The sequence below is a fragment of the Odontesthes bonariensis genome, chromosome 11, assembly GCF_027942865.1.
Source record: "Odontesthes bonariensis isolate fOdoBon6 chromosome 11, fOdoBon6.hap1, whole genome shotgun sequence".
Lineage (NCBI taxonomy): Eukaryota > Metazoa > Chordata > Actinopteri > Atheriniformes > Atherinopsidae > Odontesthes > Odontesthes bonariensis.
The window spans coordinates 17,669,869-17,814,047 of record NC_134516.1 but is presented as its reverse complement, the minus strand read 5'-3'; the positions used below and the strand labels follow the sequence as shown (position 1 = coordinate 17,814,047).

Here is a 144,179-nt window from a genome sequence, read left to right as displayed (position 1 = left end):
GCCACTGAAGAGCTGTTATTCTGGTGGACAGAACAGTGCCGTGTGAACGTGTTTAGTTAATTTAAACTCACAGGGAGTTTATTCTAAAGGCCATTAGCAGCTGGGAAATGTAAACTTACTAAGGACTAAAACAGTTTTAACCAAATTATCATAGCAAATCATCAAAAAGAGAGCTGGGCCAACATTATTACCCACAAGTAAGAACGCTTGCAGCCACTTGAAGCTCCTTCCTGTGTACTCACAACCTTTCTGATCTGGTCTGTTGAAGCTTTTTTTGGTAGACTTTGTGGGAAACTGAGACTCATTCATCATCACAACACGTACGAGTGTTACACAAATACTAAAATGAGCTCGCTTATGTGCATGGCCGTCGCGCCCGTGGGGGACGACACCTCCTCTTTAACAGCAAGATGATTTCACCCCCCCCCATATTTTCCAAAGGTAAACCCTTTTGCCCATCCTCGTAGTGCACCAACATACAAAAAAGGAGCGCACCTCAGCCCCCTAAAGGCCTCAGTATGCTTCTCCGTCGCTATCCGTCAATCCGTCTCTGTAGTCATGGAGAGGCTCTCCGTCCTTTCGAAGTTCTCCGTCGGGATGTCGGATACTCAAGGCAGTTCACCTCCCGATCAGTAGGCATCGCTACGTTAGACGACCCAATCTCGCGACGTCTATGGTGAAAGTGGTTGATTGATTGTTCACCTTCCGGCTCCGTTCCACTCCTCACAGTGAACGATGGCGACCAAGAGAGAAAGACTGTTGTTAGAGTTGGAGCTTGTTGATTTTGAAATGCAAATAATTTTGACCAAATGTTGGAGAGCGTCTCCGGGAGGGTCTCCGTCGACAGAGGGCTCTCCGTAGGCGACCATAAATCAGCTTTTACGCTGGACGAAAAGGCATTGGTCAAACTGAACGGACATTCACCCAATCACAGACTGATGTCCGCATCAGAGACGAACTATATCGTGAGACTTGCGTGCCAGTCGGAGCTTCTGTTACTCAACGATGGCCGACAGTGAATAAATGTGAGAAGAAAATAGAGAGGAGGCAGAGACGCCAAAAAGGAAGAGGCAGCAGAAAACTGACTTCTCTTTCAAGTTTTTTGTCTTCTCTGTCATGTAAGTGAATGCAGAGGAAGCCGGCTCTACGACCCCTAAAATCAACCCCATTTCTCTGTCGGCGGAGACCTTCCTCCCCCCAGCACCAAGCCACACATCAGAATTTATTGGGAGCAAATAGTGATCAGAAGCTTACTCTGTTGGTGATCTACGGTGGGCTCAGGGCAATTATATCTTTGAGGGTTTTTTTCAGGAACTTCGTAGCCTACAGTAAATCCACGGTGATAACTCTGTGATGGTGGTTAAATGTTACATTTTGTGATTAAAAATGTGTAAATTATGATACCGGACCTCTTGACCTTTTTATATACAGTCTAATCCAGTGATACTCACTATTTTTTTCACAAGAGCCACATTGGCAGAGCAAAATCAAGGGAAGAGCCACTTTTATGACAACATACCAAGTCCCCTTTTGCAAATATGCATTTCTACCTTTAAAACATCCCACAAAAAAAGAAACAACACAGCCAATACATTTTCCTTAAGACCACATTTACTTTAATACTGGGCTGAGCGGAAGCTGGCATGCATGTCCTTGACTTTCTTCATGTTGTATTTGTAGTTTGTTGTTGTAATCAGAGTGAGACATTCAGGATGAGCATGGTTTTTGTGCTGGTTTTTGCCCTTTTTTTAATTAAAAACCGATCCATTGTGCCTGCATCTCGCGCTGGCTAAAGGAGCTAGCGTGCGCTGCGGTCAAGTGTGACGGTGGTTTAAGCGGGCTGCGTTGCCAGGTTTAACAGAGCCCCCTTTAGAAAACACCATTAAGCCTTAATTAATACTTAATAAAAATACTTAATACTACAAAACGCAAACTTAATAAAAATACTTAATACTGTGCAGTATTCGCTGTGTGTTATTTGAAAAAATGTATTGTTATTGTTACCATATTATAAGCTACTATACGAGTGTGAGTCACCAATTAAAGCTTGAGGAGCCGCACAATGAGTATCTCTGGTCTATGGGCTTGATGTGGTGCTCATGTGCCACCCCTGGAACACCCCCACATTTAAAACCACTGCTCCGCCCCTGCTTATATATGCCTGCCTTTTGTTGCCTTTAACTGCGACGTGCAATCACAATCTAATTTAATGTCTGGTGTGCTCAGCAGCTCAGGTCACAAGAGATGCATTTGGCTGCTCCAATTTATTTCTATTCCAAAGCGAACACACGGGGGTCAAATCAAAACTCAGCCGCTCGAATTAACCAATGGGAGGAACGCCCTTTCCACAGCATGAACATCCCTGAAGGAAAGATTAATAAGGAGCAACAAGGAAATCAACACTGGTGATGGACTGCTGGAAGGACCTGAAAGTAACGGCACCATTTCTCAATCATCGGTAATGAGTCTAATCACCAGGGTCTTCATTAAGCTGCTCATTAGAGCAGCAGCGATTTAAAAAGTGACACATCAGGAGCCTCGTTTAGGCCATGATCCCGTTTTTAATTTGGTCACTCCTGTGACACCTCCACCTGCGTCCTCTCCACCTACGTCACCTCCACCTGTGAGAGTCCTGTTCGGCCAACCGGTTTCTTAACATCAAGTTTCAGGCTTTTCAGTGTTTTTCATAGAACTGCTTTTTATTTAATCTCCACCCTGACATCGGGATGATCTTCTAATTAGGAATACTTCACTGAAACAATTACTGAACCCAGCTGCACAAGGAGCGCTAATAAAGGGAGACTGAACTCATTAAGGTGATGCATGCTTCTGTTCTGTTCACACTGGGAAGGACTCTGGTCTCTAAACACACCGGGAACAGGTTGCTAATTTAATTACAAAAGTTAAACCATAATCTTTTTCTGTCTAAACTCCGTTTGTTGGAGGATATAACATGCAGAGGTTCCATAATGATATCAGATATTAAGAAATTATTGATTAGATCGACTTCAACAGGCCAACAGCCACAGATACGTGATAAAGGTTGCTCTAATTCACCTGTACTGACATCTAAATATTCAGTCTACTCTCAGTCTACGTGCTTCTGTAGTGGGACACAGTGGGTTATGTGAACTAAAAAGTTTAAACCCGAGCAAATCAGTTGCATTTCCCCGACACTCTGAGATTCCACCAACGTCACCAGGAGCGATAATCAGAGGATTTATTTAAGAACGAGTAACAGAGCTGATAAATGAGGGAGGACCAACCGAACGTGGGTCTGTAGCTCTATGATTACAGCCGGCATTTATAAAAAAAAAGAGAAGAAGACGAAGAAGAAGAGCAGGCCAGGAGGAAAGTGAGCCAAAAATATGCATCAGGTCCTGGACCCAATCTATTCGTTGTCCTTTACCACAGACCAAAGTGGAACTGGTGTCAGCTGCCTCACTCAGGTCTCTATTAGAAGTGTTTAAATACAGAACCGTGTCTGGATGTCATCGTGCTGAAGGACGTGTTTCTTTCCTCCTGCACTTTCCCTGTTTTACAATGCCAAATAATATCCAATACAACAAACGTACAACCTGCCACAAATGCACGAAGCAGATCCCATCATCGGGAAAATATAGATCGACTGTGGAGGTAATGATCTCTGTGAGGCCTCACTTCTCTGAAAACGTCGGGAGTAAATTTTCATTTGAGCTCAAACTCAAATTAAATCAATCACTTATTAGTTGTTTTGAGTTTTCAGATCTACATCATAGCCTAAAGAATATCCCAACACCCCCTTATGTGATGTGCACAATGCAGGCTGTTGGCGATGGTGGACATAAATGTAGCTAAGGTCCACGGTAGCTGTGGGGGCGAGTACCAAAGTGGTGAATATTCACACTCCAGCAGCTAAATTTGTGCGAGTAAACCCAGACAAATATTCCTTTTTGTGTTTGGTCTGAACGCACATCCAAAAGGCGCCCCCTACTGGCCTGGAAGGAAGAATGCACTTCTTAATTAAAGGTATTTCAGGGACTTGTGCCAAGCCAAGAGAAACAGCACATTAGGCCCGTTTGTGGTGAATAAACTAACTGAATGCTCCATCTGAGAACACCTTTAGTCTAGTTTTACTTATATAGATGGATTTAAACAACCTTGGAGCCATAAATAGATTTTTCTTTCCAGATCTCAACAACTAAAATACTTTAGAATATTCTTTTTGAACATTTTTCACGTGTCTGTCGCGTGTGAATGATGACTTTCCAACTGGTGAAGAGAGGAGTGGGTCTTGTTTATTTTATCTACATTTAGAGATCATGTAAGCAAAGTAAAGAAGCCAGCAAGGCTACAGCTGAGAGTAAAAGTGGAAATAAATGAGCTTTAACTTTCAATTTCTGACCAAGAGCAATGACTAAAATTAACCAATTTGGCTCTGGCAGCAATATCTGGGCAGTGGCACTTCTCCAGGCTTGCATCCCAGCTGAGGTCTTTATTAACAGGAAAGATGGAGAAACATGCAGTCATGTTGCTCACATTTAATTTCCTTCTGCCCCCCTCTGCCAACACTCCACATCTTGGAGTCCAAACTGAGGAGGAGTGGAGAGACATCATCCGTCACGCTGGTTGACACGTCATTATGAAAACGGTGATTTCCGAGCCCACGCCACATGGTACCGTGGCACTGTGGCAGGATGCCGTCGGCTGCTGGATCCCTCTCTGAGCCAAGAGGGCCGCCGCTGATACAGAGACGGATAAAAATGTGCTCACAGATATCATGTTGGAAACCTTTCTCTGGAAGGTTGAAAAGATATTTTTTAAATAAACTGACAATCCAAGTTTGGGGTTAATACCAGTTGTCGTCAAGCCAATTACAACAACATTGATAGTTCACAGCTTAATTCACTATTTTAAAGCATTCACAGGTAAAATATGGCTGAAATCAGTTGTTATGTGGAGGAAAAATTGCTGTTCATCAGTATTACAAAACTCCAGACACAAAGGACATCAGCCCTCATTTCAATACAGTAAGTGAAGAGAAAACTAACTGTATAACTCTATAATGAGCTCCTTTCTCCTCCAACTCAGCCTGAACCCTCTCAGACGAGCTTTCTGTCCTTTCTTTAAGGAGTCTTCAGGAATAGTTCTCCAGGCTTCTTGAAGGACATCCCAAAGCTCTTCTTTGGATGTGGGCTGCCTTTTTTCTGCGTGAATGGTTCATAGATCAGAGTTAAGTGGCTTAACAAAGAACAAACTGGACTGAAAATGAGTGAAAAAGCAGAAAATGTCCAAAGAAAGACTTTGAAAGACCTTCAGAAAGCTGGAGAACTGTTGATCAGGACCTCTGTAAAAGATTACAGGAAAGTCTGGCAGCTTTGAAGGAAAACATAAAGATATTTATGCAGGATCAGGACTTTCAAACCAGAGCTTGAAGATCCAAACAAAGAAAAGTTTCCTTTAGAATCAGTTTCTCTGCATTCTAGTGAATCTACAGATTCATTTTAAATCCAACTTAAAGCAGAACTTATAGTGGGACTCTGGGGAGAATCTGGAGTTGGTAAGCAGCTCCATCAGCAAACAAAGAAGACGGCGAATCCTGATTTTAATAAATAAAAAAAAAGTGAAGAGTATTTAGATCTTCCATTTCCACTGACCCCTCAGCAGCTACAGTAGCCCATTAAAGAACAGTACCGTCTTATAATTAAGAGCTAGATTAAGGCTACGGCTACACGAAAACGAAACGAGGTTTTTTTTGAAAACGGGTTCGAAAATTCTTGCGACCACACGGAAACGCGCTGCTGTCCAGACGAAAACGATGAAACGAGGCAGTACACACGCCACTGTGTCACGCCACGCTGTGAGACAATAGAGAAGTGTTAAAATTGGCTCCCAGCGTCAACGTGTGACTGACGCAAAAACGTTTTAGCTGTAACAATGGAAACGAAACGAGGCCGTTTTCAAACTTTCCCACTCTGGAACCCGTTTTCAAAAACTATCGTTTTGGGGTAGTGGGAACGCCGGCTCCGTGTGGCCGCGACAGCGAAACGATAAGAAAAAGTATCGTTTACAGTGAAAAACGTTTCCGTGTAGCCGCAGCCTAATTAATAACATCATTTTTCAAATGTGGTGACAAATGTAGCATCCCATTATTCATAAGCCTCAGTTATCTAACTTAATCTTTCTCTAATTAAGTTTTTTTTGGAAAGGAAAGCGAGGCAGAATTACACAGAATTATTGGATATTTAAACAGAAATCAACTGGATGTTTTCCCAGGTAAATAAGGTGTCCTGGTTACTACACTTTATCCCCCTTACAGAGAATCTTGATAGAAACACAGATATACGTCCTCCCCATGACTTCCCTGCTCTCAGTAGCTGCTAGCTTAGCTCCTCCATGAGCGTTTCTCCCCGATTCTCCTTAATGAGAGCGCTCTGAACTATCCCTTTAAAATATTCACACACAAAGAAAATAATAAGTCACGAAGGAACACTGAGACGACTGTACTTAATGAAACTGAATTAGTTATCTGGTAGCCTGTGTGGGCTTTTTATAATCTCCCCCAACATGAAAACTCCTACTTTAATTCCCATTGCGCTCATTACCTTTTGTTCAGGGCAAAGATAAAATTACATCTTTGCAACTCCACCTTCACAGCTCATTGCTTAAATGTCTCAAATATGACACGCTGTCGAAACGAGTTGGAGGTTTTGGCACTTTTCTCAGAGCGGCTCTTGAAACACGGAGCAGGATTTAACTCTGGTGGAATAAACAGCAATTTGTGACCGATTCAGCAGTTTCGACTGGAGCTGCCTGGCAGGATTCTGTCAATCATCCCGACGAGCGCCGGGCTCAGGGAACCGAAAGTGAGCACAAGGTTGAGAAGTGATGAGTTCTCAGCACCTGGAAAGAATTGGCTGGGAGCTTGGCACTCACTCAGGTTTGGCTCAATGTTTCTTCCTTGTTGCCTTCATAAAGATCGCAGCGTTTCCAGCTGAGCCAATCACGGCATCCCTTCCCGTTTCATTTCTACAGGCAAAACCAAAACTCTGGTCAGAGCACAAAGTCTTTGGCTGTGTTCGAAACCGCATACTTCTCCTACTACTCCTACTAACTTTAACTTTTTTAAGTTCCCAGATGTATACTAGATGCATAGTACTAGATTCTCTGAAATGTTGGGTATGCATCATGAGGTTACTACTCATACTCAAACTACCCAAGATGCAACGTAACGTGACGTCACCGATCGTCATTTCCTGTCAAAACGGCAGTTTCAAGCTAGCTACAACGAGGGTAGGTTCACTTCCTGTTTTCAAAACAAAAGCACCAATTGTATCGTAATGGCTTTCCCTATGATAAAAGGCAACGGGTATTTTATTTTTTGAAAATAACCGGAGGTGCGTTGCTCACTGCGGCTAGCTTTAGTAGCGCCGAATTCGTGGGAAGAAAATTGTAAATAGCCGGTATTTTGTCAGATTTTAAACACGTTGGGGATCTAAACGACTACTTTCTCGCCTGAAAATGTTTCAAATGTTGCTAAAGTTTACAGAGTTTAGAGCTTAAGAGAAATCAGCTTCAGGCCGGCTGATTTCGGCTCGGGCAGGAGCGAAATGCATTGTGGGTAAATACTCTGCATACTGTCTGATAGATCAGTATGCAGAATGTAGTATGTAGTATGTAGTAGGCGGTTTCGAACACAGCCTTTGTCTTTTCAGAGCTGTGGCAGAGTACAAGCTGGGGCAGTGAAAATGGAGGGGAAATAATAATAATAATAGCTATATAATCATTTGGACAGTTACCTTTGGTTACACAGCATCCTAATGAAGTGTTTACATAGATTTCCTTTAATCAGACAGTTGCTTTGCAGCCTTATAGAGACAGCAACAAAGTTGGGTCACATGGCTCTGAAAGGATCAGATTATTGGCTAAATTACAATCAGAATGAGTTGAGAAAGGGTAATTCTCCTTGGATATATTGCGGTGAATGAATGGGATCAGAGCCACAAAGCGTGTCATAACCCGATATGATAGGTGGCTCTGTACCCATTTCAACTATTGCTAATAGAGCCACTTCCTGTTGACCTCTTCACCTCCAACACCACCAACAAACTCGGGCATTGGAGCAAGATGAAGATGAAGCTACGTCCCTCTGCATTTGGTCTGTGATGAGCTGCTTGTTTCACAAACGCGATGCCCAACGGAGCATTCTCCATCGCGTTGTTTGTTTCTTTCTGACGGCGACAACAACATTAATATCGTCTCCTTTGACTTCCGGGTCACGACCCCGGGAAAAAATCTGGAGCATGCGCAGAACGCAAAGTCTGATTCACCACGTGCTTCAGCGTCTACAAGCAGGTTTAGTGCGACTTTCCACCCAGTTATCTCGGGGTCTTAATACGACTGCGAGTGATCCGATGCGATCCGATTTCTTGTCAGATTAAGGTGTCTACATGCACTCAATAACTCAATTTTATTGTAATTTAGCCAATAATCCGATCCTTTCAGTGCCATGTAACCAGTTCACTAGTGCTCGTCTTCAAGCATCAACACAGGCTGGACTGTATGGGGATGAAAATGTGACCAGATATTCAACATTTTTCATTCAGCGGCTGTAAACCAGCCACAAAACTGCAGCCGTCACTTCCTCTGCAACATCAGCCGAATACTAACGTCCTTTATCGTCTCCAGGAATCCTCAGAGTGTGGAAACAAAAACCAAAAGCCTGTCGCTTTGGAGCGGATCAGTGTCCGTTTCCTGGAAATACTTCGAATTTAGAGCAAATTGTGTTAAGCAACAACAAGTCGTACATAAGTGTGGAAAGGCGACTTATTTAATCATCAGAAAACACCACAAACTGCAGCATGCAGGCAAAGAAAAACAGTCCAACGGTTGTTAATGTGGGCTGAATGAGGATTACTAGAACATTAGCACTGATGCACATTAGCATGAATGGAGCACATATGGATGTTAGGTTTACATAAAAGTGGAATAAAAACTTAGTTTTTTCCACCAAAAATCTGTGAATAATCGTGATAAAGATCAACACGAGGGCGGCACATTCAAAGACAGAGTTTTTGAGTTGGTATCGACTTCAGACGCTCAAATATAAGCTCCCAAGCACAGAAACAGGCTTTTTATTATACACCCCCATTAAAGCTGCAGTCTGCAAGATTTGTTGTTTTTGGCATTTTAAGAGTTTACATGATCTATCAGAACGCTTGAAGTTGAAAACGGTGACCTCCGTAGTCGCAAAATGCAAGAAATGCTTATTTTTTAACCGAAAAATAAAAAGTTATTCAACTTCCTGTCCCGCCCCTTCAAAACACATGAGAACTCGTGCACGTAGACGTGCACGCCAGATGCGCCTACACGACTCCTCATTCATCAACTCACCTGTCATTTGCGATCATGGAAGACACAGTAAGTAGACTAGCCCGTAATGAAGTTCAATAGTCCAGATAAATAAGCGTGGGGACGAGCCTACCTTGTATCGCGCGTGCACAATCGGTGATTGACAGGCAGCAGAGCCCAGCTCGTAACCTGATTGGTTACCTTTTACCGGTCCGGTCTGCAATTTTGTAAACAAACCTGCTGGCTTTGGAGGGACCTAGCGGGACATATAGGGGACCTAGAGAACTCTTTTTTTTTTGTATTGGGGTATTTAATGTACTACTTTCAGAATCCCCGGACAGTTCCAGGCATTATGCTTGAAAAAGAGTTGCAGACTGCAGCTTTAAAGCTTGTGCAATTTGTCGCTTTCTGCCTCTTTTTTCTTGTATTCCACAGTTATTCTGTGTTGGTTTGACTCTTTTCCTGTGCTTCTTTGAAAAAAAATATCTTGTTTATATTCAGGCAGTGAGCTGAAGCAAAGCAGAAACCAGTCAAGTGAGAAGTGGCTGCAAAGAAAACTCCACTTTTCATATTTTTCCTCATCCAGAGGATCCTCAGAGCTTCCTAGTTACAGCAGCATGTCGATTTAATCGGACAGCAGACATTTCCCAGGGGGGGTCATCTCATGTTTTTAAGTTACTGACTGATAACAGTCGGCACACCCAACAGAACACAGCACAGAAGAGTCATTATAGATCATTCTGAGTGCTAAAATAAAGGCTTTTGGTTCATCACTGTGCAACTCGATCCATTCATGGAAACATTACACTTCCTGTTTCACACATTAGTTTACTTTAAGGTTATATTTCCTAAATCTTGTATAGCTTATGCTCATCACATTAAAAAATGGAACTCCCCTCTTCAAACCTTTCTGGTGAATAACATTTGGCATTAGGCTTATTCAGCCACTGAGATACTGGCCGACATGTTTTACTCGCACAGAAGTGAGATTTACGTGTTCAAAATAACAAAGGAGGCTTAATTAATTCATCATTGTACAAAAACTATTGTTGTTTCTTCTCGTGATGATTTGTACAAGCACAACATGTTGAAATAAGATCATTGGCACAAATATTTAGGTATTTACAGAGTGACCTCACACCAAAAAAATAAAGGTCCCGTCTCGTCTTTTTTTTGTCTTGTTTCGTTAAGTTTTTACCTTATAAGTTGATACTCGTCACTGCGTTCTGGTAATAAAGTTGCTGCAGCTGGTGAAAAACTAAAAATACGAGGCTGGAGGTGGCAAAGAAAGCAAAAGAACCGATGCTGGACCACTTTTCATTCATGGAGGCTGTGTGGAAACCGCTCCAACCCATCTGCCACTCTGCAGATCGCATCCGGAATCCACGTCTGTGCACTCAAAGTCTATGTTCTTAGTTCCATATTGTCATTATTTAATCTGTGTTGTACACACAAACGTCTCCACAATTATCTCCAACCATCTGCCTCTATTAAATGTGTGGCTTCAGACATTATTACATTGTTTTTTTCCTCTTCTGTATGTTTTATGAGTCTCTGACATGTCCAACCTCCACCCGATGTGTGTATGTTGGCATTAGAAGTTGGGTTTCTTCTCAATTCTTTAGCTGCTAAATGTTCCAGTGTGTCCACTGACCAGCGGAGACAACATGGCCGCCCTACCTGAGTCTGGTGCCATCCCGTTAGAAGACAGTTCTCTTCTCCGCTGTCGCCTGCTGGCCCACGCTTCATCAGAACGACGGAGGACTGAAACTGAAAATCAACACAAAAAATGAAAGAGATAAATGCAACAAAATACAGAAATATTAAATAAATATATATTTTTTGCTTTAAATTCCAACTGTATTCATTCAAATTGTGTCAATATCTCCATTTATTGTCTTTAATCTTTCATTTTCAACTTAATTTGTCCATTTATTTATTTAAATTCAATATTTTATAAGCAACTTATTTATGTATTCATTCTTTAATCCTATGATTTAAGTCAATTTGTCCATTTTTCTTTGCATTTTCCCTGTAATGTCTGTATTTGATAATTTTGTAGTGTATATTTTAATTAAATCATTGATAATCTTTTGATTTATAGGTGTATTTATGTCTATGTTTGAATTTTCTCCATATTAATTTGTTCCCTCCTTTCCTTTTGAGATTTTTCTGTCACCATTTTGACATTCCAGTATTAGCTAAAATGGCTAAAATGGGAATTGTGATTTCTCTCCATGTGAACTGAAATCACGATTCTCTCAAATTCTCCTTTTTTTAAAAAAAAATTATATTTATCATACTAAATATAATTATATAATAAGACATTTATGATATTAAAGCAAAAAAAAAAAAGTGCTTTTTTTTAAAGGGCCTTTAACAATGAAACAATCTATTCAGGATTTGGACAAAAATGGTCTTTTTCCTTATTTTAGTCCCGTAAAAGTAGAATATAAATGTGTGAATGTGTGAATGAGGGAAAGGGATCAGAGATGGACTTAAAAGACTGTCGTCATTAGAAATGACATCACACACATGCCAGGTCAACACACTCTTTATTTCAGCAGGATGTCCGATTAACGCGTCCAACAGGTTTTACACGTTTAGCTGAGAGGTGGGACTCAGCTGCCACTGAGAAAAGAATGATGACGTCAGTCTTTAACACAATCAGTTAAGCTTTCCTAATCTTAATGAACTGATTGTCAATGCCGAACCATAACGAGGCGCTTTGTAATGTGTAACCAAACAGCAGCTGTGAGGAAAGCCAAACTCTCCAAGCTCCAGTGCTGAATATGATGCCAAACTAATTTAGTTTCCTAATATTCTGTGGCACTGCCGTCCTCTCCGTGATTATGTTTCTCCTGCAAACATCTCATGTTTGGGCAACAACATTAAGGTTTCATGGCTCGTTCATGTTTTGCTGTGAGACTGGTTGGATCAGAGGGAGCAAATCTCTGTAATAACAGGAAAACTTCTGATTGACCTATTTTTTTTTTTTAAAGAAAGTAATACTTTTTGTACTGCAGATGACAACAACATCCATTTTTCTTCAATAATCTATAACTAAGAGAAGCCTGGAGGAGGTGGGGTTAAGCAGGTGTGCACTAAGGGAGGAGACAGTAAGCTGTAAGATTCCCACGCCTGCTTCCAGAGATCTGGTTCTTTATCCCGAAGCCAGTTGATAAAATGGCCGTTCTGTCAGGTTTCACCTGCAGTTCCAGCTCTGTTGGTGAAGAATCAAGAGGATTCCCTTCATAGCTTTCACCCTGTTCTCAGAGGTTTATTACCAAATATCTCTGGCTTTTGGAAATTACTGAATGTGACTTTTCAACATCCCTTTTCCCTCCTTTTTAATCACAGTTCCTGGCTCTAAAGAATAGCTCATTTATAGATTTATTTAGAGCTTGTTCATTTTCTCCTTCGCTCCAGCTAACCGTGAAATTCTGAGGTCTGAGTTAAGCACAAATTAATTCTACTAACCCAGAGAAAATGCCATTAACTGAAAGTTTCTTAAGTCTTTTGACTCCATCTCCGTCTTCCCGGCCGTGTGCTCATCTAAAAACAGGAGAATTATTCCATTCTTTCTCTTTTTAGGATAATTTGACTTCCAGTTCAAACCACAAGACTAATCTAAATGCATTCCTCATGTAAACCGACTGCGTGCCTCCTCCTTTTCCTGCTGTTACATGGCTGTCATTCTCTTTGTCTCTGGAAATAAAAGGTACTTTGAGACAGAAAGGATTTTCATTCAGAAAACATCAACTCCTCGACAGTTGACTGACCATTTAATCTCATTCTTTTTGTGTCTTCAGACACTGATTTATTCATGAGGGCTTCTTTGGAGAAGCACACGACGTACGACACCGAAGACTCAAAACATTTTCCGAGCCTGTACGGCTGCAACACTGCCGACAGCTCACCGTTGAAGCTGCACCAGGAGGAGCGTTATTCTAACATACGTGTGAAATGGATGAATCCAAGTTGAATAGGAGGAACTGACATTTGGAGGGTGCAAATGAGACCTTTCACTCCCAGATACCTGCCTTCCTCTCACCCTCTAAAGCCCTCCAAACCTGCCAGACTGTGAAAGCAAAATCCCAAAGAAAGACCTTTAACGGACACAACTGAAGGACTGGAACATTTATCAGAGAGGTTTTGAACAACAAACGTCAGGAAATCAGCCAATCTTTCAGTTTTTCCGATGGATTAAACCAAGATCCAAGAGGTTAACGGTGCAGCTTAGGGGTGCTGATGTGCCTCATTTTAGCTTTGAAGAGAGTGGAAGATGCCGTTTCCCACCTCAAAGCCAAGTCTGCTGTTTCTACCTTCATACAGTTTAAAAGAGGAAAAAAACAACAACAAAACCACAGACATTTAAAGTCCGTATAAAACAGACATGCTACAAAAAAAAAATCATTTTGGTATAAAAGAGTGGCTGAAAACATGTGAAAATAACTGAATTGTGGAGTTACAACATTCAACATTTAGCACTTTCTGGGTGAAGCAGCAGCTGGTATTTAAGGCCTCTCTATGCTAACGAGCTATGCTAACGAGCCTCTGATGTCTGGAGAAGCCAGATCAATTATATTCATCTTAGATATTTATGTGTTGCTCTGGAAAGTCTGAGGGAAGACGTGTTGCTCTGCATGCACATCTGGATATAAAAAGGAACTTTTTTTCTTTGTGATGGATCTTCAGCATGCGAGCTGCAGAAGCCCGTGCATTAATGAACACTCTCCAGCACACCTCCTTTGTTATTTGTGCCTCTCGTTACATCAGAACATCCCAAAGAAACCTTCCCAACACCAACTCTGCTGCTTTCTCCACACAAAGGCATTTCCCCTTCGATTAAAACCTGCAGGACGTGGGTTCCTCATTCATAATGATCAGGATCACGAGTTTCAATTAGCTTGTATAAGGTTAAAAAATAATTTATAAAAAAAAAAAAAAAATCAAAACTGGGGCCAGATGTATAAATACAGAAACTAGAAGTTTGCCTTTTTCCTCCACACACAAACTGCTAATCATAAAGGAAGAATATGTGGAAATGTGTGCATCTCGTGTGTTTTTTCAGACCGTGAAATGAAATGAATCCTCCATTTGAGCAACACAGATAATTTAACACAAAGTATCTTTAAACCTCTTAAAAGTTTTACAAAGAAACAGAAGGAGGAACATGTAACTATTTAGGTTAATTAACAACAGGTCTGTAACATGATTGGGTATAAAAAAGAGCATAAAGTATAAAAAGAGCACCTTAGAGAGGCAGAGTCTCTCAAGTAAAGATGAACAGAGGTTCAACAATCTGCAGAGACAAATGGTGGATCAATTTCAGAATAATGTTCCTCAGACTTTGAATATTCCATCATCTACAGAACATAACATCAAAGGATTCAGAGGATCTGGAGACATCTCTGTGGCCCTCAGGCCTTCAGGCAGCTCTGCATTAAAAACAGACCTGATTGTGTCCTGGAAATCACTGCATGGACTCAGGAACACTTCCAGGAATTATGGTCTGAACACAGCTCAGCGTAACATCCACAGATGCAGGTTAGAGCTCCATCAGGCAGAGAAGAAGCCACATGGGAACATGATCCAGAAACTCTGCCGTCTCCTCTGGACCAAAGCTCATTTAAAATGGACTGAAGAGGAAAACTGTCCTGTGGTCAGATGGATCAGAACCATGGACGCTGCGTCCTCCAGACTAAAGAGGAGAGGGACCATGCAGCTGGTTTGCAGCTCTCAGTTCAAAGCCTGCATCTCTGATTGTGTGAGGGGGGGCTGCACATCTGGAAAGGCTCCATCAATGCTGAAAGGCATAAACAGGTTTTAGAGCAACATCTGCTCCCTTCTTCAGGGAAGGCCTTGCATATTTCAGCAGGACAGCAGTTGTTAACTCCCTCCATTGGCTTATAGAACTGATTTTAAACTTTTAATGTTTGTTTTTAAAGCTCTTAACGGCCTCGCCCTATCATATTTATCTGAGCTTTTAACAGTCCTGGTAGAGCTCTGAGGTCAACAGATCAGTTTCTGCTGGAAGTGCCTAGGTCAGAACACAAACCCTGGGGTGAGCGAGCCTTTTCCCAAAGCTGCCCCCAGGCTCTGGAATAAGCTCCCCGTCCAGCTGCGTCTTATTTCTGACCTGGGCCTCTTCACATCTAGGCTAAAAACCTACTTATTTAGGATGGCTTTTAATACCCAGTAGCATGATGACACCTTATTTTATCTTATTTTATCTTATTTGATTTTGTTGTATTTTATTGCTTTCACTGTTCTTTTATTGTTTTTTTTGTTTTTACTTATTCTTCTCTTTATTTATTACCTGCTGTAAAGCACTTTGGTACACCGTAAGGATTGTTTGTAAAGGGCTGTATAAATAAAATACATTTACATTTGTAAGATTCTATATATTTTCTATGATCAGCTGTGAATAAAATGTTGGTTTATGAGATTTAAAAATGGCTGCTTTTAGTTTTTATTTTCATTTTATACAGCCTTGTGGTCTTTGTGTGAACACGCACCGTTTTATGCATTTCGTCCCTGGAATGATGTTTTGTTGATGAGCTCTGAGGATCACTACCAACACCTGCCAGCCTGGTCGTTTCAAAGCATAAAACAAGGCTCCAGCTCCCAAATTACTATTGTAATGACACTAAAAACATTCATCATTGGCTTACTCTTATTAATGTAAAAGCAGGAGCCGTTTGACACCACTTCAACAGCGTACAGAAATTATTTCGTCTCCTCGGTCTGCCTTCAGGCTCATTGATTTCATGATTGACGTGCAGTCAAATTAAATTTTTGCACCGGAAAGAAATTCTAATTATTTCAAAATTAATGAGCAATTTACCACCAGCAGTTAAGATGTTACGGTTGGGGAGAGGGTGGGAGATATCTAAAGCAGATGCAGACACGCTGTACCCTCAGTTTCTATCTAAATAACGCAGAAAGAACAACATGTGCAGAAGCTTTGTTTTCACAGAGAGTCAGAGAAGCTTTCTTCTCGTGTCCGCACAACAAACACTCGACTCTCGCTGCTCTCGCTGTTGCACCTTCCCTGATTGTAATCAATGTGTCTGTGTTTTCTAAGTGTTTGCACCCCTTAATTGCTGCCCCTCCTGGTAATCAGGTGGCCAAAAGTCTACCAGCGCGCCAAATGTGTAGTTGTCCTGCGTGGCATCATACTCAAGCTTAGCACAAGGCATCGATTCTGAAACGAGTTCGTCTGTCACACACAAAAACACAAACTTCGTGGACTTTCTAATCTTTTCATTTTGACCCAATTGGATTTTTTTTCCTCCTTATGTCACTTCACAATGATTTTTCTCCAGATTCCTCTAAGGACCTGGAGGACTGTAACTGCCTGTGAGTAATAGCCACCTTGTTGGGCTACTGAATCAATGAAAAACATTTCAACCTGCAACCCAAGCTCGTGTTTGAGATCAATGTTGGTTAATGACAACTACACTCAGCCTATTTTCCTCCTCTCTTCATTCGACCGGATCGTTTGCTTGAATTCAGACCTGGTTACCAACCATCTCCTTGTGGCCCTGAGCAGGGAGCTGGGAGCTATATTCAAAATGTTGTGAAAGGAGACGCGTTTAAACTTGCATGTGAACTAGTATTAATTTATTTTCCTCTTCTTAAGAATCAGGTTGTAAGATTTACGCCTGGATTGCTCCAGTACTGGTGCTGATCGTTTCATATCTCAGTGAGACAGATGAGTATCATATGCTGGTAGGTGGGGCCACATTTGCATAATCACTGAATAAGGAAGCCCCTGCAGCCACAGCCAGAGCGGGACATTAAAACATCTTTCCCTTTCTTCTTTTCCCCAGCAGGTGTTCCAGGCCTGTGAAGTTGTGTTTATCTCTGCTCTGCCTACTCTTTTCCCAACCGGTCATGGCAGATGGCCGTCCTTCCTGCTGTCAAGGGTTGAACTAGATTAACATTGAGCTGCATCTAATCGGGCAACCCAGAGACGAAAGCAAGGTAAGATGATGGGAGACGTGATGGCCAGGAAGAAGGCTTTTACATCTGACTGACGGTTAAGGACTGCGCTAAGTGTGCATGAGAGGAAAACACTCCTCTAACATCGATCTCTCAGAGCAGGAACTGTAAAGTGAACAGTATTACGGACTCTAGGACACAGAAGAAGGAGGAGATTCATGTAATAATTCAGGTTCATATTGACCAGGCTGCCATGGGTCAATAAATCAAAAGAGGCTACTGAAGTCACTTAATCCATATAAAGAACCCCCTCTTTCAGCTCTTAGGATGTAGACCAGAGATACTCATTGCTCGGCTCCTCAAGCTCTAATTGGTGGCTCACACTCGCATAATAGCTTATAACAATATGGTAACAATAACAATACATTTTTTTCAAATAACACACAGCGAATACTGCACAGTATTAAATATTTTTATTAAGTTTGCGTTTTTGTAGTATTAAGTATTTTTGTTAAGTATTAATTAAGTATTGATGTTGTTCCCTAAAGGGGGCTCTGTTAAACCTGGCAACGCAGCCCGCTTAAACCACCATCACACTTGACCGCAGAGCACGCTAGCTCCTTTAGCCAGCGCGAGATGCAGGCACAATGGATCGGTTTTTAATTAAAAAAGGGCAAAAACCAGCACAAAAAACAGCAAAAAACCATGCTCATCCTGAATGTCTCACTATGATTACAACAACAAACTACAAATACAACATGAAGAAAGTCAAGGACATGCATGCCAGCTTCCGCTCATCCCAGTATTAAAGGTAAATGTGGTCTTAATTGAACATGTATTGGCTGTGTTGTTTCTTTTTTTGTGGGATGTTTTATATGTAGAAATGCATATTTGCAAAAGGGGACTTTAGTATGTTGTCATAAAATTGGCTCTTCCCTTGATTTTGCTCTGCCAATGTGGCTCTTGTGAAAAAAAATAGTCAGTATCGCTGCTGTACATATACAAATCCATCTGGTTCCTAACATCGTGTCATTACTGGAAGCAGCAGCTTCAGCAGCAGTGAGTTGAAGTAACGGTTTTCTGTTTGACGTCATCAGTCTCAAGGAAGCCATCTACGTGGTCTCAGGTATCACCTTCCCAGCATCGTCTCTCCTTCTCAGGCAGTTTCACAATCATTTACACCTCTGCTCCTGTGAGACTCACCCTTTCATGCAGGTAGACAATTCCGAGGTGATAATGACTCTAAAGACATGCAATTTAACCCTGATTTATGGTCGTCCGGGAAAGGCTCTGTTGCTTGCGTGCGTCGGCCAAATTTCCTATCTATCCATCGAGGTGACGGAGACTTGCGGAGACCGCAAGGGTTGTGATTGCTCGGCTAACGACATCATTTCCGGAATCGCTTTTCCGGTTTAGCTCCTTCCTCTCAGAGCAACAACACCGTCATTTTTGAAAGAGTTTACTTTGTGCTGGTCAACATTTGGTCAAAATTATTTGCATTTCAACATCAACAAGCTCCAACTCCAACAACAGTCTTTCTCTCTCGCTCGCCATCGTTCACTGTGAGGAGTGGAACGGAGCCGGAAGGTGAACAATCAATCAACCACTTTCACCATAGACGTCGCAAGATTGGGTCGTCTAACGTAGCGCCGCCTACTGATCGGGAGGCAAATTGCCTTGCGTATCCGACATCCCAACGGGGAACTTTGAAAGCTTTAATAGCCTCAGCGTGACCACGGAGTCGGATTGGCGGATAGTACCATACCGAGGCCTTTAGTTATGGGGCTCCGTGACATGTAACTCTCTGCTCAGAAGCTGATACTCCCCACCATCTAGTTCAGAACTGAAGAAGCCTTTCGGATCAGAGGTGAAACCTCTTCAAGATCCAAGAAGAAGTCCAGTTGACCTTATTCAAGCTGTTATGGTGACACTGAACCTTTGTCCATCTTTACTTCTCTGACGCTCTCTTTTTATACCCAATCGTGTTACTTTTCCAGCCTTTCGTTATCCCCTGTTCCAACTTTTTGCTGTCATCTAATTCCAGAGGAACTCACATTTTTCATCAAATCGTAAAACGTCTCACTTGACAAACATTTGCTCAGTTTTCTATGTTCTGCTGTGAATGAAATATCGGTCAGTGACATGTGGACTTCTCCAGGCAGGTTGTGTTGCTTATAAACAGAACAGTTTCGTCAACATTTTACTTTCATCGAGTTTCAAGAACTACAACATTTAACCTTAAAGATACACTTCAAATCTGTGCTTGAAGCCTAAATACATACAGTAAATAATTTAAAAAAACATTAAAGCGTCCAATCTGTCCAGACAGAAAACTGACGGAATGATTCTGAGTTTAGCTTCAACCCTGATTTGAACGCTGGTAACGTTTAAACACTGTAGGAAACATGAAGGAAAGGGTTTAATACAGAAAATAATTAGTTTTTATTAAATACCACGCTTGTTAATGACCCGACAACCTCTACAGGTCATTCTAGCCTCTTCAACTCACTGTTTTGGTTTACTATCAGTTCTCATTGATATTTTCAGCCATTTTAAACTTGTCCCTGCGGCATTAAAGGGTCCAAAATTAGAGATTGAGACTGAAAGTCTATTTTCTTCAAGAACTACGTGTCTGCCTCTGGGAATATGAAATGCAATGGCTATTTTTTTTTTTCAGTCAAGATTGAAACCAAAATGGCTGCAAGGGCTTGTTTGATAAAGTGAACAAAACAAACAAGTCGTGACAGATGTGTCTGGACGGCGCTGAACTTTCTGTGCGTACATGTTGTTTCAGGAAAAAAAAGACTCATTGTCGTGTTACTCTGATGTCAGACGGCCCGACTCCTCAAAGGGGCATCGTACCGTCGTAGTAACCCCGGCAGCTTTCAATCAGGGTCTGCAGCTTCCAGAAGCTTCTTTCTGGAGGAGAGCCTTTAATGTGCAGGAGCCAAGATGATGGATAGATGCTGTGTTGGGTGATGAAGTCCATGACGTATTACTAACAAGGTTTGGAAGCCAGTTTGTTCGGTAAATAAACTGTGACTGGACAAAAGAGTGGGCAGCAGGAGGACGAGCTGTGGGAGGAAGGCTGGCATCATCGATTCATTTGGAACACTAACTGGGCTTGTCGGTGGTAAAAACACGAGCCCTGTACATGCACATGTATTCATTTATCTGCATTCTCTACAATCTGTGCATTTAGCTGTTTACCGTCCATCAACTTTGGTCTCTTAAGACGTCGGGAGGAAGTCTGAAATCCTGCTCGATGCACCTACACCCACGTCGTGTCCTGTAGCAATACACGAATCACACGATACGATACACGATATTCAGCCAACGATTTGATACGATTCGATACACTTACATCATTTTCTGAAAAAAAAAAAAAAAGTGGACTGGTGGTCCGACCATTTTCAAACGTGAGAGCTGTGCACTTTATACAACATTTTTATGAACTAATTTATCTACTGTTTTGTAAAATGTGACTGGCATTGTATTATTATATTAATGTTCTGTGTTTTCACTAATTGGCACGTCTGACTTTTCAATAAAGTTTGCTTTGAAATAAATAAAAAAAATTCAAATAAAAATAGGGAAACAAAATATCGATATATATCGCAGTATCGATAAAATTGCTCAGCCCTAGTCTTGACACACCGAGAACGATTGAACCGACAGCTTCTGACCGGCAAAGCATTCAACGTGCTGGCTGCCACTACTTCTGCGATTGGGAGTACAACAAAGCTTAAAATCTTGTTGATCTCCACTGGGATCTTTGGAGAATCTGTGGACCCTGGATATATCTAGAAAGCTCATATGTACCTCATTTCTATTCATACTCCAACTGTTGTGATGAAAATCTTAAGCTACAGTGCAGAGTCCACTCTGCAGCCGATGTTACAGGTAAGCACAGTCGTGAGACAGAGTTTATCGTGGTCTCTAATAACTTTTTTACTTTTCCCCTCTCAGTTTATAACATTGGAAAATGTCTGACTTGTGAACATGGAGATCAGGCTTAAAAAGGCATCTTACGAGTGCACTCTCCGGGTTGGGAATGAGCCACTTCCCCAAGTGGAGGAGTTCAAGTATCTCAAGGTCTTGTTCACGAGCGAGTGAGGAATGGAGCGGGAGGTTGGCAGGCGGATCGGTGCGGCGTCTGCAGTGATGCGGGGTCTGCACCGGCCCGTCGTGGTGAAAAAGGAGCTGAGCCAGAAGGCGAAGCTCTCGATTTACCGGTCAATCTACGTTCCTACCCTCACCTATGGTCACGAGCTGTGGGTAGGGATCGAAAGAGCAAGATCGAGGATACGAGCGGCCGAAACGGGCTTCCTCCGCTGGGTGTCTGGCAAGGCAAGGCAAGGCAAGGCATCTTTATTCATATAGCGCATTTCATACCACAGGCAACTCAATGTGCTTTACATAAAGACAAGGCATTTAAAAGAACAGCATAAAGCAGCATAAAAACAAGCAATTTAAAGAAAAAAAGAAAAAATAGAATAAAAATTAAAGCAATCAAAGAAGAGGGGAATAAGAAAAATATAAACTCAACCATAAGTACACCGAAAGAGAAATGTTTTTAACCTGGATTTAGAAGTGCTTACAGTTGTGGCTGATTTCAGTTCTGCTGGTAGTTTGTTCCAGTTGTGTGCAGCATAACAGCTAAAAGCTGCTTCACCGTGTCTAGTTTGAACTCTGGGCTCCACTATCTGACCTGAGTCAGTAGATCTCAGAGCTCTACTGGGTTTATACTCTGCTAGCATGTCATTCATGTATTCTGGACCTAAACCATTCCGTGATTTGTAGACGAGCAGCAGAACTTTAAAATCTATTCTGTATCTGACCGGGAGCCGATGTAAAGACTTGAGAACTGGGGTGATGTGATGTGATCTCTTTGTTCTGGTTAAAACTCGGGCTGCAGCGTTCTGAATGAGCTGCAGCTGTTTGAGACTCTTTTGGGGGAGTCCAGTCAGAAGACCGTTACAGTAGTCAAGTCTGTTAGAGATGAAAGCATGAATCAGCTTCTCCTGATCTGTTTGGGACATGAAACCCTTAAGGAACCGGTGTCTGGAACCGGTGTCTGGGCTCTCCCGTAAGCCTCGTTTCCACTATGCAGTCCGGTACGGGTCGGTTCAGACCGGTTCGCTTATTTCAGTGTTTCCATTACCACCAAAGCGTACCGGTCCCATGGTACCCGTTATTTTTGTAACCCTTCTGCTTGGGGTACCGAGCACACAGGACCGGTTCCAGGCTCTGCTCTCCGTTGTTGGTGAGGAGGCTGTGCAGCGGGAGCTCGATGGCGCTGTGCCAAACCAACAAGTTTTCCAGCTGATTGCCGCAAAAATGGCAGAGAGTGGTTTCAACCGGACCGCGAGCCAGTGTGGCATTAAGCTGAAGAAGCTTCGGAGCGATTACCGGCGGATCAAGGACCACAACAGCAGGAGCGGCCTGGACCGAAAACACTGGAGGTGGTTCCCAATTATGGATGTTATTTGTTATTTGCTGTTATCTACACTTCGGCACGTACTCCGCCCCCGCCCCCAAAGCGACCCGACCCGTACCGTACTGACAGTGGAAACGAGGCTTTAGAGATAGGGTGAGAAGTCCGGGAGTAGAACCGCTGCTCCTCCGCATCGAGAGGAGTCAGATGAGGTGGCTCGGGCATCTGGTTAGGATGCCTCCTGGACGCCTCCCTGGTGAGGTGTTCCGGGCGCGTCCCACTGGGAGGAGGCCCCGGGGGAGACCCAGGACACGTTGGAGAGGCTACGTTTCTCGGCTGGCCTGGGAACGCCTCGGGACCCCCCGGAAGAGCTGGAGGAGGTGGCCGGGGACGTCTGGGTTTCTCTGCTTAAGCTGCTTCCCCCCCGACCCGAGCAGCAGATGTAAGGATGGTTAAAATACATGTTTATCATGATGGATGGATGGATGGGTTACAAGTGCGATTTAAGCATCATTAACAACATCAATAATTACCTTAATTTTAAAGCATCCGGAGCAAACTTTAAACACTCCACAGAGGTCGTCGTGACAACATCGAACCCCAAAGGAGAGTCTTTTCCATCCAATAAGAAAACACAAAAGCAGCTTTACACACTATAAACAGAAGTTACTAAGCAGCTCTTCATGTCTATGGTTCGTCATTGTACAATAATGTATAGTTTCCTAGTTCCAGGCCTTCAGTCAGCGGCCTTTTTGCCATTCAGTGCACGTCTTACAGGTCTGATGAGCAAACACGAGCATTTGCCTCAACTTTTCTCTATTAGAAAACTGCACATGAAAGCAAATGTTTTGCCAATACTTAAGCCTGTACACCCCCTGGTGAAGTTATGCCACATCTTTGCTGTAAATGCACATGAATAATTAAGTAAGCTTCCCCCCACCGTCGACATCACATCAAACTTCCTTATATGAAAGTTTACTGCTTTGCTGCCATTTTCTTTGCATGAAGAAGTCTTTTTTTTTTTCCTTTAATCAACACAGACTCATATTTACATGAACTAAATTGGACTTTTAAAGCACGTAAACATATTATTCTCACTGAAATAAAAAAAAACACCCAGATATCCCAGTTGGAAGTTGAATTACTCGTACATGTAAACAGTTAACTGGACTCAAGCTGGTTTATTCGCTCTGCATATGCTCTACAGTTCCCTTTCCAGGCCGGAAACACTGGTTTTAAGAAGAAGAAGAAGAAGAAGAAGAAGAAGAAGAAGAAGAAGAAGAGGCATTTCCAGGAGCACATCCAGAGGGAGACGCTGTTGCTTCTACCGGTTACCATCATTTAGAGATCTCCTGCCTCCTGGTTTTGTTGCCGTCTCTCTGCATTTAAGGTGTTTTCCATACTCAGAGCGACCAAACACACGACGCAGCACAACACTAACAGTGCTGTTTTGGGTTTTCTACAGCTTTAAATGTGACAGGGCAGTTTACAAAACTGATCAAAGACCAACAAACTTACCTGAAACTCTCCCCGACCACCTCTGTCTGTCCGTGCTCAGCTCCGTTATTTTCTCCCGATGACCTACCAATGAGACATTTTCATCAAAACTCCATTCCTTCATGTCTTATGTGTCATACTCTGGTTTTGACTCTGGCTTGTGCCCTGTTTTGGTTGTTTTCTTTTAGTTTGTTTCTGGGTTTCCTTTTCCCTTCTCTCTTCTGCCTGCAGAGGGTGTGCATATGGGAGGCAGAGCTGACATGCCTGTTTGGAGCTTCACGAGGCACACCTGTTCATGATCAGCGCAATCAACAACCCTTCTTAAGGAGTTTCTGGTCGACGCCGATGCTGGATTATTCACCTACCTATGGTAGAAGTTTGTTGAGTAATGCGTGTGTCCTCGAGTACCATTTGGTCAAATTGAATTGTATTTTCTTCTTCCTCAGCACGGCTGCCTCGTGAATACTGCCTGGTAATGATGGCAAAACGAGGCTTCATGAACCAATGAGGCTTTCGCCAAAAGGTTCATTACCCGAAGCCTCATTGAAACGGTCTCTCTAGTGACACCTGCTGTGCAAAAGGAATATATGACAGACTAAATTAACTCTGAGTTAGAGCATCCTGCAATATGAAATAAACAATTGTTGTCACTGTGTCTCAATGAAAATAAATGTGTGAAAACTGCATATATGGAAGTATTATTGAGTGCTATGGTGTTGATCACTCAAATGAAATATATCAATGATGTACCTTGACTACAGTGCTTATGGAACTAAAGTGATCATGGGACCGGGAGTCAGGAATAAACTGCAACCGAGCAGTATGGGCAACAAGACAAATATAAGTTATTTAAAGAAATGTGTGTCAATAACGTTGCGGTTTAATATGCCCAGAAGAAAAAAGAGCGACAACAACTACCGATAACTATGTTCTTCTCTCGAAAAAACACACCTGCACCGCGGGCTTTAGAAGAAAAAAAAACGCTACAGAGCGGAGTCAGGATGCAGCGGCTCAGTCAGAAGAGCAGTGAAATACACATGAGTCACTATTTGTCCTACTGTACTTTGTATTTTTTTTCATAATCATTTTTCATTTTCTCCCGTTCTAATCCAATGACTCGGGTCGCGGTGCTGATCTCCGCAATTTGAAGCCTTCAGTTCGTATTGATGATTAAAATGATTATTTTACAGTACAGTATTTGTAAAAAAAAATAATAAAGGTTACTACTTCACGGATTTCGCCCATCACGGGTTCTTTTTGGAACGTAACTCCCGCGAAAAACGAGGGTTCATATCTTATATAACTATTCTAACACTATTCTAATAATAATAGATGATATGACTGATATAATAACTGAACTTAACCACTAACTCTGATACAACCAACGCACACTCTACCTCTCACCAATACCAAACGCCAACTCAAAACCCTCGAAGTGCCGCAAGGTTCAAACCCTTTTTATGCGATAGTGACGCTCAAAATGAGTCGCTTCAAACGCCACATCACTACTGCCTGGGCCTGCTCTGCTCCTCCCACGCCTCTGCTCCAACACCCAGCCTAAGCTCTACCCTTTTTGTAGAGTCTCTTTTGGTTAAATTCTTGGACTAAAATAAATCCTTTCATTTTTCCCACTTCAGCTCTGTGCGTCCCTTGGGTCCACATATAACCGTCCGTGACATCATGAAGTCTTTATGAAAGTGCATTTTACATCACCAGGGACACATTTTACTTACCGAGGGGTTTTATCTGCGATGTCAGCTGATCCGACTGCCTAACACACACACAAAAACACACATGAACAGCAGCAGATGCACCACTTTGTAACCGAGCTGCAGCCAATAAATTCATTTTCCTGATCCGGCAGATCTCCAGTTTTAAATTTAGAGTTTTGTTGTGACTATTTCTCACTGATAAAGTCTTAATTTCACAATTTATAAACAAAATGACAGAATAGCAGCTACCCTATATACGATAAGAGAAAGAAAATCCCTCAAACACGACTGTTGATATAAAGAGAAAAAGTTTTCAGAAGGAACACGTTAAATTAAACCAAGATACAAGATCATAGATCAAATTCTGGGCTTTCTAAAGACAGTTGCTTAAAAGGTTATGAGTTTGACTACAGGGTATCAAAACAGTAGATAGCACATATATTAAACAAAAATGGGAAAAGGAGAGTAATAACTGCATCCCAGGGGAAGCCTGGACTAAATATTGTGAATTTCAATGGAGGATCTCAAGCTCACCTTTCTGGAGAACATTTGGCTGGAAGACTCTTAGTAGATATTTTATCACTCCTGCTCAATCATTTCACTATTCAGGTTCCTCCAGCTGCTGGAGGAATTGTGGTTCTCAGGATGCTACTCACTTTCATGTGTTTTGGGACTGTCCAAAGGTACACTCTTTCTGGCGTAAGATTCTCTCCGAATTAGAAATCATATTCGGGGCAAAAATAACTTTCAACTGAGACAACCTTTTTTTTGGACTCCACATTTCAACAAACACAAACATTACAATGAAGAAACTGTTTGGAATGCTGAGTGCAGCTGCTAGGAAAGCAATTACAAGGAAATGACTTAAACCAGATACCCCATCTATTAGGGAATGGTATATGGTATATGAAATCTATCGAATGGAGAGAATTACTTTCTCTCTGAAGCTCCAGGACTGTAAATTTGAGGATATTTGGAAGAAATGGAAAATGTATAGGCTCCCGAGACGCCCAACATATGTTTAACAAGAAAGAAGCATATTAACATCTTGCTTGTATGTTTTAGTGTTTGTTGTTTTCCCTTTGGGGTTTTATTTTTAATATATCACCTCATGTTCTGTTCTAATTATAAAAAAAAAGTAAAAGGATCAGACTGTAAAGGGATGTAACCTGTGATAATAGTATGATTGACATGTAACGATCCTAAATAAAGACAAAAAAAAAAAAAAAGAGTTCTTTAGTCCTTACAAAGCTGCACAGCAGGGGGCTGCAGGTGGTTTGAAGTGGAAGGAGAACTAGGAGCTTACTGCACTAATCATAGATGGTCTAAAATTCATCCCAATGCAGTAAAAGACGCAGCCGGTCCTCTGCCCATCTCATACACATTTGTCCAAAATGACTTACAATTTTGTGGCTGACCCCCATCCCCTCTCTGCCACACACCAACATCTCATCAGCTGAGGTACAACAGCCTAAAGCTTTCCTTCCTCTGCTGGTGAAGCGCTTAATTCAGCTAAACTGAAAGCACTCATTGCCTCCATCCTATAATCGATGGGTCAAGGGAGTTCCACACAGACAGCTTAAAGTTGGAAAGGCTAAAGTCTTCTCTGAAAGGCTCTCTGGTTAACGCTGATCAAAGTTGAACCTGATACCGATTTGCTGCCAGCTACATTGTTTGTCAATTGTTCTGGTTTGTGATACAATAAGTCAAGGGGAAAGCGGTCATGTCACCTTTGGTAGCGTAAATGGACATATTTCAGTCAATAAATCAGTTTCCCTCCTGTGCTCGTGTCCTGGGACGAGAATAGTAGTCCAGTTATATTGCCAAAAAGTGAGCTGTAACGTCCTGAATGTTATGGAATACATGTTGTAGGGCCTGACTGAGTTCAGATGTGTCAGATCAGACCAAATATTAAACTCCATAACATCACTATCCCTATACACACTGGTACATGTGAACAGCAGTCACACACGGACTATAAAATGGAAGTAAAGGAGAGGTTTGACTTCAGCCAGAGTCTTTAATGGAGTGCTATACCCAGAAAAAAAGTGTCAGGGTCAGCACATCCAATATTAATATCCATATTAGGGAGACTGTAGAGCTCAGATTTCAGCTGTTTATTCAGCTCTCATCACGAAAACAAATATCATTACCCCTGTCAGCAGCTGAAATCTGAATCCTTCCGTCTTCTCAATTTGGATAGTGAAGCGTTAACCATTAAACAGAGTTACAAAGTCAGAGGAAATTCTTCAGAATATGGTAGTTAAAGGTAAACTGTATGACAATGATAAGCTGCGTGTATATCTCAGCTGAAGGAATGCATCCAGCTCCACCTCAGACATTTCAGAGATTACATTTTTACCTGCTAGTATTTAACACACTTCACACTAATATATGCTAATGCTAACCTTAGAATTCAGCTGCGATCCGATTCCATCAGAAGTCACATTCATAAAACCATTTTTAACCACATGTTCTGCTTCTGCCACATTATCAATTCATGCAAATCAGTTCACATTTACTAAATACAAAAATAACTGACAATAAAACTGTGGAATCACCACCACAGGAGTGAATTATTTACGCTTTTATACCAATAAAACATAAACAAAACAGATCTGACGCTAAACTTATTTAATAGCTCAACACTCTGGCTTTGTAAAACATACCTCGCGGATTTTTAACAATCCATTGTGTTTTTTCAGATTAAGTAGAAGAAAAACTGATGGAATCCCCCTTGCATTTCTAAAACAAATACCAGTCTGGATATGCAAATTAGTCTTGAGTGCTGCTGTTGCACCTGGCTGATTGACAGGAAACATGAACCCAACAAGAGCGCTGTCAGTGGAAACAATGGAAAGGATTATAAAACTCCTTCAAAAAGCTGATTCAGCTCAGAGTCTGACAAAAGGTGTTGGTTGTTCTCAGTCAGCTGTTACATTCCCCAGCGTGAATGTTGTTTGCATGATGTGAAGTAATGTCCTGCTTTGTTGTAGGCTCCACCTCCTCGAAGCCTGGCTGCTGCTTCCCCCCCAGAAGGCATCAATTAGCAATCATCTGGCTGTTATTTAATGGCTGTGGAGCAGCATTTCAGTGCCTTTGGCCACTTGATTGTCATACACCGTGACTTGTTGTATATGTGAAACTTAGTCAGACTGTTTGGTAGGGGAGAGCTGCCTGTTTGTTTGATTCCAGTTTTCTCCTGTTTTGGTGTTTGTTAGGAAGGTTATTTTGTAGGATTGTGTATCTGTTCCTTTTGTCAGAGTTAGGTAAGTTTCTTTTATGTTTTATTGAGGGTTGTTTTGTTTGTTGTTTTGGCCTGAGCTCTCCCTGAAGTTTCAACAGTCTGAATAGTTGTGAATTTTGGAAATGTAAGCAATAAACGACTTGATTATTGCTTTGATCCGTCTTTTCCCTGTGACTCTTTATGTTAGTCCCTTATCCCCTAGACTACGCCAGGGGAACGTAACACAGCCAACAGTAAAACGAAAAGAAACATGACTGAAAGGAGAAAATGGGTTAAAATAAAATAAATAAACAAATTCACTGAAACAGGACTCAATGTTTGTGACCAAACCAGCTGGAAAAAGCCAAACATGGACCATCACTAACGCCTAAACCATGAATGTCAAACTCTGGCCCTTTTCTGACACTTTTTTTCATTCCATCGATCAAAAGGAGGTTTGATGATGCTGAGCTCATTTTTTAGAATGATAACAAATTATAGAGCGTTAAATTACTTACTTGTCCGAGGTCTGTAGTTGGGCCAAAGAGAGTTGGTACTGATCCAGGGTCTCAACTGTAAATCAGCCACATCGTACACAGCCGTTCTTATCTTATGTAATAGATTTTATTTTTATACTTATTCTTAAGTATATTGATAGCCTGAATCAGTGGTGCAAATTTAGACCAATTAGTAGGACTGTCTTAGGGCTCAATGCTGGGACCACTTTCATTCATCACTGAAATTTACACCCTTTTTACGCAAAATGAGCTTCGTAAGCGTGTAGCGATAATTGTTGAGGATGCGCACAAGGGATGCTCCAAACAAAGAGGCAGCCGGGATAAACATGTGCATCCATAATCAAAAACAAGTATATTTCTGGCCTTAGAATGAATGAATAGAATCCTTGGACAACAAGCAACAGGTTGCAGCCCTTTTTCTAGGTTTACATGAAGCTGGAGCCACACCTGTTCAGTTGCTCGTTAACAAACAGCTAATCCTTTTTAACGTGCGCACATTAATCATGTGTAAAAAAGCTCATTTTGCGTAAAAAGGGTCAATTTCAGTTAATTTGTTTTAAGTTTGACACCCTCCAGTGGTCCCAGCATTGAGCCCTGAGGCAGTCCCACACTAATAGGTCTAAATAACTTTTAACATTGTAGGATTCACTGTCACAAGCCTCATGTAAACCTAGAAAAAGGGCTGCAAAGTGTTGCTTGTTGTCCAAGGATTCTATTCATTCATTCTTAGGCCGGAAATATACTTATTTTTGATTATGGATACATGTGTTCATTGCCAGCTGCCTCTTTGTTTGGAGCATCTCTTGTGCGCATCCTCAACAATTAGCGCTTGCAAAGCTCATTTTGCGTAAAAAGGGTAAAAAAAAGGGTGTAAATTTCAGTTATTTTGTTTCATTGAGAGCCCCCACAGGGGTCACAGGGGTCTCTCAATGAAATAAATTAAGCCGGTAGCTGCATCTACCCAAAATTTTATTTAACCCGTCACGGGAACTAGCGGAAATGTCATTTTTCCTTTCCGCCACTAATTCGACTGCGACTGAAATCGAGATATGTCAGACCAGGCAGCGTTTTTTCCTTTTTCAAGCTGTATGACAGAGTCATTGAAGTCTTCCTGCACAAAGAGAGGAGGATTTTGTCTATAAATAAATAATCAGGAACTCTTGTGAGTATTATATATTTTATTTACATGTAAACATTCAATTATAAATATAAATGATGAGTCGCTCTTAATACGCAAAATTATTAGTAGGCTAATTGATGAATGAACATGTGTTTAAAAAAAGAAATCAGAAGGAAACCTGCAGAAGAAAGTCATCTAACAGCTGTCTCTGTGTTTATTTGCATTTAGTGGTAACATTGATACATTAAGTACTAACTGTTGTTCAGATGTTGTACATTTTGCATTTAATGACTTGCTTCAAAATAAAAACAAGAATTATTAAAAAAAAAAAAAACATGGACAGTGTAATGTTTACAATAAACTATTAAGTCTTTATAGGCCATACTTGATAAAGTATGCGTCTGCATACCCCTCAGAAAGTAGGTAGTTGCGCCCCTGCCTTGAATGAGCTAGGTGATGTAACTTAGATTAAAGATCAACCATGTATCTGAAAAAAAAAAATACCCACTGACCATCGACGTTGACTATGAATTCAGTTTGATTTGGCACAATTGTTCAGATGTGGTGAAAATAAGCTATCAGAACCAGTGCCACACCAAATCAGGGATATGTTGTCATTATGTCTTTTTTAAAACAAACGGACTGTGAAAATCGATAACAGTTCTACCCATGCTGGTTCCACAGACAAATCAGTGGCAAAGCTTGCAAAAATAAATCCATGTGTATTAACTAGGAAGTCGGTGGGATGTGTTCTCTGGGCTTATTCCTGGTCCAGCAACGATGTTCGGGTTCGAGACAAGAATCTTTGTAGCCAGGGAGGCTGTGAAGTTTTGCATTTAAACTGGTCCTACAGTCCCATCTTGTGGTGAAAACAGAATACTACATTCTCCCTGTATGGAGGAGCATCATGTCTCCTCTGTTGTTCCTGTTCAATGTTCTTCCACACTGGCCCAGTGTTGTGCTTTTAACAGAAAAATAAGCCTCCCAGTACAGTTTCCTTTAAAAAAAAACAACTTGTAAAACCAAGACCCGTTTGTGGTTATATTGAAACCTACATCAGAGGAGAGATTATTTCTTATTTTAGTCGTGAAAAGAAACTGAGAAAAAAGACAAATAATCTGAACCAACAAAACAAATGTGTCAGCTGGATAGTGTTTATGCTTTCTCGTACAGAGAAAGCCTCTCTTTACTTTTAATAATGTGATACTTTGTCCACATTCGAGTCGAGTTACTGGAAACGGACAAAGCTGGTAAAGAGTCAGAATCAGAATATCCTTTATTGTCATTGAAACATTCATCCAGCATTTTGCATGTGAAAGACACACAAAAGTATCTATTGTATTTAAGGTGATAGATGGTGTTTAATGTCCTGATGGCATTAAAGTCTGTTAGTCTTTGTTTTAATGAGCAGTCTTCACGATTCCCTGGAGTATTTTCGTGTGATGTTGCCAGAGAGACCAGTCTCTCAGAACATTTCATCACTACTGGTGTGAGCACTACAGTCATTCACCCTTTCTTTTAGTAAAATATGAGCCTGGATGCAGACTGAGATCCTTTTCCTTGTTCCTGACACTCGGTTTAAGCCCCTAAACCATGGAACGAGCCATCTGATGAGATCAAGTCTGCAGAGTCAGTGTCTTTCTTTTAAATCTCTTCTTAAATTATAGTTTTATCAGAGATCATTTCCTTGTTTTTTAGGTTCAGATTTTGTTTTTGATTCCGTTAAATTTGTTACTTTGAAGCAAACAGACTTGAGTTTATTTGCTGTCTTCACATCCACGCCCAAAGGGAATATTCTTGTGTTTTTTATTAGAATGAAGTAGATGTTTGGAAGGAATTCTTTCCCAGTTAATCTAAAACTGAAGCTGAAGAAAGCAAAAGTTCATCTTTATGCAGACGACACTATTTTGTACACCACAGCTTCATCAGTGAATGCTGGATTTACACAATTGCAGTCTGCTTTTAATCATGTACAAACATTTCTTATTGAGTTAAAGTTGGTACTGAATGCTAAAAAAACAAAAATGATGTCTTTTACACAATCACGCTCTTCACCTAACATTGGTGTGTCAACACTAGATGGCACTGAAATAGAAAGAGTATCGTCTTACAAGTATTTAGGGATCTGGTTGGATGATAAGATGTCTCTCGGTGTCCATATTGAGAGCCTCTGTAAGAAACTTAGACCAAAGTTGGGGTTTTTCTTTAGAATGAGGAAGTGCTTTCCTTATGCTGCAAGGAAAAGGTTAGTTCAGAGCACATTCCTGTCAGTGCTTGATTATGGGGACATACTGTATATGCACTCCAGGTTACTTTTTCTTAAAAAACTGGATGCGTTGTACCACTCAGCCTTACGTTTCATCACAGGTGCTACAGCCAGGTCTCACCACTGCACTCTTTATGAAACTGTACAATGGGCCTCATGCAGCAACCGTTCGTACGCACAGATTTGTTCTTAAATCGTCCGTACGAGTGATTTAAGAGAATTTGCGCATTCACCAATGTTTTTCGTATTTTACATTTTCTTTCAGGTACGAACAGAATTTACGAGCGATCCAGAGCTGTCGTAGCCTGGCTCTCACGCAGACCCTTCGTGCTTCGTGCATCTTCGTTACACTTCGTGAGCTCGCACGAGGGTCTGGGCGCGCCTTGTTGAGCCCGAAGTCTTCGGTTACCCCACAAACGGGCCCGCCTCTATGCCTAGATCCAATCACAATCGTGGGGCGGGGTGTTAACAGATTAGCTGCTGCTAGCTCCTGCTTTGCTCGCTGCTGTTGTGTTTTGTTTATTTTCCACCACAGACCGAGAGACTGGTCGCACTCCAACGCGTCACGTCCGCTTTCGATATGATTGGTCGAAGTAGTACGTGACACACACATTGAATTCTCCAATCAGGTTCGAGAGGTTTTTGAATACAACCCCCGCCTACTCACAGCAGAGAACAGCTAGGCAACCGACAAAATTCCAGATGGATGAGAAACATCCATCTGCGTGAGAACCAGGTTAGACCTGTCGTAGGAGTTTCGTAAAACAGTCCGCTGTTATTCAAATCAAGTTTGCTTGACTAATGGATTGTATATTTAATTACTTTGAAGAAAACATAAATAAATACATACATTATACCCCATAATTATGCTAACATTATTCTGTTTGACTTAAATTGTGCACTAATTGAAGGTTCATTTGAATCTGTATATAACAAGGTTAATGGGAAGCATAACCAGCGGCTGTCTTGCTACTTTTGGATGCCTTAGTGCGTCATGTGGAGACAGACGAATGGCTGACATCGCGATTAAGATTCCCAAGGAATGTGCTGCTGCAAATGTGCAGCTTGCTAGAGCCACAACTCCAGAGAGAAACACGCCGATCAAACCCAATTCCACCACACGTCCAGGTCCTCACCACCCTTGGATTTTTGGCCACTGGAACCTTTCAGAGGGAGATTGGAGACAGATCGGGGGTGTCCCAGTCCTCTGTGAGTCGTGCGCTCCCCTTGGTCATCAAAGCTCTCATCAACGAGTACAAATTAAGAGGGACTGTCATCCCGTGGCTGGACTGCCAATCATAATTGGAGCACGAGACACATATACGCATCAAAGCCCCCGTGCTGTCGTGGAGCGCACTGAGCTGAAGGCCAGGTGGGTGTGTCTCGATATCTCGTTCATGGCGCAATATTGCCATGAACGAGGGTCTCCTACAACCTGAACCAGCCCAGGCAGACCAGAAGGTGTGGTGGCAGAAGACCCCCTGTTGGGAAGCGGACCAGAGCGGCATAAGTAGGAGGCAGAATCACAGCAGTTTGTCCAAAAATCACCCCAAGGTGTTTATTTACAGGTGCCTGTTTCACGTGTATCAAAAATATTTACAACAAAAAATATAACTGAACAGTTATCTTAGTTGAACTAAACAAAACAAAAAAGAAATTAAATCAAATGTACATTGCTACACCCGCTCAGCACAATAGTTGCACTCCCTTTCCTCCTCTCAGACAGACTAAAGGCCACTGCTTAAATAGCTTCACCTCACTGGGCAATGCCTCCTTGGTTGTACCAACAGAGGAGGTGAATCCACTGGCTTTTAACTTCACCATTTCAGTTTTCCACATGTCACAATTCATACACATTACAGTAAAAACACTCATGCCTGTTTTACGTCTTCATCAACATGTTAACCATAGAAAAGGAAATACCAAATAAACCTAAATAATATCTTAACCTAATGTGTGTCACCTTCCTGATTTGGACTAGTCCAATGACCTCCCCCAATCAAGTTTCACAGAATATAAAAGCAGAAATATTGCAGCACTTCCTCCCTTTGTCTCTGAGCACATGGTGGGTATGGTGAGTAGCACACTTAAATGTTCATTTAACTGATTCTAAGGAAACATAAATCAATAAATTGTAATTGAATTTAACAATACTTGTGAGTGTTTATTTAAATCAAAGATGTTGAACTATGAAATATAACCAAACATAATACAAAACACAAACAAATCCGGGATAGTCTGTATCTGTAAAGTGCTGATTACTGATAGTAAAATGATTGAAAACAAACAAGTATGGTGAACTAAAGATGCTATTAATAAATGAGACAAATGGTCTCACCCACTTTGTCACACCCCCCTCATGGACCACCCCATCAAAGAGCGATCATGATCGCCTGGCCATGGCGAGACGTTTGTTTTAAGCCATTTTCATATCAAATCATTTATTTTTTTATTACGGTGACAGGGTATTAACAGCACTCATAATTGCTTCCCATTTCTTCGCTTTAGCAAGTCCCGTAATTACACTGCTAAAAATGACAGATTTTCCTTTTTGGATCTCTGAAAGCAGAACTTCAGTCTCGGAGCCAATAAAGTTGTTCTTTTTGCACCATGATGCCATTTTCATGACTCAACACTCAACACTTCCTGGCACAGGAGCGAGAAAGCACAGCTCCTAATATGATATAATCTTAGGCGTGGAGTATGCAAATATACTATCCTCGTGCACGTGAACGAGTTGGATTCATCATTTACGCAGGTTGATTACACAGTTTCTCTGAAGATAAGAGCGTTTGTTGAATCTGACGTGGCGTGTTCGTACAAGACCTTCTTACGAAAAAAGTGAAATTTAGAATAAAAATACGAAAATGTTCTTGCATGAGGCCCAATGGTCTTCTCTCTCCATCCGAAGAAAAATCCATGTGCTGACTTTTATTGCTAAAGCCCTAATGAGTAAACTACCTTTATACATTTTTAATTTGTTTTCTTTTCAAAATAGTGTTTACAGGACGAGGTCATCAGAAAAAAATACTTTTACATATTCCACTTACAAGAACTGAACTTGGGAAAACATCCTTTTCATCATATGCACCAAAAGCTTGGAATGAACTTCAAGCTACTCTAAATCTTGAAGTTCTTCCATCCATATATTCTTTTAAAGACCTTTTAAAATTATTATTAACTGACCACTGCAATTGTTTTTAATTTCATTCCTTGTTCGCTGTCTGTTTTTTAGTGTCTGTGTATACTCAGTTTTTAATATGTTTACTTCTGTTTAGATGTGATGTAGTAGTGGTTTTGTCTCGTCTCTTGTGTTTTATTGTAATGTAACTTTTTTAAGCCGCCTTCTTGGCCAGGACTCCCTGGCAGAAGGGTTATTGTAACCCAATGGGACCATTTCCTGGTAAACGAAAGGTTAAATTAAAAAAAAAAAAAACTGCCAATGACACAATGTCAGGTTTCGTGGTGATGCGAGGCGTAAAAGGACACGGATGCGGTCTTCAAAAAAAGCAAACTAGATTTATTTTCACAAAACTGGTAACACAAAGCGCGGCTGAGCCGGAGAACAAACTAAACTGTGACAAAACAATACTAAGACTATGAAAAAAACAATGAACTTGACATGACATTACTTATCTTAGCGTGGCGTGAAGGGTATCGACGGGTAGGATCTGGCGAAAACAATGAGGAAACCTGGAAACCGCATACTCCATACTCATCGATCAGACAGTATGAAGCGCATTTACCCACAATGCATTTCGGTCCTGCCCGAGCCAAAATCAGCCGGCCTGAAGCTGATTTCTCTTAAGCTCTAAACTCTGTAAACTTTAGCAACATTTGAAACATTTTCAGGCGAGAAAGTAGTCGTTTAGATCCCCAACGTGTTGAAAACCTGACAAAATACCGGCTATTTACAATTTTGTTCCCACAAATTCGGCGCGACTGAAGCTAGCCGCAGTGAGCAACGCAGTTCCGGTTATTTTCACCAAAAAAAAATATCCATTGTCTTTTATCATAGGGAAAGCCATTACCATACAATTGGTGCTTTTGTTTTGAAAACAGGAAATTAACCTACCCTCGTTGTAGCTAGCTTGAAACTGTCGTTTTGACAAGAAATGACGATCGGCCACGTCACGTTACGTTGCATCTTGGGTAGTTTGAGTATGAGTAGTAACCTCATGATGCATACCCAACATTTCGACGAATCTAGTATGTATCCGGGAAAAAAAGTCAGTATGAGTAGTAGGAGAAGTATGTGGTTTCGAACACAGTTTAAGACTATGAAAAAAACAATTGACATGACATGACATGACATGACATGACATGACATGACATGACATGACATGACATATCTTACCGTGGCGTGAAGGCTATCGATGGGTAGGATCTGGCGAAAACAATGAGGAAAGCTGGAAACTAAATACTGACTGAGTGATAGGTGAGTGCAGCTGAGGGGAAAAACACAGGTGGTGTGAATGAAGGTGATGGAAGAGCAACAGAAACTATGGCAACATGGCAAAACTAAATACCGGACCTGGACTAGAAAACTAAGGCATGAGGGAAAACTAAAAACTAAACATGAGCTTGAAACCAAGGCATGACAAAAACTTAACATGACAAAACTAATTAAAACTGCGAGCAGTGATATCGGCCCTCGCAGCCATGCGCAGCTCCGGCCTTGCGACCGCGGGAGTGCCAGCACCGCCGCCCCGACGTGGTCATCAACGCTGTCACGCGTCTCCTGCACCCGTCCATCAGGCGGAGCGTGCGACAAATTTCCCAAATCGCCCTCAGTGCACGACAGTACGACACCAGTGGCACGTCTTCAAAGTTGGACCGAAATCTCACCTTCCAGACAGGAGTTACCGTCACTTCCTGTTTTGTGGGGGCGGGGTTTAGTGACGTCAAAAATGTACAACGCCAACGTGTCAAGCGCTGCTCCGTAATGATGCACCAAAAATATGGTGCAGATCGGATGATGTCTCAAGGAGATGTAGCTGTTTAAATGATATAGGGGGCGCACTGGAGTCACACTCCAATATAATCCTATTGGGCTCTTTAGATGTGAACAAAGGTCATTCATATCTAGTTTGGTGCAAATCGGATGATGCGTGTGAGATTTAGAGCCGAACGTATACAAACGGCGAGGGATTGGAATTTGCCATTCTGCCACGCCCACACTATTTTCTAGGTCTTGACAAGAGGCACAGGTGTGCTGAGTTTCACAATTTGTCGGTGAAAGCATGGCTTGAGGCTGATTTTTTAGATGTCCTAGGGGGCGCTGTGGAGGCATTAGGCCACGCCCATCAAATATTGGGCTACACACGTGTTGGGGGGTGGATAAGAATCGATCCCAGTGAGTTTGGTGCATCTCGGCTCAAAACTGTTATATTTAGAGCCAATTGGCTCTAGGGTTATGGTAACGGCGCGGTGTCTGACTTCGCCAAGCCACCACACTCTGTGACTCTGAAAGTTATAGCGTTTTGTTTACACTGGCGAGTACGCCAAGTTCGCCACTTGGCCAAGCCCCCTAAACATGCTCAAAAACTCAAGATTTTTGATAACTTATGCTCCCCCATCCCTTAACTGCATACCGACCAAAGATGAAGTCCGTAGCTCAAAATCCCTCGGATGAGAAAGTTTTTATACGAGGTGTGTAAATCTAAAAAAATGGCCAAAATATGCCCTTTGACCCAAAATGGCCGCCTCCTTGTACATTTTAGAGCATACCTCCAAGAGACTTTTGTTCCTGATTTGAGGCGATCTACGTACATACCGAGTTTCAGATCTCTACGATGTACGGTTCGGGCTATCTCACGTTAGGTGGCGCTGTAGAGCAGTTTGGCGACGCCCACTTTCGACTCCATCAAAATCATGTGATTTCACGCGGGGGACAATTTTGGGTAAAGTTTGGTGAGTTTTCGAATACGTTTAGGCCTCCCCATTTGCGATTCCACGTGGAAAAGAAGTAAGAATCGGCGGAAGAATAACAATAGTGAAATCCTTCCGATAGAATAACAAGAACTAAAAACACCACGGAAACAATTCAATACAATACAAAGTTGACCAGTTGGGAATCACACAAGATCAAGTGGCAACGTCAGATCTTCAGCTCATAGAGCAGCATGTGTTAAAGGGGAACTCCGGGGCATTTGAAGCCTAATCCCATTGCTAGAGGTTGTCAAATACTGACGGTAGGACACAGACAGGTGCAAATCGGCGCTCCCTGTGTGGAGATAGCGCTGTTTGCGCAGCCTGTCATGCTAACCAAATACGTGGTGGCTAAGGGGCAAGAGCTAACCCTTCCACGTAAAACAACAACTTGCACACTGCAGAAACGTCACACCACTTTATAAACCATCCGACAATAAAGTCACAAGCTTTACCATCAAAACCATATGCATGGTTCTCACATTACTGGCATGGGGACGTTACAAAACAACTTTATAAACAGCATGTCACTTACCTCTTGTCGGTAGGCGCGCGCATGTGAAAGCCCAAAAGAGTCAATGGGCGATAATCCTACATACAAAACAATTATCTTCTCTAGAAAAACTGTGTTTAAGTATTTAAAACATTACAACAATATTACTGGGCATGTATCGTTTCTGCAGTGTGCAAGTTGTTGTTTTACGTGGAAGGTTTAGCTCTTGCCCCTTAGCCACCACATATTTGGTTAGCATGACAGGCTGCGCAAACAGCGCAATCTCCACACAGGGAGCGCCGATTTGCACCGGTCTGTGTCCTACCGTCGGTATTTGACAACCTCTAGCAATGGAAATGCGCTTCAAATGCCCCGGAGTTCCCCTTTAATGTGAAGAAATATCAGTGTCAGTAGGTGACATGATGCACTGCAGCTCCACATAAGTAAATTAAAGGAAGTAGGTGAACATAGTGTTGAAAGACCTGAAATATGCTGCTATACCGCCCTCTGCTGGTCGGCATAAGAACCTGTTTGTGTCGTCACATTTTTATCAGTTAAACCACTAAAAGTTCAACAGTTTATCAAGACATTTCGAATAAACATATGTATAAAATATGTATATTTATTAATCAAACAATATACATATATATTTATATATATTTCATCCATCCTTTTTTGTTGTTGTTTAATCGTGTCACCAACCTTCCACTTAATGCCTCTGACACTTCAATAAGTTGAATAAGTGCTGCTGTAAGCAGAATTATCTTGGCCAAGGTAAAGGTCATTTATCTCCTTTAAGCTGGGCATACACTGTGCGATTTTTTCAATCGCGGTATTTAGCTGCTGCTCATACTGTACGAGTGAATCGCAAGGGTTAAAACGTCACAGCTCACGATTCCTGTTCTCACACTGTACGACCCGATGGTCTGATGCGATCTGGCTGCTCACACTACACGACACGTCGGACTCGGTCGCCGGTCGCTGCCATGCTGTTCTGTTGTCTTCTTCTTCTTCTGTTGACAATTTTCTCTTTCGTACCAATGTTCGCGCATGCGTAGTGTGACAGGATGAGGTAAATCGGCTCGTGCAACCACAGCCATTATAACGAACAGCCTTGCCACTCTCTATTAAGCCCCATTGTACCGGCTTTTTGGCTGCAGTTCCACCAGAATTCCACTGGGGGCGTCGGTGGAGACCAGAATGAATGGGGCCCAATGGAGCTAGATGCTACAAATGGTCAGTTTCACCTAAGTCTCCTCAAGAGCGCTCAGATTTGAATGTAGTTTCTGAGAGCTCAACATGGGTTTCAAGTCAAAAATCTACTGAACGAGTACATATATCCCTTTGATTTCTTACAGGTTGGCTTCTTGTTGTCCACAACGCGCTAGCATTGTGCTAATGACAGCGCTCGACCAGAATTACGACCAGAGGCACCGCTTGACGGCTGGCTCCATACCAAGCGACAACAGAATTAAGATGGACTTTTTCCGCTTATGTTATCACAGCCTAAGAATCTGTGATGTTACCACACATTCTCTCTTACTACAGCTCTTCCTTGAAAACGCTGCTGCCTTTGAGACCATCAACAAGCAGGATTGTTGCCGTAAAGCGGCATCTCCGGTCGTAAGCTATGTATGACGTCATATACACTTCAAATCCTTTTTTTAAGCAAATGAGTGGCTCTAAAAAACTAAAACTCAGCCATGGGTATTTTCTAAACATCCTCTTTCGAAAACAACATTCGAATTACTAGAGAAAAAATTATATCTTGAGATAAGGGCACGAAAGGGCGTATAGCTCCATAGGACTCCATTCATTCTGTTCTCCAAAATTGAGCGCCCCACGTGGAAAAAGGGTGGAACTGCAACCAAAATCGCCTCGTTGGAAACCGGAAATGCACCGTGAGTGGCGTATCTGTACTATTATAGAATCTGTGGTGCAATTGCTTCAACTGTGCGAGAGCCTCACGAGGGGCGACCAGGAATTCAAACAAGTTTGATTTTCATCCGATCGATCGGGAGGTGGTCGGGAGGGCTTAATCGTTTGTCGTTACCCCATGTATACTACACGATGCGAGACGCACGATTGAGCCAAAACTCGGCCCGATCTCCAAAATAGTCGTACGAGGGAAAATCTTGTTGACATCGGGCCAAAAATCGCACAGTGTATGCCCAGCTTTAGTTTACTTAATTTGCTGCTGAGCTGGAGGATCCAGCAGCTTTTAACTGAGGTTTTTGACACAACTTGTTAAGAATAAGCTTCTAAAAATTCCACAAGAGGGTGGCGTGCATACGAGCTCCTCTCTTGAGCTCAGTTTACACAGCCCAAACAGATGTGTGTAGTTGCCTGATATACGTAGCCTGATATCTCCAGGTGAAAACGCAGCACAACTTTCCTGTAGAGGAAACCACCGCAGCAGGAGCGCTGGATCCACAGCTAAGAAGAAATATAGGCCTGAAAACAACAAGCAGATCTGGGCAAATCCAGCTTGTTATAAACCCAAAGTTCAAACAGCAGCAGCCATTTTGGGCTGCACTGGTGCACGCGGCATGGGGAACTCGCACATCTGTAAAGAAACCATTATTGCTCAACAACAAACAGATTTTATAGCAACATATGCTGCAGAGTTTTTCAGGGAAGACTTTGCTTGTTTCTGCAAGACATTGCTAAACCACACTCTGCCCCTATGAGGGCCTATTTCATGACTCCATCATGAGAAGAACGGTCCAGACCGTCACCAGCTGAAAACATCTGGCATATTAATTAAACAACAAACAACAAAGGAGGGCTCGGACTTCAGAGCAGATGAAAAACATCTCAGTAAACATGCTCCGAGCCCGAAGTTTTTGACATACAGTATGTTGCTGGAATTAAACAACTAAACAACTAAACTAAACTAAAATAAACCACAATATTTCTCAGTTTCATCTCAAATATCCCATCTTTGCAGAGTTTCAGTGATATCAAATCTATTGAATTTTGTTTTTATTTACATTTAACGCATCGTTCAAACCTTCCTCGGAGACAGGGTTGCGGTATTTAATCAGTATTTACCTCTTTGGGACAATCATTAAAGACACTCAAAGAAACACAAACAAGAGTAATGTTTAACATAATTTATATTTATTTTCTTTTGAACAAAATGTTAATAAATGTATTTGTTTTACGTCCAAAAAAGATCATGAGTCGTGGGACGCATTTTATAAATAATTTCATCCAAGTCTTTTGTAGAAAAAAAAGAAAGTAAATTAGCAAACTAAAGCATCTCTAGTATGACAATATGACAACTTTATCATAATTTTTTCCTCTATATTTGAACCTTTTTCTCAATTCAAGCTTCGTCTTTTTTATATATACTTTTGAAGACCTCTTGATCTCTTCTTTTTAACATCCAACTTAGTCCTACTCATCAACTCACACCACTGCTTTAGACAACAGAAAGAAAGAAAACGAAAAGAAAAAAGAAAAGAAAAGAAAAATGCGGCAAAATCTCAAAAAACAGACAAAAATCAAGGAGGCCAACAGAAAACACAGTGAGAGTCGAACAGTGGGGCCGGGGGGGAGATAAGAGGGAGGGCGGGGAAGGAGGGACGGGGTGATTCGGGATCCTCGGGACATATTTACAACAAAAAGCGGGCTGAAGAGATCGTGGCGGTGATGCTGGTTGTGGAAAAGTGAGAGGAATGTTTGAGGCGCGTTCATCTGCATAGATCCACAGGACTCAGACCGTGAACAGCTGGAGATCGAGGGGGGGGGCACAAAGTGTGGGGCCTTTTACATCCGCTGCTGTCTTCATAAATGTCGAATAAATGGAACAACACGTCACGGGAGAATATCAAGCGAACATCTTTTTGACATTTGAGTGACTGGAGAGCAAATGAGTGGCCGTTATGTGAGGTGAGGCAGGGTCAAAGGTCAAGCTGTTGGTGGTGGTGGAGGGGAGCAGGCGGTGCCGATACGATGCTTTCACTGACTTCAGTCTGTCCTTAGCTCATCACTGGAGGTAAAAACACTGAAAAGTTGGCATCCCCAGCCTTCATTTTTGGTAAGTCACCAGCTTTGGGTGCGTTTCTTTTTCCTTCCTTTAAAAAGAGGAGCGGTGCAGAAGCCATGCAAAAAGACGAGAAAAGGGGGAACGAAAGGAGATGGATCAGCCCTTGAAACTCCTCACACTCCGTGCACGCTGACTCTAACACAGCCCTTTGCTCGACTGGAAAAGATAGCAACTGATCAGCTTGTCAAAGGGTGACTTAAGAATCAGCAGTTTGATTGATTGATTGATTGATTGATTGATTGATTGACTGATTGATTGGCTGGTCACTTGAACCATCACTGAAAACCCATCACTCGTGAGCTCGCCACAAAGTAGGGACACTGGCTGTGTTCGAAACCGCATACTGCATACTGCATACTCATCGATCAGACAGTATGCAGAGCGTTTACCCACAATGCATTTCTCTCCTGACCGAGCCGAAATCAGCCGGCCTGAAGCTGATTTTGCTTAAGCTCTAAACTCTGTAAACTTTAGCAACATTTGAAACATTTTCAAACGAGAAAGTAGTCGTTTAGATCCCCAACATGTTGAAAATTTGACAAAATACCGGCTATTTACAATTTTGTTCCCACGAATTCGGCGCTACTAAAGCTAGCCGCAGTGAGCAACGCACCTCCGATTATTTTCACAAAATAAAATACCCGTTGCCTTTTATCATAGGGAAAGCCATTACGATACAATTGGTGCTTTTGTTTTGAAAACAGGAAATGAACCTACCCTCGTTGTAGCTAGCTTGAAACTGCCGTTTTGACAGGAAATGACGATCGGCGACATCACGTTACGTTGCATCTTGGGTAGTTTGAGTATGAGTAGTAACCTCATGATGCATATCCAACATTTCGGCAAATCTAGTATGCATCCGGGAAAAAAAGTCAGTATGAGTAGTAGGAGTAGTATGCGGTTTCGAACACAGCCACTGTTTCTTCTTCTATATTGCTCTGTTGCCTGACTGGGTTCATGTGGCAGAGAGGCACTCAAAGATCTAGGGGCCTCATTTATCAAGCAGAACATGGTGTTGTTACAGACTTTCCCGAGGGAGCAGGAACCTTTAGAGTAGCCCTACCCGACTGGAGGAAACAGGTTTAAGCTGAAGCCCTTTTTACACTGGTCAGAAAGTCCACTGACACCCTAAAACATCTGGCATCTGAGTGCAGTGAACTGGAACTGTTGAATCAGCGTTCAGTCCTGCTTCAAACAACAGGAGTCACATGTATTTACTGGCTAAGGCTCTGATCGGTATTGATGGGAACACAACACATGTGACAAAAACTGCGAACCTGAAAGGAACAACTTGTGTCCAAAAAGACTCAAGTCGGGGCAATTGGACCTGCACTGGAAGTCTTACCAAGTATATTTGTCTCATTTCTAGTCAAAATAACTGCCTAACGAGTACTATTTCAGCCAGATATAGGGACTTGTTTGAAGACAATACATCTGGAATATCTTGTTGAATGAAAAAGTCTTGAAAACAAATTGTTTTGAGTCGGATTTCATATGAAACAAGCTTTTTTTTATACATTTGAAGAGGTTTTTAAGTTAATTTCAAGATCACTTTTATCTCAAAAGTCCCAAATATCACATCTTATTTCAAGAAATGTTGACAAGCCGATTTTCACTAGTTCCATTGGCAGATTTTTTTGCTTATTTCAAGCAAAAATGTCTCGTATTTGTTGTTTTTCTTACTTATTTTTGGAGGGGCATTTTTCCAGTGTGTCTGCCACACTGCTGGCAGCTTGTTCTCAATGTGGAATCACATCCGAAGGTCCAATAGAAATAGCGAACTCGTGACTATCGGACAGCGGTTCAGCACATCCTGCAGGATGCGTGGGATTCCCTCACGTTGTCATAGATCATAGCTTCCCCCCCCTGGGACGTCGCATCATTACTGGTGTTCAGCGTAACTCGCAGCCAGTACTGATAAAAGGATTTAATTGGGTTGTTTTAGCGGGTGCACCTGCTACTTTTAGGGTAATTTTCAAGGAGAAAATACCTGCTGCAGACAAGAAGTCCTTCAGAGACTGAACGCTGCTCATTGGCCAAACTTTTTCTGCTGCGTTTCTTTATTCAAATACGCAGCTGCAGATGTGTTATTGCAGATTATGGATGTAATCAAGGCAGAAGTGCAGGGAGTTATATCAAGGTTTGGGCGAAATCTCATTGCCCTTTAGAAATCAACCTTTATGCCCTTTGTTTCAATTACTTTTAGTCAAAGTTATATTGTTTTAACAAATAATTTGGATGCTAGCTAAAATAAGATTCTAGTAGCGTCATAGACCAAGAGAGAAGGAACCTGCAATGAGTGCGAAGGGGAAGTAGAAAAAGCTTTCAGTTGGTTTGTGAGCATCAGTAACTCTTTCCTCTCTTATTCCGGTGAGATTTGTAAGCTACTAAAACTGAATTTTATATTTCTATAAAGGGAAAGGGAGTGTTTTGGTCTTCTAAAGCACCAAAGACCGAAGTGATAAACTGGATTCTGTGCAGAAATTAGCAGCGGTTGATAAACGAGGCCCCTGGTGTTTTGGCTTCATGCAGCTCTAGGGTCCCTGGGATGTCCCTGCAGTCTTATCTAAGCCGCCGGGCTGCGTGTCTGCGACACCATCATTTGAGGTAAACTAATCTCTTCAGAAGAAAAAAACCCACCGTTTTCCATCGAGGAACACCGCACCGTGACGAAGCTCAACGAAACTCGCTCGATGGCCCGAACAAGCGAGAGAAACAAAGCCAGTCTTAGAGCACTTGAGGTCCTGAAATGCTTAGGCATGTGAGAAAAAAATCCAAAAAAAAAAAAGCACAAGCTGGACATCAGAAAACAGAGGACTAACGTTTTCAGACAAGCGAGACCCACAACCCAAGTGCTGGACAAGCTGATAATGGCAGGCCCTTCAGCAGCATCATATACAATGTACTAAAGAAAACGCCTCTAAGGTGATGAGGAATAGTAAGTGGAACACAGTTGATATGTGGAAACATTCTGGCACCTGCTTTCTTTCTGACACAAACGGATGGAGGAAGGGAAGGTCGGACAGGGAGGAGAGAAAGGACGATATGCTAGAAAACATTTGGATGGGATAGAAACAATGAGCAGGTTTCAAGTGGCATGAGGTCAGTTCCTTTAGGGGGGTTGGGGGGGCAGTCGAAAACATCTCAGTCTGGTTGATGTCCAAAGCCAGCGCCCTCAGCTCCAGTTAAAACCCTCCCACCTCCTGCGGTTGATGGGTCACTGACAGCAGACTGTTGTGACGTCTCCGGCACGTCCTGCCAGATGTGTCCCCGGCAGCCACGACACCGTAAAAGCGACCGGTGACATCACTCTTCACTTCCACCCCAGGGGTTCACTCCTCATTTGAAGCGCTCTCCTCTGGCGAGAAAATAGCAGCCACGCCCACAAACGTAGAGTTATGGGAGGCCGAAATGATGATGACAGTGTGTAGGAGGACGAGCGCCAGCAGGCAGATCTTCAGGCGCCCGCTGCACAGTCTGGGAGTGGCGGCGGAAGTGACCGAGGCCCCCTCGGGCTGACAGGAAGTAGCAGTTCTTTTTAGTGTGCCGCCTGTGGGGTTGTCCATCTTTGAGTCCCATCGGACGTCACAGCACTGCGCCTCGCTGTCTGATGGATCGTCTCCCAGAAGCCCTGCGGAAGAGATCACACTGGATGAACAGGCTGACTTTTCCTTGCTGTGTGTTTCTATTTCTAACAAGGGTCAACAGCAACAGATGTTCTGATAGCAGACAAACACTTTGCAATGGAATAAACAGTTCAGAAACAACACAATTTCCTCCAATTGTTCATGATAAGTCTGCATAACTTCTGATCTGATCCCATTCTGGCCCACCTTTGGCGTCCTTAATCAGCAACACAGAACTTGGATTAGAACGGTAAAAGTCTTGATCCTGCCCTCTTTTATTTTTTATTGTTACATATTTCAAGGAAAACAGGAAATAGGTGCAGTACTTTATTGAAACATTAATGGTATTTATGGTAAATAAGACAAAAACAGAGTTTCTGAGCAGCTTTAAAGTGAATATCTGCTCTGAGCTCCTTTCTCCTCCAACTCAGCCTGAACCCTCTCAGACGAGCTTTCTGTCCTTTCTTTAAAGGCGGGGTAGGGGATCTTTTTCGGGAACATTTTTTTACATATTGCTTGAAATACTCTTCACACCCTCATTGCAACCAATTAATTAAAAGTTTTGACACAAATATGAAAAGTTTTAGTGGCCTCTAGAACGTACAATCTAGCAAAAACAGTCCGTTCACAATGATTGGATACTGATGCCGTCTATCAAACTGCAATCTGCTCCTCCCTCCCCCTCCTTCTCCCTGTGCGCGTACCCTGCTCCGTGAACGTCCAGAAGCTTGGCAGGAAGCTAAACTAGAGCCAGCTTGGCTAGGACCTAGCATTATTAAACGTATAGTTAGCATAAACTAAATACTAAATACGGCAACGATCGATGCTTGCTGTCAGAACAGCGCTCGTTTACCTTCGTGCTCGTGCGCGTTCATGTACTCTAGAGGCGTGCCTTCGGGGGGAAAGTGAAGAAAAGGGTTGGGACTTTTTACCTGTGTATTTTCAAAATGCAGCTTCGCTGCACTCAAAATCCAGGATCTCCTACCCTACCTTTAAGGAGTCTTCAGGAATAGTTCTCCAGGCTTCTTGAAGGACATCCCAAAGCTCTTCTTTGGATGTGGGCTGCCTTTTGTTCCGTTCTCTGCCAACATGACCCCACACTGCTTCAGTAATGTTGAGCTCCGGGCTCTGGGGAGGATTCATCCCTCCATCAGACCTGCTGCCACTGATTTTCAGCCCACTTCTTGTGTCCTTTGGCACAGCTCAGCCTTTTCTCCCTGTTTCCCTTCCTTAAGAACGGCTTCCTGACAGCCACCCTTCCATGGAGCCCATTTCTGATGAGGCTTGGGCCAACAGCAGATGGATCAGCTGAAGGTCCAGATGCATCTCTCAGCTCCTGTGTCAGGGCTTTGCTGGATTTTTTCCTCTTTCTTAAGGACATCACTTTCAGATCCTGTTCATCTGCTGTAGATAGTTCTTTAGGCCTGACACTTCTTCTTTTGTCCTCCACTGGTCCAGTTTCCTCAAATGTTTTAAGGACACACTGCACACCCTGCTGAGATATGCCAAGTTTTCAGCTAACAGCTCTTTGGGAATCACCTTGTTGCTGCAGAAATCCTGTTTTCTGTCTGTCAGACTGTGTTATCTTTGCTGTTTTTCACAGATGAAGCTAAAGAAATGGGAACAAATGATGTGTCTCTGTGACAGGCTGCTGGGAACAAAGTGCCTAAAGATCCAGTTTAAAATGGCTTCTTTGCTAAGTTGTCTGTTCTGTGTGGACACAACACTGGTTCATCCTTTGAGTTAGGAGCCTTTTTCCTGCCTGAATGGTTCACAGGTCAGAGTGAAGTGGCTTAACAAAGAAAAAGCACATTAATCTGAACTGAAAATGAGTGAAAAAGGCAGAAAATGTCCAAATAAAAGCTATCGATCGAGACCACTGTAAAATATTACAGGAAAGTCTGACTGCTTGGAAGGAAAATGTGAAGAAATGAGATCTGGATCAGGACTTCTGCTCCTTTAAATTAATTTACTTTAGCCTACATCAGCTGATTGAAGAACCGACACGTGTTTGCATTTCTACTCAAACCACGATTGATCTTATTTTAGTTTCTGAGAAATCAAGAATTGTAAATAGTGGGGTAATTCACTACGGTTTGAGTGACCATTCTATGATTTTCTGCACTAGGAAAGTAACGAAAACAGTGTTTAATGCTCACAATACCATGAAAATTAGATCTACGAAGGGGTATAGCAAAGAGGCACTTACAAACTGTTTAAATTAAGTAAACTGGACATCTGTGATGCAATGTAATGATGTTGATCAAGCTTGGCATTTTTTAAAATTATTATTTTTGCAATGCATAGACAAGATCGCACCTTTTAGAGAAGTAAGAGTGAAACAGAGAACGGAACCATGGACAAATGATGTGATACTGGAGGCCATAAGGAGCAGAAACAGATTATATGATCAATTTAGGAAAAATAAGGATGATGAGAGTTGGATAGAGTATAAGAAAATGAGAAAGTGAAATAGACTAGTGGATTGTTCTAAACGAACCTATTTTAATGAAAAAATTACAGAGTATAAACACGACCCTAAAAAGCTATGGCAGTCATTGAGAGAGTTGGGATATAATAAGAGGCTGAAAACCAAAACATGCAATATTAGTCTAGATCTTGCCAATATGATTATATCAGATAAGGATAAAGTAGCAGACAGTTTTAACACATATTTTTCAACAATTGCTAGCAAGCTGGTTGAAAAGCTTCCGGTCACGTCTAAACAATATGAAGAAAGTAACGTTTTTGATTTCTATTCCCAGCAAGGGGTTCTGCCAAATGCATTCAGTTTAGACAAGGTACCAGAGGCAGATGTACTTATAAAACTCCAAAAGTTAGATGGCTCTAAAGCTACAGGTCTTGATAACATTCCATCTCGATTCTTGAAAGATGCTGCGGAGAACATCACTCCAAGTGTTACACACATCATAAACTTATCTATTGAAAAGGGATACTTCCCTAAAGATCTTAAGCTGGCAAAAGTGATCCCACTTTACAAGAAAGGGAGTAAATTAGATCAGGGTAACTATAGACCAGTCTCCATACTGAGCACAATTTCAAAGCTAATTGAGAGATTAGTTTTTGAGCAGGTAAACAAATATCTCTTATCTCATAACTTACTATACGAACTCCAATCAGGATTTCGTAAATCACACTCAACCGACACATGTCTAATGTATCTAACTGATTATATTAGAAAGGAGGTTGACCAGGGCAAGTTCTGTGGCATGGTTATGCTGGACTTGCAAAAGGCGTTTGATACTGTGGACCATGGAATTCTTCTTACAAAACTGAGGGCTATAGGTTTTAACAACACAGCAGTAAAATGGTTTGAGTCATATCTGATGAATAGAGAACAAGTGGTCGATGTTGGGGGAACTTTATCCCAGCCACAAACTGTGCAGTGTGGGGTCCCCCAGGGGAGTGTTTTGGGCCCTCTCCTTTTTCTTTTATATATTAATGATCTTAAATCAGTCTGTTCATCTGAATTATTTTTATTTGCTGATGATTCTGCACTTGTGTTTTCACACAAGGATAAAAACATGGTTGAATCAACATTAAGTATCGAGCTTTCTAATGTCAGCAAGTGGTTATCATTTAACAGGCTTTCTCTTCATCTGGGAAAAACCGAGTCCATCTTGTTTGGGTCTAAAATGAAGTTGAACAAAAGCCAAGGTTTTAAAATATTAGCTGGTGACACTGCACTTAATGCCAAGGACTCTGTCAGCTATCTTGGGTGTGTACTGGACAGCCAGTTGTCTGGTGCTGGTCAAGTCCAGAAAGTAATCACTAAGGTTAATCAACGAGTGCGTTTCCTGGCCAGAATTTCCAAGTATCTGGATCAGAAGGCTTTGTTAACCCTAGCAAGTGCTATAATTCAGCCGTATTATGATTATGCATGTTGCTCCTGGTACAATGGCATTACTAAATATTTTAAAAATAAGCTCCAGACCTCACAAAATAAATTAGTAAGGACCATTATGGGACTGCCTCCAAGAACTCACCTTGATCCTCACCACTTTAACAGTTTGGGTTGGTTGAGGGTTGAGGACAGAGTTTCTCAAATTGAGTTGAGCATGGTGCACAAAATTGTAAATGGGGATGTCCCTAAATACTTACATAATTTCTTTAACAGAGTGAGGAATGTCCACAGTTACTCCACTAGGGGGAGCTCTACAGACTTTGTTCCACCACGAGTCCTTACTAAGATAGGGAAGGACTCATTTCTATATATTGCATCAAGTTTGTGGAATAAGTTACCAGGTAGTATTAAAATGATTAATAGTTTAGATGGTTTTAAACGTGCTTTGAAAACCTGGCTTAGAGATCAGTCAGTGTAGGATAGCACTCTCCTTGTAAAAATTTGTATTGTGTATGCTATATATGTAATGTTATTTTAAAGTTTTGGTTTGGTCCCAGTGCCACTCTTCCCATTTTAACATCTGCTGCCATTCAACATCTAGGACCACAATGGAAATAAGCTTCCGAGCTTTATTGTGTTATCCTGGCGCTCTGTTTTTTTTTTTTAAATTTAAGTATGTGGTGCGGTTTATATGGAACTTAATCATGTATTTATTTTTTAATATGAACTGAGAATGTCAAATAAAATCATTCATTCATTCATCTGTTCCATCTAATAGATTTGACTCACTTCCTTAATTTTGTTGCAAAACAACAACTTTTAGTCATAATTTACCCTTTTGTTTTCAGTATAAAAGCATTAGCTTTCCTCACTTTTGTCCTGTGGGATCGTTTGAATCTTAACTAACTGAACATCAGTGTTTTATCTTGAACTTTTCTGCAAAATTATTATTACTTTAAATTTATTCCTCTGTGGTCCATTCCTCTGAAAATGTTCAGGTACAAGGACTGGACTGAAAATGAGTGACAAAGCAGAAAATGTCCAAAGAAAAGCTTTGGGAGACCTTCAGAAAGTCTGGAGAACTGTTGATCAGGACCTTTTTAAAAGATTACAAGAAAAAGTGGCTGCTTGGAAGGAAAACATAAAAAAATGAGGGTTAGATCGACTCTTTTGCACAGCACTGCACTGAACATCTTAGTGTGGCGCTAATCAGGATGTAGAGGGCCAGACACAATGACCCTCAGCTGGACTTCAAAGGGGGTGATGCATCACTGCCTCAACTGGTGACTCTGGAAGACTTAAATTACCAGCGTGTCCAAAGGTCTGTCATAGCTCTCATCTGCACGGAAAAGCCTTGTTGCTCCGGGAGATGCTCGCTTATTTCTCCCTCAGCAAACCAGAGGGACAGAACAGCTGCTGGAGGACTGGTGGAGCTCGGTTTTGTTAAGGTTTCTCACAACCCTAAAGAACTAAATCATTTAGCCCTTTATTATTCTTTTAAGGGTCGGCATGAAAGCTCAACGCATCGTTCATAAAATGAGCTCTGAGAGACAAAACAACCAAAATGGGACACAAACCAAGCCAGAAAACAGACTCAAAGAAATGAAAAATGAGGCCAAACATTGGTAAGAACCACAGGGACACACAGAGTCCCCAGTCTGGGACACTGAGCCCCACGCTGCCTTGCTTAAAGCCCATCGATGTCCAACTGTACACAGAAAAAGTGTCACAGCAGGCGGAGTGCAAATACAAAAGAAGTGCTGCCTCACCGTTTGAACGGGTGACTTCTGAAACCTGTCCAAAGTTAAAAAATTAGCATCATTTTCAAAAGAACAAGACATGAATGGACACAGATTCCTCTAAAAAATCATCATTCCTCGGTTCAAAAGTCATTTAAAGGAAGCTGAGGGAACACAAGGACAAACGTGACTCTAGAGAAACCTTCTTTGAGCATGTCGCTGCGACAAATTCAAGATTTGTTTCTAAAAACTTCCCTTTTGATTGTGTTATAACCACGAAGAGGAATGCAGCTGTTTTTGATGCTTAATTTAGCAGCCAGGCACGAGTCAAAGCAGCTTATTTTTCTCAGGGAGCTGTAAGGAAAGTGCTGACGGCGAAGGGAGGGGAACAAATCAGCAGCCAAATTATGATAACTTCCCTCCTGCAGATTTCAGAGCACCTGCCTCTGCCTGTCGCCTGAACCTCACACTGTATTCTTGTTGCTTTTTCTAGATAAACTACCGGGAAAAAAACACCAATAGAATTAGACATTTGCAAATAAAAACACAAATAATACTCCAAATGATGGTAACTGTAAAGATAATGATCACAAGAGACTAAGAATTCAGTGACGGTTTGAAATCTATCATTTGAAATTAATTAATTTAACTAAGATGAAATCAGCCACCTTCATTTTGCCCACAGGATGGTTTTATGGGCCTCACCCCTTTCAGATAACTTATCATTTGGAATATAACCAGCATCTGCTCCCTCTGAGCTTCAGTCCTTGTTTGTTGCCATTAAATAAATTGCAGTGAATATTGAGAGAAAGGCCAAATTCAATTTTATCGGCGCTTTGTGAAAACGTCCTTGCGTGTGCGGGCTGCAGTGCTTGAACACGCCACTAGATGTCACCAGAACGCCTCCAGAAAACTCTCCCTGGAATGCCATCCAGTCATTATCGACACACTTATTGGGGATGAATTAATTCTGTGCACCCTTATGAAGAAATTAAATGTTTGTCCGTGCTGGAGAGCACGAGGCCGCCGAGTCGCCCACACACATGCAAACATGGCGTCTGCTCGTCTGAGTCTGTACCAACCTGTGCAGATGAAGCTGGGGCTTCCGCCGTGGATCAGGTCGTCGTTGTCGGGCAGGATGAACGGACAGCTCTGCTGGACCTCCAGGCAGTACTGGTAGCACGGTACCTTCCTCTGACAGGACTGCTGGGTGGTGGGGAAATACTGAGCACATAACCAGGGCTTATAGGCCATCTGAGGAGGAGGAGGAAGGAGAGAAGATGGCACCTTAGGCCTGTTTTCCACACAGTATACAGTGATTATCTGCTTATTCAAAGCACCCATAATCAATTAAATAACTGAAATAAATGCCCAGGAAATATTAGCCTAAGCTAACCCACAGATTCAACTCATGCATTAAATTCACTGTCGTCCACGGTGAGGTTGGAGGCTGTATAACACGCACAGATGTATCTGCTGGAGGAGACAGATGGTGACATGGGATAGCCAAAGCCTCAGGCTCAGGGAGCTTAGCAAAACAAAATGAAGAGAGGGCCGACCACAGTCTGGATCCATCCTTAAAGTTAACTCTTTATTCGTGTGCTTTTTTATCGGTAATCAGCGCCGACGTGCATCATCAGCGTCCAATCAGGGGCCATGCGACCCCATATGAGCTGGTTTTATTGGAAAGAGCAGCGGTTCTAACAGTGCTTTAGAGTTAAAGTCATTGACCAATCTGTCCTTGTTAGGCTTCAATTAGGGATTCAGATAAATACAAAAAAAAGATGCCAAAACACTGAAATACAAAAAAGCCTTTGAACTTCTCCACCTTTGTGCAATTCATCCTTCATTTGTAGCATGTTTACGCCGGCAAAAGAAAAGCTGTTTTATGTCAACACATCAAACGAGTGTGAAATGTCATTCTGGGCTTTCAACCCGAGGAAAGTCGTGTGCACAGCAAAGAGGGCCTTATTACTCCAAGTAAGCAGATTCTGCGATCAACGGGCGTGAAGCTCTGAGGCTGTCCAGCCAGTTGTGTTGAAAACAAGGTCGGCGGAGACATTTCAGCAGGTCCGCCTGCTGGTTAGCTGTGATCCACATGTTCAGAAATACGGTTTTATAGATGTAGAAGTGTTTATTCGGGTCCAAATGTCAAAGTGTCTTAAAGGGACAGTTCGCCCCTTTTGACATGAAGCTGTATGACATCCCATATTAGCAACATCATTTATGAACATTTTCTTACCCCCTGCTGCGTCCTGTGAGCCGAGTTCCAGCCGAGTTTTGGCGTTGATGAAGGTAGTCCGGCTAGTTGGCTTTAATTAAATAAAAGTCAAAGTAAGTCAAAGTTTTTACATTTTTGGTATATTCCTGACTGTCCCCATCTTTATCCGATTTAAGGCTGTCAATCCTGCACATCTTAAAGGGGAAGTTTTTTTTTTTTAAAGCTGGACCTTATTTCTGGCATAAAATACGTTCATCTACTCAACGATAACAGTTAAAACCTGGTAATGGTGTTTTCTGCTCGGTCTGCACTTCGGTCTACACCGTAACAGGCGCGGCTGGCGGCAGCAGGCAGTGATACGAAGGGAGAGGAAATAGGGCCAAGCGATTGTGAGGTCTGACTTTTTCCTGGAGAACGATTTTGTGATGCAAATGTATTACTCTTTTGAACACATATTGTTTTGAGAAGCAAAACGCTTTATTTTTTAAACCCCAGCCAACTAGCCGGACTACCTTCATCAACGCCAAAACGAGGCTGGAACTCTGCTCACAGGACGCAGCAGGGGGTAAGAAAATGTTCATAAATGATGTTGCTAATATGGGATGTCATACAGCTTCATGTCCAAAGAGGCGAACTATCCCTTTAACTGTGTTTAAACATCATTCAAGACACTGAAAACACCCGTTCTGTTCTCTTATTCACATTTTATCTTGTTCAAAGCTACAAATAAGTTAAAGGAATTCATTTATCCTCTTGCATACCTCCTGCCTCCTCTTGCATACCTCCTGCCTCCTCCTGTATACCTCCTGCCTCCGCGTGCATACCTCCTGCCTCCTCTTGCATACCTCCTGCCTCCTCCTGTATACCTCCTGCCTCCTCTTGCATACCTCCTGCCTCCTCCTGCACACCTCCTGCCTCCGCGTGCATACCTCCTGCCTCCTCTTGCATACCTCCTGCCTCCTCCTGTATACCTCCTGCCTCCTCCTGCCTCCTCCTGCCTCCTCCTGCCTCCTCCTGCATACCTCCTGCCTCCTCCTGTATACCTCCTGCCTCCTCCTGTATACCTCTTGCCTCCTCCTGTATACCTCCTGCCTCCTCCTGCCTCCTCCTGCATACCTCCTGCCTCCTCCTGCCTCCTCCTGTATACCTCCTGCTTCCTCCTGCCTCCTCCTGCATACCTCCTGCCTCCTCCTGCCTCCTCCTGCATACCTCCTGCCTCCTCCTGCATACCTCCTGCCTCCTCCTGCCTCCTCCTGTATACCTCCTGCCTCCTCCTGCCTCCTCCTGCATACCTCCTGCCTCCTCCTGCCTCCTCCTGCATACCTCCTGCCTCCTCCTGCCTCCTCCTGCATACCTCCTGCATACCTCCTGCATACCTCCTGCCTCCTCCTGCCTCCTCCTGTATACCTCCTGCTTCCTCCTGCCTCCTCCTGCATACCTCCTGCCTCCTCCTGCATACCTCCTGCCTCCTCCTGCCTCCTCCTGTATACCTCCTGCCTCCTCCTGCATACCTCCTGCATACCTCCTGCCTCCTCCTGCCTCCTCCTGTATACCTCCTGCCTCCTCCTGCCTCCTCCTGCATACCTCCTGCCTCCTCCTGCATACCTCCTGCCTCCTCCTGTATACCTCTTGCCTCCTCCTGCATACCTCCTGCCTCCTCCTGCCTCCTCCTGTATACCTCCTGCCTCCTCCTACCTCCTCCTGCATACTACCTGCATACCTCCTGCCTCCTCCTGCCTCCTCCTGCATACCTCCTGCCTCCTCCTGCCTCCTCCTGCATACCTCCTGCCTCCTCCTGCCTCCTCCTGCATACCTCCTGCCTCCTCCTGCCTCCTCTTGCATTCCTCCTGCCTCCTCCTGCATACCTCCAACCTCCTCCTGCCTCCTCGTGCATACCTCCTGCCTCCTCGTGCATACCTCCTGCCTCCTCCTGCCTCCTCTTGCATTCCTCCTGCCTCCTCCTGCCTCCTCCTGCATACCTCCAACCTCCTCCTGCCTCCTCGTGCATACCTCCTGCCTCCTCGTGCATACCTCCTGCCTCCTCTTGCATACCTCCTGCCTCCTCTTGCATACCTCCTGCCTCCTCCTGCCTCCTCCTGCATACCTCCAACCTCCTCCTGCCTCCTCTTGCATACCTCCTGCCTCCTCTTGCATACCTCCTGCCTCCTCTTGCATACCTCCTGCCTCCTCCTGCATACCTCCAACCTCCTCCTGCCTCCTCGTGCATACCTCCTGCCTCCTCTTGCATACCTCCTGCCTCCTCTTGCATACCTCCTGCCTCCTCTTGCATACCTCCTGCCTCCTCCTGCCTCCTCCTGCATACCTCCAACCTCCTCCTGCCTCCTCCTGCATACCTCCTGCCTCCTCCTGCCTCCTCTTGCATTCCTCCTGCCTCCTCCTGCCTCCTCCTGCATACCTCCAACCTCCTCCTGCCTCCTCGTGCATACCTCCTGCATACCTCCTGCCTCCTCCTGCCTCCTCCTGCATACCTCCTGCATACCTCCTGCATACCTCCTGCCTCCTCCTGCCTCCTCCTGCACACCTCCTGCCTCCTCCTGCCTCCTCCTGCATACCTCCTGCATACCTTCTGCCTCCTCCTGCATACCTCCTGCCTACCTCCTGCCTCCTCCTGCATACCTCCTGCCTCCTCCTGCCTCCTCCTGCATACCTCCTGCCTCCTCCTGCCTCCTCCTGCATACCTCCTGCCTCCTCCTGCCTCCTCTTGTATTCCTCCTGCCTCCTCCTACCTCCTCCTGCATACCTCCAACCTCCTCCTGCCTCCTCGTGCATACCTCCTGCCTCCTCGTGCATACCTCCTGCCTCCTCTTGCATACCTCCTGCCTCCTCTTGCATACCTCCTGCCTCCTCCTGCCTCCTCCTGCATACCTCCAACCTCCTCCTGCCTCCTCGTGCATACCTCCTGCCTCCTCTTGCATACCTCCTGCCTCCTCTTGCATACCTCCTGCCTCCTCCTGCCTCCTCTTGCATTCCTCTTGCCTCCTCCTGCCTCCTCCTGCACACCTCCAACCTCCTCCTGCCTCCTCCTGCATACCTCCTGCCTCCTCCTGCCTCCTCCTGCATACCTCCTGCCTCCTCTTGCATACCTCCTGCCTCCTCTTGCATACCTCCTGCCTCCTCCTGCATACCTCCTGGCTCCTCCTGCCTCCTCCTCCTGCCTCCTCCTGCTTACCTCCTGCATACCTCCTGCCTCCTCCTGCCTCCTCCTGCATACCTCCTGCCGCCTCCTGCCGCCTCCTGCCTCCTCCTGCATACCTCCTGCCTCCTCCTGCATACCTCCTGCCTCCTCCTGCCTCCTCCTGCCTCCTCTTGCATACCTCCTGCCTCCTCCTGCATACCTCCTGCCTCCTCCTGCCTCCTCCTGCATACCTCCTGCCTCCTCCTGCATACCTCATGCCTCCTCCTGCACACCTCCTGCCTCCTCCTGCATACCTCCTGCTTCCTCCTGCATACCTCCTGCCTCCTCCTGCATACCTCCTGCCTCCTCCTGCCTCCTCCTGCATACCTCCTGCCTCCTCCTGCATACCTCCTGCCTCCTCCTGCCTCCTCTTGCATACCTCCTGCCTCCTCCTCTATACCTCCTGCCTTCTCCTGCCTCCTCCTGCCTCCTCATGCATACCTCCTGCCTCTTGCATACCTCCTGCCTCCTCTTGCATACCTCCTGCCTCCTCCTGCACACCTCCTGCCTCCTCCTGCCTCCTCCTGCATACCTCCTGCCTCCTCTTGCCTCCTCCTGCCTCCTCATGCATACCTCCTGCCTCTTGCATACCTCCTGCCTCCTCTTGCATACCTCCTGCCTCCTCCTGCACACCTCCTGCCTCCTCCTGCCTCCTCCTGCATACCTCCTGCCTCCTCTTGCATACCTCCTGCCTCCTCCTGCCTCCTCCTGCATACCTCCTGCCTCCTCTTGCCTCCTCCTGCATACCTCCTGCATACCTCCTGCCTCCTCTTGCCTCCTCCTGCATACCTCCTGCCTCCTCCTGCCTCCTCCTGCATACCTCCTGCCTCCTCCTGCATACCTCCTGCCTCCTCCTGCCTCCTCTTGCCTCCTCCTGCCTCCTCCTGCCTCCTCATGCATACCTCCTGCCTCCTCCTGCATACCTCCTCCCTCCTCTTGCATACCTCCTGCTTCCTTCTGCCTCCTCCTGCACACCTCCTGCCTCCTCCTGCATACCTCCTGCCTCCTCTTGCATACCTCCTGCCTCCTCCTCCTGCATACCTCCTGCCTCCTCTTGCATACCTCCTGCCTCCTCCTCCTGCATACCTCCTGCCTCCTCTTGCATACCTCCTGCCTCCTCCTGCATACCTCCTGCCTCCTCCTGCATACCTCCTGCCTCCTCATGCATACCTCCTGCCTCCTCCTGCATACCTCCTGCCTCCTCTTGCATACCTCCTGCCTCCTTCTGCCTCCTCGTGCACACCTCCTGCCTCCTCCTGCATACCTCCTGCCTCCTCCTGCCTCCTCCTGCATACCTCCTGCCTCCTCTTGCATACCTCCTGCCTCCTCCTCCTGCATACCTCCTGCCTCCTCTTGCATACCTCCTGCCTCCTCCTGCCTCCTCCTGCCTCCTCCTGCATACCTCCTGCATACCTCCTGCATACCTCCTGCCTCCTCTTGCCTCCTCCTGCATACCTCCTGCATACCTCCTGCATACCTCCTGCATACCTCCTGCCTCCTCTTGCCTCCTCCTGCATACCTCCTGCCTCCTCCTGCCTCCTCCTGCATACCTCCTGCCTCCTCCTGCATACCTCCTGCCTCCTCCTGCCTCCTCTTGCCTCCTCCTGCCTCCTCCTGCATACCTCCTGCCTCCTCCTGCCTCCTCTTGCATACCTCCTGCCTCCTCCTGCCTCCTCCTGCATACCTCCTGCCTCCTCCTGCCTCCTCCTGCATACCTCCTGCCTCCTCTTGCCTCCTCTTGCCTCCTCCTGCACTCCTCCTGCCTCCTCTTGCCTCCTCCTGCCTCCTCCTGCACTCCTCCTGCCTCCTCTTGCCTCCTCTTGCCTCCTCTTGCCTCCTCCTGCACTCCTCCTGCCTCCTCCTGCCTCCTCTTGCCTCCTCTTGCCTCCTCCGGCCTCCTCCTGCCTCCTTTTGCCTCCTCTTGCCTCCTCCTGCCTGGGTGGCAGCACAGTGGCTCACTTACTGCCTTCTGGGGCTAAGACGTGCAAAGAAAAGCTGTGTCTGGTAAATAATGGAGCAAATGTGCTGCCATTATGTGATGAAAGGCACAAAGAGAGTAATTTGACTGCCTGACAAATTCCAGAAAAAGCTGCACAGCAGCCATGAATCAGACGCTAAACAAACCATTCGCCTCAGTTGGGCTATTTACCCACTATGAGGAAGAGGCAACGCTAGCACGAGCAGCGTTTTACACACATTTTTACACATTAATGTTTTTTTTGTTTTTTTTTTAATCTAAGGAGTTAGGGTTGGAAAATTAAATAATATTTCTTGATATATTGAAAGCTTTAGATCAAATCACCTTATTTATATATAACGTTAAATCACCAAAAGTCATCTTTATGCACTTTACTATCAATTCAAGTCCAATTAAACACCTTTTAATTCAATCTAGTATTAGTATTAGTTTTATCCAATTCAGCCCAATTTAATCCAAACTGATTTAGTTTCATTCAGTCCAGTTCAGAAGATCCGAATGTGTGACGTAGAAGTTGGTAAAAAAAAAGTTGCCAAACTAAAGGAAACCAGTGGATCTTCAGTTTTATTCAGTCTCCTGTCCTGAACCTAAATGAGCCACTAACAGCTATATGTAAAGAGTTAAGAAAGTGGTTTAATTATTCCCTGGTTCTTCCCAAAAGAACCAAAAAGATGGGACGGGGCAACAAAAGGCTGGAAAAGTAAGTGGAACAGAGAAGAAACACCTGGAGGAACGTGTCTTAACTAATGAGGTTGGTTAGCAACAGATCAATAACATGATGGAGTATAAAAAGAGCACCTTAGAGAGGCAGAGTCTCTCAGAAGTAAAGATGAACAGAGCTCCAACAATCTGCAGAAACTCTAGCTACAAATAGTGGATCAATAGTGGATCAATGCAGAACACAACATCATGAAAGGATTCAAAGGATCTGGAGACATCTCTGTGTACCAGGGACACGATGATCTTACCCAATCATGTTGCTAATCAGCCTCATTAGTTACAACATGTCCCTCCAGCTGTTTCTTATCAGTTCCGCTTACCTTTCCAGCCCTTTGTTGCCCCCCCCGTCCCAACTCTTTTGAGACGTGTCGCTGCCATCACAGCTTTTCACATGTTTTCTGTGTTCTACTGCGAATGAAATATTAGTTTGTGAGATTTGAAAGTCACCGCATTCTTGTTTTTATTCACATTTTCCACAGCGTCCCAAAGAAATGATCATGCAAAATACTCCATTTCTGTCCCAGTTTTTTCTCCTGATCATGCTAAAATCTTGCTTTTAGCGTGTAACGATGGTGTCACAGTGTTGTTTTTTGTGTTTGTTTTAGGCTTCTGGTGGCTTGAATGTTTGGGTTGATTACTCCCAGTTCAAGCCTTCCACCAGCCCCTCATGTGGGGCTCTGATGCGTTTCCTGTTGATGCCAACAAACAAAGATAACAAACGCTGCACAGGCAATTATGATCATTATAATAATGTGATTGTGGTGTCAGTGATGAGAATGATAATGATGGGAGCAGCGTGTTTTGTACAGATGTATTCCAGACATGTATGACTTTATGTTCATGCTGTATGTTGTACTGTTAGTTTAACTTGTTTTCTGGGAAAGACACAGGACGGTGAACACTGGGGGACTTCATGGGAGATACGACAAACATGCTCATCTGAACTGAAAAGAAAAGAGCAATTTGGATAAACTCGGTATTCTTGTTGGAGAGGAGTTCAGCACAACTGAAAAAGAGGCTCAAGGCTGAGATGAAATCACTCAGATCAATGAGTTTGTGGTATTTTCTCTGAGTCTGAGGGGGTTAAATCCAGCTTCTCGTCTGCGTGAAATTTCTGCCGTTTAATTCGAGATGATTTTGCATAAATTCTCGTGGCCGTGAGCTAATCCGTCTAGGGATGCCGTGGCTATCAAAGGAGAACCAAAACAATACGACCCCAGCGAGACAGGAAATCTGGGTCCTCCCGAAGATGTGGTGCCGGCAGTTGCCAAGGTAACAGCTTTCTCTGCTTTTCATTAGAGCTCAGTGGGTGCTGCCCCGCTCTCCGTCGATTTTTCTTTTGGTGTGCACGCATTTAAACGTTCGCCCGGGCCCGTGCGCGAGTATATGTGTGCGTGCGTGCGCTCGGCGTGAAAAGGGAAGTGCACGGCGGCAAATTGAGTTAGTCAGGAAGCAGGCCTGGAGTCTGATTTGATCAGTCTAATGTGTGATCAGTGTGAATGGGAACCTGGCACTCAGGAAGCCTCCGTCGACATGCAGCTCGGGCTGCATCCAACAATGTGGCCGGGGCCGATTCCAGCTCCCACCTGAACACTTCTGCATGCAGCATTCACATTTACACCAGCAGAGATGTAGAACACGCTCATCAGCAAATATCTGAAAGCTTAAAAGTAAGATTTAAAAATTAGAATTCAAAAACTGATGCTTTGGCAGATAAATGGCGTCTAAATGATTAATATTATGTAACAAGCCCACTGTAGCAACAAGTAATGCTTCTTCTCATCTTTGGCATGTGGATCTTCCCCCGACTCGTGGGCTTGATGCTACACAACCAGCTCTGAACAACGGCCCTTTGATAAATACCCTGAATTAAACGAACATTCATTTCAGCTACAAGTAATTAGCGAGGGGAAAAGCAACCCTCGGTTACAGAGAAGGGAATGTTGGACTGAACGGGCTCAATATGAGAGCCAAAAATGTTCTCAATTAAAACGCAGCCGTCTAACATGTGCAGACAGAGAGAATGAGAGTGTGTGTTGGTGGTCACATGACTCCAGGATGGGCGCCGCTGATGCTGCAACCAGCAGGAAGAGAAGCAGCACAACGTGTAAAAGGGATGAGGAGAGCTGAGTGTGGCTCAAACACTAAAGCAGAAAAAACTTCACGATTGTCACGAGATGATCTGTGAGCTTGGCTTTCAGGGGGTGGACAGTCCGAGTGTGAGTTCCTGCTGTAAAGAGGTCAGCTTTGGGCATTCCTCCAGCATCCGGCGGATCAGGGGAAGCGCCCGTCTCAGGCTGACAGCTCCTTTAAACCTGCCACGCCGTCCTGCCTGAGCAGGGCTTCCCCTCGCCACTCACACGCCCCGTCACATGTTGTTCTGCACAGAGACGGCCGAGCGAGATGAGAGGAAACACTGAGCTGCAGAGACATGCGGTGTTGAGCTATTTACTCCGTCATTCAGTAGCAGCAGCACCAAAATCACCACCAAAGAAGTCAAATGTTTAACAAATGAGTCCAAATCTGAAGCTTGAGTCTCAAAACTTAATCACATTTTAACTCCTGATTTTATCTATTGTTCTTATTTTTTTTCTTTTTTGTTTAAAATTTAAATTGTGCTTTTTATTTCTACTGTTTTAATGTCTCTGTAAAGCACTTTGAATCGCCTTGTATTTGAATTGTGCTGTACAGATAAACTGGCCTCGCCTGTATTTCTGGCTCTTTAGTTAGGTACGTACGCCTGTGATTGTATTTCAGTCGCAAGTTTTTCCTCATAACAACATAAAATATAATCAAAATGAAGCAAATATAAGCTTTAGATGAACATATTACACTGTGTCATCATTTACTAAACAAAAACTGAGACAAAACACAGAAGCAGGGTGTTAAAAACTAAGTGAACCCCTGATCCAGCAGCTGGTAGCAGCAGTGAGAAACTAAGTGAACCCCTGATCCAGCTGCTGGTAGCAGCAGTGAGAAACTAAGTGAACCCCTGATCCAGCAGCTGGTAGCAGCAGTGAGTGAGAAACTAAGTGAACCCCTGATCCAGCGGCTGGTAGCAGCAGTGAGTGAGAAACTAAGTGAACCCCTGATCCAGCTGCTGGTAGCAGCAGTGAGAAACTAAGTGAACCCCTGATCCAGCAGCTGGTAGCAGCAGTGAGTGAGAAACTAAGTGAACCCCTGATCCAGCAGCTTGTAGCAGCAGTGAGTGAGAAACTAAGTGAACCCCTGATCCAGCGGCTGGTACCAGCAGTGAGTGAGAAACTAAGTGAACCCCTGATCCAGCAGCTGGTAGCAGCAGTGAGTAGGAAACTAAGTGAACCCCTGATCCAGCAGCTGGTAGCAGCAGTGAGTGAGAAACTAAGTGAACCCCTGATCCAGCAGCTGGTAGCAGCAGTGAGTGAGAAACTAAGTGAACCCCTGATCCAGCAGCTTGTAGCAGCAGTGAGTGAGAAACTAAGTGAACCCCTGATCCAGCAGCTGGTAGCAGCAGTGAGAAACTAAGTGAACCCCTGATCCAGCAGCTGGTAGCAGCAGTGAGTGATAAACTAAGTGAACCCCTGATCCAGCAGCTGGTAGCAGCAGTGAGTGATAAACTAAGTGAACCCCTGATCCAGCAGCTGGTTTCCTGTGGGACATTCTCAGTCTCTCTCTAGCCTGATTAACATAGACTTTCAAATCTCTTCGAGATTCTGGTCTGACCAAGACCATAACGAATACGATTCAAAATGGCCTGGTCAACCCGCCTCCCTCGGGTTGCTACTGGTTGTGGCCAGAAAAGGCTGTGCCTAAGCTTAAGCCAATCACACCACTCTTTCCTCTGACGTATGATTTAGCTACCAGCGGGGCTAACTGGTAGATTAAACTCTTACCAAAGCCAGTAGGGAGCAAGGCGAAAACGTCTTTCCTGTCAAGAAATGATTCAAGGGCTGTTCTTTGCTCGATTTTTAACGAGAATCTCCCGTCGAACACTTTCATTACAGCATCTACAGCAGTGTCAAAAGCTTGACGCTGCTCCATGTTGATATTGAATGAAGCGCTTCCGTGTACAGTCCATGGGTTGAGTGGCAGTTCAACCACGTCACTACCTTGAACACGCCTCTACCCTGGGCCGTTGGTGCTGCTCAAAGTTGATTGCTTCCCGACAAAGTGGGTGGAGTTCCCATTTTTTCGGGAACTCGAATCCACCTGAATGAGCAGTTTGCCTGAGTAAGTGTAGCAGAGCCGAAGGTGTTGCGTCACTGCGAGGGCGGAGCCTGGGTAGTCTCTCTCCTGGTTGAGGAGGAATCTCGGCCCACTCTTCTCTCCAGCTGCTTCAGCTCATTGAGGTCTGCAGCTCTGGTTTCTGCTCAGCTCTCTGAAGGTCCCACCACAGCATCTCAGGCAGGCTGAGGTCTGGACTCTGACTGGACCGGTGCAACACCCTGATTCTTCTCTTCTTCACACATTCTGCTGTAGATCTGCTGCTGTGTTTGGGATCTTTGTCCTGTTGATGAGCCAGTTTCAGCCCAGCTTCAGCTGTCGGACAGACGGCCTCACATCTGACTCTAGAACACTTTGGTATCCAGAGGAGTTCATGGTGGACTCAGTGGCTGCAAGGTGCCCAGGTCCTGTGGCTGCAGAACCAGCCCAGATCATCAGCCCTCCACCACCGTGCTTGACAGCTGGTGTGAGGTGTTTGTGCTGATATGCTGTGTTTGGTTTCCTCCAAACGTGCTGCTGTGCATTATGAGCAAACATCTCCACTTTGGTCTGGTCTGTCCAAAGGACATTGTTCCAGAAGTCTTGTGGTTTGTTCAGATGCAGCTTTGCAAACCTAAGCTGTGCTGCCATGTTCTTTTTAGAGAGAAGAGGCTTTCTCCTGCAGCCCTTCCACACAAGCCATACTTGTTCACTCTGTTTCTAACTGTGCTGTCATGACCTTTAACCTTTAACATGCTAACTGAGGCCCGTAGAGTCTGAGATGTAGCTCTTGGGTTTCTGACCTTGGGGTGACCTTGCTGGGACATCCACTTCTGGAAAGATTGACAGCTGTCCTGAATGTTTTCCACCTGTGAATAATCTTTCTCTCTGTAGAACGATGGACTCCAGATAGTTTGGAAATGGCCTTGTAACCCTTCCCAGGTTGATGGGCAGCAACAGCTGCTGATGTCTTTCCTCCTTGGCATCTGGATGCTGCAGGTTAGGGTCACACTTACTGATAATCAGATAATCAGAGCATTGATCAGCAGCATCTGGCTGTTCCATACCTTCTTTACTCTTGTGGAAACAGGGAGGATGGACTTAGTTTTTCACACACTGCTTCTGTGTTTTGTCTCAGTTTTTGTAAAATAAAAAGACAGCGTAATATGTCATGTGTTTTTATTAATCTGAAGTTGTATTTACATTATTTTAAGAGCTGGTGAGGACCATCGTGTTCTGATAGAAATAAATTAGAGTATCAATACACCGACTAACATGCAGAAAGGAGAAACAGTGCATTTGTATACATATGACCTGCCTCCACTTAACAAAAATTATCAAAACTTTGTGAAAAATGTGCCAGACTGTCTCTTTACCACTAGGTGAAATTCAGTGGTAAATCACAGCCATAAAACTGTGATTTTTTTTGGCCTTGCACCTGCTGTGCATTCCTGGTCCCTGCCTCACAAATCAAGCGCCAACTTAGCTGAACGTGTTGGCTAAAGCTGCCGGGTTTGTAACAAAGTTTAACTCGACATGCTGCGAAGTATCAACACTCCGCTTCTCTCCCAGCAGGACGGTCGCGTCGCACACATAAACACACACACACACACACACACACACACACACACACACACACGAGTCGGCTATAAAAAGCATGTGAGTCAGCTGCAGAGTGAGATCCCAGTTAGAAGCTGAATGACACAGATCATTACCATTCACACAAATCACAGGAAGCAGCTCTCACACTACCTGTGCTATTTTCACTCTTTTCCAGCACTGTAATACACTGAGTGTGCAAAATATCGATAAGTAAGAGTCTCGTATCAGGACATGTTTGACTGGGAGTCACTCGACCTGCTTTAATAAAAAGGGAATTTTCATTCACAGAACCCAACAGCAACAATTAAACCATGGAAAAGCGCTGCCGATTCTGAGCGTCCACCTGAGATAATCCAGCAGGACAGTCGAACACGCAGGTGTCTGTCTTCCTGCATCCATGTCTGCACTCATTACATCCCATTCCCCGGTGATGTAACGTACACAGGCGCTCTGCAAAATGACACTTGGAGACAGCGCATAGAATTAGACGGCTTCCAAATTCAGTGCATTTACGGCATCATCTTCCACTGGTGGTGAGTTAAACAGGGAAAACAGGGTCAAAGAGGGTCAAAAAGGGTCAAAAGGGGTCCGATTTATAAGTTTAACCCTCCTGTTGTCTTGCGGGTCAAAAGTAGCTGTAGAAAAAATCCCTTAAACTATCTTTTTCCAACTTGAAATTGTATGACTTTTCCTAAAGGAAATCATTACAAAAAGTCATACTTTATACTTTATTTTTGTTTATGTTTCCATGTGGGCTGTATACCACTTGGGTACAAAGATTGTCTTATGGTTCATTTTTGACCCGTGAATTATAAAAACATTTAATCACCAGAAAAAAGTTCACTGTTTTTTTCCTTTTCAATATAATTAATTCAGAAGTAATTACTTCACATTTATATAATAGCAATAATAAACCTTTATTATGTGAAAGAAAACTGAGAAAACAAGAAAACTGCTGGTCCAACTGACAGATGGTTTGTGGTAAAAAAAAAAAAAAAGTGTAATCCTGAAAACTGGTGATTGTCTTTTTGTATTGTGTAACAAAAAAATACATGATAAAAAATGTATTGAGTTGAGTTGAATAGATAAATAACAGGTGGTTTCATCATACAAAATAGATTTTGGATTTAAAATTCAATTAAGTTGCTTGATTTTGGGGCTTTGGTAGGGCGGGTCATTTTTGACCCATAGGACAAGGGGAGTAAACACAGTGTTAAGACCGCACAAGGGTTAAAGGGGAAAAAAGAAGCTGCTTGTGAGTGATTATCGGGGGGGGGTAAAAACTGACCATAAAACAAGTTGAGGATTTACTTCCAATCACAACAGATCTGCTTTATGGCAGATGTAAATGCAAAGAGGCCTATTGATTTCTCAGAAGTAAACAAGTCTCAAAGAACCATGTTTGATGGTGAAAACAATAAACAGAAGCCCTGATTAACCACACATCAATGGTATTGACGGGCTCTGGGAAGCCTTGAACCTTTCAACTGAAAATCCCCTGCAGAGCACAGAGCTTTATGGGGTGTCAGAGCATCGGCTCTGAATGACATAACCCAGATATGTTTTCCATACCGTGTGGGCTCCCGGTAAGTGGATCTGATCGTGACATCCATTTTCCCTGAGCCATGTTTTGTGAATTCATTCTGAGAAAAACATGGCCATGAATGTTCATGGGAGGATTTGTTGTCAGCCGGCTTTGGCACTCAGACGCAGCTCCATTTACAGAACAGGTAGGTCTAACGATTGGCATTCAGCTCATGTAAAAATCTGACCTGCCGTGGAAAATAAACCCAATTTCTACATGACAAGGAGGCCGTTTCCTAAGCCTGGCTTCATGCCAGAGACTACTCCAATTCCCAGAAGAGTTCCTGTGTTAATAAGAATAGGTTGCAATGATTTATAAACCAATATTTTACTCAATGCTTTAGAACTATTTGACCTCTTCTGATGATTCTTGAGTGTAGGAGTGCTTGGCTGTTTGTCTGTGACCCTCCAGCCCCCCGTGACCCTGAACTGGATTAAGTGGGTCTAGACGATGGATGGATTGAATTTTATGTTGAGGAACACCATCCTGAAATGTTCCAAAATTTTTTGCAGATTGCTGAACCTCTCCCCATCTTTACTTCTGAGAGACTCTGCCTCTGTAAGGTGCTCTTTTTGCACCCAATGTGTTACTGACCTGTCGTTTAATTGCAACATGTTCCTCCAGCTGTTTCCTTTTAGTACCACCTACTTTTCCAGCCTTTGTTGCCATCAAACTCAAGATGAGCTCATATTTTTCATTAAATTTAAACATTTGACATGTTTTCTATGTTCTGCTCATATTTTTCATTAAATTTGAACATTTAACATGTTTTCTATGTTCTGTTGTGAACCGTTTTCTATGTTCTGCTCATATTTTTCATTAAATTGGAACATTTGACATGTTTTCTATGTTCTGTTGTGAATGAAATATTAGCTTTTTCTTTACATTTTACTCAGTCTTTTAAAGATGTAGTTCCATACCACACAGATACCTTTGTGGGAAGCTGCCTCAGTGAAAGGAAATAAGTTCCATCCATATTTCATGCGAGGTGTCATGGGGCTGGACGTAATGTGGATTGGAAAAATGAAAATGTTGCCCATGTGCTGGTACTGGAAGGAAAAAAAAACAGGGGTCACCAAAGTCAGCAGAGTTCTCCCTCTGGGGACGATGCATGTCTGGACACAGTTTCATGACGATCTTGCGTTGGATTCTCTGCACAGCGATAGTCAAACACTGCTACTGTCAGTAAATTTGGTAATTCAGACTAAGAGAGGCAATGATTAACATATTAGAAATAAATGGAGGTTGAACAGCCAAAAAGCCTCCCATTCCTCCCACACCGAAGCCTGATACAAGCTCCTGCATGGATTCACTCCCTCCTGCTGCCACCTCTGCTGCCAGCAGAACCCTAAAGTATCTTAACCTAGAGGTGAATTTAACAATATCTCTGGCTAATATAATGTTTGGGTGCAGTGCAAAATAAGCATATATTAAAGACAGAATAAAGGTCCCATCCAACACTTTCAGGGGGGCTCTGTGCAGCACTGTGGGTGGAACAGGGTTCGAATTTCTCTCTGTTGGTGCCAAATGGAGCCGCTTTCTTTATACCAACCACTCCATGTTATCCAACGCTGTTCGCCAGACAAGGACAACACGTTTGGAAAATTCAAGGCAATGGTCAAAAGCAACTTTTACATGTATATATAAACTATATATATATATATATAAATATATATATTAGGGCAAACATATAAACTAGGGTTGGGCGAGTTAACTCGTTTTTATCGCGCCAATTATTTAACGCCGATAAGTATTTTATCGCACATTAACACAGGTTTTATTTATTTTAAAAAGAAAATTTTGGATAGGAAAGTTCAGAGAGACAGGAAGCAGGGGGCCGAGAGAGGGGGAACGACACGCAGCATAGGGCCGTCCGACGCGGGACTCAAACCGGGGCCAGCTGCAGCGAGGACTATAGCCTCTATACATGGGGCGCCTGCTCAACCCACTACGCCACGGACCACCCCTGTTTTATTATTTATTTTATTATTGTAAAAGTCTGTTGCTCACAGGCTTTTATTTTGTAAAAGTCTGTTGCTGTCTGCTGCAGAACCAGAAAAGAAAGTAATCGGGGATCCACCAAACATGGAGAAGGGTACGGAACTTTTACTCGGCCATTTTCATTTTAAAGTTCTTCCAGACGGCGGAGTCGACAGAACCAAAGTCATCTGTAAACACTGCCAAGTTGAATTGTCTTCTCAGCGTAGTAGTTCCAGTCTAAAATATCACTTAAAGGCAAAACACACAACTGATAGCAGCAAGTCATTCAAGGAAACAGACAGTGGAGCGAGGCTTCTACATAAAAACTACAGAAAGATGCTGATGTTAAAAGTGTGTTTGCACAACAAATGTTATGGCACTTTCATTCATATGGCAGCACATTTAAAATAAAGCTAAATGCTAAAAGCTATACGCTATACGCTACTTTTGGGTTCATTTTTGCATTTTGCGTACAAATGCGATTAATCGTGATTAATCAGGGAAATCATGTGATTAATTAGATTAAAAATTTGAATCGTTGCCCGGCCCTAATATAAACATCCTACATTTCTGTAATGTGAGTGCATGGTAACTTTGCTGTGATTAGGGTTGGATAAAATGTGGCGAAGGGACTAAAACATGAAGTTTTTGGTTTGACTCCACTAAAAGCGTCTCCTTTAAAGGCTTTCCTCTGACACCAAGCTTGAGCTTTATGTGTTATGACATTAAAATGTGATAAGAATAAATCTCATCTTAACATGTTTTTTTGTTGTGATTGAGATCTGCTTTGATCTCCTCGGCAGACTCGCCTCCTGTGCCACCAGTCGTTCCTTTTATCTTCAGTGTTTTTCGAGGATTGAACGGATGCACCTTGACATAAAACAGAGACTCAAAGCTACATTGTATAAAAAGGGGTGCAGAGACGGAAAATAGAACAAACCAAAGGAGCTGAAATACGGTTCTTCTGCCTGTGTTTCTGATCGGATCTGGTGGGGCGCTCTGTTTAAGGCTGGTTTAAAGGCTCAGAGCTGCTGTCTGCCAATGTAAACACAACAGACCAGAGTAATGTTTACATCTAAATCATGATTCTGAGAGCCACTCAGTAAGGGCGTAAACATAACACTGATATGAAACAATGAGTTTTTAGGTCAGATATTGTGTGACCGCAGTGAAACATAGTGGTTAGGTTTGCTTCCAGAGAATGGGTTTAACTGGGGTTATTGTTTGTAGTGTAGTGGCAATCCTCCCCGTCACTGTGGCCTCTGCACCAACCTCCAAAATCAGGTCTCAACCTATTTCTACTCAAGAAAAGCAAACGCTAAACAACTCAAAATGTGACGGAAAAACCTGCATGTAGCCAAACATCTTTCATTAAGTAGTAAAATGTCGCACTTTCCCAGCGTGCAACCGTTGTAAAGTGACCCCGTCCTCATATTTACACATGTTTTGGAGCTGTTCCAAACTGTTGACCTGTTGGACTTCGGTGTTTAAAACACTTTCTGAGGTTCTGGAGGTGTCTGTAGCCCCCTGCCCAATCAGAGCTCTTTTTGGAAAACCGTCCGTTGTTTACAGTTTGAACAATTCCCAAAAGTGTGACTTTCTGGCTTTCTGTACCTCGCTCGCCCGTCGCCTAAATCCTTCTGAAATGGAAGGATCCCTCCATGCCACACACTTTGGATCAGAAGTACTTTATATCATATGAAATTGTTAAAAATAAAACACACACTTAGAGGTAAATTCAAAAAGATTTGGCAACCTTTTCTGAGATATGTGGAAGAGAAATCAGAGCTGCATGAATCAAGTTAACTAGGACAACCACTGGTTTCATTGTTTAGATGACAACCCGCTTAAATACTATTCTGTATGTTCTGCATCTCTCTGTTTTTTGCTTGCTTGTTTTTTTTCTGTTTTTTTTCTGTAACATTCTCTCCTTTTTAAATTCACATGTCTTCTTTTACAACATGCTTGACATACATTGTCTTAGATTTACTGTAAATCTACTTATTAAATCTACATATTTATATATGTATTTTTTTTTTTATTGTATTTTAATTTTTTTTTTTACTTCATGGGGATGGGATTCTGTTCTGAGTGTTCCTGTATGTCTGTGTCCTATTGTGAAAAAAGCTTAATAAACAAAGTTAAAAAAAAAAATATATATATATATATATATATATATATATATATATATATATGTCTCACTTTCAACATCTTATTGTGAATAAATTAGGGTTATAATTCAGACTTTCTCCAGAAAAAGGTCTCGTTGGGGTTGTATTCAGCACCCTAACGCTCATGCCGAGTATCCATCTGTCAAGGTCACACTTCAACCACTCAAATTAAACAAATGATCCAGGCAGAACTGGTTAGAGAACATGAGCATCACATAACACTAAAAACAAGTCCAACGCTGCCAGTTTGGTGCAATTTGTGCAGAAATTGGTGCAAATCTCACAAGAATTCTGCTACTTTGGTAAAAAAAAAAAAAAAAATCCTTAATGAAGCCACAACTCAAATCTTTAAAGAGTCCAATTAAAAGAAAGTAAATAAGCAAAGCAAAGTGTGACAGAATCAATAAGCGGTATATAGCAGGATATAACCCATGTTACATCCCTGATAACGCCCGGCTCCTGTGGCCACAGTATCTTACCCACAGGAGGCAAGCTGAGAGTGGAGTGGAACTCTGATCCTGCTGTTATTAGCTTTTCTCTGCCGTTCCCTTTCAATTGTGCTCCCGCAAGTCTCTGTTCCTCGGTCACCTTTTTTTCCAAGTAGAATACATGTCACACAGCAGAGGAGGGACACTCTCATTCAGAAGAGGAAAGTCTGAATGAGAAGCTGCTGGTTTCCTCCAACATGGCACGTCGGGTGGCTGCAGATAGTGGATAGCACACCAGAGGGATGCATTTTGTTACGCTAAAGCCATTAAACTGTCTTATAAATCATACTCTGGCAGCAGAGTACACTCTCATCCTGTAAATCTCACAAAAGACAACCAGAGCTGCCGCAGATGCCGTGTGAAGTGTGCCACCACCGCACAGGGCCCCGCACTTTCACAGGGGCCCCGGCGCTTTGCATCTCCAGATCTGAATCTCGTGGGCATAAATGCAGCCGTCGTCTCTCAGGAGTCGAGGATATTTATGAAGCTTATTTCCGAGGGGGGAACCTACAGCTTCAGATATTTCCCCATCGCCATGCACCATGAAGAGTGAAGCTTCTCAAAGCAGAAAAATGCTAAAATATTCGGTGTTTGTCGTCGTCACGTCAGAGAAGACATGTGCTGACCCTTTTATCAAATAAAAATCTGGATCCCTTTCTTTAAAATGACTAAATATTCTGCTAAGTTTGGAGTCTACTGTCCAAGAGGACTTTTATACACCGTTCTCCCATCGTCTCGGGTTCAGTGGATTAACTGTCCAGAACCAGAAGAATAAATACAGATGCTTACATTTAGAACGTTTGGAAATCTCTGGAAAAAGGTACGATGGAACCTCTATAAAGAACAAAATCCCCGAAAGTACAACAGAAACATAAAAACATGGTGAGATTTTCAGTTTTTTTTACACGAATTTGATGTTGGAACAGGAAAAGTGACCCATGTAAAATGATTACGGGCTGGGTTTGAACATAATCGGAAGACTCCGGGCTGAGTTTAAATAAAATCCTTTTAGAACTGAGTTTGGCCTCAATAAGGCAAACAGAGACTTTAACTTCAGCTCGAGTCTCTTTTGTTGTCGTCAGATCAAAGCGTCGCTCACACGACACCCGACACCCTAGCCCTGGCTTTTTCAAATCAAATCATTATCATTATCATGATCAATCATCATCACTTTTTAAATCGGATCCACACTACAGAGCTGATCTGGAGATTTTGCGACCCCGTCTGCTCGTCTCACCTCGGTGACGTACGACCACAAAGACAAAAGGGAAAGGATGCGCGCATCAGCGTATTTTTATAATGGAAACAAGCTCTGCGTCGTGTCCGCAAGGTGCTTTGCTCTGAAGAGGAGAGAAAGAGAAGAGCGAGGGCGGCTGCTGGTGTGGTTCGCTCCTCCTCTCCCAGGTTACCGTCTTTTTATTTCCTCTCGTTCTGCATCCTGGGCTCTGATTGGCCGTCGCTCCTCGCCCACGTGTCTCAACACCTCTCCCTCCGACTCCCTCAGGCATCAAACATCACAGGAATTCAGCCGGGACTCTGAGGAGATCTCCACTCTCAGAAAATAAAGTACAGAATTGTACCTTCAGGGGTACGATGGCTTGTCACTGGGGCAGTACCCTCAGAAGGTATAGTTTTGTACCCTTATACTGAAGTAGCCTAACACAGACTGTCTATTGTACCCCAGCATGTAGAAAAAAAAGGTACATATATGTACTTTTCACCACTTGAGTACATATATGTACCTTTAGGTCCAATAATTAACCCTAGGGGGTACATTAGTATAGATTGTACCTCAGGAGACAAAAAAGGACTCGTACTTTACCCCTATTTCTGAGAGTGTGGGGTGTTCAGTCTGCATCTTCCAGCATTTTTCATCAGGCTCAAACTCTTAAAGTGTGAACGAGGCTTTAAGGCTTTTGAGGACACATTTTACTCATTTTTCTTTACTCATCAGTCTGACGTCCTCAAAGAGGTCATCAGTAACAAATAAACTTCAGAGACAGAGATAGTGTTAAAGTGGGCTGTGTTGAAGCAAATTGATGCTTTTTTTTTTCCTTAATTTTTATCCATCTATCTGTTATCTTCAGCCAATCAGAGGACGGGTCGGGAAGGCGACAGGTCCAGGAGGAACCCAGACATCTCTCTCTTCAGCGACACTCTCCACCTCCTCCTGGGGGATCCCGAGGCGTTCCCTGGAGAGAACGGAAATATAATCCCTCCGGCTTTTTCTGGGTCTGCCCCGGAGTCTCCTCTGAGTTGGACATGTCCAGGAAACCTCCGCAGGGAGGCCATCCTAAAAAGAAACCTGAACCCACCTCAGCCAACTCAGTGGCTCGACTCCGAGCTGTCGCCGGATGGAGGAGCTCCTCCCCCGTCTCCAGGGCTGAGCCCTGAAGGAAACTTGTGTCTGTAACCTCCTTCTTTGGGTCGGTGACCACAGGTGAGAGTTGGAACACAGATGGAGCATCAGGAAGTAAACGCCTCCACAACACGGGACAAATGCAGCGCCCTCATTCCTGCTGACAAAGATCAATCTGACTGTCCATCTCTTACTCAGACTTTGAGTAATTTTCTTTCTGATATATTAATTCAACGTGTGAAAAGTGGAAGCCTTTCGGTAAGACTGGTTGATTTCACTGAGGTCATTGTGTTGAGACCTTGAGTCAGTGGCTGTGTTCCAAACCACATACTACATACTGCATACTGATCGATCAGACAGCATGCAGAGCGTTTACCCACAATGCATTTCGCTCCTGCCCGAGCCGAAATCAGCCGGCCTGAAGCTGATTTCGCTTAAGCTGTAAACTCTGTAAACTTTAGCAACATTTGAAACATTTTCAGGTGAGAAAGTAGTCGTTTAGATCCCCAACGTGTTGAAAACCTGACAAAATACCGGCTATTTACAATTTTGCTCTGGCGAATTCGGCGCTACTAAAGCTAGCCGCAGTGAGCAACGCACTTCCGGTTATTTTCACAAAATAAAATACCCGTTGCCTTTTATCATAGGGAAAGCCATTACGATACAATTGGTGCTTTTGTTTTGAAAACAGGAAGTGAATCTACCCTCGTTGTAGCTAGCTTGAAACTGCCGTTTTGACAGGAAATGACGATCGGCGACGTGACGTTACGTTGCATCTTGGGTAGTTTGAGTATGAGTAGTAACCTCATGATGCATACCCAACATTTCGGCAAATCTAGAATGCATCCGGGAACTTCTCGCTTACTCAAACTCGCATACTAACTCCAAAAGTTAGTCGGAGTAGTAGGAGAAGTATGCGGTTTTGAACACAGCCACTGTCTCTAGAAACTAAAGACCGGGGGGGCGCTGCTGAGCATGGATTGCGAGTAGACGTGTCCCAAACCAGCTCCTGAAACATTCGACAATAATTTAATGCAAACTTAATAGTTAACAGCTGTAAACCTGCCAGTATAAACTGCAGTGACAAACTATCAAAATGTCAGGAACGAGAAAGACCAAGGGGAAAAGCCAAGCTTCGACTCCAACCACGGATGACAATGTGAACGCTAATGACACCGAGCCGACATTGGCTAACGTGATGAGTCTTTTGGAAAAGTTCAGGGAAGAGAAGCACACCTCGATTGCAGCGGTACAAACAACTGTTTTGTCTTTTGGGGGACGCTTGAAGGATGTCGAAAACTCACTGGGAGATATAGACTCCAGAACATTACAATTGGAGAGTCTGTGTGCTCAGCTAGCTAAAGGAAATGCTGCCCTTAGCGAGAGGCTACAGGACCTGGAATTTCGTAGTCGCCGTCAAAACTTAAGAGTGATAGCCATCCCGGAGGATACGGAGGGACCAAGGATTACAGAATTTATGGAGGAATTTTTCAGTGAGACTTTAGACATGCCCAAGCAACCAAATCAGCTGCTAATCTGTGACGGGGAGCACAGAAGTCTCGTAGCGAGAGACCCCAGACGTCCCCCTCGACCGATCATCGTTCGGGTGCATCACGACCAGGTGAGACAAGAAATACTTTGGCGATCAAGGGAGAAGGGTGTGCTGACTTTTCGAAACAACAGAGTTCACATCTTCCAGGACTGGCCCCCAGACGTTGCGAAAAAGAGGGCTGCATTCAAGGATGTAAAAGCCAAGATGAAAGATCTCCCTGGTGTACGGTATGGCCTGATTCCCCCAGCAAAGCTGCAGATCACCTTCCGAGGTAAGCGACAAGTTTTTGACAAACCAGAGGAGGCGGAGATTTTCTTTGCCAACACTATCGCCCCTGCCCTAGAGACAATTATGGATGAAGCAGTTGGGGCCGAACGTGACAGTGAAACTACTGACTGAATCAAAACGTTACGCACGTCATGTCGGCTGCTGTCTAAGATGCGTCAAGGCAAGAGTTAAAAAAATAAATAAAAAATACCACTTTTGGACACTAGATATCACGTTGTTACTGTTGTTTGGCAGGGCTCCAGAGTAAGTGTTTGCAGATCAATAATGTTGTGTTAAGGAGCAATGGTTTTAGTACTAATAGCACCAACTTGTGCACTTCGACGGGGAGACTGGAAGTGTCGGGGGGAGGTGGGTTTTGTTTCTAACGGGTTTAGTCTGTGTGTTATTTTTACTGATATGTTTTTTTTTCCTTCTTCTTCTTGTTTGGACAGAACAATTTCATGTTATGTATATCTATAGTAGAAATGGCAGATTACAGGGTACAAGTGATTATTTTAAGTGCACCACAATTATTTACTACTTACATTTCAATATATCAGTATTGCTATAACAGCCCTTAAAGGGATAATCCGGAGTAAAATGCACTTTAGATCAATTTACGGGATGTTGGGAGTACATACGTTGAGTTGACATCAAAATCATGTCATTCGGATGTGTTTTGAGAATTTTGATTTGACCGTTTTTAGCCAAAAGTCGTTAGCCTGGAAGTGAGAGGGGCATATCATGTCACCGCTACAAAACGCTATTTTTATACCTCTTCTACAAACAACATAACACTTATGTGGTAGTGAGTAGAGGGTCCCTAAAGCCAAACCGAAGTGTCCCGAGGTCTTCATGTGGTCGGAGAGAGAGTCCAGAATGAATTTAATCAAGCCAGTACCTTTCCGGAAATGTTGCTGCCATCTTTAGCGGCAGCTGCAGAGTTCGGTAAAGTTGGAAAGATATTGGCAGATTGGGACTTCCGGGATCAATAACTCAGAAGTGAGACGTTGTTAAAACATAAAACAAGAATATTTTCAACCGTAGTAAGACAGACAAGGAGCTACAACCTAACTTTCATCAAAACGAGCCATCCTCGAAGCCACACCAATAACATTAGTGTTTATGTGCAGCCGGCTGTGAGAGCAGCGAGCAGGGACCGTCTATAAAGTGCAACCGAAGAGAGACATTACAAAAAAGAATCAATAAATATTCAATAACTTCATGATGATACAGTGTAGGGTCACCAAACTCACTAAACATGTCACTTGTCTCCTACAGATTACACTACAACACCTGGTTTGCAAATAATTCATTTTCCATAGTTTGGGGGAATTTTTTATAAGGAACTATATTCAATAACTAATACAGTGTAGTATCATAAACCTCAGGTCAACCACTCCCATTACCTCCTTGGTACTACAAAAATTAATTTCTTTCAAAGCAAGAGTTGTAGCGTAATCTGGGAGCTGGGAGGACCACTGCGCCCATAATCTCAGCGCAATGCTTCTGTAGGAGACTTCGGGTGGGCTACTTGGCTGGATGTCATGGTTCAAATGACCTTAGGGTGAATCTACTCCGAACCATCACTTTAAGTTATTCCAATTGGCATGTCAGTGCAGATATATTCAAGACTGGTTTCAGGAGGATCCAGAATCCACATGGCTGGATATTGAGTCTGAGAAGACATCCCCTTTACCTTTAAAGAACATTCTATACACATCAAGGAAATGGGCAAGCTCAGCTGTAAAGGGAGATTTTCTTTTACAAAACACACTTAAAGTTTGGAGGTTGATAAGGAAAATAGAAGGCCAGAATAAAGTCACATCTTTACTGACCCCACTGCATTTCAATCCAGATTTCCCTCCCAGTCTTGAGAAAGGTTCTTTCAATGTGTGGTATGACAAAGCTATTAGGACATTAGGGGATATATGGGTAAAAGGCTCAGTGTTAAGCTTTAATCAGCTGATAACTGAAAAAAAAATACCAGCCATAAAACTTTTTAGATATTTCCAACTGCGTAGCTATGTTGTAAACACTGCCAAGAAGTGTCAGACGAGTTGTACAACTCCCCCCCTGGAGGTTATATTAACTGGTGAAAATGACTCAAAATTAGTTACAAGAATTTATGCAGAGTTCTGCAAGGTGATGAAAGAGAACACAACGACAGTGCGTTCAAAATGGGAGACTGACTTTGGTGTTCAAATACAAACAGAGGATTGGGACGAGCTATGGGTTAATCTCAATGTACAGAGGCTACAGTTCTCGCTGCAGCTGGCCCCGGTTCGAGTCCCGCACCGAGCGGCCCTGTGCTGCATGTTTTTCCCCTCTCTCTGCCCCTGCTTCCTGTCTCTCTCCAACTGTCCTCTCATTAAAGGCATAAAAAGCCCCAAAAAATACTTGAAAAAAAAGAAAAAAAAGAGGAACCTTACAAGTTTGACAAAATCTGGGGGCCATTTATGACTTACCTGGGCCCGGACTGTTTGGAGACACTAACAAAAGGGGTATGTGGGTTGGCCTGGAGAGAATAGTTTGTGTTGTCCTTGTGCCTGTACATTCCTTATTATTATTTTTTTGTACTGAAGTATCATTGTGCCTGTGTCTGATGCCAATTGTGATAACATTTAATTCTGTCTATGTTCAATAAAAAAAAGAAAAAAAAAAGAAACTAAAGACCGGAACCTCGGCGTGCTGATAGACTCAGACCTGACCTTCAACAATCATATCAAATCAGTCACCAAATCAGCCTTTTATCAACTTAAGAACATATCCAGAATCAAGGGTTTCATGTCCCAAACAGATCAGGAGAAGCTGAGCCCCAAAAGAGTCTCAAACAGCTGCCGCTCATTCAGAACGCTGCAGCCCGAGTTTTAACCAGAACAAAGAGATCACATCACCTCACCCCAGTTCTCAGGTCTTTACATTGACTCCCGGTCAGATACAGAATAGATTTTAAAGTTCTACTACTCGCACTGGAAAAAATTCAAAAAGTCTTACCAAGTATATTTGTCTCATTTCTAGTCCAAATATCTCATTACACTTAATATAAGACACAACTGCCTAACAAGTACCATTTCAGCCAGATATAGGGACTTGTTTTAATACAATACATCTGGAATATCTTGTTAAATGAAAAAGTCTTGAAAACAAATAGTTTTGAGTCACATATATGAAACAAGCTTTTTTTGACATTTGAAGAGGTTTTTAAGCTAATTTCAAGATCACTTTTATCTCAAAAGTCCTAAATATCTTATTTCAAGAAATCTTGACAAGCCAATTTTCACTAGTTCCATTGGCAGATTTTTTTGCTTATTTCAAGCAAAAACGTCTTTTATTTGTTGTTTTTCTTCCTTATTTTTGGAGGGGCATTTTTTTCCAGTGCGTCTACAAATCCCAGAACTGTTTAGGTCCAGAACACATGAATGACAGTAGAGTATAAACCCAGCAGAGCTCTGAGATCTGCTGACTCAGGTCAGATAGTGGAGCCTAGAGTTCAAACTGGACACGGTGAAGCAGCTTTTAGCTGTTATGCTGCACACAACTGGAACAAACTACCAGCAGAACTGAAATCAGCCCCAACTGTGAGCACTTTTACATCCAGGTTAAAAACATTTCTCTTTCCGTGTGCTTATGGTCGAGTTCCTTTAAATCATTTTAAAGCATAATGCTATAAATCCTCTAAATTGTTTTAGATTTTTCTTTTTTTCCCTCTTCTTTGATTGCTTTTAACTGTGTGTTTTAATTTTTATTCTTTTGTTTTGGTATTCTCTTTAAATTGCTTGTTTTTATGCTGCTTTATGCTGTTATTTTTAATGCCTTGTCTTTATGTAAAGCACATTGAGTTGCCTGTGGTATGAAATGCTCTATATAAATAAAGATGCCTTGCCTTGGGAAACAGTTAGTCAAGATAAAAGTAGTCAGAAAATGCAAACGTTCAGCCAAGCTTATCACTGTGAATACTGGGATTTTTGGTTATTATTGTGCATCAGATCACTCAGATAGCAATCCCAACAGATAGAGTTGTGGTGTGGACTACAACCATCTTTTTTTTATTTTTATAACTGTTGATGTTATATTATATGCAGTGATACTTGCTTAAAAATCTTTAAAAGTCCTTTCTCTCTTTTTTTTCTTCCACTAACTAGATCTTTGTAAATTTCAGTCACTTTTTTGCACCTTTACGTCATATTTCCACTAATACGATCCTCTTCTTCGCTCTATGTGCTCTAACGAGCATTCTGCGTTAATATGAGTACTTTACAAGTGAGAAAAACAACCATACAAAGTACGAGTCCTTTACAGGTGAGAGCAACAACAATAAAGAAAAGAAAAAGAAAAAGAACCTACTCTCCTGTAACTAATTAAAAAATAAAAATAAGAAAAACAAGAATATAGAGGTAACTAGAGTCCCGGCATTGCTTGTACTAATAATGACCATCTTTTATCAAACATGTCTGTTTTCAACTGTAGTCTTGCTGTGATTTTTTTCCATGATAAACACATTTTTTACCCTGTCTTACAACCATCTCTTAACAGTTAAAGTCACACTAAGCGCAGATATTGTGCACTTCCTGCTGCTGCTGGATTATTGTAGGGCTGCTCGGTTGGTGCTTATTGCACGGCGTGCAGTGTAAGCCGCGTGTAATGACCAGTTAGAAACCCGATCTAAGTCACACAACTAAAGCACAAAGCTGACAGTCTGTCATTCGGCATGTTAGAATAAAGCCACATCATGTGAACCAAAAACTGAGACTAATTATCACAATGTCAGTTTCATTGGACTAAATGAAAATGTGAAGCATTGCGCTGAGATTATGGGCGCAGTGGTACTCCCAGCTTTAACCACATCACCGTGATTTACACAGAGCAACCACTGACAATTCATTTAACGGGACGAACATCATCTTCAATCATCCTAATGGGCCACATGGAGCTTAACGGAGAAAAACAGGTAACCTTTTACCTAGTCTTCTGCTCCGAACGTACACACGGACCCGGTGTGGGAGGGCTTTTAAAAGGAATAAAGAATCATCTTGTTAGTGCCACGATGAGGGGAATCTAAAAATGATCATCTGAAGACATCACTTATGGAAGCCAGTCATCAGTTTCCATACGACACTGCTGAGTGCCCCGTCAGCAAAGGCACAAATTCCCCACCATGCAGCTAAAAGGCCCTTCCTTCATCAGCCAAACTCTACGGTATTATACCGTAAAGTCAGCACAAAGCGACTGGGATATAATTTCAGGCTTATATATGTTCCTGTAAAAATAATCCACCTAAATACCCATGCAGACAATAGGACTGTTAGACTAATTGGTGCCGCGCACTAAATTAATGAAGGTATTAGTCCGACCGTTTTCATGGGAAAAGAACATCCTGCTCGAAACATCTTCATTTTCTCAGCTATGAAGCCCAACTAATGAATGTTTTTACTATAATTAAATTTCGTCTCTTCCATTACTGCTCAAACAGACGGACAGCTTGGGAACCGAACGCGAGTCCTCTCCAGAGAGGATTTTTGAATGGATGAGTCATTCTGACACATCTGTCTGTGTTTTCCTCGGGACAACGTAAAGTTATTAAATCCGTACACAGAACACAGAGGCAAGTGTTCAGATGTAAACCGACTTCCAGCCAAAATAAAAACACATTTCTATGCGGTTCAAGGACGTTTAACTGAACTTCATCACTGGATCTGATTAAAATGTTTCTGAATTCTGGTTGTTTGTGCGTCCCCACTTTAAACCAGTCACAGAAGCTCGGAGGAAAACACGATTTCTTTTTTCTCTCCCGGAAACGGGTTAAAAATCCCTTTTATTACAGTTTCATTCCAGTCGGACTTGTTCATTTCCTCAACTCAACTCAACTCAACTTTATTTATAAAGCCCTTTAAAACAGCCGTGGCTGAAACAAAGTGCTGTACATGAGTAACAACACGAAATATGAGGCATAAAACATAAGAACAATGTAAAAACAATAATAAACAATAACTATATTAAAACAATAAAAACAATAACAGAATGTAAAGATCAGTATTAGCACGTTGTATAATTTATTTAGTCGTTTGTATTTGTTTACGTTATTATTAGTAGTATTATTTCTATGTATTTTTATTATTATTATTATTACGTATTGTTATTATTATTATAGTATTTATTTGTCTACCTCCTATTTTATTATTTATTTATTTATTTTAATTATCCTTAGCGCTCTTAATTATTGTTGTTTTTGTCTTTATTTAGCTATTTACTTATCTGTGAAATCCTACAACATGTAAAAGACCTAGGGGAGGGGACGGTGGGTTGTACACAAGTTCTTAGGTTGTTTGGGAAAAGAAAAAAAGAAAATTACTTGTATTCCTGTATACACTTCATATTTTTGTCTTGCATTTGATAAATAAAATAAAAACATTAAAAAAAAATTAAAAAAACAACAACAGAAACAGAGTCTCATGCTGGGTTAAAAGCCAGGGAATAAAAATGGGAAATGTATTTCCAACACTACATCATCATCAACTGAAAGAGACGCAGCTTGCTGTTGGGGGGGGGGGGTAAGCTAATGAAAGGCGGGTGGTAGATCCTGGGGAGCTAAAAATTTAATGGCTCATTAAGTAAGTGGTGCTGTAATGAATGTAAGATGTCACAGAAATATCTTCCTTTTCCAAATGGAGTCCCTCCTGTTGCCATCTCGCTGTTATTACTATTACTCTCTGGCCCTGATTGATAACATTACTGTATGTCACAGAGATGACTCATCTGCAACTGAAATACCACTGAGGCAAAGCGAGGCCTATTAAAAAGGTTACCCATGGTAACCCCTTTTTGCTTCAGTCGTTTCTGCTTCAGTCTCCCTCCCATCCTCCAGGCCTACGCTCAGCAGCTCTTCTGATCTCCTCCCAGATGTTACTTCTCAGTGAAAACAATATGGAAGTGATGCCGTGCACTGCAGCATCGCCCTCTTTCCTCTTCCTGCCTCATTAGCATTCCGCTCAGGGATCTGCCCATTCATAAATGGAGCTCTCCTGGAGTGGGGCAGGCGTCTCACAGGGACGAAAACCTTCTCCAAGGTCAGCATTCCCAACCACCGCAGGGAGGCACAATGGCGGATATCCCACCTGAGTGCATGGCTGCACAGTCGGGTGAGCAGCACAGGAGGCTCGTGAGTGGATGAAACACTCTGCTGGCTAACATCACCTGTAAATAAAAGGCTAAAAGAGAAACCGGTGCAGATACAGAACCCACATTAACACAGTTGGTGCATATATGAACCTTGAGGTTCTGTGGGAAGAGAGCAAATCAAAGCTGCAGCAGCACCACTTCCACGGCTTGTTTGATATGCACACACCAAACCACTGCAACACAAAGACCACATCCGGAGACCGAATTCAAACCAAAACCAACACACGGATGTAGACATGCACCGATAAATCGGCCGCCGATTAAAAAAGCCGGTTTTATATCCAATCGGCCCCAAATCGGTGACCGGCCGGTCACTGTTGTAATTTCCGGTTTTGGGCTGATCAAAGTGACGCGCATGTGCGGTGCGTAGCAGCTCAACGCGCCCAGAGCAAAAACAGCTAAAAACTAGCAAGACTCAGGAAGAAAACACGTCACTGATTTGGACTCATTTCACTTTGTGCCAGGATGACCCAAAACACGCAAGTCAAAAGTTAGCCGCGGAGGATCAACGCCTAAGACATTTGGAACAACAAACTTAATACGCCACTTTGGAAAAGAAGCACCTAGGTTTATTTAGCAGATATAAGGAGGACACTGCCGCTAAGAGGAGGGATGCAGCAGAGTCGCAGCCACCACAGCAACCCTCCACCGTGGCTGCTGTGTTCCACATCAACACTGAATAGTCCACCGCCACCACGAGGAAAATAATGGAGTTCATGGCACTGGACGACCAGCCGTTTAGCATAGTACAGGATAAAGGCTTCGTAAATCTGATGAAACACCTGAGTCCACGGTACAAATTACCAGCAACTGCTGGGACGTTTTTGAATGTTGTTGTGTGAATGTAAGTTAGTTATTGACCTGTAAACTGGACTGAATGTTATGGTCAGTGTTGTGGTCAATAAATCTGCTCAGGAGGCACTGTTGAAACTCTCACTATTTCTTATTTGTGATGTTTTATTCTTGAAAAGGGGGGTTATGATAGCATATAGCCTACCACTAGTTGTGGTTTTAATTGCAGTTATATAAGCAAAATGTTGTCTGGGAGAAGGGTACTTGTATTAAATTTGGGAAAGGGTTACTCAAGCCAAACAAATATAGTGTCTATTATGATTATAATTATTTCTTAGATAGAAAATCGGTATTGGAAAAAACGGTTTTGGCAGGTCAGACCTCCTTAAAAAACGGAAATCGGTATCGGCCAAGAATTTTGCAATCGGTGCATCTCTACACGGATGTGTAAACTGAGGCAACTGCGTGGTCATTTGTGGCGCATCACTGACGAGAGGATTCTACTGAGCCATCTCTGAATCCTGCTGAATTTCCATTTGAAGTAGTGTTGTGACGTTCGCAAACGAGCCGGTTCTTTTGAACGGCTCTTTGATATGAACGAAGGGAGCCGAGTCGCGGCGGCGCGGGAGCCGTTCTATTTCTCGTTCTTTTTTTTTTTTTCTTTTTACTCCTGCGTGTTTCACGCAGCTCCCAGGGGACATCTAGTTGCGGATTCCCCCCACATAGGACAACTACGAGTAGGGGGGGTAGGGCGCAGGCAGCTTGCACGTGCCCTTCACATGAGCAGTGAGTGTCTGAGTGAGCACTGACACTTCTGTATGGGAAGGAGGCCTTCGTGGCGCGAAAATAAGCGCCTAAGCGGTGCCACGCCGACACGCGCACACATAGAACGTGAGGGAAAAGTAATATAGGAATCTAGTCAGACAGTCAGTCACTCATTGCTCGCAGAAAGGGACAGAAAGGGAAGCAGCCAAATTTGCTTCGAAATGAGCCAGAGAAAGAGGAGCAACATTGGGACCACTTTTCAGCTGAGGGGGATACCAAAGCTAAATGTAACTTATGCATCTTATGTAAGATTTCTGCCGCATTCCCAAATGTGTGCAGGACTTTGCGTTTGTGGAGTAACCAGAGACGGTCAAATAGGACTAAGAAAATCTTTTGAGTAACCATAAATCCCATCTCTAATTTGAAGGAATAAAACATTAGATAAAAGATAAAAGCACAACAATTCATCTTGCATCTTATGATGTCTGCAGTTTATATCAATATGTCCGTATCTCCCTGACTTTTCTCTCTTTTATACGTGCTGGATACAGCTGCGATTCTGGGGAATATACTTAGAAACAGTGTGTGACAGAAACGATCCTCTGCCAGGATTAGCTATAGCTTTCTACAGACCAACATTAGTATTCATTTGTGGAGCCATATAAATGTAAATTAAATATTCATAATCCTTTTAGCAAAAATATGTGTCTCTCTAGCTGCTAAGTGCTCCCTTACATCCTCCAGCGAGTTACTTTTTTTATAGCTGGTCAGCGAGCATCCAGAGGGTCACTAACTGAAGTGAGGCCAAAAAAAACCCAGATAAACCTGCTGATCAAAAAGCTAAACAACCAGCTGATATCCTCCAGGTACCCCGAATCGTGGTGCAAACTTTCACTGCACTGATACGGTGACAGAACATAATCCAGAATTAATTGGTGTTTTTTTTTTTGGCCTTGAGAACTTTCAACCACCATAAAACAAGCAAAATAACTAAGATAAATCATGTTATGTGGGTTGAATGGCAGCTGAATATACTTCTGATTTTTTAAAACTTTACAGAAAGCAAGAGCTAGATAAGACATATGCGTTAAAAACAATCAAAATACTTAAATATAATAATAATAAAATATCAATTTTTGTCCAGACCCAGCCTCTGCGACCTCAAGGAAAACAGGCGGATCAAGTAACCACACAAGACTCATCCTGCATCTTTACTTCTGAGAGACTCTGCCTCTCTGAGGTGCTCTTTTTACACCCAATCATGTCACTGACCTGTTGCTAATCAACCTGATCAGTTACATGCTCCTCCAGCTGTTTCTTCCTACTTTTCCAGCCTTTTGTTGCCGCTGTATTGCTGCCATCAGATTCAAGATGAGCTCGTATCTTTCATGAAATGTTCTCAACATTTGATGCGTTTTCTACCTCATAGAAATGTGATAAGGAGCCAAAGGGTACTGCTAATGGTTGCATGTTAGCACGTTTGATAATCACAATAACAAAATGTAAAGCTGAAACTGAAAGGAATGTCTTTATTGGAAAAATTAGACCTTTGACCAGATGTTTGCGCCACAGGACGATACAGGAAATTAGTTCAAATGTGTCCCAGTTTCAAGGTAGTCGACCCGATCTTTAAGATATTTTAGTTTATAGCCTTCTGCGCAGCTACATACTTTGCTTAAAAATGGCAGATTGCAGCATTAGACACAAAGAAGAAGTTGACAAATGATCTACTTTTCAATGTAACGCTACAAACTTTCCCTTTTATTCTTTTTAAATAACACTAAAACATTGGTATTTCCTTTTGGCTTAAATAAAGTATTATCTAATTTACATCACATTAAATACAAATATGTTATCAATATAATTCCTGTGTAACTTCGACTAAAGCGAGACTTTTAAAATGCACGATCCCTTTACGTGCACAACCGAGTCGAGCTCCAGTTACAGCTCGACTGTGTGCGACGGTTGTGCACGTAAAACCGTGCTAATTGTGGTTGGAAGTTGGATTTCTCCTGCTTCTATGGTGGCTTCTACGGGTTTAGGATGGGACGTCACTGCTTGGTTCCTGTTAAACTTTCACCCAGAAGCAAAAGCAGAAGAAGCCTGTGACACTTGGGACAGAGAACATCTTATTTGTGAAAAAATAACTACCAATTTACTGCCAGCTGAATTGTGTATTTGCTAAAAAGGTCACAGAGAAAAGGCCGGACACTAAAAAGCACAGCAGGGCACATGGCCACCTATCACCCCGGCGTCTGACATACTTAGATCAATAAATGGATTCCCCTCCTGTGCTTGTGTCCTGGGAAAAATAGAGGAGCCCAGCTGAGCTGCAGCTCGCCTGCTGTGTTAGTTGGAAACATGTACATGTGGAGGTGTGAGTTATTTCTGTATGGCAGACAAACAGTTGGGGTCAGAACTTCAGGAATATAGTCAGGGCAGGATTTTGTTTAAAACATCTTTGAATGCGGAGCTCCAGCCTTTTTCCAAACCCGATGAGAAAAAGCAACACTGGAGCTCCATCTGTGTTTAGATTTAGTTTCAAGGCCCCCCATGTGAGCACTGACACCATGGCTGCCACACATCATTTACTGGTCCTTAATGTAGACAGAGAGCCAACAGATGAGTGTGAAGCTCAAACATCCGTTCCTGTAAAACACTTGTTCCCAGGTCATACGACACAGCCAAACAGGCTCGGATGGTAACACAGTCATGTCACTGCCCTGTTTTGGTCAAAGGAGCCGCTTACTATCAAACGAAGGACCGATGAACATGGAGCGCTCAGCGCAAATCAATATGGATCAACTTCTTGGTATCGCTGCAGCCCGTCCCCTCGGCTCAGAAAGAGATGAGATCAATGCAGATGTGTGCGGCGGAGGAGGATCTGGAGAGGGAGGATGCTGCGGCCGCTGTCCTCCTTTCCATCTGAACACAACACCAGCTAAGATTAGACTTTGAGTTTGACCCGGAGGGTGGGAGGGAGGAGACGGATCTGTGAAAACAGCGGTCAGGGACTGTGGTGGTGATGCAGTGGTGAAGGTAGGAAGAGAAGCAGCAGGATCCGGATCAGAAGAACGATGCGGAGAAGCTGTAGAGGAGCTGATCAGTTCCAGTGACCGTGTTTTTACTTGGCCATCAGGTGGCCTTCAAGTTCCCAAACGAGTGAAATTAGCAGGGAGGAACCGGGGCGCAGACACCTGCGCTGCCTCATTATTCTTCTGAAGACATTTTTGTCTCGGGCTGCAGGCTCAGGAACATTTTCCTCATGGAGAGCACAGCGAAGACGGAGCCCTGTCATGGTGGTTGGGGGTCTTTCCTCCGGACCAGCAGATTGTGTTTGATCAAAAACTGATTTTTCTCATCGTTTCAGATCACTGTTATGCCAATAAGTATTAGAAACAATGCAGACTGCTGTGTGAACTGTAATTTTCTCATCCTACGCAGACTTTTTGACACTGACACAGTGTTTGGCTACTCTGGGGTTGCACCCACCACACAGCTGGCTGACTTACTAATGCCTCCATCTTTTCTTTGACACTTATTAGCATTTTCAGCCTCCTTTTTTTCATCAGGAGACACTTTGAACCTGGTTTTCATAAACATATGTCCTCTTTATGAGCAAATTGCATCACAGGAAACTTGAGAATTTCCTTTCTTTAGGGCTGACTAAAGTATTCCCAACAAAAAAAATTATATTCTAACCACAAAAGGGACACAAATAACCCATAATGCAGCATAATGTAAAATACCATGGTTAAACTCTGACCTCATGAATGTGTAACTGTCAAGTCCCAAAATTTAGAACCCCTCATTTCAAATGTGACTCCCAGACAAAATCATTTTAGTCTATTATCCCAAGAATGTTTCCCACTCGTTAGGACTGTAGGGCTCAAACTGTAAACTGTAAACTGTAGCCAAGTGCAAACGGTCTGCTCTCTAAACGCTGTTTTACCGAAGCCCGTCAAAGCCCGGGGAACATCCAAGAGCAACCACTTGGAGGCACGCTGACGGTAACGACCCAGCAGAGCTTTATAGATGAACAAATACCAGTTTTACTGCCTGAGAATGGCGGTAATGTCCAACCAACTAAACCATAGAGTATGCAGAGGTGAGTGAGACGTTTGCATTAGGAATTAAACGTGGAGAAGCATGATGCTGCATGCTGGTACAGAGGAAGAAAGGTAGCTCGTGCAGGTTTTTTCTTTGCAGAGAATGTGAAACAAGATTTGTTTCTTAAATAAAAGTCAATCTTCGTTTTGAGTTTCTTGACGAGATGAGAAATATGTGCATTGAATGAAAGCTTTTCGTCAACCCATCTTCCCAAATACACCCTTTCAATCGATGTACCATTAGATGCACAAATTATAAAATAACCTAAAACAGGAATTAGAGTCAATCTGCCAAGATCACTGCTGTATAAAGCATGCAGGAAGGACTTAAATAGCCTCTTAAGAATGAAATGTGGTTTTGCTTTGGAGATATTTATATTTCCAACTCAACTGGTTTGAACTCGGTTGTTGTGGTGTCGTGTTGCCAGAGGGTGGCGGTGTAGGCTGCTCGTGGCTGTATATAAGTAGAAGAAGTCATACCTAAAGGGGGAAAAAATCAACAGCTGCGGTGGACATCCGCAATGGAATTTCTTAAATCTTTAGGAATATCACAACTTCTAAATGTAAATCAGAAACCAAGTTTCCAACCCACCTGGAGGAGGGTTGGACGGAAAAAAAAAACCAAAACAATTATGATCGTTACTTTCAAAACGGATCGAAACATATCGAAGTTGAATATTGTGTTGCTTTTCTCCAAATCGACACCTTTGAGTGATACATACTGAAACTTTAAACACTGATGAACAACCTAACCTCGATGCAAAGAGGATCTTTTACAGCCTTCCATCCTCTGCATGCTGTGAACCGACTCGTTTTAGAACTGGATGGATGAAAAACTAAATGATGACTTCAAAAAACCAGGTCCAGGGCTTACAAAGAAATGGCCCATTGGTATAATTACCACAATCTTAACTGTGACGAGGCATTACGGCCGGCTGTTGGCGGTTAATTTCTTTGCATATTTGGAAAACGAATCCTTCGAGCCCAAAACATCAACTGCTCCAACTCTGAAACAAATTCAATTGGTTAAAGCCCTGACTGATCATGTGATGTTGATTATTAAATGAATTATCTTAATTTATTCAAGTTTAACATGCGGAAAGGCGGCTAATTCCCTCCATCAGGACAGATCTAATTTGACTGACAGCTACCAAACAATCTTCCACAGACTCAAAGGACTCTGATGTCGTGACTCCCTCCAACTCGGGCAGGCTGACTCCAAACCAGTAATAGGAGCATATGAAATTAAAAAAAAAAACAAGAATCAGAATTGGTGAGGAAATATGCATTTACATTAGAATTACACAAGAATCCACTGGACTAAGTTAGAATCTTTTTGAGAAGTAAAGTTTCCCAGGATTTCTTTTTGAATGTATATTAGCTGTGTTAAAATAACTGAGCAGTTCATGGGTATCAATGGGCAGAAGGTCTCAGTTACCAGCTTTTTAAACAAGAAGCATGACTGTTTCTTTGATCTTTCATGACAGGTATTTCCTATATGAACATCTGATGATTTATTGTCTTTTTAATCAAACTATTAATTCATTATAGAAAACTCAAAGCCAAGATTCCTCACCAATAGGAAGCTGAATTGTAGTGTTTCCTCAGTGATCCTCAACACTTAAAACTTTTGAACTTTAACTACAGGACATTTGTAGTTCAACACCTTGATTCTTCTCTTCTTCACACATTCTGCTGTAGATCTGCTGCTGTGTTTGGGATCTTTGTCCTGTTGATGAGCCAATTTCAGCCCAGCTTCAGCTGTCGGACAGACGGCCTCACATCTGACTCTAGAACACTTTGGTATCCAGAGGAGTTCATGGTGGACTCAGTGGCTGCAGAACCAGCCCAGATCATCAGCCCTCCACCACCGTGCTTGACAGCTGGTGTGAGGTGTTTGTGCTGATATGCTGTGTTTGGTTTCCTCCAAACGTGCTGCTGAGCATTATGAGCAAACATCTCCGCTTTGGTCTGGTCTGTCCAAAGGACATTGTTCCAGAAGTCTTGTGGTTTGTTCAGATGCAGCTTTGCAAACCTGAGCTGTGCTGCCATGTTCTTTTTAGAGAGAAGAGGCTTTCTGTAGTTTCCTTTTTTTGACATGACTGTACTTTAAATGACAAAAACCCTTTCAGCTCTCACCACGGTCAAGATGTAACACAGGGCTCGACAAACTAAGATGGGCAACACCGGTTGCCGGTTTGAATGTTTCAACCTTCGCCCTTCTGTCAACATGAATGGCGGGATTTCACCGAGTCAGACGACGGTGGATCCCACTGCGAGGGACAGCAGCACGCCAGTTGTGTCCGCTGTGTGATGTTTCACCCCAGGCTGGAGGAATCAAAGGACCACCTGCAGACCACTGGAGCTGCTCCTGTGCAACAAAGGCAGCTCTTCGCATCAAATAATCTCACTCAAAATGCCAGAGATTGTCCTGTAGTAAAACGCTTCTCTGTTTCCTCGGCTGTTTTCACACTTCGCAGCTAAGTGTGTGGCTATAAACTCACAGAGAAAACATACACATCTGTCAGAGCCGGCGTACAGCTTAAACTGCTGGGCCTCTCCGAGTAGGTGATCATTAAATCCACTTTGTCATTTGAGTCATGCTGCTCTTTCTGTAACATACACTGAACTCCAGAAAACCTATAATCAAGAAGGTGAAGGAGAATGGTCACTGTTAAAGAAATTAGCAGCGTGACTAAATGACTGTTTTCCCTACAAATGCCAAGAGGTTAGCCTGGAGTACGAGCCTGAGACCGGCAGCAGGTAAAACATGAAAGTTTTTTTATGTAAAAGTTTTCTCAAAAGCACGACTGGATCTTCATCGTTTTCTCCAGCAACCGTTCAGTTATCAACACGCAAGTTCAAGATGCCAGAACCCAAGATGCTCCCTTCAGATGGCGTCTGTTCCATCCAAAACAGGATTTTCAATCATCAGATATCAAAATGTAAAGCCTGGTTTCAGGTTAAAGATGATTCAGGTGCAGCAAACAGTTCTTTTGTGTATTCAAGGTGGTGTGTGTGTGTACTTTTATAAAGCTAAATCAGAAAAAGAATGAAATCTAAAGTGGAAATTTAAAAGCACCTGTGTTTCTTACAGTAACTTTGATTTATGTCACTGCAGACAGTATTAACCGAATTTTTTTTAGAAATATCTTTTACTACAACATTTAAAGATATTCTAACATTAACAATACCAAGTTATGAAGAGGTTATTTTGTCCCATTCTTCTCACAAATATTGTATTTTTTTTTCCTTTGAAAAGTCTCTGGTCCTGACCCGTACCCTCTTGTTCTTCCTCAGCCCTGCCTTTGTAATGTGTGCAGAATGTGCTTTTACATGGAAAAGATGTGGTCTTGAAGGCAGCACATGTTGCTGAAAAAACTCAGGGAACTTTTCTGCATTAATGCTGCCATCACAGAAGTGGAAATGAGCTTTGCTGAGGGCCCTGATCCCAACCCCATACCATCACAGAGCCTGGCTGCAGGGACTGGTTGCTGACAGCAGTCTGGATGCTCCTTTGGCTTTTTGCTCCATTTCTTCCAACAAAGATCTGGAACACTGATCGCTCTGACCACAATAAACGTTTCCACCGTGTGACGGTCCATCCCAGATGCCTCCGAGCCCAGAGAAGTGGACACCGCCTCTGGACGAGGTTAACATAAGGCTTCTTTTCTGCACAGTAAAGTTTGTTAACGTAAGTCTGCTTGACAAATGTTTCCCACAGTAATCCCTTGTCCATGTGGTTCTCTCAGCTATTGATGAACGATGATGATGCAGCACCGTCTGCGGGAGCAGAGATCACAGGTGTCCAGCTCAGGCTCGCTTCCTTGTTCTTTGCACTCTAAAATTCCTACATATTCCTTCAATAGTTTAATGATATCATACACCGCAGAGGGAGAAATATGCCAATCTTTTCCAGTCTTTCTCTGAGGAATATTATTTCTAAACAGTTCAATGATATTTTCACACATTTGTTGACAAACTGAATTTCAAGCACCTGTTTGAAACAACCCGAGATCTCCAACAGGAAAAGAAAACGCAAAAGAAAGCCAGTAAACACACACAATAGATAACAGTGTTGGCTTTTAAGATGTTCTTCCACCGTGTGAGGCGAAACGCACTGAATTTATAAAAGCAGGCAGATGGCCTGATTAGATTTGTTCTCGCCTGTGCATGTATCTCTAACACTGGTTGGGTGAATGGAGGCCATCTGGGATTGGCCAGGGCTTCTGTGAATGGAGCCGGGTGAGCGCCATTCAGCACCGCGGACAGCTCCGCCGCTCCCGCAGAGCTGTCCGCGGTGCTGAATGGCACTCGGCCTGCGCGTTTCCCTGGACACCCATTACAACCCACTTATGACCCACCGTGCTCTGTCACGAGCTGGTAAACAGTGCATGGCAATCAAACAGCGAGCCCGGGCCTAGCAGAGGCCTACGTGCGGATCTATAATGAGCAAACACAAGGCGGAGCGGAAAAAGACTTCCGGCACATTAGGCAGGGAAACCACCTCTTGACTTTAATGAAACGCTCTCGATATGGAGTAGACTGGCCAAGATGAACACCTGGCGAACTGCCACAACACACACACACACACGCGCGCGCGCGCACCACCGGTGTTGTTTGCAAAAGCCATCAGCCTCTTTATAAAAGGCAGTGTTGTGAGCGCGAGGCTGGTGGCGATTCCAACAAGCCTTCATCTGAGGAATCGATCGCGGATCATGAGCTCGAGAGGCGTTTTTTTGAAGAAGTCAAAGAAGAGAGCGTTAAGTAAAAGAGAGGAAGGCAGAGGCATGAGGAAATAAAATACTAGCAGGGCCTCCATCTGCACATTAGCATGGGGCCTAAATACAAATGAGGAGATGAATGAACATGAGGCCCGGAGCCGGGAGTCTCCTTGAATCTGTCATCCGTCTCCATGGCGACAGGAGCAGGAGGACCAAAACTGGCATCTATCCGGGCCCAAATCAACAGATGGCCACCACATCACCCCCCTCCTCCCCCCCTCCCCCCCTTTTTTTTCCTCTCTGCAGCCTACCTTGCACTGCTCCATGCACGTCCGCACTGAATATGCCCCCGGCTCGTATTTCTGAGTCAGGAGCTCAAAGTCTTCGTGTTTCTCCTGGGCGTGCTGGTCGTAGCGCTGGTACGCCTGGACGCACTCGCTGCATCTGGTGGTGTCGCCATCCCCGAGCACGTCGAGGCTGCAGTTCAAATTGTCCGGACTTGTCGAGCCGTTAAACAAATCCAGCAGAGAGTAGGAGTTACAAAAGGAGAGGTACAAATCGCTCATATTTACAGCCCGCGTCCCCTCTTTGTCGGAAAGGCCCTTGCACAAATCATCTGCGTTCGCGAAAGTAAAGCAGTCGTTAGATAAACTATCCTGGTGGCAAGTTTCAAGCCGCCACAAATGTTTGGTAGAGTTTCCTATAAAAATAGCATGTGGGTTTCCTCTGAGGCTGCTGTGTGCTGAGTGGGTCTGGGGTGAGAGGAGGTGGGAGGATGCGTACTTGTCCCGGGTCCGGGCCAGTTTGGCCTCGGCGCAGAACCACAGGTGATCAGAGAGGAGGATGGTGAGGAACAAGAGGGATGCCAAGGACAGTCGCCATCTCTGCGCCCTCTCTGAGTCGGTGAATGGCTTTTGGTTGTCGCGCGGGGGCTCTAGCCAGATTTGGAAGCCGTCGTCATCTTCTTGCTGCCAACACGTCCCAGCACCCCTGGTCATATTTTGGGAACCGGCCGACTCCACCGTGGGGGCTCCTCTGCCGCAACAGTCATTGACGTCGGGAGCGCTTCGCGTTTTCCTCCCCTCAAGTGTCGGGTGGTGGGTTGTCCCGGCTTGCCTTCGAGATCAGCGGTAATTCCCATCAAAATGAGCGTGGGCCGGGTGGGAAATCACACGCAGGGGACCACGGGCCGCATCCCCCATGGCTGACCGGTGAAGTCGCCGTCCTCCCGTCCGCCCTGAGCTCCTCGCCGCGCCGCGCCGCGCCGCGCCGCTCCGCTCCTCTGCGTAGCCTCGACTCCGTTTTTAGAAACACTCACCGACGCGCTTACGTTTTCCCCGGCCTCGGTCGTGCAGGGACAAGGGCGCTTTCGTCTTCCAACATGGCGAAGGAGTCTGCCTTTGTGTCGGCGGATGGGCCTGCAGCCTGTAACAGACCTCTTTTCCTTTTTCAAGCCCTCGCCGTCTTTATCTCGCTACCGTGGTCAAGTTGCCGCCATGTTCGCTGAGAGACGGTGTGTGTTTGCAGGAGCCTGCGTCAAGCACGCCACGATACACGGGGGTATTTCCGGTCTTAAGACTCAAAATATCGCACGAAAGCTGCTCTTTTTGTCGATTTGCCTGTTTATTTTTAGTTGTTTGGACCCACTTCTTTAAAAAAAATACGTGTTAGTGTTTTAGAATTGAAACAGAATACGTTTATTCAATTCATCTTACTTTTAATCATTTTCTGAAGTTTAAACCATCACAAAAGTATATGTGAAAGAAGAAACTCCGAACATAAAGCAAAGCTTTTAATTCCCGGTTCGACCCTTTATGACCCTCATAAAAGTGACCCTTTAAAGTGACCGTTGGGCTACACAGGATGCGCATTATCCGGCTCAGTGAAGTAAGTTGCCAACAATTTTTCCGTATTTCTTAGGCAGAAAACATTTATTTAAAATCAACGTTGTTGAGCAAAAATTGTTCCGTTTAACGTTAATTGAAGTTTTATTTTGTACGTCATGCCCGTCAATATCCTGTTTTTCCTTCTTAATCTCGCGAGCCTGATGAAACTCTCTCCCCCCTAATATGACGTTATGCGCGCGCACCGCGTTCGCCGCAACCGTCGTTCAAGGGCGCATCAAGTTAGAGAGATTTCGCTGAAAATTGACCAAATATACGGGAACTTCCACTTCACATTCAAAGCTTGTGATTTCTGTCGTAAAAGCTCCTTTAACAGTTTAGATCAACAGGAGAACAAATAAAGAGTCAAAATACAACGAAAGGGGGTTTAAAACACTGCACGAGCTGACTTAGAAATTGTTTTCCTCAAGCAGAAGCATTTATTACGATTAATTTGAATCTAAACCAATTGCACAGGTTGTTGCTTATCTGGCTTATTTCCTTATTTCACTTTAAAATGATTAAGAATAACTTTATAACTAACTATCTTTAAATCACCACAATGAACCTTTAAAACTTAGTAACCCAGTTACCATCAACCGAAGAATTTAATGGCAGCATCACTTCTCAAAAAAGAAAGTAGAATTTATGCAAGAATTTTTTAGATTTTATGGGACAGAGAATGTTCTTTAATTCTGTAAACGGGTACATTTATCTAATGAAACCATTACTCAGTGGCTCTGCTTGTAAAGTTTGCACTGACCCGCTTACAAGTTAAACCTTAAAGTAATTTACTGTTGTTTTTGATGGTTATACTTTCACTCGTGCTGATTGCTGCAGCCAACCTTCCTATTGAGCTGCCAGCCTGTGTTTGCTCTCCTCAGGAGCTCTTTTATCTCAGCTGAGTGCATGCAGCTGCTGGTCGTCTGGGGGCCGTTTCCAAAGATGTGTTTGTGCTCATGTCCAATGCTCTCCCGCTGCTATGACCAGCCTGATTACAGCTGAAATCCTGTCGGGGTATGCTGATAGTTATCCATCTCCGGATCCTCGGGACAGATTTTTTCGAGTCATTTCAGACGGACAAAGTTGGGCTTGTGAAAACTTCAGAATTCACAGCGCTACATGGGATTAAGCACTGGTTGAGCACCTCTAATTAAAGGCTGTCAATCAAACGCTCAGTCAGTCACCTGGAAATAGTCTAGAGTGGGCGATGGGTTACAGAATGCTTAGTGGGGGTCACATTTTATTCTATAAGCACTAAAAAAAGTCCTTTTCTCGTCACACCTTTGAGCTTCTTTAGTAGAAAGTGTTTTAACCTTGTAGAACCCACAGTTGCAGATATGCAACAAGCTTTTTATTTATTTACATTATATTTTTATTTACATTACATTATTTGATTTTTTAAATTTACATACATTATTTGCATTCATGTGTAATATTTTTTTACGTTACATTTTATGTGCCGACAGTTGTCACAGCAATCATTTTCTGGGTCAGTGAATTACACTCTGCTTTGCGGTGGTCTGTTCTAGTTCGTTCTGGTCTCGTTTGGTGTGGTCTGCTTTGTCCACCTTTCACAGCGCTAATGGGAGGTCAGGTCTCCAAAATGTATTATTATGATTGTTTTTTTGCACATTTTTTATTTACATTACATTTTTTGCATTTTTTATGTGCTTCCCTTTTTCACAACAAAGATCTTTGAAATCTGTTTGATTTGTTGTTGAACGGAAAGTTTACGATGGTTGCGTACCGCACTTTGTTTTAAGAATGTTTAATAAAGGTCTATTATATACATTTTATTGTGGTAGCAGCAGTTACCGGTGAACTTTCACTATACCTTTTTTGCCAAACGATCTGCAGAGAATGACTTTGTTTTGTGAACAAAATGAATCAGGAAAGCCGACAGTTGAAAATATGCAACATTGCCTAAAATGATCAAAAATAGCCCAATTCCAAAAATTCCAAAAATATTGGTTTATTCCCACCCAAAAAGATGCAAGAAGAGCCAAAATGATTTTTTTCAATGATTATTCATATGCCTGGGTGCTACAAGGTTAATGCTTTGATAAAATGCCAAAAAAGGACACATGTCAACAAGAGCCATTGTTGACATGATTAGAAAACAGGTAGTTCACCAGTTTAACTTTGAAATGCTCTCACACGGCATTTGCACACAACAACGCCCAGGGCGCCACAGGCAGATGCCTGCACCCCAGAGATGATGGCGATGAAGGTTAGAACGTATCGGTGAGTCCCAAGACACGGTGGTGACATTTTTGAAGACAGGAAAACACGGCCACGTCTTTGTCGGCCGGCCTCGAGCCAAACCGGTTTTAACGTACCCCCCGCAGTGCACCTGGTCCTCCTCCTGCCAGCTGAAGAGTTGCGCTAAAGGCCATCGCTGCACTCAGACGCTTCTTACCTCCCAGTTTTAACAACGTATTTCCTGCTTCTGCCACAATGGTGATTCGTCAGTTTGAAATTCAACATGTAAACACATAAATGGATTCAAAGGGAGCTGTTGGAAGCTTTTGTTTTCTCATTAAAAAGGGTCAGCGTGTAGTTTTTGGTTGTTGAGCTGTACTTAAAGGTGCCATGGCATGAAAATAAATGGAGGCTTTTATATATTTTTATAGGCTTTAGTGGTCCCCTTATACTGTATCTGAGTTTTTTTTCCCCAAAATTCTGCCTTGGTGCAGAATTACAGCCAGTCCCAAAAATGAGCTTTCCTTTGGATCCTCAGAATGAGCTGTTTAGGGTCTGCAGCTTTAAATGCAAATTAGGAGGAGAAAGGCGGGGCAAAGATTGCTCTGGTTTGCAAAGATGCACGTAGCGCGAGTCATTTCAATCAGGGGAAAGGCAGATATCGTGCGCGCCGTAACACCAACAGCAGGACGGCTATCAAAACAACAAATAAGTACACAACACTGGCGTTACAGTAAATGAGGTGTCCACTCGCATACCTCATGCTATTTACTGTTACATTAGCGACAGTGACTGAGCTATTAGCTGCAGAGCTAACGACACAGACAGACTGACCGCTTTGACTCTGGAACCATAAATGAATCATTATCCTGATGAAGTGCACTGAATTTGCGGATTCATTCTTCTTCAGGAAGCTTGAAGTCGGGGGTTTTGGTCTAAAATGAGCGAGCTAACCATCTCATGGGCATGCAAACACCTCCAACAGCCCAGTTGACACAGATAAGAGCTTGCAGATGCTGTTAGCTGCATAGCTAACCGTTAACTAACGTTAGCTGCTAACGATAGCTGCTAACAATACAAACCCTTTGTTGTGGTAACAAGCTATGTAACTATACTGTACATACAGGAAAGCAACACAATTATAGAGCATTAAATGACTTACTCGGGAATGAGATCCTTCCCCAAGTAAGGGGGCGAATGGAGCAGGAGATTGACAGACGGATCGGTGCGGTGTCTGCAGTGATGCGGGCTCTGCACCGGCCCGTCGTGGTGAAGAAGGAGCTGAGCCAGAAGGCGAAGCTCTCGATTTACCGTCAATCTATGTTCCTACCCTCGTAGGAACATACGCACGTTTGGTGTCCTCCAAACGTGCTGCTGTGCATTATGAGCAAACATCTCCACTTTGGTCTGGTCTGTCCAAAGGACATTGTTCCAGAAGTCTTGTGGTTTGTTCAGATGCAGCTTTGCAAACCTAAGCTGTGCTGCCATGTTCTTTTTAGAACTGTGCTGTCATGACCTTTAACCTGTAACATGCGGACTGAGGCCCGCAGAGTCTGAGATGTAGCTCTTGGATTTCTGACCTTGGGGTGACCTTTAACCTTTAACATGCTAACTGAGGCCTGCAGAGTCTGAGATGTAGCTCTTGGGTTTCTGACCTTGGGGTGACCTTGCTGGGACGTCCACTCCTGGAAAGATTGACAGCTGTCCTGAATGTTTTCCACCTGTGAATAATCTTTCTCTCTGGAGAGTGACGGCTGCTTCTCACCCTCTTAATTCCCGTAGAAACAGTAAGTGTGGACTCGGTTTTTCACACACTGCTTCTGCATTTTGGTTTATATTAAACAAACAATGACACAGCGTAATACAGTATTTCATGTGTTTTTATTCATCCGAGGTTGAATTGAACATTTTCAGTTCTGTTAAAAAAAAAACCAGATAACTTTCTTCTGTCCCGATAAAATAAAACCTTCAAAGTGAAAGAGGATTTATTTTATTATTCACATTACAACAACAGGTGATAGGTTCATAAAAGCTTGAGCTGTATAATGGAAAATGTTGCTGCTTCAACTGTGAAAGTAATTTTTTCTGAATCTATTTTTGATGAAGTTAAAAGAATTCAGAAAATGTTTAATAACTGCTCATCCAAAAGCTTGAAGGGAAAGTAGCTTAAATGCTTAATACTACAACTTTACTTATATAAGACAGAATAAAATCCTTTTGTTGTTGCTTTTACAGCAGCCCAGTGATTTAAAACCAGTAACAATCTTTCGTCAATCATTAAGAACGCAAACGTTATTGTATGAAAACCTTGAGAAGTGACTTTCATTAAGTTTTTCATTTTCTACCTTTTATTTAACTTTAAATTAAAACACTAAAAGGGGCCTTTAGCCCAGAAACTTTAAACCCAGTAGTCAGTGTCATCCATCAGATGCCCTGCTTTGATTGAATCCGTCACCCACGAGTCTCTTACAATCTTAAACTTCCTCCTGAAGCTGCGCCTCAGAGTCCTCAGATCCAGAAGTCTCGTCTCCTCCTCGATAATAACGTGTGAAACTCCCTCCTCCAGCGTCCGCGCCACCGTCCCTCCGTGGTAGCGGAACTCCAGCGCCCTGATGCCCAGGCAGGTGGCAGGTATGGCGCTCTGAGGGTCTCCGATGACGGCAAAGGCGTCCACATAAGCCGAGAAGGGTCTGAACATGCTGGTGGGAAGGTCATCCCAGCTGTAGCGCTCCTCCACCTGCGCCACCTTCACCGCCGCCGCGTCACCGATCCGGGCGAACACCTCCCGCAGCTGCTGCTCGTCGGTGTCCACGAAGTAGCTGTCGCCGTAGCTGTCGTACTCCCTGGCGAAGTGTTCCCTGGTTGAGGGCGACATGTGGATCATGTGGCGTGGTTGCCATGGCACCACTTCCTTCTGGTCCAGGCACTGCAGCAGCCAGGAGGCCCAGACGATATCGTGCTGGTTCGACGAAATCAGGTTCTTCACGCGCATGTTCTCCACGCCGACGATCACGCAGTAAGTGTCCCGTCCGGGGTTCTGTACCACGAAACCTCCACACCTGGCATGGAAATGACAACATGAAGCACTAATTTCTGATGGGCTCCGTTCAAACGCACCGTAATCCTGGAGCGCCCTTTAACCCTAATCCCTGATTGGGGACATTTTTTGTCCACTTGGGGTGTACTTTCTCCTCTAATTTCACACTGGAAATAGTGATACTCATCATATTTGGTCCAGTTGTGCATTTTTGACTAATTTTTTCGAATTTTAAACACACATCATGTACAATGCAATTTTTCATTGTACTCATCCATTCATTATAATGGATGTCTATGGGAGCCGTTTCTGTAATCTGCCATTGCAGAAAAACTAAAAAGCTGTAAAAACTGATGTTGTTGGTCATCAATGACATATCCCAGACCTAATAATCCCCCATAGAATATTTCACTTTGCACTGCATACATTGAAAATACAGCAGTTTTTGTGTGTGTTTTTTTTACAGAAATTGGTGTTTACCTCATATACACTGGTATTCAAAGGGTTAATTTTCATTGAAAATAATTGAAAACTTGGTGGTTATGATCAGAACTGAAGTGGAAGAAAAGATTTATGAAAAAAAAGTGGAAAAAAATATTAACATATGGTACTTTGGGGATCATTTTAGAAGTGGACAAAAATGTCCCTTTTCAGAAATTAAGGAGTCTTTTTTTTTTTTTTTTTTTTTTTTTTTACAGAAATTGGCGTTTACATCATATAAACCAGTATTTAAAGGGTTAAATTTTTGAAAATAATTGAAAACTTGGTAGTTATGATCAGAACTGAAGTGGAATAAAAGAGAAAAATATTAACATATGATGTTTTAGGTCGTTTTAAAAGGGGACAAAAATGTCCCTTTTCCTAAAGGCTCTTATTCACCAAAACAACATTCAGCCATCAGGAACATCCAGAGCGTCTGTGACCGTCTCATCTTTTTGGTGTGTAGACTTTTTTCCAGTCGATTCATCGTGTTAAATCATCGTCGGGTCGGGCAGTGAGAGCTCCCGCCGAATGGCTGTTCAGCTGATGTTACTTTAACTGGGTTGTTTTTCTGTGCATTAACCTTAAAGGGATAGTTCGCCTCTTTTGACATGAAGCTGTATGACATCCCATACTAGCAATATTATTTATGAACATTTTCTTACCCCCTGCTGCGTCCTGTGAGCCGAGTTCCAGCCGAGTTTTGGCGTTGACGAAATCAATCGTTGGCGATTGTGAGGTCTGACTTTTTCCTGGAGAACGATTTTGTGATGCAAATGTATTACTCTTTTGAACGCATATTGTTTTTAGAAGCAAAACGCTTTATTTTTTAAACCCCAGCCAACTAGCCGGACTACCTTCATCAACACCAAAACGAGGCTGGAACTCGGCTCACGGGACGCAGCAGGGGGTAAGAAAATGTTCATAAATGATGTTGCTGATATGGGATGTCATACAGCTTTATGTAAAAAGAGGCGAACTATCCCTTTAAATGCTTAATTAAAAGCGTGCATGTACAAAACAATCCATCTGTAGGATGTGTTAGTTTCAGTTAAATAACATGCATCTGTGCACTGCATGTCGGAGGCACCGTACAGCTCAGCTGGTTAAGCTAGCTGTACGTGTGGTTTCCCCTTTTCCTGTAAATAATGTAAAAAAACCACAGCAGAGGGGGTCTGTCATCGCTTGTTATTCAGCCCTAAAACTCTGTATCTACTAGTTATGAAAATGAGTGATTGTTGACCAAATCCACTTAGAAGATGATAATAAATCAGTGTTTAAAGCTCATTTCCACTGTCTTGAACCGGTCAAAGTTCCTCAGTCTAATTTCATACCTGGCCACGCCCTTTTCCAGCTCAGACTTTGGGTGGTCTTCGGTGCCGTTCAGGACGCAGAACTCCACGTCCTCGAACAGATCCGTCTCCTTGGAAACCTCGGACAGGTCCTGGGGCTTGAAGTGGTCGATGACGCCGACCACCTTCTTGGCCTTGCTCGGCACTTTGCGCTTCTTCCTTTGCGGCTCGCTGTTGTCGATGTGAAGGTGGCGCGAGGCCAGCTTCCCGGACGCCTTGCCGCGGAACAGATCCAGCTCCGCCAGAGTCATGCACTGGTGCCACGCCTTGTCGTCCCGGATCTTCTCGATTCTGGGGAAGCGCAGGGTGCAGCTGGTTTTATACATGTCGCTGCCGACAATCTCAGCGGCTTTGACCTGGATGATGACCGAGTTGCAGGGTTCGATGTAGACTTCGGGTTTCTCCGTTCCACACAGGATGGACGCCGGCGGGTCGTTTTTTCGGTAGATCTTCCAGTGCTTGGCGAGCTTCAGGCCGAGGTCGTACAGCTCTTTCATGGTGTAGCCGGAGCCGATGCGACAGAAGGAGTGGAAAACCGATGGCTTCTCGCCGGGCTTTGGAGCTTCAGCAACAGCACACAAGAAATGGGACATCATGCCGCCACGCCGACCTTTTCCCCAGTAACCGCCCACAATCAGCAGGTCGAGCTCGTCCATCAAGCCATCCACGTATTCTGGCTTTATCTTCAGCCAGCCCTCCCCCCGTTTGTCAGGCTTGTAGATGGACAACGGATCCTTCACCATGATCCCTTCCTCCCTGGTGTCGATGGCGTCATTGAGGGCATTGACCACCTCCTGCCTGGTTCTGGCTTCGGTCTTCGGCACCAGATGCATCCTGCCGATGACCGGGGTGAAAACGGTCTGAAGAATCTCGTCGCGCTTCCTCAGCGTTTCTTTGCCAAGCTTCTGGTTGTTGACCAACAACACGTCGAACACACAGAAGCACGTCTGCAGCTCCGAGTCGTCCATCAGCCTCTTGATGTCGAATTTGCTCCCTTTCTGCATGAAGCTCTGCGCCGTCGGGTTGTACGCCATCATCTCGCCATCGAGGATGCAGCTCACGACGTGGCTTTTGAAAACATTGTGGATGTAAGGGGTGAGCGACCCCTCCAGGGGTGAGCCACCAAACTGCTGTGTGTACTCAAACGCATTGCGGCTGAAGTACTTGTACACGTCCCCGTCTTTGTGCAGCTGGATGCGCTCCCCGTCCAACTTGGTCTCGATGTAAAACGGGCTGTTGCCCATCTGCTTCTCCACACCGCGAATGTTGGCCACGGCCGCCAACATGGGCTTAAAGGCAGAGAAGAGTCCGATGGAGACTTCACTTAAAGACACAGCGGGGTCGTGGAGCTGCTGGCACACCTTGTTGAGGTCCGTGTTGACGTTGTAGAGCTCGGCAGCGTCCGGATGGAAGACCTGGAGGACAATTTCCTTGCTGATGCCGAGCTTCATGTCCTTCAGGATCATCCTGATGAGCCACTTCTGCTCCAGAGCGGAGCTCTGCGTGATGAGGTGCAGCAGACTCTTCTTCACCAGATCCTTCTGCTTACTGGCGTTGTTAATAGCCACCGAGTCCAGAAAGTCGTTGACCTCTTTGATGCTGAGCTTCCCTTCGCTGCTGCAGCGTTTCTTCAGCACAAAGTACGCCATGCCGGCAAAGTCTCCAGCTTCTCCCTGGGATGTTGTCGGAGCGCGGTAGTTCAGCAGCTTGTTGGCCTCTGGGCCATTCTTCGGGAGCCCCAGAACATCGATGTAGAGTTTGGCCAACATGCTCTCTTTGATGCCGTACGCCATTCGCTCGCGTTCAAAAGGGGGGACGATGAGGCGGATGGCAGGATAGAAGGAGTCTTGGGTTTTTGGGTGGTCTTTGTGGAGGGCAGAGTGAAATTTCCGCCACGACTCGATGAAATCCCCGAGGATCTTGGATTTATCCGGACGAAGTTTAGACTTCTGGATTTTCTCCAGAGTGTTACACAAGTGGAGGAAAGGAACCTGAGCGGCCACAGTCGGCTCACCTGCTGCATCACTGTTGGAAGCTCCGTCCATGATGAAGCCTGTCAGACACAGTAAAGATAAGAAAATCAGTCTCTTTTTAATCCCCCGTTTCCCACGTAGACTTTCATCATTTTCTATTTTCATTTTTTGATATTATATTTGATAACTGATTACATTGAGTTATTACAAACCAGCAGCCCTAACCTTTGCTCTCTGGTGCCCCCTGCTGTCTCATTTGACCAAATCAAATCAAATTTATTTGTATAGCACATTTAATGTACAAAACAATTCAAAGTGCTTCACATAAAATAAAAGCATTACAGCAGGGAGTGTAAGAAGCATTAAAAATACATAAAAGAATATAAAGAGAACGTGCCCCCCTAAAATTCTGTTAAATTCTGTGGAGAAAAACATCCAAATACACAGATTTCTAAACCAAACTGGCTTTCCAATTTAAACTTTACCGTCCATGTCTTTGAGTTTATTCCTCTTTCTGAGGAAAAGTCTGAACTCTCTCTGCTCTGTGATGTATTATCATCCTGAAAAATGAGCTCAGCATCATCAAACCTCCTTCTGACTGATGAAATTTAAACAGAAAGTGTGTAAAACATCAGAGTCCAGCTGAACATCTACAGCAGAGGTAATGGCTGCCATCTCCTCTGGTCCTTTACCTGCCATCAGCCCCATATCCCCAGTGATGGTGGAAATGTGCTGGTTTCCTTCAGCCCGCTGTGACCTGCTTTTCTTCTCTTTAGGTGGTTTATATTCGGCTTTTCTGGATGGAAATCCCACTTTCTTCTGCTTGTTTCTTAAAGTTTGCTCACAAAGTTGTCTCCTGTTTCTTCCCACTGGTTTTTAACTTCTTTTGTTGTACATATTTTCTATTGTCAGACATTTTCCTTTGAGTTTTCTGTCCTGACACTTTGACGTCTTCCTTGATCGACCTGCACGTTTCCTTTGTCCAACCCTCCCATTTTGTTTGAACTAAATATTTTATATGACATCTTTTGTCAGACTCTGAGCTGAATTACCTTCTTGAAGGAGTTTCATCATCCTTTCTGTTATTTCCACTGACAGCTCTCTTGTTGGGGCCATGTTTCCTATCAATCAGCCAGGTGTAACAGCCTATGAAGCGCTGCCTTCTTTAACTGCTTTTTCATTTACATATTTGTGTTTGTTTTGAGGTCATTTAATTTCTGAGACTTTCTTTTTCTTCCACAGAATAAGAGAGTTGAATGAACTTCCTCCATAAGTGGCCAGTGGTCGTATTTGTTTGCTCTGTGACGTCAGCTGCAGGTTACTGGCCCTCACAGGTGAGTCTTGGACATGTTCCGACATGTTTTCTACTTCGTCTAACCCATTTAAATGCTTTTTTGCTGTTTTACCTTTACATGGACTAACATGTGAAGCTAATCTTTAAAATAGCCGTATCACTTGTGTGTTTGGCCACCTTTATTACGCATATTTACCAATAAAAATAAACTGGATAAGCAGTTATTATCTGTTTTAAACGCAACTTGCCGTTGACGCATGAGAAAACGTGAGGAAGTGGGAATAGTTTTCCTTCCGCTCAGTTTGAGAGACAACAAAGACCAACTTTCGCTAAAATGATTAAATAAACTAGTCAGTTGTTACCTTGTTTCTCGGATTTCCTTGGAAAAGGTAATAAAAAGCTGCCGGCTACATGTTGACGGTTGATAGAAGATCCGCAAACAAAACGTTCCCCCGGAAACGAGAGCAGATATTTTGTTCCCATACGGTGTCATTTCGTTAAAAAAGACTTTATACTGTTTAAAGTTTTATTTGTATTTTTCTAATTTAATTCGATTATATATATTTATTTAAAAACATTTTTATCTTTTCCAATATTTCACCACAGAAATCACAAACTTCACGTACACTTCCTTTGCGCTTGTTGTTACGTTGGTATCACCAGCAGAGGGCGGCAGTGAGACGCTTCAGTCATTGTTTACCATCCTCAGCCTGGAGCCACTGAATCACAAGTAAGCTGCCAGTAAAAGATAAGAGTGCATAGTTATTGGCAACAAGAAGGCGTTTCTCATCACTGTAATGATTATGTAAGGCAATTCTGGAACAGATTCCCCTGATAGTAGATACTTGTTTCCCGTAAGCCAGGCCCTGTTCAAAGAATAATAATGCAGCAAATCCAGCTGATTTTGAATTCAGCCTTTATATGTAAATGTAAATGTAAATGTACTTGATTTGTTGACCTCAGATTTGATTTGTTGACCTCAGAGCTCTACCTGGATTGCGGACTGTTAACAGCTCAGATAAATACGATGGGGCGAGGCCGTTAAGAGCTTTAAAAACAAACATTAAAAGTTTAAAATCAGTTCTATAAAGGACAGGAAGCCAATGGAGGGAGTTAAGAACAGGAGTGATGTGCACACGTCTGTTGGTGTTGGTTAAAAGACGGGCAGCAGCGTTCTGCACCGGCTGAAGGCGGCTGAGAGAAGACTGGGAGACGCCGACATAAAGTGCATTGCAATAGTCTAACCTTGAACTTATTAGGGCATGAATGGCTTTCGCAAGGTCATGACGACTTAAATGTGTGATGCATTAGAGAAGTTTGTGAACCTAAAAACTATGAGAACCACGTGTTTCCATGCTTTATGATCGCTTGACATTTTTGTGGGCTTTGTGACCTCTAAACGTGACAAAAAAAACTGTGTGTGGCTGCACATGGAGATTAGTTTTTATGATGGTGTTGTTGTGGTGCCGTGTTTCTCTTTCACATTTGTTTTGACTCACTCTATAAAGTGGAAGCATTATCCAAGTGCTTACTTGATTAGTAATAAATTCTGAGCAATTCGCTGGCGACATGCCTCCCAGTCTAAAGTATTTAAGGCTTTAAAGAGTCAAGATTCAAAGATTTATTTGTCACATTTATTCAATAACACCAACACCAGTGAAATGGAACTGTAACCTGCAGTTTTAACCTAAACAAACATTTAAAAAGCCAAATAAACTGAGCTATCAAATCTAAAATGGAAAAAGTTAAGAACTTTAATTCAAAATAAGAATGGATAAAAAATTAAATATAAAAAAAACTGGCTTGCACTAATGTTTATTACTTAAAACACGTTAAATAACACTGGCAGAGTGGTTTATTTTCATCAATATCAGGCTATCATTCATAAACACTTTTGCCGGCTGTTATAAACCATTTGTTTGGAATAAGTGAATTTGTTGCACAATATCTACGGTGGACAAAACAACAGGAAACTGGGCGTGTAGGGTCTCAGATGCACCTTAGATTTAATTTGAAATCAGTCTCAATCAAACTAATTCCAGTTTAGTTGCAATGAATTCAGTTGATCCAGTTAATTCAGTAATAACCCAGTTCAGCCCAATAAAGTTCAATTAAACAAACCCAGCTGTAGATGACTGCATAGATTAAAAATACAGTGAAATACCTTAAAATCTAATTCAATCCAATTCAGTTAGATACAGTCCTATAAAACCTTGTTACAATACATTTCAAGCCAATTATTTCCAATTAATTTTAATTACATACAGTCCAGTTCAGTCCAGTTTAAATCCAGTTTAATCAAGTTTGATCAGTTTGACCAATAAATGAAATAAATGTAACTATAATAAAATTCAGTCCAATTCGTTTCGGTAAATATAGTCCAGGGTGATCAAATCCCAATCCAATCCGATTCAGCCTAATTTTTATTCTTAGTTCGATACCGATGACTGCTTCTTTGTTATTTTAGATAATAATTTTATTGTTCTGGGACCTGTTTTGCATCAGTGCCTGTTCAAAGTTAACATTCATTTAATTTCTTTACAAGAAGGACATTCCACGTTCTTTTTTCATGGTGTATTTTCATAAAGAAACACGCAAATGAACACTTTTACAACTGGGAGGAACTTTGAAAAACATTTTATGTTCAAGAAAAATCTCAGATTACACATTGACGTTTATTTTTTTTTATTTTTATTTTTTTTCAAATATATCCACAAATATGAAATCAAGGTCCTGTTTAAAATACAGCTTTTATGGCACTTTTAAAAATGCATTTTGGGGCTGTTAAGTGCTTTTCAATCGATTTTCCCATTGAATTTCATTTTATTTATTTATTTAATTTTATTTTTATTTTTATTTTTTTCTTCAAATATATCCACAAATATGAAATCAAGGTCCAGTTTAAAATACAGCTTTTATGGCATTTTCAAAATGCATTTTGGGGCTGTTAAGTGCTTTTCAATCGATTTTCCCATTGAATTTAATTTAATTTATTTTTTAATTTTCACTTAATTTTCGTTTTTTTTTTAAATATATCCACAAACAGGGTGAGGCAAAAATAATTTTCAGAATTTCGAGCTGAAAAATAAATGAAAGCCTGGCTCTGCTTTGGCTTCATCAACAGCCCATATATGGTGTTGTTCGCTGCTTCCTGCTGTCAGCAGGGGGCGCTGTGTGTCCGTGCAGGAGGAGCCTGGCAGCACCGAGTACTGAGTCACGCGTAGCCGGCGTTGTTTACCTTTCTGCCGCTGCTGCTGCAGTGGAGGACCCTGGGTGATGCGTGGGGAGGGCGGAGCAGCATGTTGGAGCTACTATCTGCGCCAGCACTGAACTCCGAGTCTGACACACAGCGCGGTGCACTGCAAAGGAAAGCTGACTGTGAGTCTGCGTACAGTACAGAACAGTGAAGTGCCCGGCGTGCAGCAGGCAGGGGGAGTTACATAAGCCCTGCTGGATGTGCTGCTGCACTGCAACGAGAGGCGACCCACAAGACAGTAAACAAGTGACGTCACTGCTTCCGTGGCATACATCAGCTCGCATTGGGGCTGGGAGGGAAGGGGAGGAGGGGTGTTTGAAGTGTGCAGTTGTAGGATTGACGGGGGTTTTTGGAGGAACAGAGGAAAAGAGTGAGTACAGTCATAGAGCTGAAGTGCTCCAGTCGACCTGGCTGATGATTAAGCAGTGTGTCATCATCCTCATTCAGAGCAAGCTGTCAGTGCAGAGAGAGTAAATAGTTCCCGTCCCCTGCTGTGATGACACATTATAAAGTGTGTTCACCCCAAAGCTTCCCATTGACTGTTTACTCTGACTCTAAGTCTCTCTGAAGGAAAACACAGCAGGAATCTGAATTTCATGCACCTGCACGGTAAAGCTGGCACCAAATGTCATTCTTTCCAGATTTAATCATCGAATAAATTAATCACAGCACCGTTAAAATGTTTCCTCTTGCATGTTTTTCGCCTTCCTCATCTCAGAATCTGTCGGATGTGAGGCGATAACAAGATAACAGCTGCAATTATTACTGTAAATGCAATAAAACCTTAGAGAGTGATAGGCTGATAACAGCACTTTAAACACATCGTCTTTTTATTTCCAACCACTCCCATCCAGCTCCAGCTTGTTCTACACCAAACACATCACACTTTTTAGACGGATGTAACGTAGAACCGTTTAAAATGGCTTCTTTGCTAAGTTGTCTGTTCTGTGTGGACACAACACTGGTTCATCCCTTGAGTTAGGAGCCTTTTTCCTGCCTGAATGGTTCACAGGTCAGAGTTAAGTACAAGGACTGGACTGAAAATGAGGGAAGAAGCAGAAATTGTCCAAAGAAAAGCTTTGAAAGAGCTTCAGAAAACCTGGAGAACTGTTGCCTGGACCACTTTTAAAGATAACAAGAAAATCTGGCTGCTTGGAGGGAAAATATAAAGAAACAAGGGGCAGATCAGGACTTTGGCAAAATACTGTAGGAAATAAGATATTAGTTAGAATGTGAAAATAAATCAGGCCACCGTACAAAGTTCGCTGCCACTTTGAGCTGCTGCCTTTCCTGTGTTTCCTTGCTGGGGATCAGTAAACACTCGAGTTACGTCGCTGTTCGCTCACCTGATTTGAGCTCTGTTACACAAACTTTGTTTTTTGGAAGCGCGCCACGAAACAACAAGCTGAAGACGGCTAAAACTGATATGCATCACAGGGCGTAAGAGAGTCGGTACAGTGTGTACCCAGCACACATGGGCATGACAATGTGCATTCCCAGCAGTTATTTCATAAACACAAAGCGGGGGGGGGGGGGGGGCAGTGCACTTGCCAAAGCTGCTTTTGATACACCGCTGCCTTAAGGCACCATTGAACTCCTCACCACACAATCTCACTCAGATGTCAGAGCACATGAGTACAGGGCGATCCTGTTTACCAGATTTAAAGGATGTGAGCAGAAGCGCTCTGATATAAACGGTGAATAGAAAGCGTTTCCTTTATCTTCACATCACAGCAGAGAAGGCGACCGTGGCAGCATCCCAGATGGTATCTGAGGCCTCGAAACCAGTGATACTCACTATGTTTTTCACAAGAGCCACATTGGCAGAGCAAAATCAAGGGAAGAGCCACTTTTATGACAACATACTAAAGTCCCCTTTTGCAAATATGCATTTCTACATATAAAACATCCCACAAAAAAGAAACAACACAGCCAATACATTTTCAATTAAGACCATATTTACCTTTAATACTGGGATGAGCGGAAGCTGGCATGCATGTCCTTGACTTTCTTCATGTTGTATTTGTAGTTTGTTGTTGTAATCATAGTGAGACATTCAGGATGAGCATGGTTTTTGTGCTGGTTTTTGCCCTTTTTTAGTTAAAAACCGATCCATTGTGCCTGCATCTCGCGCTGGCTAAAGGAACTAGCGTGCACTGCGAGGTGTGATGGTGGTTTAAGCGGGCTGCGTTGCCAGGTTTAACAGAGCCCCCTTTAGGAAACACCATTAAGCCTTAATTAATACTTAATACAAATATTTAATACTACAAAAACGAAAACTTAACAAAAATACTTAATACTGTGCTGTATTCACTGTATGTTATTTGAACAAATGTATTGTTATTGTTATCATATTGTTATAAGCTACTATGTGAGTGCGAGCCACCAATTAGAGCTTGAAGAGCCGCACAATGAGTATCTCTGGTCTAAACCAAGCATGGAGCGAGAAATTGACGATTCGAAGTAAGGTTTCACACCCCCGACCAGTCACCCAAATCTTATTGGATGACTGTTTCATACTTAGGGCGCTTAAATAATGTGACAGATTTGTGTTGGTTTTCACTTCAGACACCCACATATATGCTAACTGTGCTATTTTCCTGATATGTCCCCTTTAAACTGAAGCTTGTTGCTGTGGCTCCCTCATTGTTTTCTGAACTGGGAGTTAAATGTAAGTAATATCAATGAAACAAAGAGATCCTGTGAAATAAATCAAATAAGCTGCATAAACAGAAAAATTCTTCATCTGTAGAAGGCAGTTTGGACTGTGTTCCATTTTCTGTGGAACTACTTTCTTTTTTTATATATATATATATTTTTGGGCTTGTTATGCCTTTATTGTATAGGACAGTGGTGAGAGACAGGAAGCAGGGGGCAGAGAGAGGGGGAATAACACGCAGCAAAGGACCGTCCGATGAGGTATTCGAGCCGCCCCTGTGGAACTACTTTCTGCTGAAGAAGTAGACCCTATTTCTGCTGCCTCTCTGCAGTATCAGCACCTCCACCTCAGTATTTATGATATATATACGGATCCTCTTACAGTCTACTGCCTGGGTTATGGATCGCACGCCACATTTTGAACTCTGTGACTGCTGTAATTGTTGTCCACTGCAGTTTCATTATCCGAAGGGTTTTCTTTGAACTCTGACCAGTCTGGCTTTTCTTAGCGATAGCCGCCTGCGTCCTGACCTTCAGCCCGAACACGAGCTGCTGTCGCCCGCTGTGATCGTGTCACATCAGAGGCTGGTACTTTGAACAGTGTGTGAGCTGGAAGCCGGCAGCTTCTGGTGCATCTTGTGCAACGCTGTGCTATCATCAGCCCTGCTGCCAGATAATGAGCTGCACGAAAACAACTCCTTACATAACCTGCAAATTAGTGACATGGCAGTGTTTTTAGGGAGCCTGACATCTTGTTGTCCAGAGCAGGAAGCTGTGAGGTGGGACATATGCTTTTAACTGTGCTGGTCACTGCCAGGTGCTTTACCTTCTTTGAAATGTATTCATTGTGCTTCTGCTGCCACAACAGAACAACGTTACATCACCATTTCATAACAAAGGCATCTATTCAGATCATTTATGCTCCAGGCAATGACGGAAATTTAACGAGCACCTAAAATCTGTTCGTTTAGAAACAAGCATTTTTTTCCACAGCCTGTCCTCCAAAAAGTGCACGACTCAACATGCCCAGGTCTACGATAACCGAAAAGTCGTAAATAACTCGGAGCATTTTTCCCTTTAATGTTATCATGTGAACACAGCCTGCACCAACCCACCTACACCAAGTTTAACCACATAGACTTCCAGCTATTAAGGGATATTAATGTTCCAAATGTTTCCAAATGGATTATACACTGGAAAAAATGCCCCTCCAAAAATAAGTTAAAAAAACAACAAATAAAAGACGTTTTTGCTTGAAATAAGCAAAAAAATCTGTCAATGAAACGAGTGAAAATTGGCTTGTCAAGATTTCTTGAAATAAGATGTGATATTTAGGACTTTTGTGCTAAAAGTGATCTTGAAATTAGCTTAAAAACCTCTTCAAATGAAAAAAAAAAGATTTTCAAAACAAGATATTTTCAAGACTTTTTCACTTAACAAGATATTCAAGATGTATTAAAACAAGTCCCTATATCTGGCCTAAATGGTATTTGTTAGGCAGTTGTGTCTTATATCAAGTGCAATGAGATACTCTATGAGACAAATATACTTGGTAAGATTTAGATTTTTTCCAGTGTAAATTGTGTCAAATATGGTGCTTTATTCATTTTAAATATGCAATTCACCACAGAGTTACAGAGTACCCCTCATGCTATCTGCTATTGTCCAACCAGCAGCAAGAGATTCCCTGGTTGGGCCGGTCTGTTGGTAAATGGCTCAATGGGTGAAATGTATTCACATTACAGCAGTAAAACACATTGCCCGTGGTATTTCATCCCTGTTTTATCACAATGCTAATGCTGCTAGCGGCTGTTCGCTGGATTTAAAGGCTTTTTCATGGCAGCGTGCATGCATCCGTCTGTGTTGCTCACAACTTTTGCAAAGTGAAGGATTTGGGGTGTACAAGCAAAGCAAAGGAGCTTGTGCACAATCCTACACAGAGTTCATTACCCTTGGAGACGATGTTGTGTGCTGATTGGTCGGAAAATAGTTTAAGCTGAAAGGGGGGTGACGACAGCAGATTTCATCAGGGAGAGACCTGGAAACTGCAAAGATTAATAAAGCTTTATTTCTTTATTTCATCTAACAACGATGACGATTGAAGACGTTTCTAAAAAAGCTTTTAAATGCATGGTATTGTGCTTGAAATGCACGATAAAGTAGACTTGACCTTCATAGAAAGTGTTGGCATAAATCAGTGTTGATCCAGATGATCTGCAGCGCTGGATGGAGGCAGCAGTTGGCTGTTTTAATAACATTAATCCGTCTGAAATCCCGTTCACCTCGGAGCTCTGGCTCCCTGCAAAGCGCTCGGCTCGTATCTCCTGCAGGTGTTTTCTTGTTGTGTCCTGTGAGCGTGTGGCACAGAATGAAAGGTTGCTCTCTGTTTACAGTACACTCGTCATTAAGACAACCACGTGTTCGCTTTGTTGGACAACTTATTAGCACGGACAGTTAATCTCATTCCAAGCTGCGGCTGATATTCGTGTTAATTGTGTTGCTGTGCAGAGTGCACAGGTCTCATGCACAGTTCTCATACACAGGGGTGGATTTGCTGGGAAGGTTCAGGGTGCAGCATCTTTGCGTGCCGCCGCCCTCCATTAAGCCCCTCTGAATGTGTGTCTCCATCTGACTCTGCCATGTTCTGTAAGCTTTAGCCTTGTGCTGGCATGTTTGACAAATGCTTTACTCGGCTTCTGTGCACGCAAACCTAGCACCAGTGTTGCTTTGGCTCAGCGGGTTTTGTTGTGCTTCCTATAGGCACTAACCTATTCCCGCTAATAGGATTGTTTTCAAACTTCTGCAGAAGAGCTCCTTATGAAAAGCCCATACGGGGCATACGGGAGGCAGTTGTCCTGTGGAAGAATACTGCTGTGACCGTTGGGCCTAATGGTGCAAGAAACACTGAAGTCATACCAGTTCACAAGTTGTTTGACAAGGAAAGAGAACCTCTAAAAAAAGCCAGACTCATTTTACTCATACGTCCAGATGGCAGCAAAAAGAATGGTATCCATTATCAAACTCAAACATATGATGTAATGTACTGTTAAGTATTGCACAGGATTGTGCACACAAATGGTTTTATTGTGTTGGACACACATGCAAATACAGCACTTGTGAGTCTCTGCAGTGTGACAGGCCACCAGTGCTTTTTCTCTGTCACAGATGGATGCATCAGAGCCAACATGTGGTCCAAGGACGAGTCATTCATTCACACAGATCCATGCACGCAGGGCTGAACAAACACACCTGACATCTAAAGTGTCAGAAAGTGGATTTGCATATTGACGTTTCAGAATTCTTTGGAAACAGAACGACGCTCACCGGCTCAGCCTCGGGCCTGCAGGGACTCGTGTGGGTCTCAGGAAAGTCAGGCTGGTCTTCCTCATGGAAAGAACTCGCACAGAAAAACGCGACACACACAAACAGCTGCAACAAGTTGTTTATTGTGTCAGGCGTGTGCACCTCTCGGGTGAGGATCTATTTTTACAGTCAGTTAAATGATTACGTGTTTATGTGGAAATCTTCTGGTCCACTGCCCATCGACACCTCGTGTGGTGAGCGACGGGCTTTGTGAGGCTGTTTCTGGTCAGTCTGACCCGGTCTCACATTAGTATCAGGGCTCCAGAGGATGTGCACAAAGGGAAACACACGCGGGGACCTCTGGAAATAAATATCGACCTCGTCTGTTCATCAATAAAGACGTCAGCAGCGAGTATTCAGCAGGCAAATTTCCATAGATGGGGATGACTTTAAAGGCTCGTGGACTGAAACTGTGTGTGTTTCCACTCTGTGTGTGTCCACCATGCGTAAGCTGAGTGGGCCTTTATCTCTGCTGTGTGGCTGTAAAAGCCCTGTTATTGGTTGTAAAATTACACAAGTCAGGATGCAGAGCTCCAACAGGGTGTAGGACAGGGGTCTTCAACATTTTTCAGGCCAGGGACCCCCAAACTGATGGAGAGTTGGAGCAGGGACCCCCCCTACTATTTATATGGCATACAATTGTGTTTTATATTAAATGGGGCCTAGTGCCGTGTATAAACCTAGCTACTCTGTTATTGTACATTCAATACAAAGCTATTCAAATAATACACAGGTTAATATATTCATGTTTTTATTTTAAACATGTGCAAGGTACAGGGTGGCCGTGAATGCGTGCATTGCTGACTGAAAGATAACGTCTTCTGCCTTCATTTTTCCGTTTGCTACAATATTTTGGATTTATGTAAATGTACATTTAAAGACATTACAATTTGTGAGAAAAAACTGTTTGAAAAAAAAAAGAAAAAGAAATATTAAAAATCACCTAAACAACCAAAGATTTCGCGACCCCCCTGCAGTACCTCCGCGGACCCCCTGTTGAAGACCTCTGGTGTAGGAACTTAACACGTGTGTGTGTGGAGTACAACAGTATGTACACTTTATTTGATTATAGTTTAGTAACAGCAGAAAGGTCACATCATTCAGGTGTGTGTGTGTGTGTGTGTGTGTGTGTGTGTGTGTGTGTGTGTGTGTGTGTGTGTGTGTGTGTGTTTGTGTGTTGCCCTGTGGCCCAGGTAATAATAGCGGGATGTTTACTCTCTGATAGATTAAGCCTTGCATAATTCCCCATTCCACGCAGCAGGTAAACGAGCTGCAGGACTAAGGTCAGAAGCAGCAAGGTGCCGGCTCGCCTGGGGAACCAGACACCGGGGCCCGAGGTAGATCCCAGCCCGAGTGACCCACATGCTCACAAAGCAAAGCCCTCATTAGGTCTGTGTGGCTCGGAAAGCTCAGTAATCAAAAAGAATTGCAGCCTTTCGGGTTTTGGTCGTGAGTTTACCGCTGCTGTAGTGCTGTGAGGCCATCGAGTGCAGACAGAAAGACCTGCTGCACAGATATATGGGCTCTGATGTCTTGTTATTCTGTTATATTGTTCCTTATTCTGACCTTTTTCCCCAAAAAAAGTCTTCATGAAACGTCTCTGACATGTTTTGGTCAAAATAAAACAGAGAGAGACACTATGGCGGCTGCTTTCTCTCCTATTATTTCACACCTATCTTCATGCGGTTCATTTTAAGGAATGAAGTCGCCCACTTCGTCCCACTTTTCCTCAGAGTCGGACAATTTTGAGGTCTGTAGCGCTCAATAACTCTGAACATGTATTACTTTACGAGAGATCATACAGTTAAAAGCCTGAGAGATCAGACCAAATCAAAATCAAATAAAATTTATTTATATAGCACATTTCATGTACAAACAATTCAAAGTGCTTTACATAAAATAAAAGCATTGCAGCAAGGAGTGGAAGACCACACAAAAATTTATTCTGGAATACTTGAATTTCCCTCGTCTGCTGCTGGCAGCGGGAAGGCTTCCGACTTCTCTTTTACGCACAGTCTCGTTGGGAGTCGTGTCCTGATAGCCCAAACTGTTAAAACATGCATCCCAGATTCCTAACAGCTGTTAGTTGGTCAATAACACCACCGAGAACTCCCGTAATAATTCCTCTGTCACATTATCTGCTCCATAAACCCTGGGCTTCCCTGTCGGCCTATTCCTCTGAGTTTGGTTTGAGCTTTTTACAGCTAACTTTTAAAAGTGTTGCTTATAGGTGGATTTATAACGTCGCCACACAAAGCAGCTCTCACCTCGATTTGTTTGGCAAAGTCGAGCTTCTGAACAGAGACGGCAAACTCCTCCAGTCACACTAAAAGATGGATGGATATTGTTACACTTTCCAAAGGGGATCACAACCCTTTGCCAAGAGCACAGGAGGATTGTTGACCCAGGCCATAAAAAAAGAACGGGCTGAGTTCCAGAGAGTCCTAAAGGCACTTTGTTCTGAAGTGAAAAACTATGATCCTACAGGTGTCAAAAGACTAAAACTACATGGAAAATATACACCTGGACATAGATCTTTTAAAACATTCAATGATATTCTCAGTAATAAGTATCAAGCTATGCAATTACTGACTTAGAACTGCAGCTGCAATGGAAAATGGGCCGGAATAACCGCTTAAAGTGACAAATGTTCACGCTTCGAACCTAAATGTATCAGGGAATGTTGTATTTTCTGATATATTGGGCTCACAACAAGATGTTGTGGTTAAATGTTTTTCTTTATTCTGAGTTGAAGTGACTTCAGACACCTAAACACAGAATATAAGCTTAGCTTAGCTTAATTTAGCTTAGCTTAGCATCTAAAAACGTGTGGAATCTATCTTGGCTATCAGCAGACATCCCAAGTCTCCCGGAAGTTCCGGGAGTCTCCCTGATATTGATAGTTAATCACGGATGCCCACGAGTCGGATAAAATATCCCGGATTTTAGACTATGCGTGTCCTATATGTGTCCTTTTTTTTTTCAATGCGAGTGAGAGCGTGCAGGCAATACAATAACTCGTGCACCATGCGCGTTTCGACTGCGCAGGCACGAGAGAGAGGGGTGTGGGGAGAGGTGAGAAACCTGTGCGTGTCTGTCCAAAGCGATGCTCTGTTCAACGAGCGTTCAGGGCGACTGCTTGTCAGAGGGTGCGCTGATTGGTTTAGTCAGCAAAATAAGCCAATAACGTTCGGTGTGGGAGGGCTTCGATTTACTCTCTGACAGTCACCTAAGTTACCACTCAAAACTGTGAATCCTCGAGTAAAAAACGAAAATATGAGACTCATTTTACAGCAGAATATACTAAAGTATATCCATGTCTAGTTCGATAAGCATCTCCCTGAAATGAGTTTTTGGAACTTGGGATGTCTGGCTATCAGCAGCGTGAGAAAGTGTATCATATGATTGCATCCCATATTCTCTATAAAGTCATGATGGTTATCTGTGTTTGTGAGCATTAAATATAGCGAACTGTAGGGATATGAAAGTGGCCTGAATGGGTTTTTGTCTTGGGGTCACTTTCACGTTAGCTAGCTTTGGAATTTAGCATTCGCTAACAAAGGTGTTGTTTTTTTTGTTTGTTTGTTTTTAAGCCAGCAAATATACCACATTTTGACAAATACTCCACAAGTAATGGTGTACTTTTTTTTTTTTAACTTTAATCATGAGTTAAGTTTCTGTGGAGCTCTAACACATTAAATTCTCTTGTTAGCTTATTACTGTATCTCATCTTATGGAGCTGAATTTGTGCTAGACTTTCTGCAAGTCGATCCCACGATGCTTTTGGCAAATAGAATTAAAGTATACATGCATTTACGTGCGCTTTGTAGCTTTCAGGTCACTGTCGGTTTCATCCCACATCCAGTTAGTCAGACTTGTCGTGCACTGAGGGAATACTGCAATCTTAAACTGCCGTGCTCCACATTAACAGCTTAAGCTAATTCCTCATTATCATTGGTGTTTCACCGACTCCTCTTTGAAAACGGTATCCTCCCCTATTAAAGAGGACCAGTTAAGATCATCACCAACAACTTAGAGCTTGAGGAAAGCAAAGAATGTGTCTTACAAGAAAAGGAACTGCAGACCACCTTGTTCTGCAGGAAATAACCGAGCTTCAGTTACATTTCTACTGGAATTTAACAGTGTGTTCACAGCAAGTGTGCCTGAACACATATGGCACCAAATTATAACGAACCAGATTTTAGAGTAGAGTGAATGTAATACAAACCAACAACAGGATATCAGTCAAAATGCGAGGCTTTGGCAGAGTTCTTTTGGTTTTGGCAAGGTGTTTAACTGCATAGCAAACTGTAATTACACACAGTAAGGTGTGTTCGGTAATTGCATGAGAAAATGCTGTTTAAGATCCTCTTTATGGCTCCGTACGTCTTTAATTTTGTTTGCCCTCAGACAGTAAAGGTCAGAAACACAGATGGAAACATGGATAATCCGACTGGATTTATGTGCATGACAGTATGTACGCATCAAAGTCTCCATAGCTCCTAATCTCGCCTTGCGTGTTATGCTTTTGACTGTGACAGAACGCTCAGAATTCAAATGTCATGCCAGGGATGTATTTCCTGACATATGTGGATTAAGTGTCAGAGGGTAAACTACATGAAATTGATGTTTACTAAATGCTGTTTTCCGGGAATTTGACAAGATTTGCATATTTACAGAGAATACAGTTTCATGATCCGTAACTGACTGAATCATTGAGTCCTTAACCTATTAAGCCCCGTTCGCAACATTAATCCGGGAATGGAGTTATTGTTGAATATGGGGGCGCACTTTAATGGTCCCTGTGAGGACAATAAGGTCTAAAAAGATTTTATTCCGTACTTTATTTTCTAAATTAAATGGATAGTTCGCCTCTTTTGACATGAATCTGTATGACATCCCATATCAGCAATATCATTTATGAACATTTTCTTACCCCCTGCTGCGTCCTGTGAGCCGAGTTCCAGCCTCAGTTTGGCGTTGACGAAGGTAGTCCGGCTAGTTGGCTGGGGCCACAAAAATAAAGTGTTTTGCTTCTCAAAACAATATGCGTTCAAAAGAGTAATACATTTGCGTCACAAAATCGTTCTCCAGGAAAAAGTCAGACCTCACAATCGCTTGGCGCTATTTTCTCTACCTTCGTATCACTGCCTGCTGCGTAGACCGTGCAGACCGAAGTGCAGACCGAGCAGCCCCCTGCTTCCGAGCAGCAAACACCGTAACAGGCGCGGCTGTCGGCATGAGTTATGTGTTTGACTGTGATGTGGGAAGTTTGATCCTTGATTGTGCACGAGTTCTCGGTGGTTTGGTTAAAGGTTAACCTGTAACTTTACCGGTTTTGAGTGTCACCGGTGGTCAGGCGTTGAGGCAGCAGGAGAGATCGAACCAGAACAAGACTGCAGCTCCTTGATAGCAGTAAATGTTGAATAAATTGTGTTTTATATGACAAACCACACTAATGATTTCACACACATGCTAATACAGCACTTCTGAGTCTCTGCAGTGTGACAGGCTACCAGTTCTTCTTCTGTCACAGACATTCAGTCACAGATGGATGCATCAGAGCCAACATGTGGTCCAACGACGAGTCATTCATTCAGAGAGTGGATTTGCATATTAGCATTTAAGAATTCTTCGCTCACCTGTTCAGCTTCAGGCCTGTAGTGACTCGTGTGGGTGTCAGGAATGTCAGGCTGGTTCCCTTCATGGAGAGAGCATGCACAGAAAAACACCGACTGAGGATCAATTTCTCAGTTTAAAATGTGTAACCGTGAAGGTAAAGTGTCGTTAAGTATCTTATAGATGACATGTCCAATCCATTTGGGTCAGATTAAGCTGACATGAACCAAATCATATTTTTCTACATAAATGTTGACTCATTCTGTTATGTTATTGTAGCGGTGTTTGTGAATTTAGACTGCAGAAATGACCCAAACTTCTGTGCTGCGATGACAAACAGCTGTGGTGTCGTGAACTGCACCAACCACCAAAAGAATTGACAGAAAATGTTCCGTACTTCCCTGGAAGGAGGCCATTAAAAGTCCAGATTGGAGTTCCAATGAGCCTAATGAAAGCAAAAGTCTCTGATCCCATGTCACACAACTTTATCTCCTGTACATGACTGTGAATAACATAATTATATGCCTCTGAGGGTACGCATGCTCGCATGTAAGACGGTTAATTACAGGCAGACTGAATGCGTGCACGTCCAGTAATGTTTGTTTGAAAGAAAGTTCATTTTCATAACAAAGAAGGTAGTTTCCAGCCAAGATGAAGGTTAATATGAATTTAGTCCCTGACTTCATAGACTCATAAACGCTCACCTTTTAACAGACGTTTACCAGAACGTTCACACTGGAAAAAATGCCTCTCCAAAAACAAGTAAGAAAACAACAAATGCAAGACGTTTTTGCTTGAAATAAGCAAAAACTAAAAAATCGGCTTGTCAAGATTTCTTGAAATAAAATGTGATATTTAGGACTTTTGAGATAAAAGTGATCTTAAAATTAGCTTAAAAACCTCTTCAAATGTCAAAAAAAGCTTTTTTCATATGATATGTAACTCAAAACAATTTTGTTTTCAAGACTTTTTCATTTAACAAGATATTCCAGATGTATTGTCTTCAAACAAGTCCCTATATCTGGCTGAAATAGTGCTTGTTAGGCAGTTGTGTCTGATATTAAGTGTAATGAGATATTTTAACTAGAAATGAGACAAATATACTTGGTAAGACTTTGATTTTTTTCCAGTGCAGAGCAGAAATATCTGCTCCTCACAGCTCGTGTTTTATTGCAACAAAGCACAGCCTAATGTGTGTCGGAGCGAGGGGGGGATGTGTACTCGATCTGTGGTTGTATTACAGGGAGAAAGCTTGTGTTTTCAGGCTTTTCTCTTGAGAGAAAAAAAACCAGCAGAAAGTTTAAAAGCTCCATTTTTGTCATGTCTTTAGTCAGAGTTGCGCCCGTTGACGTCCTGTTTGTTGCTCAGCGGACTGAAAACATCAGGTCCAAACAGCCTCAAAGGTTATGGTTAATTAACTTTAGTTAACTTTACTCAGCAAGTTCTACATATTCACAACTCATTGCATTTCCAGCCTGCATGCTAGTCACAGACATTGATCCTTCTTAGCCGAATCCAAACTTGGTACACAGACACATGATAGCGCCTCGTTTCTGCTGCTCTCAGTCCACGAGCTAATCAGTGACTCAGGAATATGAGCCGGCGTGTGTTTGGCCGTTTTACAGCACTGTTTTCCCTAAGTACTTCCTTTGAAAAACATGTTTACGAGCTGCGAGAGTGTCGGCTGATAAGACAGCATGCGGATCGGCAGGCTGGAGTCTTCCACTCTGCTGCCAGCGTGGTAAACAGCAGCAGGAGTGTTTGTGAGCAGTGGGCAGAACCTCGACTCCACATGCTGCCCGAGCACGTGGAGTCTGAACGCCGCGGACCGAGACACGCCGAGCAGCTCGGAGTGGAGGTTTCCATCCTCCCACACACACACAGGGTCTCTCCAAGACAAACATGTGCAATGTGTTTGCTCTCTGTTGATTTATCTGGCAAGACTCACTGACAGCAGGTTCTCTTTTAGGGATTTTACTCCTATAAAATAAAGATTGATGAACTAAAAGCAGACAAGACGATCACAGATGTTTTAATACGAACGACAAAGCCCCAAAGTTTGGACACGCCCACCCATTCAAGTTTAATTTGGTGTATTTGTGTCCAGATGTTTGACTGGTGCCACAGTCATGTGTTAAGGTTTTTATGCTCCAAGACATAAAAAACATAATCTGCTTCTTATCATTTCATAAAATTAGATAAATTTAACCTCTGATGAACAACAACACGTGACATATTACACTGAGTCATTATTCATTGAACAAAACAGAGAAACTAAGTGAACCCCGTGACCCAGCAGCTTGTACAAACCTCCTTCAGCAGCAGTGAGATGAAGTCATGGTTTTCTGTGTGACGTTATCAGTCTCAATATTTTTTTTGTTGCTCTATAAAAACAAGAGTATTCAGTTTGGATATCAAACATGGAGTGGAAACACCAGCTTCCAGTTCCTGGGATATTTCATGCTGCTCGGTCTAACACCGGTGGCACATTTGCCTGTCGGGCACAGAAGGTTCATGGAAAAAAATCTAAATCTTCCCAAGTATATTTGTCTCATTTCTAGTCAAAATATCTCATTACACTTAATATAAGACACAACTGCCTAACACGTACTATTTCAGCCAGATATAGGGACTTGTTTGAAGACAATACATCTGGAATATCTTGTTAAATGAAAAAGTCTTGAAAACAAATTGTTTTGAGTCACATATCATATGAAACAAGCTTTTTGTTGACATTTGAAGAGGTTTTTAAGCTAATTTCAAGATCACTTTTATCTCAAAAGTCCCAAATATCACATCTTATTTCAAGAAATCTTGACAAGCCGATTTTCACTAGTTCCATTGGCAGATTTTTTTTGCTTATTTCAAGCAAAAATTTATTTTATTTGTTGTTTTTTTTAAACTTATTTTTTGGAGGGGCATTTCTTCCAGTGTAGGCAGTTGTGTCTTATATTAAGTGTAATGAGATATTTTGACTAGAAATGAGACAAATATACTTGGTAAGACTTTGATTTTTTCCAGTGCACTGGTTCCATTGGCAGATTGTTTTGCTTATTTCAAGGAAAAACGTCTTTTATTTGTTGTTTTTTTTAGGGGGCATTTTTTTTCCAGTGTTGTCACAGCTGAGAGAAGGGCCCCCCTCCCCCCCCGGTTTTAGCGCTTTACAGTTACAGCAGAAACAACACACATTTAGGAAGTACATACAAGTATAAGTTTAAAAGGCAACTCAATGACAATCGTAGCAGCCCCAAGAAAATTAAGCAAAAACCTGAACAAATAAATAGGTCTTAAGTTGCCTTTTTAAGGACTCCATTGAGCCGCTGCTGTCGGGCAGATGCTACAGGGCCATCAGAACCAGGACAAATGGACTAAAAGACAGCTTCTTTCCAACTGCTGTCAGAGTCATAAATGCCTCCTTACAGTGAAGTGCAATATACTGGTTTTCAATATTGTGCAATATTGTGTTTAAATACATAGCCATATTGTGTATTTAGTATTTATACTTTTCTTTTTATATAGTACATACTGTCCCTTTATAGTTATATTGTTATATGTCTGCACTGAAAGGCCTGCACTTTACATTTCGTTGTACTCGTTACAATGACAATAAAGAAAATCTGAATCTGAATCTGAGCTTTAAGAATAGGGGTTAAGTGAGTCCTCCTATCATTGAACGGTGTCGCCTTGGTTGTCCAGTTTATGCCCAAATTATTTCCTTTGTCTTTCGTCCTCAGGTGGCAGCACGGCGAGTTTGGAGTCTTTTTCTCAGCAGGTACCCCTGACCTGGTGTGTTGTGGTGCTTGTTGACCTCTTTTTCCTCTCAGCCCCAAACTAGATAAAGCTCATGGTTGCTCTTTTCTGGTTCTGGTTCTGGTTCTGCTGGAGGTTTCTTCCTCTAAAAGGGTAGTTTTTTTCTCTCCACATCGTCTCATGCACGCTACAGACGGGGGAGGGGGGGATTGGATCTATTTGAATTTTAATAATGAATATGTATTTACATCATTGGATTTGATTGGATTACAATGAATTGGATTAAACTTGTCTTGAACCGGACCGTATCTTTAAAGTGCCTTTTAGTTGACATTTGTTGTGATTTGATGCTGTATAAATAAAACTGAATTTTATTGAATTAAAACCCCCCAGTTTAAAGCCATTAAAATGATTCCACTCAACTCGTGAGCAGAGGCTTACGATTGTGGAAAAAAAAAACTAATTTTAGTCAGTAAACAACCTGCGCCCACCCTCCTTACTGCACTGCTGAGCCCTAAAATCACCACAGGGTAAATTCCCTCTCAGCGTCTGAGCCCTTTTAGCTGCTGCTGTTGTAGTTTTTCAATAAAAAAAAAAAAGATGTATTTTGCATTTTAGTTCACAGTTTTATTTGAACTGAGCATTTCTGCTCCCTACACTGTAGAGAATTTACAACTACTGTTATTTATCAAACAGTATAATACTTTTTTTTGGATTACAGTAAATGACGGTAGGATAACTGTGTTTTACTAATTTTACAGCACATCTACCGTAATTTATTTAACAGTATAATAACGTATTTTGGATTTGGACAGCATTTCATTACAAATACTGTTTTATGCTGTTAAATTACAGTTATCTACTGGTATTGTTAAATGACTGATTTAACTGTTAATTTACATGTGAGGGATGAATATACAACAGTATTTTACATTATTGTCAAATACAGTCGGACACTGTTGTAAATCCACCGTAAATATACAGCAATTCGTTACAGTGTACAAATTGCTATCTCAATCAACACGTCCACATCTGGGTATTCAGATCACAGCCTTTGTTTCCCTAAAACCAAAAAACACAAGCAGCAAATATGCAATCATTATAAACATTATGGCAGGACATAAGTAGCCAGAGGAAGATCTCATTAACATGTGTAAAAATATCTTTATTTGCCTGATACACTGGAAAAAATCAAAGTCTTACCAAGTATATTTGTCTCATTTCTAGTCAAAATATCTCATTACACTATTACTACTATTTCAGCCAGATATAGGGACTTGTTGGAATGTGGAATATCTTTTTAAATGAAAAAGTTTTGAAAACAAATTGTTTTGAGTCAGATTTCAAATGAAACAAGCTTCTTTTTTTTTACATTTGAAGAGGTTTTTAAGCTAATTTCAAGATCACTTTTATCTCAAAAGTCCTAAATATCATATCTTATTTCAAGAAATGTTGACAAGCCGATTTTCGCTAGTTCCATTGGCAGATTTTTTTGCTTATTTCAAGCAAAAACGTCTCGTATTTGTTGTTTTTCTTACTTATTTTTGGAGGGGCATTTTTTCCAGTGTGTAGCCAGTGGAAGATCTCATTAAGATGTGTAAAAATATCTTTATTTGTCTGATACAAGCAGCAAATTTTCTAAAATATATGTCAGTATGTTATGTTTTTAAGCGGGATAGGCGCTGGCGTGGGCCCACATCGTCTCCTCTGTGACGAGTTGGAGCTGGCTGCTATAAGTGGGTCACAGCTCCGCTGCTGCTGCGGCGCCACAGAGTTCACTGAGCCTGGCTGAAACCCTCCTTAGGCTGATACAGGGAGAAATAATGGGGCCAGCGACTCCAAATCCCCTCAAGAGCCACGGCACGGCACAGCAGTGAGCCGGCGGGGCGCAGGGTGGGGCGCAGGGTGGGTGAAAGGAGCAGCTCTGTGCTCCGTAAGACCCTCTCACATGCTCGCTGCATACCACACATGCTATTCCGACTTACCATCCAGAGCGTCCACCGAGCTTACACCGCAAGGGCTGACATTTAAAGAAGAATTTGTTTGTTGTGTTCTGTTTTGTTTTGTTCTTTTTTTTATTTGTATGGGCCGTCTGGGGTGGGGCGGGTGGGTGCCTTCGGGTTGCCAAGTGGCTCCCCGAATACGCTGCGGGCCCCGGACCTGGTGAACATCGAGCCCTCCTGCTCTGTGGCGGATGCCAGGAAACAGGGGTGCCTATTGCAGCCATTCCTTGGCTGCCCTCTCCGGGGGAGCCTCTCTCCCCGGGTCTTCTAGATCCCCATACCCCTCTCCCTTCTGGCTCCTGTACACAGCACACATTCACACACGTAGGGTTTGAGGGCGGGTGTGTTCTGTGGGGGGCAGCGGATGGGTCCACGTAGGTGGTCCCCTTTGCTGCACTCTGCAGCCCCCCACCCTTGTTTTAATTACACCTTAGACATTACTAATCATGAGACACACACACACACACACACATTAGGTTTTGGGGGGTGATAGCACTGAGTGGTATCTGGTGGGCGGGGCTCTTTGGGTATGTAGGCTGCCCGGAGGGCCACGCTCCCAGTTCCACAAGGTTGCTTGCCCCTCAATTTTAAATGCTCACTATTAGAAAATATCAAAGAGCCAGAGGGGGAGGGGAGGGGTCTTCCCGCACCCCTGTTGCCTGGTTGCTGCCTGGGGCGGGGGGGCAGGAGGAGGAGTTGTCCTGCTGGTTCGGGGTCTGTGGTGGCTGGGGGGCTGGGGGGCTGCTGGCCCCCGGATGTGCCCGCTGCGCCACACTCCAGAGGTGGGGGATGGATGCATGTGCTGTGCGAATGTTTGTGGATGTGTTTTTATTTTATTTTATTTATTTATGTATTTATTTATTTATTTTTATTTTTATTTTTTTTCTTATATGATTTATGGGGTGACTGGGTCTGGGTCTGGGTCCTGCTGTCCTCTGGCCTGCTTGTGCTGTTCCTGATAGGGGGGGGGGGGGCATTGCTTCTCCCCGCTGCTCGCGGTCTCACGTCTTGACTCCCGAGGCGCTTGCTCAGGGGCACTGGGGCAGGTGCTGGCCCACTGCGGTTGGCTGTCTGGGGCGCCTGGCCCTCTCGGGTGTTTTGGGGCGGGCCCCTGCCAGGGGCTCGCGGGGGCCGGCGTGCGGCCCATGTCTGGGTGGGGCCTGGCGGGGCTGGTAGGCTGCCGCCTCCTGGGGGCTCTGCCCGATGCTTGTGGGGGCTCTGTCCGGGAGCTTCCTCTGCTGTCTTCTGGGGGGATGCGTGGTCGTCCCTATGGTGGGCTTCCCGGGTTCTATGCTCCTTGGGGGCTGTTGGTGGCCTTGGTGTGGGGGCCCTCTCGGCCTGCTTCTGATTGCTGAGGGGTGGGGGGGGATTGTGGCCCTATACACTGATATTTAAGCATGGTTATTATGTGGGACCATCTACATGTATTGCATGTTCATGCACACACACACACACACACACACACACTCTCTCTCTCTCTCTCTCACACACACACACACACACACACACACACACACACACACACAGACACACACATTCATTAGCCCAGTAGCATGCTCACTATGCTCACTAAGCAGTTGTTGTGCTGTCCTGTGGTTTAAGGTCACCTGTGTATTATATGAGATTGCTGCTGCTTGTGTTTCTATTTCATCCTTACTGACCGCCAGAGGCGGTGCTTTCAAGCACTGGATGATACATCTTGCGCATGCGCAGGTCGAGTGTTAATACCAACAACGTCACTCGTGACCCCCTGCTGACCCCGGAGAGCCTATATACTTCCGGCAACATCAGCAGGTCAGTCCTTTTTCATCTTCTCGCTGCGCAAGGTAAGTACTGCGTCTGCATATGAGACGAATTCTAAAACCAATTCTACTTCATCGTTCGCTGCTGGTGGTCTCGCGACGTCCCGTCAAGGCTGCGAGCTGCTCGCCCTTCAGAGACCGCGGCGAACTGCCGAGAGGTATGTAACCTTTTTTTCCCTCGGCTGATGAAGTTTACTGACCAGCTGTTACAAGCGCCGGTCTAGGTAGCATGCTCGCTCCTTCTCCCGGTGCTGTGCGCTGCACGTGAGTAACAGTCTGTTTATAGTTGCATTGTCGGTGAAGCTACATTGCTAGCCCTCTCCCGGCATCTGTAACCTACTTATGTTAAGCGGCCAACTCGTTGTGCCGGTTCTTTGATTTTGTTGCTGCTATTGTTCTGCCCCTCTCCTGGTGCACGGCGGCGTGTGCGCCCCCCGCTCCCAGAACAGGTGGCCTATAGTGGTTGTCGGTGAAGGCACCGTGTGCGGCTCCCGCTCCCGGCATCCAGCTATAGCTAATAGAACTTGCACTAGCCCCTCTCCTGGTGTAAGGCGGCGTGTGCGCCCCCCGCTCCCAGCACAGGCGGCCTATAGTGGTTGTCGGCGAAGGCACCGTTTGCGGCTCCCGCTCCCGGCATCCACCTATAGACGGTGTATAAATACAGCAATAGCCCCTCTCCTGGTGTAAGGCGGCGTGTGCGCCCCCCGCTCCCAGAACAGGTGGCCTATAGTGGTTGTCAGTGAAGGCACCGTGTGCGGCTCCCGCTCCCGGCATCCAACTATAGACATTGTATAATTACAGCAGCCCCTCTCCTGGTGCACGGCGGCGTGTGCGCCCCCCGCTCCCAGAACAGGCGGCCTATAGTTGATTGTTGGCAAAGGCACCGTTTACGGCTCCCTCTCCCAGCATTCATCTATGAGTACAGGATTTTCTTTTGTATGAAAATCTATAAGTGAAGAATTTTCTTTTAAAAAAAAATAAATAAATAAATAAATAAACCTTCACTTGCCCCTCTCCAAGGGGCCTATAGTTGATTGTTGGCGAAGGCACCGTTTACGGCTCCCTCTCCCAGCATTCATCTATAACTAAGAAGAAGACATATATGAATAAGAATTCATAAATACATACTATCGTCATATACACTGTGTGTGTGTGTGTGTGTGTATATATATATATATATATATATGAGCTAGAGGTGGTCCCGACATGGATCACAACCACTCCTGCTCGGCCTGTATGGCTCCTCTACAGCTTGAGGATGGCCATGATCTGTGTCCTTCGTGCCTCGGCCTCGGACATCTGAGGCAGGGCCTCTCAGACGAGTCCTGCATGAATTGTGGCATTTTGCCTCATGCTGTCAGGGCTGCAAGGCTGGCCGAGGTAGAGCGCCTGTTGGGCCCTCCCTTGTCTCCTCAGTTGACCCCTGACCAGCGGCTGGCCCCGTCTCGGTCTACCCAACCACGGCGTCGGCCTGCTGAGACTGCAGGCCCCACCTCCGGGAAGAGGGCCAAGGGGTCCGGGCTTACTTCTAGAGTGGATCAGCTGACAGCGGAGCTTGACAGCATGAAGTCCCTCCTCCTGGCTCTCCAGCCTGGGGCTGGAGCAACCCTGCCAGGTGCCCTTGTTCCTCCAGCGGCCTCCTTCGGGCCGGAGGAGGATGCGTTTTCCATAGCAGCTTCGGCTACTATGTTTCAGGACTACGCTCCGGACGTGCTCCTGGGAGACGAAGCCTCCCATCCTTCTGCAGCGGGCTCCCTTTCTTCAGCCCGTGGCTCTGCGGGTGGTAGTGAGGACGGCTCTGTGGGAGCCGCCATCCGTACAGCTCTAGCCAGGCTACAGCTGGACGTGCCGCAGGCTCAGCCAGCTTCGGCCAGTGCCTTTTTCAGGCGCTCCTCAACCCCCGCTGAACTAACTGTACCTCCATCAGAAGAGTATCTGAGGGAATTACAGAAGTTCTGGAGGGACCCTAGGGCCCCTGCCCGTCCGACAGCTGATGCTCGGACCCTGGCAGCCATGCAGGACGCCTCCAAGTTCGGCCTGGACCGCATGCCAGCGGTTGAGCCCACTATTGCCGCCCTGATCGTCTCACCCAATGAGGCTCTGAGACAGGAGGCGAGGTGTCCTCGCCCCCAGTGCCGGGTTACGGACGAATTGCTGTCGAAGGCCTATGAGGCGGCAGCACGTATGGCTCGCATGGGTAATTCCATGTCCCACCTGCTGCTCGCCCTGTCGTCATCCCTGCAGGAGACTGAGCTGGACACTTCTGTCCACGGTATTACTGACGCCTCTCTACAGGCCTTTGCACTGATGTCCAGGGAGTTGGGACGAGTAATGGCTACTCTCGTACAGGCTCGCCGCCAGGTTTGGTTGGCGCAGTCCCCTCTCTCGGAGGCCTGCAGGAGAACCCTCCGCAGTGTTCCGGTGGAACCGGGGGAGCTGTTTGGTTCCGCGGCTCTGGAAGCCCTCGAGCGCACGGTCCAAGCTGGGAAGACCCGACAGCAGCTGTCTGAGCTTCACAGAAGCGCGCCGCCGCCTGGCAACCCTAGGGGTCGTCCAGCTGCCCCGCAGCGCGGCACCCACTCACGGGCCAGGGGCCTCCTTCGGCCCCAGTACTCACGCCCACAGCCTGCTCAGCGGCAGGCGCAGCCCTTTCGGGCACCTGAGCGACTGCCCCCTGGGCGTCCTCAGGTCTCACGTACCGACCGTCGTGCCCCTGGAGCCTCTAGAGGTCGGGGGGCCCGACGCTGAGGCCACGGGGCCGACCGTCGGCGTTTTTTCCCAGCAGCAGCTCAGCTACTGGGCTGCTTCCACCAGGGACCCGTGGGTTCTTTCCACCTTGACCCACGGGTACGAACTTCAGTTCCGACGTCGGCCCCCGATCCATGGCCGAGTCAGGATGACTGTCATCCGCGACCCGGCGAAAGCCCGAGCCCTCGCCCAGGGGCTGTACGCCCTCCTGGGCAAGGGTGCTATCGAACCGGTAGACCCCCAGGTGCACCCCGGGGGGTTCTACTCGACTTACTTTCTGGTAGCAAAGAAAGATGGCGGATTCCGACCTATCCTCGACCTCAGGAACCTCAACAGGTTCCTGAAGGTCTTGAGGTTCCATATGTTGACCACTGCAGAGGTTCTGCGTACGGTCTCCAGAGGGGAGTGGTTTACCTCCATAGACCTGGAGGATGCCTACTTTCACGTTCCTGTGGCGCCACACCATCGGCAGTTTCTGCGATTCGCCTTTCAGGGGTGTCATTTCCAGTTCAGGGTGCTCCCGTTTGGTCTCTCCCTCTCCTCACGGGTGTTCACCAGGTGTGTGACGGCAGCCCTCTCGCACCTACAGTCGCGGGGCATGAAGATCTTGCCGTATCTGGACGACTGGCTCGTCTGTGCGCCGTCCCAGTCTCAGGCGGCCCTCGACACGACGTGTCTTCTTTCCCATGTGGCCCGTTTGGGCCTCAGGGTGAATTTTACAAAGAGTGGCCTTGTCCCATCACAGAGCACAGTTTTTCTTGGGGTGACCCTCGATGCGGTCACCATGATGGCCTGCCCGTCGCCGCGGCGGGTAGACGACATCCTCCGCCACCTCCTCCCGTTTCGGGAAGGCAGGCGGTTCCACTACGTGGAGTTCCTACGCGTCCTGGGGAAACTGACAGCTGCGGCTACTGTGGTCCCCTTAGGATTGCTGTCGCTGCGTCCCCTCCAGAGGTGTTGCACAGCTTTCACCTGGACGCCAAGAGACACCGGCACAGGAGGCTCGCGGTGTCCCACCGTTGCCTTCTTGCCCTGGCCCCGTGGAAGAAGCGCTCGTTTCTCCTCCAGGGCATGCCCATGGGCTCCATTGCATCCCGTCGCGAGGCAGTCACGACGGACGCCTCCCTCTCGGGGTGGGGCGCCGTGTGGCAGAACCGGCCAGCTCAGGGGCTGTGGCCGGCGCGGGACCGCTCACAGCACATCAACGCACTAGAGCTGCGGGCTGTACACAGAGCGTTGCAGGCTTTCCTCCCTTTCTTGAGGGGCCGACATGTACTCGTGCGGTCGGACAATGTTTCGGCCGTCTCCCACATAAACCACCAAGGTGGCACCAGGTCTGCACTACTACTGCAGGCATCCCGGGACCTCCTGCTGTGGGCAGCACCACGCTTAGCCAGCCTAAGGGCAATGTATTTGCCCGGGGAACGCAACCAGACGGCGGACTTGCTCTCCCGTGGCAAGCCTCCGCCGGGGGATTGGCAGCTCCATCCGGAGGTGGTGCTCAATATCTGGGCCACCTTCGGCAGAGCAAACGTGGACCTCTTTGCCTCAGAAGAGTCGACCCATTGCCCCCTCTGGTTCTCCCTGACAGAGGAGAGCAGTCCCCTAGGACAGGATGCTCTGGCCCACGACTGGCCAGAGGTTCTCCTCTATGCTTTCCCGCCGATCCCTCTGATAGTCCCTACGCTACAGAGGGTCCTCCAGAAGGGCCACAGGCTGCTGTAGGTAGCTCCCTTTTGGCCCGGGAGGACGTGGTTTCCACTGCTGCACAGGCTCTGCAGCGGTTCCCCGTGGCGCCTCCCCGACAGGAGGGATCTCCTGTCTCAGTGGCAGGGTCGGATCTGGCATCCCGACCCGTCCCGCCTGCAGCTGTGGGTCTGGCCACTGCAGGGCCCGACCCGATGCTGACTGAGTGCTCTGGCGAAGTCTGCCATACCATCCTAAACGCGAGGGCGCCTTCTACCCGGGCGCTTTATGAACAGAGGTGGCGGCTGTTCACTACATGGTGCTTGGACAGGGGTGAGGACCCTGTGCACTGTCCTGTCCCTAGGATTCTGGAGTTCCTCCAGTCACTCCTGGATGACGGCCGGTCCCCCGCTACCCTGAGGGTGTATGGGGCGGCCATTTCCTCTCGGCATGCTCGAGTGGATAACGGCACGGTGGGAAGCCACAGGTTGGTGTCCCTTTTCCTGAAAGGTGCGCGGCGGCTGCGCCCCCCACGAGTGCGGCGCACCCTGCCATGGGATCTGCACCTGGTGCTCGGCGCCCTGTGCGCGCCTCCCTTTGAACCCCTTGCTCAGGCAGGGCTGAGGTGGGTCTCCGCTAAGACCGCCTTTCTACTCGCTATCGCGTCAGCGAAGCGCGTCGGGGAGCTGCATGCTCTGTCGGTGAGCGACTCCTGCATGAGGTGGAACTCGGATGGCTCAGGGGTTTCCCTATGGCCGAACCCCGTTTTTCTCCCGAAGGTGCTGTCTTCATCTAACAGACCTATCCACCTGGCACAGTTTGTTCCCCCGGAGGGGGAGGACAGGTTACGCCTACTGTGCCCTGTGCGGGCTCTGAGAGCCTACGTGGCCGCGACTGCCGGTATCAGGCAGTCGGACCAGCTCTTCCTCTGCTACGGTGGCCCTCGGAGAGGCTGTGCGCTCTCTAAACAGCGACTGTCTCACTGGGTGGTGGACGCCATCACCCAGGCATATGAGGGAAGTGGGCGCCCCCAGCCAGCTGGGGTGAGCTGCCACTCCACCAGAGCTGTCTCGACCTCATGGGCAGCCCTACGGGGCGTTCCCCTGGAAGACATCTGTGAGGCAGCGTCATGGGCATCACCGAGTACCTTCTCCAGGTTCTATCGGGTGAATGTTGCCACTCCCAACCCGTTGGCTGTGGTCCTGCTGCCCGACTCTGCTGCTTCCTCTCAATAAAGTGAGTAAGTGCCGGATTCCTCGTGACTCTTCTGGTATTAGTCATCCAGTGCTTGAAAGCACCGCCTCTGGCGGTCAGTAAGGATGAAATAGAACGAAAGTTACGTATGTAACTACGGTTCTATGAATCCTGGATGACCGCCAGAGCGTTCTGTCACTCAGAATCCTCGTATACTCGCGAGAAGATTCTGTAAGGACTGACCTGCTGATGTTGCCGGAAGTATATAGGCTCTCCGGGGTCAGCAGGGGGTCACGAGTGACGTTGTTGGTATTAACACTCGACCTGCGCATGCGCAAGATGTATCATCCAGTGCTTGAAAGCACCGCCTCTGGCGGTCATCCAGGATTCATAGAACCGTAGTTACATACGTAACTTTCGTTTTGTTTGTTTGTTTGTTTGTGTGTTTGTCCTCTGCTTGTCTGCTTACAGGTGCTCCTGGTGCTTCTAAGGATGGATTCCCCACAAAAGCCGTGAATCGTCCTCAGTTTTGTTTTTACAGGTGTAGCAGCTGGTTGTCTGATTTTTCATTGTTTTTTATGTTTGTCTCTTCATGTTTCTGTTCCTTTTTTCTCTTCTTCGCTCTCCCTCTTTCTCTCTGTCCCCCGGTCCGGTTCGGCACTATTATCACATCATGTTAAATATTGTAACAAAAATAAATAAATAAAAATGAGGAGTTGATGGGCATCAAGGGGAGCTTTACATTCATAAAGCTTCCCTTGGCATAGCAAATGTGTTTAGCATAAACGGTATTCAGATTACAATTCTGCTGCCATAATGCTGGACAGGACAAGGGAAAAAATAAAAAATAAAAAAAGAAGAATTTCACAGGATTGCTTTGAGTTTGACAGGATTTTTGCTGATAACACTGGAAAAAAATGCCCCTCCAAAAATAAGTAAAAAAACAACAAATACAAAACGTTTTGCTTGAAATAAGCAAAAAAATCTGTCAATGGAACTACTGAAAATCGGCTTGTCAAGATTTCTTGAAATAAGATGTGATATTTAGGACTTTTGAGATAAAAGTGATCTTGAAATTAGCTTAAAAACCTCTTCAAATGAAAAAAAAAAAGCTTGTTTCATGTGAAATATGACTCAAAACAAGATGTTTTCAAGACTTTTTCACTTAACAAGATATTCAAGATGTATTGTATTAAAACAAGTCCCTATATCTGGCTGAAATGGTACTTGTTAGGCAATTGTGTCTTATATTAAGTGCAATGAGATACTCAATGAGACAAATATACTTGGTAAGATTTAGATATTTTCCAGTGAAGGGAGACGTTATCTGTAAAAATGTGGCTAAAAATGGTCCCTCGTAAAAAAATGTGCATCTTTGAAGAATGTCTGCAGTGTGTTTGCACGTGCCTGCCTGTAATGAAGTTAACCCACTTTCTGCTGCTTATTTGGTTCACATGTTTAACATGTTTGTTACCTTCTTAATGTAATACATGCCGTGTCACTCTAACCGCTTTGAAATGCCCCTCCAAAAATAAGTAAGAAAAACAACAACAAAAAAGACGTTTTTGCTTGAAATAAGCAAAGAAATCTGCCAATGGAACTAGTGAAAATCGGCTTGTCAAGATTTCTTGAAATAAGATGTGATATTTAGGACTTTCTAGATAAAAGTGATCTTGAAATTAGCTTAAAAACCTCTTCAAATGTCAAAAAAAGCTTGTATCATATTAAATGTGACAATTTGTTTTCAAGACTTTTTCATTTAACAAGATATTCCAGATGTATTGTCTTCAAACAAGTCCCTATATCTGGCTGAAATAGTACTTGTTAGGCAATTTTGTCTTATTGAGATGTTTCGACTAGAAATGAGACAAATATACTTGGTTTTTTTCCAGTGAAATCTTCTAGTTTGGAATCATCTGATGAGAAAACACAGATTTCGTGACTCCAGGATCTGCAGCCGCCACGAATTCATTCCTGCTTGAGTCTATGTTGTTGTAATTTCAGGAATAAGAAAGCTACACATCCAGGACTGGACCCAATAGAGACACAGAACACACACAAGAGCTTCAAATTAGCATCTTGTAAAGTGTATTTAAGGAACCTTTCAACTGTTGTTGCACAGGCCTGAGAAAGTCCCGCCCCTGACTGGCTTTATTTAGCAAACTGCCCGGCCAGCAACAACAGAAGCACCGAACTAAAAAGGCTTCTCCTTTCATGTCCTTCTCATGTGGTTTTGGCCACAAACAAAGTTTTGTTAAAGAAAAAGAGGGTAAATGTTTTTTATGCTTACTTTTTCGGACAGATGCTCTAAAAACAGATTGATTGAGGGTTGAGGAACTCTGTGTTCCTGCTGGTGGCTCGGTGGTGGGCTCTTATGTAAGGTTGCGTTCTGCCTGGCAGCAGCGCAGAGCCCCAGTGACAGATCATATACAATACACATCACCCAGAGGTGTGCCATCGCCGCTCACTTGTGTGTACGTGGGTTTGTTTTGTGGATGCATACATGAGGACATGGGGGAGCTCTGCCTGGAGAAACCACGAGGGTCACAACTGCATTGTGGGGGTTCAATGTCTGAGCATCTAGAGTCCTAAGTGGCTTTTTCCTCATCAGCAAATATACAATCACAACACTAAACTGATTGAACATTAACTAGATGATCCACAGACCTCACCATGAACGACTTATTTGAAGCAATAAGCATTCCCTCTGCAGGTTAGCAGGTTATTCATTATTTCTGCATATATGAAGGGCTTTCATACTATTTTATAGGGCTGGGCAAGTTAACTCGTTGTTATCGTGTTAACGCATCAATTATTTAAGGCTGATAAATATTTTATCACGCATTAACTCAAGTTTTTTGGTTTTTCTTACAATTCTTTTGAAAAAATAAAAAATAAAATTGGGCTTTTGTGCCTTTAATGGATAAGAAAGTTCAGAGACAGGAAGCAGGGGGCAGAGAGAGGGGGAACAACACGCAGCACAGGGCCGTCTGATGTGGGACTTGAACCAGCTGCAGCGAGGACTATAGCCTCTGTAAATGGGGCACCTGCTCAACCCACTATGCCACGGACCACCCCTGTTTTATTGTTTATTTTATTATTGTAAAAGTCTGTTGCTCACAGGCTTTTATTTTGTAAAAGTCTGTTGCTGTCTGCTGCGGAACCAGAAAAGAAAGTAATCGGCGGATCCACCAAACCTGGAGAAGGGTACGGAACTTTTACTCGGCCATTTTCATTTTAAAGTTCTTCCAGACGGCGGAGTCGACAGAACCAAAGTCATCTGTAAACACTGCCAAGTTGAATTGTCTTCTCAGCGTAGTAGTTCCAGTCTAAAATATCACTTAAAGGCAAAACACACAACTGATAGCAGCAAGTCATTCAAGGAAACAGACAGTGGAGCGAGGCTTCTACATAAAAACTACAGAAAGATGCTGATGTTAAAAGTGTGTTTGCACAACAAATGTTATGGCACTTTCATTCACATGGCAGCACATTTAAAACAAAACTAAATGCTAAAAGCTATACACTACTTTTGGATTCATTTTTGGATTTTGCGTACAAATGTGATCAATCGTGATTAATCAGGGAAATCATGTGATTAATGAGATTAAACATTTGAATCTACTTTTTTAATATAATATGGTGTGAAAAGAGTTAAATCCTTAAGTGTAATTTCTGTCTTTTAATCATAAACAGTAACCAGCGATAAGAAATGGACCCTTATCGATGTGAAATGTTCCAGGATCGTAAAGTGATCATGGGAAAGACATGCAGGATAAACACAAACAAGCAATTGTGAAAGTACTCTTTATCTGTGAGTGAGTGTGTCAGAGAGAGAGGGGAGAGAGAAGTGTAATGTGTTGTTTACTTCATGAACTGAACCACTTGACCCCGGACTACAAAGTCTTCTGGAAAAGCGTGGCTTGGCAGGAAGTCATTGGCTTAGTATGAGCTTCCTGCCTGGCCTCTGACTAAAGTAAAAAAGCACACTGACAGAGAAGGTTTTGAGCAAAGAGCTCAGCTCCTCGTTCTCCACAGGATGACTGTAGGATATCCTCCACTCTAAACAGGAAGCTATTTGACTCCCTGCCAAAATACCTGATAATGCAGTGAGTCAAGAGGAGGGCTGTGATGGGGTTGGGAGTCCTGCATTGTTTTGTAGTTAGTGGTTTTAAAGAGCATAAACACTTATACCGTTAACCATCGTCGTTTAATCGACTCAAACCATGAAATTAAGGCAAATCTATGGAGGAAAATGGAGGACAAAAAAAAATAGCATCCAGGGTTTAGCTGCTGCAGCCTTACTTTAAGCTTGTTTTAGCAAGCGTTTGCTGCATCTTCCACAGGGACAGCCTTACTTATTTCAGCAACACCATCCCAACAGAATGGTTCCATAATACCATTAGCAGCATTTAGCTGTTATGCTGCAAACAAGTGGAACAAACTGCCAGTGGAGATTAAACTTTCACCAAATGGAGACTTTTTTAAATCCAGGTTAAAAACATTTCTTTTCTCATGTGTCTATGCATGAAATCTGCACGATATCTTTTAATTTATCTAGACTGTTGCTTGTTTTTAAATTCATTTAAATTATTTTATTTGTTTCTCTTTATATCATTTTATGTATTTTTAATGCTTCTTCCACTCCCTGCTGCAATGCTTTTATTTTATGTAAAGCACTTTGAATTGTTTTGTACATGAAATGTGCTATACAAATAAATTTGATTTGATTTAATAAGAAAGTAATGGAGATATTAGACTAAAACTACAACACAGGAAGTTTTAGGCAGCTGACATCCTAAATCAATCAAAAAGGTAAACCTGTCCACTCTCTAAACTGCAGAATAAAAAAAAACGAAGACAAAGTTGTAACTCTTTAAATAAATTCATTTATTTCTGTTGGTTGCTACCAATAATTAATACAGACAAAAGCAATACTTGACTACCAGAATTTATAAATCATTATAATTATCTTGTGTGAGCATCACAATAAACAATATATCGAACTATGTACAATGGAAGACACACATCACATTCAAACTGAGTCAATCCGAGATCAGTCAGTGAAGAACAATCCGTCCATAGACACAGAGATGGGAAAAAAAATTTAAAAAAATAACAGCTTTTAGACGTGTTCAGAACAAAGTTCCCAGTAATGAAAACAAAATGCTTGGCAGAAAGAGAATGTACTTAATAAAAGAAAAAGAAAAAAAAAAAAAAAAAAAAAATCAACGTGATGTTACATTTGGTTCCACATTTGTAAACTAGATTTTATTCATGTCACTATTGCATATGCCATTAGGTAAAGTGTGTCAACAAGGCAAAGAGATCTCTATAATAAAATAAACAGAGTATTTTTTCATATAATTAAAGAGATTGTGAGGGGGAAAAAAAAAGCATACAATATACTGTACAACCACAAAGCAAAAAGCCCATCCCCCTTTTAAAAATCTGTAGCCAAAGTCTTTACACAGGAATATCATTGGTCAAATCTAACTACTCTGTGTAAAGTGTAATAGATTATTTTTCAGTTAAACTCTTTGTTTTATATAGACAATATACACAATCAAAACTCTGACGATAAATAGATGCCATAACTCAGTGTGGTACAGCTCCAATATTATTCAACACGTGTCAAAACCATTTTAAATGTGCGGCGGCGTTTCCACCAGCTCAGCGATACATTCAGACATTTAAAATTTGACAATCTACTGTACACGAAAAGGTTTGTGAGCCGGTTGGAGTCAGCACAGTAGACGGGACAAAGACCACAGTCGAGATGGAACGTTTTCTAATGCCCTGGCAGCCATTATGGAGGATCTTGGATAGTGGCAGTTTTTCAAATTCCAGCTCTTAATGTTTTAGTCAAGCTTCCACAAAAGAAAACGGACGACAGGAATTTTAAAAAACGCATTAAAAGATACATTTTAACTCTTTAATGGTATAACCAGTAGTTTTCAGAAGCTAATGTTGCAGTAGCTAGCTTGTTTTCTAAACTGGTCTGTTAGCATTATGCTACATGTTAGCATTTATCATTATCCTTCAAGTTACTTCGAGTTTAGAGAAACTTTTAGAGAAGAAATAACTTATTTCCTTTACAATTAATTCACTATATAACTTTGTTGCACTGAGTTTATTACAGTCCAGGGTTTTTCTGCGCCTTTGTTTGATCTGATAGCCATTAGCTAATGGTGTGCTGTTAGCGTACTTTAGCGAGATACTGTTGTATGATACATGTTGCGAAGTCTGTCTTTTACTCCCCTCTTCTTGTGTTTAGAGCATTTACCATCATCCCAGAACTGTTACATAATTATACTGTAAAAAAAACCAAAAACTTGGTACTATAGTTATGTGGTCTTGATTTAACTCGCAATATTACATAATTCTATTCAGGTAGCTCAATCTTACACGGTTTGCCATGTAATCTTAATTTCCAAGCCAGTGATTACTCAGTGAACCTCCATAATGGTGCCAGATGTTGCTGTAGGCCTTTTCCACTTCTTCTTCCAGTACAGCCCTCCTCTCCTTAGTGCTCCTTTCCCCTTTTACTTTCAGCCCCTGATCACCAACCAGAAAAAGTCTCAACCGTGCCCCCCCCAACCTCTACAATGTTGGCTCCCGCCCTCCATTATCCCTTCAACTTGACAGTTGTACAGTCAAACGATATCACAGCAGGATGGCCTGTGTTGAGCTACACAGCACGCCATAGGTTTGAAGGTAGGAGTGTTTGAGGTTTTCAGGCTCAAGCGACTGAGGAACTGCAGGATATACAGTGCCTGGTGTTGTAGGGTCTGAGCTAAGTTACAAAGTCATGCATAAGTCTTATAGACATTTAGAAATATATTCTTGTGAGTCCGTAGCTTTCAGTTGGACAAAAATAAACTGGGTTAGAATGAATAAGAAAGTATTACTTAAGAAAATACTTCAATATCAATAGAATAAATCCGATCTCACCAAGCAGCCCCACTGTTATGTACATTTCTGAAATAATATATATTTAATGGTAAACTAGGCATTTTGCTTCCACAAGAGAATAACAGTATAGAGATGTAGGTCCAAACAAACATACCTTTATAGAATATTTTTCTCTTATTTCATAGAAAACATAAAGGACAGTATACACATTAAGGCATTGAGTATGTCTTATCAGACATTCAGCATCCAAAAATAAATAAAATATCTAATCTAAATATATTTATATACTCAGTGTACCTTGGTATCCTCCCTCTGTAGGCCATATAAGCAGAATGCATTGTTCACTGGCATACCAGTTGCTCGTACTTCGTCTCAAAAACACACACACACACACACACGCACACACACACACACACACACACACTCGCACACAGACATAAAACTAGCCTCAAGTAAATAAATAGTATCTGGGTACCATCAAGCTTTGTTACCGTCTGACTATCCTTGCTTCTGTGCTTGTGCCAAAAAATTTGGGTCATGGGAGAAATGGCGTCTCAAAGTGCAGGGAACATGAGACGCACCAACACACACACCTGTCCTGCCTTCAGCAGATTCTCTCCATGCATAGATGGTGATCTGCTTGTTTCCTGTGTGTGTGTGTGTGTGTGTGTGTGTGTGTGTGTGTGATGCTGACAGTCCAGACAGTCTTTTCAGGCCACGGCGCCCGGCCGAGGGGCCGAGTTTTTTTTTTTTTGTGTGTTTTTATGAGCAGCAGGTGAGTCGAGATGCCAACCAAGAGGACAGATGAGTCCTTCAATCTGGAAGAGATTAAAAGAAGGAGAAACAGGAATTTAATAAAAAAAAATAGAAATATTCTCCATCATTCTTGTGTTAAGTTACTTACAAGGTAATACAACATTTCATACCAGTGAATACAGACCACTGGACGCATTCGTGATCTCAGGACATCATCAATATTTTCACCAATAACAGTTCAAACTAGGCAAGGCAAGGCATCTTTATTTATATAGCGCATTTCATACCACAGGCAACTCAATGTGCTTTACATAAAAACAAGCAATTTAAAGAGAATAAAAAAAATAGAATAAAAACTAGAAAGCTGCAGGCAGCTGTATGCGGGACCGAGGTGTGCGCACGTTGGGGCATGCGCTGGACGTCGTAGTCACGCAGCTCTGCCCACACGCACGATACCCTCTGCGTACGTACGAGCACATGACCCCAATGCGGGGACCATTTTTAAGTATTGTAGGGGGTGCCACTGAGCCATTTTGCTCCGCCCACACACGATACCCTTTGAATACGTACGCAGTGTTTCCCACACATAGACTAATTCGTGGCGGTGCGCCACAGATTCAACACCGGCCGCCACATATTGCGTTTCGTTATTATTATTTTTTTAACCCTATTTAAAAAAATACTCGTATTCGTTCAGCTGCATTTCCTTGCTGCTCTCCCTCCGTCTCTCTCGCATTGCCCCCACACACACAGCCCCTCCTCTCCGTGCTTCCCTGGAAGCGTGGAAGCTTGCTAGCTTAGATTAGCTCTATAGCTCTGGCCCAACCGAATGAAGACTGCTGGCGAAATTCACGAAAGGTTGGTATCACGTGCACCTTTATAAAATCATATATTAAAAAGTCCTATAAAGATATTTTATATTTTTAATACAATGTTGTCCCGTCCCGGCCCATAGCAAACAAGCGATTACGCCTTCTTTATAAAGTTAACTAGTCGCAAGTTTGCCGTAAAAAAAAAAAAAAAAAAAAGTAGTTGGGTTTGTCGGTCAAAACACTATCAGCTGTGAATTAAATAAAGTAGGTTTTTTAAACTCTTACACTGAATGTTTGCTGCTTCAATCCAGATGAGTATTGAAAAATATTTTTCGCGATTGAAAAAGAGACGTGCGTGTTGAGGATGAGGACCAGCCTGAACCGGAGGTATCAGTCTGAAACAGAGCTGAACAGTCCCACCAGTGTAATTAGCTATGTTATTAATTTGTTTACAATGAAGATGTGAAAATCTGCAGATAAGCCGCACCTGTGTCACCCACCGTGACACAGGTGTCACACATCCTTACGTCCCCCATCATTTTCCTTGATGGAGAAATTATCCAGGTTCTTAACTCCCAATGTGACATATATGTCACATTACAGATCTCTGACAGTAGGGGGTGGTGTTCTGGAAAAAAATTCTGAAATGGGTTCTATGTGGTCTATTTAGTCTGTGTTATAACCCCTTAATTTTAATTTAAGTAGAAATGGGTCTGGGTTTTTATGGGTTAATACAATAAAGTTTTGTGTGACCAATTA

At 43.5% G+C, this 144,179-nt stretch overlaps 3 protein-coding genes across 4 annotated transcripts in view; all 3 read right to left on the bottom strand.

Moving 5' to 3' along the window:
- Positions 1 to 42,581: 42,581 nt before the first annotated feature.
- On the bottom strand, positions 42,582 to 96,141 carry nalf1a (NALCN channel auxiliary factor 1a). Its single transcript, XM_075477801.1, has 3 exons — positions 94,946 to 96,141; positions 53,847 to 54,018; positions 42,582 to 47,165 (listed from the first exon to the last, which is right to left on the bottom strand). The coding sequence occupies exons 1-3, from the start codon at positions 95,630 to 95,632 to the stop codon at positions 46,867 to 46,869; spliced, it is 1,158 nt and encodes a 385-aa protein (XP_075333916.1). The 5' UTR covers positions 95,633 to 96,141; the 3' UTR covers positions 42,582 to 46,866.
- Positions 96,142 to 100,595: 4,454 nt separating this feature from the next.
- Positions 100,596 to 107,294, bottom strand: lig4 (ligase IV, DNA, ATP-dependent). Of its 2 annotated transcripts, none has more exons than XM_075477799.1 (3): positions 107,221 to 107,294; positions 103,574 to 105,644; positions 100,596 to 101,781 (listed from the first exon to the last, which is right to left on the bottom strand). In XM_075477799.1, exons 2-3 carry the CDS (start codon positions 105,634 to 105,636, stop codon positions 101,121 to 101,123), a joined length of 2,724 nt encoding a protein of 907 aa, XP_075333914.1. In that variant the 5' UTR covers positions 105,637 to 105,644; positions 107,221 to 107,294; the 3' UTR covers positions 100,596 to 101,120. The 2 variants fall into 2 exon arrangements, with proteins under 2 accessions (XP_075333914.1, XP_075333913.1); XM_075477798.1 differs by lacking the exon at positions 107,221 to 107,294 and adding an exon at positions 106,257 to 107,185.
- Positions 107,295 to 139,803: 32,509 nt separating this feature from the next.
- The window catches only part of LOC142391757 (insulin receptor substrate 2-like), a 16,737-nt gene continuing 12,361 nt past the window's right edge, over positions 139,804 to 144,179 (bottom strand). Inside the window, exon 3 of the mRNA XM_075477797.1 lies at positions 139,804 to 142,670. Within this exon, the coding sequence (XP_075333912.1) occupies positions 142,666 to 142,670 (5 nt within the window). The 3' untranslated portion in view covers positions 139,804 to 142,665. The remainder of the gene's footprint in view (positions 142,671 to 144,179) is intronic.

What these genes read in the sequence shown, in the direction of transcription:
- nalf1a (XM_075477801.1), bottom strand. Translation starts at nt 95,632, where the DNA reads ATGACCAGGGGTGCTGGGACGTGTTGGCAGCAAGAAGATGACGACGGC. An exon ending in CGTGCATGGAGCAGTGCAAG is followed by an intron (nt 54,019 to 94,945) that starts GTAGGCTGCAGA and finishes CCTCCTCCTCAG; the next exon opens with ATGGCCTATAAGCCCTGGTT. An exon ending in CCCCAGCTTCATCTGCACAG is followed by an intron (nt 47,166 to 53,846) that starts GTTGGTACAGAC and finishes TCTCTTCCGCAG; the next exon opens with GGCTTCTGGGAGACGATCCA.
- lig4 (XM_075477798.1), bottom strand. An exon ending in CTGGAAAAGGGCGTGGCCAG is followed by an intron (nt 101,782 to 103,573) that starts GTATGAAATTAG and finishes TTTCCATGCCAG; the next exon opens with GTGTGGAGGTTTCGTGGTAC.